Below are 144179 nucleotides of genomic sequence, written 5' to 3'. Positions count from 1 at the left end.
ATGTTCAACTCTTTGTGACCCCTTTTGGGGTTTCCTTGACAAAGTTACTGTAGTGATTTGCCATTTCCTTCTCTAGCTCATTTTACAGATAAGGAAATTGAGGCAAGCAGGGTTAGGTGCCTTGCCCAGGATTACACAGCTAATAAATGTCTAAAATCAGATTTGAATTCAGAAAGATGAGTTTTTCTGACTCCAGGCCTGGCACCATATCCACTGTGCTCCCTAGTTGCTTCTCTGGCATATAGTAGGAGATGGATTTACAAATGAATTCTATCTGACATTCAAAGAACAATTAAATCCCATAATATATAGACTGTTTTCAAATATGCAATTAGATGAAATTCTACCCAACTATTTCTATGAGATAAAAATGGTTCTGATTTGTAAACTAGAGGAAAATAGAGGATAAAATGAAAATTATAGTCCAATATCAGTAATGAGTGAATAAATTGAATAATTGAAAAAATACTAACAAAGAGGATACAGAGAGGTATTAAAAAAATTATTCACAATGACTAGGAGGGATTCATACCAGGAATGTAAGGATGATTTATCATTAGAAAAACTGTAATTATAACAGAATATTATGAACCAAAACAATTTAAAAATGACCTGATTGTAGCAATAGATAGAGAAAAGGTCTTTGACAAAATATGATTTATTTTTTTAAAGCTGAACTAAAAACCTAGGAATACATGAACCTTTCCTTATTATGATAAACAATGAATGAACAAATGAATAAAATAGAAAAAAGTTTTACTATGCAGTTTGTGGGCAAGAGCAGGTCTCTTAAAGGAAACTGACCAAGCCATTAAAGGGATGAAGCCCATGACCTTTTTCTGTCTAAATCCATTTAAGCTAACCAGTTCAGGCTCTCTCTTGGAATTCAGATTTAGAAGCATTAACTTCTATGCCTCAAGAACTCAAGTGGACACTTGGATGAGTTCTAATTCTGGCTTATGGCACTAAATTTTGGAGTGTAGCCTTAGTAAATTGTTGGAGATTGCTGTCTCGGGTGCTCCACTTGTGAAATATTTTCATTTTAAACAGTGCTGTGTGGCTTAATTAGTTCCTGTTGATTTGTACTGTTAGCAAAGTGCAAGGCAAATTATTGGTCTTAAATTATGTGTGTTAAATCAGCATGTTGTTCCAGGGGAGGAAGGCCAGCAAAATATGACAGGAAAAATTGGGGGGAAAGGTGCTCTACACTTTCCCATCCCTTTCAACTGAGAAAAGTTGACCTGTGGAAGTCAGATAAACATTTAATTACTACCTTAAAATGATGACATTCGCTTATAGAGTTTTTCCAAGTAGTTATGGGGTAAGACTTGTGAGCAGACTAAGAAATAAACCTGTAGTGCAAAAACTTTTGACCATTTTGTCACCACTGGAGAATATATTTCAAAGATTAAGCCTAACCTCATCCTCTTAGGAATCCATATGGGGAGAGCTTATAGGCAAAGAAAATGCAAATTCTCATCTGAAGCCAAATATACTACATTCAACCCAAAGCAAACTTTGGCCAGAAAGGCAAGCTGATATGATATGATATATGAGGGGGCAGAATGGATAAGCATGGATTGATTTACATGACTCCAAATATTCTTCATTCTCTATGAGAGTCAGTAACAAAGGGCTTTGGAAATAAAATAATTAAATTCATTCAAAAACAGACTTTTCCCCTTTAGTCAACTTTTGGTATTGCTCCCTCCACTTCCCTAAGTCTGGGCCTTTGCCTAGTTGTACCTTCCATATCAGAGTTATAAGCTGTCACAGAGCTCAAGTTGACTATTGGTATCCAAGAGGCCCCATAGAGTTTCCAGGCAGAGGCTTCCAGCAGGCAATTAAGAAAGTTACATTAGAGATTAGAAAGAAATTAGAACTAGATATATAGATTAGGAATCCATTTGCATAGACATGATTATTGAGCCCATGGAAGCAGAAATCAATAAAAGAAAGGATACAGGCAGAAAAGAAGCTAGTAGGTTCTTCGGGACACATCCAATAACCACATGTGCCTGTGCCATGGAGCTTTTTCCTGTGCCCTCTTTTTCTCTCTCTGTCCCTTGGTGATCTCATCATTTGACATGGAATAAAATATAATTTCTATGCTAATGATCCTCAATCTATATATCTAGGTCTAATCTCTCTGCTGACCTCCAGTCTCAATTTTCCAATTGCTTATTTGATATCTCAGACTGAATATCCTGTGGACTTCTTAAACATATCCAAAACTAAACTCATCTTTCCTTTCAAATCCCTTTCTAACTGTCCCTAAAAAATCAAATTTTCCCCAAAATCCATTCCTAATTTTTCTAATGCAATTGATAGTACCACCATCCTCCCCGTTACCCAGGCTCATAACATAGGCACCATCTTTGAGTCCTTCCATCTTTCGCCACCTCCCTAACCACTCTGACATGTTCTATTGGCTTTTTTGCCTTGGTAACATCTGTCATATACTTCCCCTTCTTTTTTCTGACACTATACCACCCTGACAAAGGCTCTCATCATCTCAGACCTGGACTATTGCCATATTATGGTGGCTGGTTTCCCAGCCACAAATCTCTCCCTACACCAGTTCATCCTCCACTCAGATGTCTGAGGGATCTTCCTAAAGTGAAAATCTGACCATATTACCCACCCACCCCCCATTTAGGATCAAGTTGCTAGCCATTACCTCCAGGATCAAATAGAAAATTCCAGGTTTAGTATATTCAAAGTACTTCATAACCTTTCCCCTCTTATACCTTTCATTCTCCCATGCACTCTGCATCCCAGTGACACTGGACTCCTTGTTGCTCCTCATATAAGATGCTCCATCTTGGGACACTAGATATTTTCACTGGCTGTCTTCAATGCATGACATGCTCTCCTTCCTCATCTCTGCTTTATGGCTACTCTGGATTCTTCCAGAGACCAACTAAAATGTCACCTTCAACTAGAAGCCTTTTCTGACCTCCTTTAATTTGATTACTTTTCCTCTATTAATTATTTCCAAATTATTCTGTTTCTAGCTTGCTTGTATGTAGTGGGTTGATGTTCTCTTTCCTGTTAGAGCTCCTTGAAAGTAGGGACTGTCTTTTGGCTTTCTTTGTATACCAAGCACTTAACACAGTACCTGGTACATAGTAGTCACTTATAAATGTTTATTGACTAATTGACTAAATGGAATGGTTGGCTTGCAGTCAGAAAGACCTGGGCTCAAATTCTGACTCTGACATTTGCTAGAATTTTCTGGGCTAATCACAGATCCTCATATAATTCCCAAGAATTTATGTAATAAATCATAGACAGGTTTTTATCCGAGTTAGGTGCAGACAAATTCCAGTGTGGAGGATTCTCTAAATGGACAAAATCACACATCCTTTACATATTTGGAAATATTTGACCATTGTCCTATTATATTGTGGTCTTTTGAACTTGTTTGTCATTCAGTATATTTTTATACCTCCCAGTTTAATGGAAAAAAACATTGAACTTGCTGTCAGAAAGCTCTTATTTGTATATCAATTTCAACAATTGCTTGTAATTTAGCAAAGGAAAAGTTATGGAACCCTTCTGAGACTTAGTTTTCTAATCTGTAAATGAACATAATAATATTTAGACTACCTATTGCACAGGGCTATGGTGAATAACGTGCTTTATAACCATGAAAATGCTATAGAATATGAATAATTATTATGTAAATGTGTTGACCTAGAGGAAAATCTCCAACACACTTGAAAGTCTCCATTTTATTGAATAGAGCCTCTGTAGAGAACTTATGGTAGCATATGAACAAGAATCACACAGAACTAGAAAGGGATGATTTATTGGAGTAAACACCAGTATTCTTGAGATTATAGATCCAAAGAAGTATTTAAGTGATTAGTAATAATAATAATTAAAATAATAGCTCACACTTACATAGAACAATTTAAGCATAAAAATAAAATTTTAAAGATGAACAACTTTGAAAAACTAAAGAACTTAATTCAAGGCAATGACCAATTATAATTCTACAAGTCAAATAATGAACCTTGATGCTTACCTACTGACAAAAAAGGGATGATTTCAAATGTGGAATGAGGTATACATTTTTAAACATGCCCAATGTGGAAATTTGTTTTGCTACTCCCTGATTAGACTATAAGATCCTTGAGGGCAGGGTCTGATTTTTGCCTCTTTTTTATTCCCAGAACTTGGCAAAGTGCCTAGCATGCAATAGGCACTTAATAAATATTGATCCATCAATTGGTTGAATATCCATATCTGTTCAAGAGTTTGGTTATTGGTCATTATGGAGGGCAATTTGGAACTATAACCAAAGGGCGCTAAAAGACTGTCTGCCCTTTGATCCAGCCATAGCACTGCTGGGTCTATATACCAAAGAAATAATAAGGGAAAAGACCTGTACAAGAATATTCATAGCTGCGCTGTTTGTGGTGACAAAAAAAAATAATGGAAAATGAGGGGATGCCCTTCAATTGGGGAATGGCTGAACAAATTGTGGTATATGTTGGTGATGGAATACTATTGTGCTAAAAGGAATAATAAAGTGGAGGAATTCCATGGGAACTGGAACAATCTCCAGGAATTGATGCAGAGTAAGAGGAGCAGAACCAAGAGAACATTATACACAGAGACTGACACACTGTGGTACAATCGAATGTAATGAACTTCTCCATTAGTGGCAATGCAGTCATCCTGAACAACTTGGAGGAATCTATGAGAAAAACCACTACCCACATTCAGAGGAAAAACTGTAGGAGTAGAAACACAGAAGAAAAACAACTGCTTGATTACATGGGTTGAGGGGGATATGATTGGGGATATAGACTCTAAATGCATCAACAACATGGAAATAGGTTCTGATCAAGGTCACATGTAAAACCCAGTGGAATTGTGCTTTAGCTATGGGAAGGGGTGGGGTGAGGGGAGGAAGGGAAAGAATATGATTCTTGTGACCAAGGAATAATGTTCTAAATTAACTAAATAAAATTTTCTTTTAAAAAAAAGAGTTTGGTTGTTGGGATTTTCTATCCATGATAAAGGGGAAGATAAAAGGGAAAAAATGCTTCTTAATTTAAAATAAAATACTTTAAAAAGAATAAAATGCCCAAAGGGGGCAATTTTCTTTTTAAAGTTCAGCAGATATAAATAATCATTTTTATGATAATAATCCTTTGGAAATTCTCTGACTAGGGATTAAATGAGATTACTTATCATAACCTTTCTACCCAGTGAAGTAGTAAATAAAATAGATGAACAGATAAGAGATGAAAGATTAATCCTCTCTATCCTTCTGAATTTGAATTCTTTTTGAAACTACTTTTTATTTACCATCAGGTTCTCTGATTGTCATAACAATTATGAGCCATTATAAGACACCTAGACTCTAGTTCTGAGTAGTCATATTGCTTTGGCTAAATGATCTAATTTCTCTGAATCTCAGTATCCTCATCTGTAAAATGAAAATAATTACTGGCCTGCTTGCCTCAGAGAGTTTCTGTGGGAATCAAATGTGAAAATGCCTTGAATTCTATAAAGTACTATATAAATATAAGATATTATTAATAACAGGATCCCATTTCTCACTTCTTGTATCATATCTGAATTCTAAACTTTCTCTTCTTCTCTTACCACTCATTCCTTCCCTCCCCACCTCCTATTAGAATATAATTCCTATGATTGACTTAGAAACCTAGTTATACACTTTAACCCTATGACTCACCATTCCCTTACTCTAATGACCCAAACTGGACTCAAACACACATACATTTTCTAGTTCTTACAAATTCATGCAAGAGATTAATATAAATTGTTTCCTGTTCCTTAAGTTTAGGGCTTGCTGAATTTCCAAGTTCTATTGACAACTATATCTTTAGTTTGTCTCTTTCCCTGGATGAGAAATCTTTTTCTACCTGTCTATATTTAGGACTTTCTGGTGACTTTCTTCTATTATCTTTTCCTTCTTCCTCTTGTTACTTTTCCACATCTTGTACCATTCCTCCTTAAAAAAGAGACAAGGGATTTGGGAATAGAAAGCTGTAAAACTTATTTTATAAAAAATGAATGTTTTGACTTCCAGGTAAACATGGCTGCAATCTAGACGCCACACGCTTCCTCTCCCCTGCACCGAACGAAATAGACTACATCAAAGGAGCATAAAAATCACCTTTGGAGGAACAAAAGGACTCCCCAGTACACCACAGAGGCAAAGGAGATTATAGAAGAAAATTGCCCCCATGTTCTGGAGCAAGGGGGCAAAATAGAAATAGAAAGGGTTCATAGAACACCCTCTATACTAAATCCCCAAAAGACAACCCCCAGGAATGTAATTGCCAAATTCAAGAGCTTCCAAGAAAAGGAGAAAATCCTACAAGAAGCCAAGAAGAGGAGCTTCAGATATAAGGGGGCTCCCATAAGGATCACATAGGACTTAGCGACTAACACACTAAGAGACTGCAAAGCATGGAACACAATATTTAGAAAGGCAAGAGAGCTGGGTCTCCAACCAAGAATCAACTACCCAGCAAAACTGACTATATACTTCCAGGGGAAAGTATGGGCATTCAACAAAATAGAAGATTTCCAAGCATTTGCTAAGAAAAGACCAGAACTTAGTGGAAAATTTGATATCCAAGCACAGAAAGCAAGAGAAACATGAAAAGGTAAATATGAAAGAAAGGGAATAGGAGATAAATCTTATCTTTTTCTTTAAGTCAAACTCTCTTCAATAAGGACTACATTTACATCAAATTATATATATTAATATGTGGGGAAAATGTTCTGTGTAACTCTCAAAAATTGTAGCATCATAAGAGTAGTTAGAAGAAACATGCGTAGGGAAAGATTGGGGCATTAAGAAGATTTGGTGAAAGTGGGGGCAAAGAAAAAAAAGAGAGGGGGGGAACCATCGATAATACTAAGATTTACTTCAAGAAATAGGGGGGGACTTAATAGAATAATCTTTCCCATATAAAGATACACATGGGAAGGGGAGTGGAAGAACTCTCATATGAGAAGGAGAGGAAGAGAGCGTGAAGTAGAATTACTTAAACCTTACTCTCAGTGAAGTCAAATCTGAGAGGGAAGAACATCTAGATCCAGTGGGATCCTGAATTCTATCTTATCCAACAGGGCAAGAAAGAAAGGAAAATTAAGGAGGGGGAGAGGGAAGGGAGTATAAAAAGGGAGGGGCTAGAAAGGGAAGCATATCAAGGGAGGGGACTAGGGGGACTGACCTAAAGTAAATCACTGGTTCAAAAGGAGAAAGCTAAAGAAGAAAGGTCAGAACTAGGGGAAGATATCAAAATGCCAGCGAATCCACAAGTGACAGTCATAACTTTGAACGTAAATGGGATGAACTCACCCATAAAACATAGACAAATACCAGATTGGATTAGAACCCCAAACCCTACCATTTGTTGTCTTCAAGAAACACATATGAGGGACTTCCGGTTAAGATGGCGGCTTAGAGAAAGCTAAAGCTCAGATCTCCTGAAAACCCTTCCCGACCGATCTCAAACGATAAGCTCCTAAGGCGCCGAAATTTAAAACGATCAACAGCACAGACCCTGGGAACCCTCCTCCTGGACCTGGACCCGGATCAAAAGGTACGGCTCCCCTTAAAAGCCAGAACCCGAGATCCCTCGGACCTCAGGGGTAGGAGCGCAGAGTCCAAGGCTCCCGGAAGCCGCAGCCCGGCCGGGCTCAGAGAGCAGAACCCTCAGGGCCTTCTACAGTCCCGGTGAAAGTTACTGCCTGGGGCTTCCGCTGCAGAGAGCTGGTCGAAACAACAGCAACCCTCAGGGCGGGCAAGACAGCCTCACGGGCTGGATCCTGCTATCCAAGTCTCAGTGAAAGTCCTCGCCCTTGGAGCTTGGGCTAGCTGCAGCCCATCCCCCCGCAGGCCTACGAAACAGCCTCACGGCCAGCGATTCTGAAGGCAACTTCCGGAAAGCGAGCCGGGGGGAGAGTGTGGCCTCGTGGTCCGACCCTTCCATTCCAGTTCCAGTGAGGCATATTCAGTTTAACCCAGGGAAAGCTCATAGTCCTGCCCAGGACTAAAGCCTCTGAACACCAGACAGAGACAAGAAAAACTAATCCTCCACATTCAGAAATGGCAAACTCCACAGAACCACAGAAGCCCCAAAATACCAAGAAAAATAAGAAGAAAGGGGCGACTTTGGACACATTCTATGGAGCCAAAATACAAAATACAGAGCAGACAGAAGATAATATAAAAGAAAATGCTCCAAAACCTTCCAAAGGAAATGGAAACTCTCCACAAACCTATGAAGAATTTGAATCAGAAATGACCAAAAAGATGGAAGCCTTCTGGGAGGAAAAGTTGGAAATAATGCAAAAGAAATTCACGCATCTACAAAACCAGTTTGACCAAACTGTAAAAGAAAACCAGGCTTTAAAGGCCAGAATCAGGCAGCTGGAAGACAACGATCGTGTAAAAGAGCAAGAATCAATAAAGCAAAGCCAAAATACCAAGAAATTAGAAGAGAACATAAAATATCTCACCGACAAGGTGATAGATCTGGAAAATAGGGGGAGAAGGGATAATTTAAGAATAATTGGACTCCCAGAAAAGCCAGAAATAAACACCAAACTGGACATGGTGATACAAGATATAATCAAAGAAAATTGCCCAGAGATTCTAGAACAAGGGGGCAATACAGCCACTGACAGAGCTCACAGAACACCTTCTACACTAAACCCCCAAAAGACAACTCCCAGGAATGTAATTGCCAAATTCCAAAGCTATCAAACAAAAGAAAAAATCCTACAGGAAGCCAGAAAAAGACAATTTAGATATAAAGGAATGCCAATCAGGGTCACCCAAGACCTTGCAAGTTCTACTCTGAATGATCGTAAGGCATGGAACATGATCTTCAGAAAGGCAAGAGAGCTGGGTCTCCAACCAAGAATCAGCTACCCAGCAAAACTGACTATATACTTCCAAGGGAAAGTATGGGCATTCAACAAAATAGAAGACTTCCAACTTTTTGCAAAGAAAAGACCAGAGCTCTGTGGAAAGTTTGATACCGAAAATCAAAGAGCAAGGAATACCTGAAAAGGTAAATATTAAGGAAAGGGGAAAATGTTATCTTCTTCTTTTACTCAAACTCTCTTCTATAAGGACTACATTTATATCAACCTATGTATATTAACATGTGGGGAAAATGTAATGTATAAATAGGGGGTAAAGAAAGACCAAATAGAATAATCATTCTCACACAAAGATTCACATGGGAAGGGGAGGGGAAGAAAACTCCTATAAGAAGGAGAGGAAGAGAGGGGGGGGGGTTACTTAAACCTCAATCTCAGGGAAATCAGCTCTGAGAGGGAAAAACATCCAGATCCATTGGGATCTTGAATTCTATCTTACCCAACAAGGGTAAGGAGAAGGGAAAACCAAGGGGGGGAGGGGGAGAGGGAGAACAAAAAGGGAGGGAAAGAGAGGGGGGAGGGGGAGGGAACAAAAAGGGAGGGGACAAGGGGGACTGTTTCAAAGTAAATCACTGGACTAAAAGGTAGAGCCGAAGAAGAAAAGGTTAGAATTAGGGAAGGCAATCAAAATGCCAGGGAGTCCACAAATGACAATCATAACTTTGAACGTGAATGGGATGAACTCACCCATAAAACGTAGACGAATAGCAGAATGGATTAGAATCCAAAACCCTACCATATGTTGTCTTCAAGAAACACACATGAGGCGGGTTGACACCCACAAGGTCAGAATTAAAGGATGGAGTAAGACCTTCTGGGCTTCAACTGATAGAAAGAAGGCAGGAGTGGTAATCATGATATCTGATAAAGCCAATGCAAAAATAGACCTGATCAAAAGGGATAGGGAAGGTAATTATATTTTGTTAAAAGGGACTATAGACAATGAGGAAATATCATTAATCAATATGTATGCACCAAATAATATAGCACCCAAATTTCTAATGGAGAAACTAGGAGAATTGAAGGAAGAAATAGACAATAAAACCATACTAGTGGGAGACTTAAACCAAGCATTATCAAATTTAGATAAATCAAATCAAAAAATAAATAAGAAAGAGGTAAAAGAAGTGAATGAAATCTTAGAAAAATTAGAATTAATAGACATATGGAGAAAAATAAATAGGGATAAAAAGGAATACACCTTCTTCTCAGCACCACATGGCACATTCACAAAAATTGACCATACATTAGGTCACAGAAACATAGCACACAAATGCAGAAAAGCAGAAATAATGAATGCAGCCTTCTCAGATCACAAGGCAATAAAAATAATGATTAGTAATGGTACATGGAAAACCAAATCTAAAACCAATTGGAAATTAAACAATATGATACTCCAAAACCGTTTAGTTAAAGAAGAAATCATAGAAACAATTAATAATTTCATCGAGGAAAATGACAATGGTGAAACATCCTTTCAAACCTTTTGGGATGCAGCCAAAGCGGTAATCAGAGGTAAATTCATATCCCTGAATGCTTATATTAACAAACAAGGGAGAGCAGAGATCAATCAATTGGAAATGCAAATGAAAAAACTGGAAAGCGATCAAATTAAAAACCCCCAGCAGAAAACCAAATTAGAAATCCTAAAAATTAAGGGAGAAATTAATAAAATCGAAAGTGATAGAACTATTGATTTAATAAATGAGACAAGAAGCTGGTACTTTGAAAAAACAAACAAAATAGACAAGGTACTGGTCAATCTAGTTAAAAAAAGAAAGGAAGAAAAGCAAATTCACAGCATTAAAGATGAAAAGGGGGACAGCACCTCCAATGAGGAGGAAATTAAGGCAATCATTAGAAATTACTTTGCCCAATTATATGGCAATAAATACACCAATTTAGGAGAAATGGATGAATATATACAAAAATACAAACTGCCTAGACTAACAGAAGAGGAAATAGAATTCCTAAATAATCCCATATCAGAAATTGAAATCCAACAAGCCATCAAAGAACTTCCTAAGAAAAAGTCCCCAGGGCCTGATGGATTCACCTGTGAATTCTATCAAACATTCAGAGAACAGTTAATCCCAATACTATACAAACTATTTGACATAATAAGCAAAGAGGGAGTTCTACCAAATTCCTTTTGCGACACAAACATGGTACTGATTCCAAAACCAGGCAGGTCAAAAACAGAGAAAGAAAACTATAGGCCAATCTCCCTAATGAATATAGATGCAAAAATCTTAAATAGGATACTAGCAAAAAGACTCCAGCAAGTGATCAGAAGGATCATTCACCATGATCAAGTAGGATTCATACCAGGGATGCAGGGCTGGTTCAACATTAGGAAAACCATCCACATAATTGACCACATCAACAAGCAAACTAGCAAGAATCACATGATTATTTCAATAGATGCAGAAAAAGCCTTTGATAAAATACAACACCCATTCCTATTAAAAACACTAGAAAGCATAGGAATAGAAGGGTCATTCCTAAAAATGATAAACAGTATATATCTAAAACCAACAGCTAATATCATCTGCAATGGGGATAAACTAGATGCATTCCCAATAAGATCAGGAGTGAAACAAGGATGCCCATTATCACCTCTACTATTTGACATTGTACTAGAAACACTAGCAGTAGCAATTAGAGAAGATAAAGGAATTGAAGGCATCAAAATAGGCAAGGAGGAGACCAAGTTATCACTCTTTGCAGATGACATGATGGTCTACTTAAAGAATCCTAGAGATTCAACCAAAAAGCTAATTGAAATAATCAACAACTTTAGCAAAGTTGCAGGATACAAAATAAACCCACATAAATCATCAGCTTTTCTATATATCTCCAACACAGCTCAGCAGCAAGAACTAGAAAAAGAAATCCCATTCAAAATCACCTTAGACAAAATAAAATACCTAGGAATCTACCTCCCAAGACAAACACAGGAACTATATGAACACAACTACAAAACACTCGCCACACAACTAAAACTAGACTTGAACAAATGGAAAAACATTAACTGCTCATGGATAGGACGAGCCAATATAATAAAAATGACCATCCTACCCAAACTTATTTATCTATTTAGTGCCATACCCATTGAACTACCAAAATACTTCTTCACTGATTTAGAAAAAACCATAACAAAGTTCATTTGGAAGACCAAAAGATCAAGGATATCCAGGGAAATAATGAAAAAAAACACATATGATGGGGGCCTTGCAGTCCCTGACCTAAAACTATATTACAAAGCAGCAGTCATCAAAACAATTTGGTACTGGCTAAGAAACAGAAAGGAAGATCAGTGGAATAGACTGGGGGAAAGCGACCTCAGCAAGACAGTATACGATAAACCCAAAGATCCCAGCTTTTGGGACAAAAATCCACTATTCGATAAAAACTGCTGGGAAAATTGGAAGACAGTGTGGGAGAGACTAGGAATAGATCAACACCTCACACCCTACACCAAGATAAATTCAAAATGGGTGAGTGACTTAAACATAAAGAAGGAAACCATAAGTAAACTGGGTAAACACAGAATAGTATACATGTCAGACCTTTGGGAGGGGAAAGGCTTTAAAACCAAGCAAGATATAGAAAGAATCACAAAATGTAAAATAAATAATTTTGACTATATCAAACTAAAAAGCTTTTGTACAAACAAAACCAATATAACTAAAATCAGAAGGGAAACAACAAATTGGGAAAAAATCTTCATAGAAACCTCTGACAAAGGTTTAATTACTCATATTTATAATGAGCTAAATCAATTGTACAAAAAATCAAGCCATTCTCCAATTGATAAATGGGCAAGGGACATGGATAGGCAGTTCTCAGATAAAGAAATCAAAACTATTAACAAGCACATGAAGAAGTGTTCTACATCTCTTATAATCAGAGAGATGCAAATCAAAACAACTCTGAGGTATCACCTCACACCTAGCAGATTGGCTAACATAACAGCAAAGGAAAGTAATGAATGCTGGAGGGGGTGTGGCAAAATAGGGACATTAATTCATTGCTGGTGGAGCTGTGAACTGATCCAACCATTCTGGAGGGCAATTTGGAACTATGCCCAAAGGGTGCTAAAAGAATATCTACCCTTTGACCCAGCCATAGCACTGCTGGGTCTGTACCCCAAAGAGATAATGGACACAAAGACTTGTACAAAAATATTCATAGCTGCACTCTTTGTGGTGGCCCAAAACTGGAAAATGAGGGGATGCCCATCAATTGGGGAATGGCTGAACAAACTGTGGTATATGTTGGTGATGGAGTACTATTGTGCTAAAAGGAATAATAAAGTGGAGAAGTTCCATGGAGACTGGAACAACCTCCAGGAAGTGATGCAGAGCGAGAGGAGCAGAACCAGGAGAACATTGTACACAGAGACTAATACACTGTGGTATAATCGAACGTAATGGACTTCTCCATTAGTGGCGGTGTAATGTCCCTGAACAACTTACAGGGATCCAGGAGAAAAAAACACCATTCATAAGCAAAGGATAAACTATGGGAGTGGAAACACCGAGAAAAAGCAACTGCCTGAATACAGAGGTTGAGGGGACATGACAGAGGATAGACTCTAAATGAACACTCTAATGCAAATACTATCAACAAAGCAATGGGTTCAAATCAAGAAAACATCTAATGCCCAGTGGACTTACGCGTCGGCTATGGGGGGTGGGGGGGGGGAGGAAAAGAAAATGATCTATGTCTTTAACGAATAATGCTTGGAAATGATCAAATAAAATATATTTTAAAAAAAAGGAAAAGAAAAAAAAGAAACACATATGAGGCAGGTTGATACTCACAAGGTTAGAATTAAAGGTTGGAGTAAGACCTTTTGGGCCTCAACTGATAGAAAGAAGGCAGGAGTTGCAATCATGATATCTGACAAAGCCAAAGCAAAAATAGACCTGATCAAAAGGGATAGGGAAGGTAAATATATTCTGTCAAAAGGGACTATAGACAATGAGGAAATATCACTAATCAACATGTATGCACCAAATGGAATAGCATCCAAATTTTTAATGGAGCAACTCGGAGAATTGAAGGAGGAAATAGACAGTAAAACCATATTAGTGGGAGACTTGAACCAACCACTATCAAATTTAGATAAATCAAGCCAAAAAATAAACAAGAAAGAGGTAAAAGAGGTGAATGAAATCTTAGAAAAATTAGAGTTAATAGACATATGGAGAAAAATAAATAGGGACAAAAAGGAATACACCTTCTCAGCACCACATGGCACATTCACAAAAATAGATCATACACTAGGGCACATAAACATGGCACTCAAATGCAGAAAAGCAGAAATAATAAATGCAGCCTTTTCAGATCACAAGGCAATAAAAATATTGATCGGTAAGGGTACATGGAGAGCCAAATCAAAAATTAATCGGAAATTAAATAATATGATACTCCAAAATCAGTTAGTTAGCGAAGAAATCATAGAAACAATTAATAATTTCGTTGAGGAAAATGACAATGGCGAGACATCCTTTCAAACCTTATGGGATGCAGCCAAGGCAGTACTTAAAGGAAAATTCATATTCCTGAGTGCATATATCAACAAATTAGGGAGGACAGAGATCTAGGAATTGGAAATGCAAATCAAAAAACTTGAGAACGAACAAATTAAAAACCCCTAGAAGAAAACCAAACTAGAGATCCTAAAAATTAAGGGAGAAATTAATAAAATTGAAAGTGATAGAACTATTGAGCTAATAAACAAGAATAGAAGCTGGTACTTTAAAAAAAACACAGAAAATAGACAAAGTACTGGTCAATCTAATTAAAAAAGGGAAAGAAGAAAGGCAAATTAACAGCATCAAGGATGAAAAGGGGGATCTCACCTCCAATGAAGAGGAAATTAAGGCAATCATTAAAAATTACTTTGCCCAACTATATGGCAATAAATATACCAACCTAGGTGATATGGATGAATATTTACAAATATATAAATTGCCTAGACTCAGAAGAAGAAATAGATTTCTTAAATAATCCCATATCAGACAAAGAAATCCAACAGGCCATCAAAGAACTTCCTAAGAAAAAATCCCCAGGGCCTAATGGATTCGCCAGTGAATTCTATCAAACATTCAAAGAACAGCTAACTCCAATACTATACAAACTATTTGACATAATAAGCAAAGAGGGAGTTCTACCAAACTCCTTTTATGACACAAACATGGTACTAATTCCAAAGCCAGGCAGGCCAAAAACAGAGAAAGAAAATTATAGACCAATCTCCCTAATGAATATAGATGCAAAAATCTTAAATAAGGGGGCAGCTAGGTAGCTCAGTGGATTGAGTGTCAGGCCTAGAGACGGGAGGTCCTAGGTTCAAGTCTGGCCTCAGACACTTCCCAGCTGTGTGACCCTGGGCAAGTCACTTGACCCATTGCCTAGCCCTTACCACTCTTTCTGCCTTGGAGCCAATACACAGTATTGACTCCAAGACAGAAGGTAAGGGTTTAAAAAAAAAAAATCTTAAATAGGATACTAGCAAAAAGACTCCAGCAAGTGATCAGAACAATCCTTCACCATGATCAAGTAGGATTCATACCAGGGATGCAGGGCTGGTTCAATATTAGGAAAACCATCCATATAATTGACCACATCAACAAGCAAACCAAAAAAAATCACATGGTTATTTCAATAGATGCAGAAAAAGCCTCTGATAAAATACAACACCCATTCCTATTAAAAACACTGGAAAGCATAGGAATAGAAGGACTGTTCGTAAAAATAATAAACAATATATATCTAAAACCATCAGCTAATATCATCTGCAATGGGGATAAACTAGATCTATTCCCATTAAGATCAGGAGTGAAACAAGGATGCCCATTATCACCTCTATTATTTGACATTGTACTAGAAACACTAGCAGTAGCAATTAGAGAAGAAAAAGAAATTGAAGGCATTAAAATAGGCAAGGAGGAGACCAAATTATCGCTCTTTGCAGATGACATGATGGTCTACTTAAAGAATCCTAGAGACTCAACCAAAAAGCTAATCGAAATAATCAACAACTTTAGCAAAGTTGCAGGATACAAAATAAACCCACATAAGTCATAAGCATTTCTATATAATTCCAACACAGCTCAGCAGCAAGAACTAGAAAGAGAAATCCCATGCAAAATTACCTTAGAGAAAATAAGATACTTAGGAATCTATCTCCCGAGACAAACACAGGAACTATATGAACACAACTACAAAACACTCGCCACACAACTAAAACTAGACTTGAACAATTGGAAAAACATTAACTGCTCATGGGTAGGACCAGCCAATATAATAAAAATTACCATCCTACCCAAACTCATCTATCTATTTAGTGCCATACCCATGGAACTTTCAAAAATTTTTTTTACTGATTTAGAAAAAACCATAACAAAGTTCATTTGGAAGAACAAAAGATCAAAGATATCCAGGGAAATAATGAAAAAAAAATACAAAGGAAGGGGGCCTTGCAGTCCCAGATCTCAGACTATATTATAAAGCAGCGGTCACCAAAACAATCTGGTACTGGCTAAGAGACAGAAAGGAGGATCAGTGGAATAGACTCAGGATAAGTGACCTCAGCAAGACAGTATATGACAAACCCAAAGATCCCAGCTTTTGGGACAAAAATCCACTATTTCATAAAAACTGCTGGGAAAATTGGAGGACAGTGTGGGAAAGATTAGGTTTAGATCAACACCTCACACCCTACACCAAGATAAATTCAAAATGGTGAATGACTTGAACATAAAGAAGATAAATGGGCAAGGGACATGAACAGGCAGTTCTCAGCCAAAGAAATCAAAACTATTAATAAGCACATGAAAAAGTGCTCTACATCTCTTATAATCAGAGAGATGCAAATCAAAACAACTCTGAGGTATCACCTCACACCTAGCAGATTGGCTAACATGACAGCTATGGAAACTAATGAATGCTGGAGGGGATGTGGCAAAGTAGGGACACTAATTCATTGCTGGTGGAGTTGTGAATTGATCCAACCATTCTGGAGGGCAATTTGGAACTATGCCCAAAGGGTGATAAAAGACTGTCTGCCCTTTGATCCAGCCATAGCACTGCTGGGTTTGTACCCCAAAGAGATAATAAGGAAAAAGACTTGTACAAGAATATTCATAGCTGCACTCTTTGTGGTGGCAAAAAATTGGAAAATGAAGGGATGCCCTTCAATTGGGGAATGGCTGAACAAATTGTGGTGTATGTTGGTGATGGAATACTATTGTGCTAAAAGGAATAATAAAGTAGAGGAATTCCATGGAGACTGGAACAACCTCCAGGAAGTGATGCAGAGCGAGAGGAGCAGAACCAAAAAAACATTGTACACAGAGACTGATACATTGTGGTCCAATCGAAGGTGATGGACTTCTCCATTAGTGTCAATGCAATGTCCCTGAACAATCTGCAGGGATCTAAAAAATACTATCCACAAGCAGAAGATAAACTGTGGGAGTAAAAACAATGAGGAAAAGCAACTGCCTGACTACAGGGGTGGAGGTGATAGGACTGAGGAGAGACTCTAAATGAACACTCTAGTGCAAATACCAACCACATGGAAATGGGTTAGAAACAGGAACACATGTGATAACCAGTGGAATCGTGTGTCGGCTATGGGAGAGGGAAAGGTGGGGGGGGGGTGGAGGAAAAGAAAATGATCTTTGTTTCCAGTGAATAATGTTTGGAAATGACTAAATAAAATAATGTTAAAAAAATAATAGGAACCACACAAGAGCCATAGAATGCAATATGAATATATCATACAAAGAGACACACATTTTATCAACATATAAAATGTATAAGAGAGTTCTATGGGATATGAAAATATATAAACAAAACATTTTTAAAATAAAAAAAAATTTTTAATGAATGTTTTATTTCAATGGCATTATTAGGCCAGAGTTATGTAAAGAAGGTGTTAGTGGCCTCTTAGTTTTCACTGGATGCACAAATGGTATAATCTTGTTATTGGAATATAAGATTGAGCTGAAAAGCTCATTCTTTACAAAGTAATACAATTTTAATAAACTCAAGTCATAGGCATTCAGCCTATGAAATTAATCTTAATTGTATTTTTGCCCAAGTGAGCATACAACTTGTGAGATTTATTATCTTTATTTGTTTTTATTTTTCCATTCTAAATATTGATGCATTTTTTAAGATTAGTCATTTCCCAATATATTCTCCTTTCCCCATACACCTACACACACATACATACATCAAACCTTTCCTTACAACAACTAAAAATTGTTAACTAAAACTAACAACAAAATAATCACCTCTGAAAACATCTAGTTCATTACTCACCCATAGTTCCTCACCTGTCTGCCAAGGAAAGATGATTGTTTCATCCTCTATTCTTCCGGAATGAAAACTGTTCATGCAATTTGTCTGAGTTCAACTGACTTTAATATTATTTTCAATTCCATCATTGCAATTATTGTTTAGCCTGTGAGGCATAAGAATTATTTGAGTTCATGTAGTACTTGAAATTGAAATCTAGGTTGAAATTTAGCCACAGATCTGATTGAGAATCACATGCTTTATTCTGCAGCATAAAGCAACACCTAAAAGGGAGGTCCCTGACTGACCACAGACAAAGAGGTTCCATGAATCCCTATGGACACCAAACATAGTCATTCTGTCATTACATGTTTTCTCCATCAAAGGCTGTTAATAACCCAACTATTATCACATGAGAGTATACAATATTTTTTTTCAATTAAAGGAGGCCTGAAAAAAACTATCTACTGTTCACAAGCAGGAAAGAGGTTGTTTTGCAAGTGGATTGAAAAGACGATTTTTTTTTTTGGTAGTTTACTGTTTCAAGAGGTAGGCAAGAAAAATTCTGCCTTTTAGGTCTGTGCCCCTCAATAGGAATAAATCTCAAAAGGAGGTCCAGGTACAATTTATATCTTATTTTATGCAATTGGTCATGTCTCTTCTAAATTAAAATTCTATACTAACCTTGTTAACAAGGAAATGATAGAAATGTCAAAAAAGGATTATAAAACACACAGGCACATTAAAAAATAAGATAAATCAAAAGCATAAAAAAGTAGACATTTGCTACACCTCTTTCACAAAGTGCCCCTCCTTAATACACACATATACTCCACCAATTTTTAGTCCCCAGTGCTCTCTCTCTTCTCTGAACTTCTGTGCTGCAGGAATGTTAACTGGATGATTTAGTAACTTGGTTGCTAGGGTAACATTTTCCTTATTGGAAGGAAAACATCACAGGCTTGGGCGCAGATTTCACAAAAACCAAGGAGGAAAAGATGCAGAATGAATTTTTCTTTTTCCTTTCTGTTTCTGATCTGGAAGGGAATAATTTTCAGACTAGAGAGTATAGGGTGAAAAAAAGAGTTTGAGGTATTCCATCAGATTAACAAACCAACTCAGTTTCAGGGCATGATCTAGCAATTAATGAGAAATGAACACTGACAGAAAGAAGTCAAACCATTAATATATTGTTCTGTTAAAAGGTAAAAGGAAAAAACAACCTGTCTTTTAATGGTCAAGCCAAAAATGATTTGCCAACAGAACATGGACAGATGAAAAGCCTAAAGATTAAAAAAAAAAACAACCTTGTAAGCATCATAAGTGGAAGAAGATTAAAAATTTTCCTTTAGGTATGAAGGAAAGCAAAAATTAGACAAAAATTAGACAAAAAAAATAGACAATAGTGGGTGAAAATATTTAACTTATAATTAGTAGTATGTTGCTTTTAATCTTGATCTCTTTTGAAAGAATTAATTAATTAATTAATTAATTAATGAGAAAGCAATAGGTACTTAGTAAGTGCCAAGCACTAGGCCAAGTGGTAAAGATACGAATACACACATGTGCACACACACACACACACACACACACACACACGGCAGTCCTTGACCTCAAGAAGCTTATATTCCAGAAGAGTCAACACATATATGGTAGTGGTTTCCATGGAAATGAGCAACTAGGGAGTTACAGGGATATGTGAATTGTGCCATGGGGCAGTTAATTGACACACAGTTCTCCAATAACAAGGGTATTATTGATGTTTATTGAACCCAGAGTAAGAAGGAACAAGATAGCCCACAAAGATAGCAGCAAGATAGATAGCAAGATAGTATCCCGAGTAAATGAAATGAGATTTAAAGTATAATTTAGTTTAGTGGTCTGGGGCTGATTAAATAACTCATTTATCAATTAAGATACTTCATATAATATCAGTTTTGTGTCTTGACAAATTCGCAAGACAAAAATAACTCAAGATAATAGATTGAGACTATAATTAACAAAGGGTCTTAACATTATAGAAAATCATATTTGAATATGGAACAGGTAGAGGGAACTGTGACCAGTGCCTAGTTCCATCCCAGTGGTCAGCAACCATTTAAGTACTTTCTATGTTCCAGGCACTCTGCTAATCACTGATAATACAAAAAACGGCAGCGGGTATCTTGGGCATGTCCCTGTCATTCGAGCATTGCACCTCACATTGTTCTTTCCCTTAAGCTTTTATTCTATTTTGTGTGTTTTAAAAATTTGTTCTCTGGGGACTTCATTTCCCAGCATTCTTTACTCTTCCCAGGAGTCCCTTCTCTTGTACCCTGGTGTGGGTTTGTTTATAAATTTTGCTAAAAGCCAGGCTGCCAGACTTTTGCTTTAGCTCCAGGGCAGCAAGTGTGGGTCTCTGACTCTTTGCTCTGCTCACTCTGCTGAAGGAACCCTTTTTCTCTCACTTAATTGTTATTAAATCCTATAAATTTAAATACTTAGAGTATTCATTCATTTTTAGTCTTATAATTTGAACCTAGAAATTATTTCGGGGAATAATATTTGGAATAATATTAGGGAAACATATAGATATAATTTTCAGTTCTAGTCCAGTACTTCCTATTACTCTCTGAGTAGACCATTTAATCTCATGGTCCCAGTCTCCTGATCCCCTCTAGGAAAGACTCAGGGTAAGCAGAAGAAACTTTTGAGTAATCTATTCCTACCTTGCTGTAAATCACATCTAGAGAAACTCGGGTCCACATACCTAACCTCCATGAGGGTACACATATTACATTATCTATGCATAAATATTATTGATTCAGCCTCTTTTTACACTTGTTTTCCCCACTTGTTTGTCATGATCCTTCCTTTGACTTTCCACACTATTGCCCATTAGTCTATTCCTGCACTTGTCACAATTTAATACACCCAATTTAATAGAATTAAAAGGTGCAGTAATAAAAATATGGCTTGGAGGACACATAGACAATTCATTCCACTTAATTCTAAATTTAACCTCCCCACACCAGGACAGAAGAACCCCCATTTGAGTTGGAGTTCATTTCCCACCATCACAACCTTCCTTATCACCCTCTGGGTCCTCGGAGCATGGGGATATAGATCTGGTAATAACGTTCACAGCTTCTGGACTGTCAGCTCATAATATAGGTGCTATCTCTACCTCAAAAAGGCCCTTTTCACTCTCCCCAGGATCCTTCTACTGTTTTCTCCCAAGCCAACAAGTCGGAGTCTCTTCATTCTCACTATGACCTATTCGAGTGAGTTGTTTCTATTTTTTCGGACAATTATCTGTCCTTGAAGCCTCATTTCCTTTAGGAAGTGCCCATTTGGAAGGTTCTTACGGCCAGCAGGATTGGCCTGCTTCGTCATTGTCATCGTATTTTCACCTTCTGAGGTTTGTGCCAGTGTTGTTGTAGCCATCATCACCCTTTCTGTTCACAGTCCCCCCCCCCACCCCCTAGAGATGGAGAAAGTGCTAAATAAGGCAGTCAGAGCATCAATATACTGGTAAAGGGACTAAAAAGTCACACTCCTCCTTACAGATAAATAATATGCTTCCTCTCAGTTCTCCAAGCCCGAGGAGAGCCTTTCCATTTGCTCTCCACGTAACACTGGTAGGGGCAGGTACTGGTAGACACAATATCTAGAAGAAAATGAAAATAGGGAATTGCTAGGAGACTATCCCCCCTTTCCTATTGTATTGAGTGACAATAAACATCACAGACCAGGTGATTTACCAGAATAATCTGGAGGCAACAACAAAATACCCCCAAGGTCTTCAGTCCCTTTTTCTGAAGCCCTCTCCACTTGTAAGTCGCCATATATATATTCTTGCTGGACTCTGCTGGAGCTCTTTTCACCACAACTGAGCCACTTGAGTGGCTGCGGGATTTGGACAAGGGAAAGCCAGCCTGATGAGATTCTCCATTTGGCCCTGAGCTTTGTCATCTTTTCTTTGCTTGGAGAGAATTTCTAGATTCTGTTTTGGTTACAGAGTTGCTTTGTTTTGAACATATTGATGGCTGCTGGGTTGCACCAGTTTCTTTGGACCTGCCCCTGGTTGCTATGCAGCTGTGGACTTTTCATTTTCTTGCTGTGTTTATGGCAGAAGAGATACATTTGCTGATAAGCCCTTGGACTGAAACAGGAGCCCGGAGAAGAGGAGCATCAAATAAAGAGTATGTATGTGGTCCAGAGCCAGCAAGGGAAAGAGCTCGGTAGGATTTCCTTTCACTCTGCCCACAATGGTTCCTCATCCCTTGCTTCCCAATCTGCTACTCCCTGAAAAATAGAACCTGATTTTTCAGTGTACCACATCAAATACATTTTTCAGCTCTATGGATATTGTTTCTTTAAATCCCAGGCATGAACAAATCTACTAGTTGTGAAACAAGAATCAGGTTTTAAACTTTGGGGAGGAAATGTGTTGATATGCATTTATTTCTCTGTTATTTAATGTTGCTGTTTTCAAGAAATATTATTTTTTTCTCAATTATAGGCCTTCTAATAAAATAAACATTTGTTTTTATTAAGGGCAAAAGTCACCCCACACACCCACTAACTGTGACATGGAAAACATCCAGTTAGCTAGAGTTGTTGGGACCTGGAATGTTTAGTTATTTGGATATTTTGGTTAGTCAATTGATAACCATTCCTACTGTGGATTTGATACTATGTTAATATCTCCTATGGGAGATACAGAAGAACAATAATATATAATCTCTCATCTCAAGAAATTTATAATAAAATTCAGGAGTCATTCTTTTTTTTTCTTCAAATTCAACTTGGAGAAAAATTGAATTACAGCTATATTCATGCATACTATTAGAAGATCAAGAAGAAAAGGATAACAAAAATCATAAATAAGAGTGACACCGACTGCTTATAAAACAGACTTATTTTTTCTGGACTTAATAAACCTCAACTAAAATGAGCACTTCCGTACATATAGTAGAACAGAAAAAAATGCTTTCTATATAAAATTGTAAAACTCATGATGCCTAGATCACTTTTCTTTTACATAAATAATAAATTAACAGGTAACTTTAAAAGCTGATCTACTTGTCTGTGAATTCTTCTTGCCTTCTTCCTATTCTCTTCCAAAAAATCTTTATCTTACTTAAAAGAAATATAAGAGAAATTTGCAATAAAAATGTACATATTTTAACATGGTGGTTTTTGTCTATATATCATAGAGATAGAGATTTGTCAATTTATATCTATATCTATATCCACACACAATTTGGGAGGTTAGATTCCTTGAATGCACAAATGTTTTAGGAAAAACTGTGGAGGCTGTTCACAAAAATATTTGGGAAAGAAAAAGGCAGCAGGAAGAAAGATGCTTAGTTCAAAAAACAGCAGATACATTCTCTATTTTGAGGAACATGTGGGGCAAATTGTTTCTTCTTCAGTATTTGCACTCAGAAATTCTATGAGAACTACCAATTGTGAAAACCCTGCTGTTGGAGTTAATCCCCAAAGCTGTGTACTGAATTTAGTTTGGGAAAGATGGCCCACCCCTCAGACATGCTCTCCCAAGGCACTGATGATTTTCAAGCAGGAAGTCACTTGCTCTTTCAGTCAGAAAATTACTGGCTTGGATAGGATGGTGACCTTATCTGTGATGAAGCTCCCTTCCCTGGTGAGTGCTCTGTTTGCTCCCCACTTTTATGTTTTAATTGGTCCTTTATCCATAAAACTATTTAGCATACTAGTCTAGCCATGTGATCATTTGGGGAGTGCTGCTGGTGAGATAGGGAGGTGGATGTTGTCTTAAATAGATGCGATAAGACTTACCCAGAACTCAGTTCCAGAAGTAGCTCCTGAGACAATAGCACCGTGGAGAATAATGAGCAGCCCCAGAAGACTAATCCAAGAAGGAAGGAAAAGAGGGAGGGAGGGAGGGAGGGAAGGAAGGAGGAAGAGAGGGAGGGAGGAAGGAAGGAGAGAAGGAAGGAGGGAAGGAAGAAAAGAAAGGAGGGGAAGGAGGGAGGGAAGATGGATATTGGGAGGATGATGAAGAGTTGCAATGTAAAAATGCATAATCACAAATAGCATTATATCCTGATGTTTTACATATCAGCCACCTGGAGGCAGCTAGGTGGCTCAGTGGATAGAGAGCCAGGTCTAGAGATGAGAAGTCTTGGGTTCAATTCTGGCCTCAGATACTTTCTAGTTATGTGATCCTGGGCAAGTCACTTAGCCCCAATTTCCTGACCCTTATTTCTGCTCTTATGTCTTGGAACCAACACACAGTACTGATTCTAAGATTAAAGGGAAGAGTTAAAAAATATTGACCAGAGTGACAGTAGCTAATAGCTGTAGATTTTTCTAGTAATAAGAGTTTGTGAGTTTTGACTTGGTTAGGAAATCTTTTTGTGTGTTGGAAATAAATAGTTGTCCCATATCTGATTCATACAATAGAATACTTCCCTACTATTTCTTTTGGCAATACCTTAGAAATAAGCCAAACTGATTTTTCCTTGAATGCCAGAGTGAGGATTTAATGATCTAAAATACTGAGAAAAATAGACTAATCCTTCTTTCCAGACTTCCAAAGGGATCTATGATACAAAAACTATTAAGAATTCCTGTCCTAGGACAAACAATCAAGTTTATAAAGAAATAAAACAGATTTAAAAAAGATCCAACAAAGTACAAGACTTTCCAAAAAGGGCTTTGCAGTTAGATTTGATTACTCCAGCCTTCTAGGTCATCAGGAAAACTTGATCCTATAGACCTGCAGTCCATAAGAATCTCAGACAAACTACCTGGACTTATACCACAATAAGCCTAGATAGACTTAAGAGTAAAATTAAAATAATCAATATTCATGAGCTCCCACCGTGTGCTCTAGGAGAACTGCTAGGCAACACTATTCTAAGGAATCAACATCCAAGCTCGTATCTTCTAGACTCATAATGGACATAGTAATACAATAGACATAAATGAGCATTCAACCATACAAATTATCTCAAAGAAAAGTTATCTCAAAGAAACCAGTCTGACTTGTAAAGCAACACACCAGAAACTCCCTAATTAAAGTCTATAAGAAAAAGAAGAAAAAATGTTAATTTCTCTCCAGTGGATCCCTGCAATAATTGAGAATCTAAGGAGAGTCTCAGATATAAAATCTCTACAATAAGCTCCTGAAACTGTGCAGTCTACCCAAATATACACTGAATGAGCCCTGAAATGTAGACTTCTTCCAAGAATGATTTCTGTCCAGTTGGTCCTTGCAGGTTAATGGTCTCCAGTCCTAATACTGTATGAGTTTCCATCCCTGTACTTATCTTTAATAGAGCTTAGTAGACACAGCTCAAAGCAAGATTTTCCACTGAGATGGTAGAGTAAGAACAATATTTATTAAACACTTCCCCCACAAATGTGGGGGGCCATCTCCCACAAAAAAAAAAACACATGGTGTTCATGGAAATGTAGACATAGAGTACACTGGTAGAGAAATGCACATTAAGGGAATATGTGACCAAGAGATGTTTCCCATATTGCAAGACCTTAATAGTCTTTCCCTTCTAAAGTGATCTTAAGGGGACTGCTGGGTAGTTGAGTGTATTGAGAGCCAGGCCTAGAGATGGGAGGTCCTAGGTTCAAATCTGGCCTCAGACACTTCCCAGCTGTGTGACCCTGGGCAAGTCACTTAACCCCCATTGCCTAGCCTTTACCACTCTTCTGCCTTGGAACCAATACACAATATTGATTCCAAGATGGAAGGTAAGGGTTTAGTTTTTAAAAATTAATTAATTAAAAAAAATAAAGTGATCTTCATTCTGCCTCATCCTGAGTACAGTGTTTCTTCTCTGTGGATCACTCAGATGGTTCTTCCAAGCTTCCTTCTCTCCTTAGCTCGGCTCTAGACAGAGAGAGCGAGTTATCTCTCCTGAATCCACAATTGACTGATTTCTACAATGCCAGGCATCGTGTTCCTTGAAGCTTGTACCTCTCCATTCTCCATGGAGAATATATCTTGTTTTTGTAAAGTCAATAAGGCACACGGCCTGTCTTTGACTCGCCAATCCCTATCTATTCTTTAATTCCATCCAAAAGGACTTCACACTTCATAAAGGAGTATCAGGATTTTGTGGGAATCTTCACACTTCTAACACATTAACACTTCCGTATCTCTGTGATCCATCTAATACTACTTAAACTGGGTTGATTTAACAAGAAACCAACTCCCTCACCTCTCCCCAATTACATATGGTTAGGCAGGAGAAGATGGTCACATATAAAAATCTGAACCCAAATCTAATATTTATTTAGCAACGTAAGCTCAACGATTTGGGCTATATTTTTGTATGTGAACTAGGCGAAGGGTGGTTGTTAGATATTAATATGTCCACATATAGAGTCTTACAAAGTCATGAAAATCAGTTGGCCAAAGTATTGGGAGTAAGGGGAAAGGGAATCCCCCTAATTCAAGGGGTCAGGAAGCACTGAATTTCTTACATATATGAATTCCTTAGGTCTAGAATTTTGCTAATTAGCCCCATATCTAATATAAACTGAGGAAATTAAGTGGCAAACTACCTGGAAACTGGGTTGTACTCAAACTATCATTAAAATTTATACAGAAATATAGGTCAGATGTGTTTATATATGTGTATATATACAAATAATTATAGTGTCAGAAGATAAAACAATAAATTTATGACCTGGTTAATAAAATGTCTTGTCATATTTTTATTGGCATCCATCAGCTATTTCTCTCATCTTCCTTTTAAACTAAGAGGCATTCATTCCCCAATTGACAAATTGTCAACAGATATGAATAGGCAGTTTTCAGAGGAAGAAATACAAGGTATCAATAGTCATTTGAAAAACATCACTAATAGAGAAATACAAATTTAAAAACTCTAAAGTTCCTCCTCACACTGAACAGATATGCAAAGTTAACAAAAAAGGGAAATGACAAATGTTGGAAGGCCAGTGGGAAAACAAGTACATAAATGTTCTGTTAGTGGAACTGTGAACTTGTCCGTCCATTCTGAAAAACAACTGAGAAATATACCCCCCCAAATTCTTAAACTATCCATATCATTTGGCCCAACAAACATGACTACAGGCTCTCTACTCAAAAGAGATCAAAGAAAGAAGAAAAGGACCTAAAAGTACAAAAATATTTATCAGTTCTGATTGCATTGATGAAGAATTGGAAACTGAGGGGGTCACCATCCATTGAGGAATAACTTAAAAGTTATGATATATGAATGTAATGCATAATACTATTATCCTATAAGAAATGATGAAAAGGATGGCTTCAGAGAAACCTGGGAAGACATATAAACTGGTGCAGATTAGATTGAGTAGTACCAGAAGAACAATTTATATAATAACAACAATATTGTAAAGACAAACGACATTAAGACTTAGGAACAGTGTTCAACACAGTGGTTAAATAGAATTCTGGAAGAGTTATAATGAAACATACTGCCTACTTCCTGATATAGAGGTGAGAGCCCAGTGTTCAGAGTGACACTTTTATTTTTTGATATGTCCAATATGGTAATTTATTTTGCTTGAAAATATATATTTGTAACAAAGATTTTGTTTTTCTTGTTTTCTCACTGGAAGCATGGAAAGGGGGGGAGAAGGAGGAGAAGGCACACCATTGTGAAAATAAAATAAAATGTAATCTTTAAAAAGTCTTTAAAAATAAAGAGACTTAGAAAAAGAAATTGAATAGGCCATAAATTAACTTCCTGGGGGTGGAAAAAAGGCATCAGGTCCAGATGGACTCACAAATTAATTCTTCCAAATATTTAAAGAACTAATCCTTTAATTAAATAAACATGGCACTAATACCCAACCAAAAGAGAAAAAAAAAGAGAAGGAAAATATAGATCAATTCCATTAATGAAAATAGATGCAAAAATCCTAAAAAAAAATACTAGCCAGGAGACTACAACAATATATCACAAAGATTATACCTTGTGACCAAACAGGATTTCTACCATGAATGTGGCAATGGTTTAATATATGGAAAATTATCAACATAATTGATTATATTAATTCCAAAAGTTACAAAAAACCATACCATTATATCAATAGTTGCAGGGAAAAGTCTTCGACAAAATATATCACTCATTCCTATTAAAAACACTGGAAAATGTAGATGTAAGTAGAGTTTTTCTTAAAATGATATGAAGTATCTACCTAAAACTATAAGCAAGTATTATTTGTAATGGGAATAAGCTATAAGCCTTCCCAATAAGATTGAGTGAAACAGGGGGCAGCTGGGTAGCTCAGTGGATTGAGAGCCAGGCCTAGAGATGGGAGGTCCTAGGTTCAAATCTGGCCTCAGCCACTTCCTAGCTGTGTGACCCTGGGCAAGTCACTTGACCCCCATTGCCTAGCCCTTACCACTCCTCTGCCTTGGAGCCAATACACAGTATTGACTCCAAGACGGAAGGTAAGGGTTTAAAAAAAAAAAGATTGAGTGAAACAAGGATGCCCATTATCACCAATATTATTTAATAGTATCAGATACTAGCAATAGCAACAAGAGGATAAAAAGAAATGGAAGAAATCAGAATTAGTAAAGAGATAATAAAACTATCTTTTTACAGACATTATAATGGTACATGAATCCCAAAGATTCAACTAAAAAGTTAGTTGAAAGCAACAATAATTTTAGCACAGTAGTAGGATATAAAGTAAATCCACCTAAATCATCAGCATTTTATATATTCCTATAAGAAGGGATAGAGATATTCCATTAAAACAACACAGAAAGAATAAAATACCTGAGAGTAAACCTGCCAAAACAAATGAGTATAATTATAAAACACTTTTTATATAAATAAAATCAGATCTAGATAATTGGGAAAATATACATTGTTCATGGATGGACAGAGCCAATATATTAAAATGACAATCCTACCTAAAATAATCTACTTTTTCAGTGCTATCCCAACTAGATTACCAAAAAAAGTCTTACTGAGCTAGATAAAATGATAACAAAATTCACATGGAAAAATAAAAGATCAAGCATATTAAAAGAATCAATTAAAAATGTAAAGGAAGGGGATCTAGCAGTACCAGATTTTAAACTGTATTATAAATTAGTAATTATCCAAGCTATCTGGCACTGGCTAAGAAATAGAAATGTATATCAGTGGAACAGAACAGACATACAACAAACAGTAGTAAAAGATGAAAATGTATAATATAAAATTATTTTTAAAGTAGTAAAAGATTAACAAAAGTATAGATCCAGGTTATTGGGATAAGAAATCACTATTTGGTAAAAATTGCTGGGACAACTAGAAATAGCTTGGCAAAAACTAGGTCAAGACAAATATCTTAAATCATTCACTAAAATAAGATCAAAATGCATGCATGACCTAGACATAAAAGGGAATATCATAAGCAAATTAGAAAAACAGAGAACATATCCATCAGATTTATGGATAGGAGAGGAATTTAGGAATAAATAACAGATGGAGAGCATTGTAATATGTTAAATAGATAGGTTTGAATACATTCAATTGATTTTTTTTTGTACAAATAAAACAAACATTGCCAAGATTAGAATGAAAGCAGAAAATTGGGGGGGGGGGGGGGCGTGTTCATAGACAATCTCTCAGATAAAAGTCTGTCTCTCATCTAAAATATATAGAGAATGTTGTCAGATATATGAGAATAAGAACCATCTCCCAAAAGATAAATGGACAAAAGATTTGAACAGACATTTTTTGGATCGAGACATCAGAGCAAACATGAAAACATGCTCTAAATCAGTACTGATTAGAGAAATGAAAACCAGACAATTCTAAGGTATTATCTTATACCCATTTGATTGACTAAAATGACAAAAAAGGGCAAAACAACAAATGTTGAAAGGCATGTATGAAAATGGGGACACCAGGTCACTGTTGGTAGGATTGTGAACTGTTCCAACCATTTAGGAGAACGATTTGGAATTATGCCCAGAGAGATATAAAACTGAATATGTTTGAGGAGAACAGGGGAAAAGGAAAAGAATCTATATGTTCCAAAATATTTGTAACAGCTCTCTTTGTGGTGGAAATCAAAAGAATGTCCCTCAATTGGGGAATGGCTAAAAATATTATGGTGTACGATTATGATGGAATACTACTGAGCCATAAGTAGCAATGAACAGATTATTTTTTAAAAGCTTGGAAAGAACTACATGAGATAAAGAAGAGTGAAATGAGTAGAACTGAAAGAGCATTATATATAACTACAGATTTAATATTTGAAGAATAACTTGTGAATGTTGACCTTGAGAGAATGAACTGAAAAATAGAAACATGAAAGACATAATCTATATAAACATATCTGTTTGCTAGATGATGCCTTCTATGGTGTGGGGAGGGCATGGAGAGACTGAGATTCCTGGAAATAAATTCCATTAATGAAGAAGGGAAAAATAAAGAGGCACTATAGAAGTAGATCTTTTCTAGTTTCTTTGTCATCCAGAAGGCAGGAAGGTTAGGGAATTGGATCCTAAAAGGCCAGGTTCACAGGATCAAGGTCACAAGATTTAGAGTTGGAAGGGACTTAGGAGTCAAACAATCTCCACTCCATCCCCATTTTACCAGTTTGGAAAATGAGGCTCAAACAGATTAAATGACTTGCCTAAAGTCTCAGACTGGAGATTTTAACACATATCCTCAAACTCCAAATCTAGCACTCTTTCTACTGTATCACACCAACCTCTGTATGAGCCTGATCTCATCAGAATTGATGATTCTATCAAAATCCTTTCCCACCTTATAGAGGAGATGATGATTAGTTCAGTTTAAATGGAATACATAATATTTTAACAGAAATGATATTAGATAAGACTGGAAATGTAGTTGTCCAAGATTTTAGAGGACTTCAAATGTCAAGCATAAAAATTTAAGTTTTACTTGGTCAGTAGGGTCCACCAAAAGGTTATAAATAGATGGATAAGATGATTATACTTTATGGATGAGAAAGATTAATCTGGCAATGGAATTAAGGATGGATTAGAGTAGGGAAAGGAGAAGAGACTTTAAGCCTTCTTTGAAGAATTCTGCATTAGCCTACCTATATGCTTGGTGGTTGTAGAAATGGGCAAGAGAGAATGGACAAAAAAGATAAGGTAGAGATAGACACAGTGGATAGATCTATTGGACTTAACAATGAAATAAACCCAAGGTTCTAATCCTGCCTCATCTACTTAGCAGATGTGTGACCCAAAACAAGTCACTTACTATCTCTCCACCTCAGTTTCCTCATCTATAAAAGGATAATAATAATAGGACCTACCTCATAGTACTGTAGTGAGAATCAGAATGATAGAACATAGATAAACTGTTTTATAAAACTGAAAGCTCTTAAATGCTAGATATAAAAATGATAATAATAGCTAACATTTGTATAGCACTTTAAGGTTTGCAAAGTTTTATTTACATTATCTCATTTGATCCTTATACTAACCCTATTAAGTACTACTATTATTACCTAATAATTATTAATTATAAAGATACTAATTATAATTATACTAATTTATGTGTAATTATACTAATTCTGATCATAAAAATATTAGGTAGATATTATTACTTTACAGAGGAAGAAATTAAGAGAAATTAATTTTTTTTTTAAACCCTTACCTTCTGTCTTGGAGTCAATACTGTGTATTGGCTCCAACAGAAGAGTGGTAAGGGCTAGGCAATGGGGGTCAAGTGACTTGCCCAGGGTCACACAGCTAGGAAGTGGCTGAGGCCAGATTTGAACCTAGGACCTCCCATCTCTAGGCCTGGCTCTCAATCCACTGAGCTACTCAGCTGCCCCCAGAAATTAAATTTAAAGAAAAAATGAGAGAAGTTAAGTGATTTGTCTAGAATCAAACAATTGGTAAATGTTCAAATTTAGGTCTTCCTAATTCCAAGTCAGTCAATAAACATTTATCAAGCACCTACTATATTCCAGGTATTGTACAAATACAAAGAAAGGCAAAAAACAGTCCTTGTCTTCAAAAGGATTCACATGCATATATGCATCTATACAAAATAAACTAGATACAGGATAAATAAGAAATAATCAACAGAGAGAAGGTACTAGAATTAAGAGGGATTTGGAAAGGTTTCCTATGGCAGGTTGATTTTAGTGGGCCCTAAAAAGGCAGGGAAGCTAGGCATCAGAGCTTTCTAAGCTTGGGGAACAACCAGTGAAAATGCCCAGAGTCAGCAGATGGAGTATCTCGTTTGTAAAGAGAAAGGAAGCCAGCGTCAAACCCATTGAAGAGTATGTGGTGGCTGTAAGGTTCAAGAAGACTGGAAAGGGGAAAAGGGGCCAAGTTATAAAGTTAAATGCCAGATTTCAAGACCCACCTTCCCAAACCATCCAGTTGTCCAGTATCAAAACACCACTTGTTGGGGCAGCTAGGTAGCACAGTGGATCAAGTGCCAGGCTTAGAGTCAGGAGGACCTGGATTCAAAGCTGATCTCTCCAACACATTCTAGCTCTGCCATGCAAGTCACTCAACCCCCATTGCCTAGTCCTTATAGCTCTTCTGCCTTGGAACCAATACACAGTATTCATTCTAAGAGAGAAGGTAAGGGTTTAAAAAAAAAAAAACTCATTGAAAGTGACACTTCATGAAGCTTTTCTTGGTCCCCTTTAGATTCTAGGGTACCATTTCCCCAATGACTTTATATTCATTTTGTATAAATTTCTCCAAATAGACTATTTGAAAGTAAAATTTTAATTCTTTATATTTTTATCTCCAACAACTACTGCAATGACTGACATATAGTATATCTTTAATAAATGTTCATTGATCTGTTGTTGATCGAGCACTAGTGTCAACAAAAGCATTTTTTCAAAAGGGAGTCATATAGCAGGTTATGCTCTTAAAATTCTGGCTGAGGTTGTCTGTCATCAGAGCAGGACACCAGGAACACAAAATAGGACCTAGCATGGAGACTGGAGTCAGAAGTCTGGAACCTATATTAGAAGACAGAAAACTGTCTCTGATTAGAATACCAAGATCTTTGACATATGAATTTTAGGCTGGAAAGAATCATTCATTAAGCCTAATCCAAGCTGCAGGAAGGATCAAATTCTGTAATTAAGTTTACCCAATCTAGAGTTAGAAGTCAAAGGTCAAGCATGAGTTATTAGAGGAGAATGAAATCAAAGAGCAAAAGGACTTCTAACCTTTTTCAGGGACAGGTGATGTGGAAAGGAAACTAGACTAACAGTTTGTGTGGGGGAGGGCCAACTGGGAGTGGCAGTTGGGTCTTGTGACTAGCACTTCCTTCCTGCCAGGAGAGGTCTTGTGTCCTGGGGTTGGAGGAGAGTGGAGCTTGTTCAGCCCAGTCTGGAGTGGCATGCTCTTCTTGGTTCAGCCCAAAGACACAGGCTTCTAAAGGTTAGAATTGTTCTGGTTTGATTTCTGTGTACTGCTAAGATTCTGCATTAGAACGAGAGTAGACAGGAGTGGGGCAAACTCTCCGCTAGCCTCTGGCCTGGCCTCAGGTCTGAAACTGAGAAAAACTCCAATCCCAACTAGTTATTAAACTTTATGTTATTTGAATTCACAGTCAGATAAGTGGACTATCTTTTCTGGTCATAGAGGGAGCTGAATTTCAGTTTCAGTCATTCAAAGACAAACCTTCCTTATTGGACCCCTGCTGTTTCCTCTCAGCAGGGGGCATCTCCCTCCCTTGCCTCTCCAAGCAATATTCCCTTGCCTCACCAAGCAGTGTTCCCTCTCTCCCCTTAACTCCTTCTTACCCCATACAAACTTCCCATTTATCCCCCTGTTTTCCAATCTTCCTATTTCCTTTCCCAATAAATATTACAGTTTTGGCAGAGCCAGCTAGGTTTTCCAACCTATTTTGTCATGAATTTGGGAAAAAGCAGTCAGTTGGAGTTGTCAGAGAAGTTGGGCCTGCATACATTTCAAAAGCCTGTGTGACTGAAAAGTAACCATTTTGAGAGCAGTGCTGAGTGCAACTAATCTGCCTAGTGATACCACACCCAAAAGAAACCACTCCTCCTGAAGGGAGGAGGGGACTCTTAAAGGGCCAGACTTAAAAACATTTTTTCTGTTGCAAAAGGCTTTTCAAGATACAAGACGGCAAAGAAACTATTACTTGCCATGGTTTATCTAGCCTGGATTGCATATTTCTTGTATATGTTTTACGACTTATTGTTTGTCACGATTCCGGATTATATTTATTTTCTGCTTAGCATCTATGAAACTTGGCAATGGCTGAATATAAGTATGTATCGCTTGATTTCATTCATTCCCACATATGCCGGAGCATTATTCTTCTTAACCAAATTATACTATGCCCTAAAAATAGGTGTCCATCTAATTTTGGGGAAAAAAGCAAAAGATAATGAAATGGCTGTGACTATTTTAGCCATGAAGGAGGAGATGATGCAAATAAAGGAAATGATTAAGCAACTAACTGAAGAGAAACAATGTGGCAAAGGTATTAATACACAACAAGACATACCTAAAAATAACAATGTAGTTCAGCAAGAAAATACAGATGGGGCTGAAGGGGGAATACCAATATTGCCACTAAGAGATCAAACAAGCCTACAACCAGATAGCGGCATAATTCATATTAAAACACATAAACCATTTACAACGGCTGACCTTGAAAGTCTGAAAAGACGGATGCTTTCCTGGTTTTCAGAACCAATGAGATGTTTAAAAGAATTTAAAAGAGCAATTAGGCTTTATGATCCAGATTTCCAGGACACTGAAATTCTTCTCTCAGAATTATTTTCAAAAAGGGAAAAACAACAATTCCTTGATTAAACTAGAAAAAATCCAAATTTAACATCATGGCCAGAGGAAGGAACAGACTTAGGGTTATCTAATAATGAAAGTCTACGTTATCTAAGAAAGGCCAGAGAATATCTATTAGAAGCAATGAAAAGTTTTTTCAAAAAGACCAGATACTTGGGGAAAATTTGAGAGATTAAGACAAGAAAGTGGGGAACATCCATCTAAGTTCCTCGATAGAGTGATTGAAGTAGCAGAGGATGTGCTTGGATTTGAAAATTTAACTGAACAAAATCTCCAACACATAAGGAGACAATTTGTGAAAGGCAGTAATACACCTATTAGATCATATTTTAGACTTCAATGCCCAGATTGGGAAACACTAAGTCTGGAAGATTTAAGAAAAACTGCAACTTACATATTTTCAGGTCATAAAGAAATGCTAGAGGAAAAGGATGAAATAATAAAAGACCTTAAAGCCAAGCTCAAGGAAGTAAATAGCTCAAGTAAATATAAAGAAATTGAAGAAATAAAAAATCTAGCCACTCTGCAATCATACAAACCCACAAAAAATTACACACAAAGTAATCAAAGGAGAAATTTACCCAGATGTTTCCTCTGTGAAAAAATAGGTCACATGGTTCGAGACTGTTATTTAAAGGCACAATTATTCCAACCTAATAACAAACAGAAGTTTTGGAAAAGCAATGTAAAGTATAGTAGCAATAATACACAAACAAATGCAAAATGGTTTGATTGTAATTGCAAGAAATCATTGCAAGCACCAAATTTAGAAACCATGGAGAGATACATCTAACAAGGAGCAAAACCACGTTATTCGCAAGTAGTCTCAGGTGCTGCAAAACAAAGTCAGTTATGAAGCCAGGTACATGGGGTAACATCAAAAGGGAAAAATGGGAAAGGAAAAAGGAAAAATGAAAAGGAAGGAGACTGCATGTAGATAGAACCTGGGGTGCCAAAAACACAAAATAAAACTAAAGAACAGATAGAGGAAGAAATCCAATTAGATAATGATGTAACAGAGATTAAAGAGAAAATTTTTGGAACAGTGGAACAAGCTACAAAGAAAGAGGAAGAAACAGAACTGGCAACAGTCTGTAATACACAAACTGTAAATGAATTTATTGAAGCACATGAGCAAACAACAGAAGGGTCCAATGAGGGGGAAAATGCAATAAACAGAAAACATTCAAATTAGCAAACCTCCTGGAGACAATGGCATGAAAAGCAGGGATGATATTACAAAAGAAAATACCAATGATATAATAGAAAAGTCAACTTTAAATCCTTATGCAGAAGAATTCCAACCAATAGTAAGTGCAAAAGAGAAAGCAAACACAAACATTGTTATGCCATCCTTAAGTCTCCGTGATAATGCAATTCTATTGCAAACTGATGATGAATTGCAAAATGAATGTTCAAAGCAACAAGAAAAGTCTGTAGATGAAGAACAAAGCTGGGATTTGAACAAAATAGAAATAGAGGCACCTATGGTCCAAGTGTGCCAACAAAATGAGAACACAGAACCAAGGGTCATGATAAAAGTGGGTAATGAGATCTACCCAGCTCTTATCGATACAGGAGCAACTAAATCTGTTTTAAAAACATCTCCAGAAGACAGCCAAATCACAAGTTACGTACAAATAATGGGGGCTACAGGGAAAAAACAGAGAGTACCAAAACTAAAATCAAAAATGGTAATACCAGGACTCCTAACAACAGAACATACATTCTTGTTAATCCCAGAATGCCCAATCAACCTTCTTGGAAGAGACTTTTTGTGTAAAATTGGAGCAACTATTCAATGTGATAAATCGGGGAAAATCTTTCTACATCTACCCAAAGACTCTTTAAAACATTATCCATTGTTATTCATTGGGCAAGTGGATGATGAACAAGTTCAGAATGAAGGTACAATATTTGAATTACCAAGTGATATACCTGAAGGACTTTGGGCTACACATTCTTCAGATGTAGGGATTCTAAAGTCAGCAACACCAGTAAAAGTAGAAGTTAAAGAACGGACACCACCAAGGATACCACAATACAAACTAAGTAAAGAAGCCATCGAGGGAATCAACCCAATTATCCAAAGCTTGTTGGATTGGAAAATTTTAATCCCAACAATTTCAGAATATAATACACCAATAATACCTATAAAGAAAACAAAACGTGACTCTGAAGGAAAGGTTCAGTGGAGACTGGTCCAAGATTTAAGGGCAGTAAATAACTTTGTGAAAAAGTCCCATGCAGTCATTCCAAGCCCATCTAAAATAATTTCAGAAATCCCAAGTAACTCTAGATATTATACTGTTGTTGATCTGTGTAGTGCTTATTTAGCATTCCAATTGCAAAGGAAAGCCAAAAAATCTTTGCTTTCACTTGGAATGGGACTCAGACGACATGGGGAAGATTACCAATGGGATTCTGTGATAGCCCAACCTCATTTTGCCAAATGTTGCAACAAGATTTACAGAACATCGGATTCAAGGAAAGCAAAATTGTGCACTATGTGGATGACATTCTTCTTGCATCCCCATCTGCTAAAGTTTGTTACCAGGACAGTAAAAAACTCCTCCTAGAGGGGGCAGCTGGGTAGCTCAGTGAATTGAGAGCTAGCCCTAGAGACGGGAGGTCCTAGGTTCAAATCTGGCCTCAGAAACTTCCCAGCTGTGTGACCCTGGGCAAGTCACTTGACCCCCATTGCCTACCCTTACCACTCTTCTGCCTTGGAGCCAATACACAGTATTGACTCCAAGAAGGAAGGTAAGGGTTTTAAAAAAAAAACAAAAAAAAAACTCCTCCTAGAGCTATATAAGAAAGGTCACAAAGTTTCCAAATCAAAACTACAATGGGTCATGCCTAAAGTGGAATACCTAGGATTTATCTTGGAAAAGGGGACAAGAAAAAAATTTCCAAGAAAAGAGTAGAAGGCATACTGAAGCTCAGTGTGCCAAAGACTAAGAAACAACTGAGAGCCTTTTTAGGAGTGACAGGTTTCTGTAGACAATGGATCCCAGGATATAGCCAAATAACAAAATGCCTTACCTACTTAATCAAAAACACAGTCACCGAACCTTTGAAACTAATGAAAGAGCATCTCCAAGCCTTGGCACAGCTCAAAGAAGCAATCATAACAGCTCTAGCCTTACGTATTCCAGACTACAACAAAGAATTCCATCTCTTTATACATGAAGCAAGAGGCATAGCTTCTGGAGTGTTAGTCCAAACTTTAGGACCCAATTTTAGGCCAATGGCATATTATAGTACACAGCTAGATATAATTGAGAAAGGAACGATTCCCTGTTTGAGAGCAATCGCAGCTACAGCAACCATGATCCAAAAGTCATCTGATTTGGTATTAGGATCAAAACTTAATGTCTACTCTGCACACCAACTAGAATCCATATTGAAGAAATGTCATTTACAAGCTTTCACATAGCAAAGACTTTCTCAATATGAAATTGTGTTGCTAAGCAACGAAAACATCACTTTAAAACATTGCCAACCATTGAATCCGGTATCCTTGATTCCAGATCTGCCGTTAGAAGGGGAACCCATACATAATTGCCAAGAAACAATATCAGTAGTAGAAAAGCCAAGAAATGATTTAAAAGACACTCCCCTAGAACAACCCGACATTGAAATGTATACCGATGGTTCGAGCAGGATAGTTAACGAAGAAAGGTATACTGGAGCAGCAGTAGTAACACTAACAGAGACATTATGGTATGCGTCCTTACCAAAGCATGTGAGTGCTCAAGGGGCAGAGCTAGTTGCTTTATTAAATGCTTTGCAAATCAGTAAAGATAAATGGGTCAATATTTACACAGATTCCCAGTATGCATTTTCAGTAATTCATGCCACTGCAGAAATTTGGAAACATAGAGGATTTTTGACAAGTGCAGGTAAAGAAATCGCATATGCCAAACTAATAATGCAACTTCTTGAGGCTGTACAACTTCCCAAGGAAGTGGCAATAATCCACTGTAGATCACACACAGGGGCTAATGATTGTGTGTCTTTAGGAAACCATAGAGCTGACAGTACAGCAAAATTTGGAGCTAGAGAAGGACCTTTTCATGTATTGAATTCTCAATAGTTGAGCAGGACAATCTAACAGATGCCTATAATGAGCAGGAAATTCAATCGTGGATAAAGAACTTAGGAGCAAAACAAATAAGAGGAATATGGTTTTCGCAACTAGGCAAGCCCATCCTGCCTAAAAATTTATTTTATTATGTGTGCAATGCAATACATGCACAAGGACACTGTGGAACCCAAGCTGTAATCAATTCAGTGAGACGATTTTGGACTGCACCAGGAATATCCTCATATGCCATAAGAATTTGTCAAAAATGTAAAATTTGTATGCAATTCAATCAGGGAGCTTATAAGACCAAAGGCTTAGGAGGTCGTCCCTTAGCATATACTCCATCTGAATGCATACAGATAGATTTTATCAATATGCCAAAAGACAAAGGGTTTAAGTATTGCCTTGTCATCATAGACAGACTGACTAGATGGCCAGATGTTTTTCCTTCCAAAAAGAACAATGCAGCATTTGTGGTCAAAATCCTATTAAAAGAAATCATACCTAGATTTGGGATTCCCTCAAAATTGGACTCAGACCATGGAAGTCACTTTACTCAGTCAATATTAAATGAAATTTATAAAAATCTAGGAATACAAGCAACATACCACACACCATATCATCCCCAAAGTTCAGGACAAGTGGAAAGATTAAATAAAGACATTAAAACATTGATAGGAAAATTTTGTGCAGAAACACACCAAAAATGGACAAACATTCTGCCATTAGTTCTATTCCATCTTAGAACACGACCCAGTGGAGATTTGCACATCTCTCCATTTGAGATGCTATATGGACATGCAATTTGGCAAGGAAGGACTTGTAAACCAGCTTACATTGCCATGATAGGTGGAGATTGTCAATTAACAAAATATATATAAGCTTTACAGACAAGAATAGCAGAATTGCATGAAATGGGCTTGATACAACAAACAGTACCCCTGGATTACAATTTGCACAACATCAAACCAGGAGACATAGTATACTTAAAAAATTTCAATAGAAAATTGGCTACAGACATAAAATGGACTGGATCACATGAAGTATTGCTTACTACCCCAACAGCTATAAAAGTTTCAGGGAAAGACTCATGGTTTCACTGTTCCCACGTGAAACCAGAAAAAGTTCAACACCACTGTAACAGACATAGGGCTGAGAAATGGAAACAAAAACTAATTAACATAAAAAGTACAACACAAAGAAATTATAGTGACACATAATGTTCGAGACAACTTCCCAGCCCAGAGGAAAAGCAACCCAGAGGAAAAGCATCCCAGAGGAAAAGCAACCCAGAGGAAAAGCATCCCAGAGGAAAAGCATCCCAGTGGAAAAGATTTTAAACCAGCCCAGAGGAAAAGCATCAAGAAAAGATGCTAGAGATAAGAAACGAAGAAGAAAAGCTGAAATGGACAGCTAAGACTTTGAACTTTGTAAATTTGTTTATATAAGAAGAGGACAGATCAAATATGAGATGTGTAAGACTGAGTGTGTTGAAATAATAAAACAAAAGTAATTTCACATATTAGGGAAATAGCATGCATCACTATATAACATGGAAGAAAGAAGAGATCCATCAGTCAACATGAGAAGTGGAAATCTGAAGAAACTTGATAAGTATTAATTCAACACAACACTATTAGACACAAAACACAAAATCACAAACTGACATTGAGAGACCTTGTTTATATAAATAAGGGTCTGAAATTGTATTTATGCAAAATGTAAATATGTATATAGTTAGTTCCATTGGGTCTTAGGCAAATAGAAAGATCAGTAGATATTTCTATTTGACTGACATCATGATGTGGAACAATGTGTATTGTTGTATTATATGTAAATAATTTCTGTAAAGAAGGTATTAGTTTAGTTAACTTAGAGTAAGTAGCATTAGCACTAAGATTCAATTTCTTGTAATAGTTTTGTTTGACATTTTTGTACTGAATTTAATGTAAAACCCCAAAATTACCCTTACCCTTACTTTCCCGCAAAGAATCCTTAGAGTAGGTTTAGTAAATTAGTAACTATAATATAAATATGTGACCTTGGGAAGGTTACAACAAAAAAGGGGACGATTGTGGAAAGGAAACTAGACTAACAGTTTGTGTGGGGGAGGGCCAACTGGGAGTGGCAGTTGGGTCTTGTGACTAGCACTTCCTTCCTGCCAGGAGAGGTCTGGTGTCCTGGGGTTGGAGGAGAGTGGAGCTTGTTCAGCCCAGTCTGGAGTGGCATGCTCTTCTTGGTTCAGCCCAAAGACACAGGCTTCTAAAGGTTAGAATTGTTCTTGTTTGATTTCTGTGTACTGCTAAGATTCTGAATTAGAACAACGAGAGTAGACGGGAGTGGGACAAACTCTCCGCCAGCCTCTGGGGCCTGGCCTCAGGTTTGAAGCTGAAAAAAAACTCCAATCCCAACTAGTTATTAAACTTTATGTTATTTGAATTTGCAGTCAGATAAGTGGACTATCTTTTCTGGTCATAGAGGGAGCTGAACTTCAGTTTCAGTCATTCAAAGACAAACCTTCCTTATTGGACCCCTGCTGTTTCCTCTCAGCAGGGGGCATCTCCCTCCCTTGCCTCTCCAAGCAATATTCCCTTGCCTCACCAAGCAGTGTTCCCTCTCTCCCCTTAACTCCTCCTTACCCCATACAAACCTCCCATTATTCCCCATTTTTCCAATCCTATTTCCTTTCCCAATAAAATATTCCAGTGATCAATAGGTGTGCCTGTTAATCAAAGCAAATCTGGGAAGTAGCTTATTCTGTTCTCATTTATTTATAGGGTGACTTGGCCAGATGTAGAGCCAACATGATATATATAACAAAAAGTCATTCAACCTGAGCTAAAATAAGACTTGGGCTCAAATCCTGCTCTTATCTCTTTATTAGTTTTGTGATCCTCGTCTAGTTCACCTCTCTAAAACTTCATTTCTCCATTGATAAAATAGAGATAATAATATTTTTAATGCTTCTTTCAAACAGCTGATCAATTCAACTCAGCAAACATTTATTAAGCATTTCCTATGTGCTAAGTACTTGTTCTAGGTGCTAGGAATACAGAGGCAAAAATGAAGTGATCCCTGGCCTTAAGGAGCTCACTTTCTTCTGGGGGAAATGTGTATATAGATAAGTAAATACAACAAAATAAATGCCCAATTATTTTAGAGGGAGCAAACTTACAACTGTTAGGGGAATAAGCAAAGGTTTCTTGTAGGAAATGGCACTTGAGCTAGGACCTGAAGGACTACAGTCCCAAAAAGCAAAGATAAGGGGTGGTGGATAGCATGTGCAAAGATATAGAGAGAGGAAAAAGAGCATAATGAAAGAAGAATAGCAAATAGGCCAATCTGGCTAGAATTTACAATAATGAGGAGGAGTAATGGGTAGCATTGTGAAGATTATTGAAAGAATGTTTTGTAAAATGCTATTTAAAAGTCAACCATCATAAAAGAAATGGAAGATATTGTCTTCACAGTGTCAGATCTTTTTGGTCATGCATCTGCTGTTGGCTGAAGGTAATTGATTTCATCTAGTAATTCTTGTGAAGAAAGGGTGTATCTTTGTGAGTTTTTGTTGTGCCATTGGTCGTGGGTTATGGTCTATAATATCTGGTAAAACAGGCACAAATCTCTGTGAATGAGGAAGAGGTTGATAATGGAATTATGAAGGAATCTTACAGGTATGTGAGATGAGTGTCAAGAGAGGAAGGTATTGATTGAGATGACTTCCCAATTAGTTAGGCTTAAGGTTTTGATTTAAAACCTAACAACAGGTTCCATCTGGGGAGCCAAAATCTATGCAAAGCCAAGGCTAGTTTTAGCATCCTAGAACTCAGGTCCAGAATGAGGGACCCAGAAAGAAGCAGCCCCAAACTAAGAACCTCCAGATGTCCTGGTAAGAATATGGTCAATGGTAATAAGGGGTCTATACAGGCCATTCTTGCTGTTTGTCACATATAATACTCCATCTCCCAACTCTTTGTCTTTTCACTGGTTGTCCCTTATGTTGAAATATTCTCTCTCCTCACCTCCACTTTTTGGCTTTCCTGGCTTCCTTTAAGATTGAAGTCAAATCCCATTTTCTTCAGTAAGATTTTTCTGCTTCCTCCTCCCATGGCCCACATTACTAGTACCTTCCCTCTGAGATCACCTCATATTTACACTGTATATTTTTTGTACATATGTGGTTATTTACATGTTCTCACCCCATTACAAGATTCCAGTTTGTCCCTTTCTCTGTATCCCCTAGCCGTGAGCACAGTGCTTGGCACATAGTAAATGCTTAATAAATGCTTGTTGATAATGATGTTGATAAAAATGATGAGGCCATGTGAGAGCCCAGAGAAATCTCGAGATTTCTTGAGAGTCCTCCAGTTAATTACTGGGCAGATAGCACAATGGTTCTCTTATATCCCCTGAATAATTTGTGAACTTACTTTATCCTCCTGTAAAAAAATACTCCTACTAAAAACCTCTGGATGGCTTATATTTATTCAAGGGAAAACAGTCTCAGATCTAGATGTTCTGTGGGAGACAAGGGGAACATAAAGGTAGAGTTACCAGATCAGAAGAATAAGAGACAGCCTCGTATAATAGAAAAATAATTGGACTTAAACTCAATTTGAATCCTGCCCATATCATTTACTGGCTATGTGATGTTGGGTAAATCCAAGAACTTCTCCCTGTCTCAGTTTTCTCATTTTCTAATTAGGAAAAATAATATATTACCCACTTCATAGAACTACTGTGAACAAAATACTAGTTAAACTTTAAAGTACTATAGAAATTGTAGTTTTTTTTTTTGTTTTTGTTTTTTAACCAGAGTTTGTGAAACAATATGGCCACAGGCTGCTAGATTTGGTGGAAAGATCTATGTCAGGAGTATGTTTATTTATAGTTGTCTACAAATAGTATAAAGGATTTTCCTCATAAATAATGATTATCAATAGTGACATCAGCTCTAAATATGAAGGAAAAGCCTCAGAAGGCACACTTAAGTCACTTGTTGGATTTCTGTCTCTTTCATGGCACTCACTACAGGACTATAGTTACAAGTCTGTGGATCAATTTCAAGGGGACTGTGAAGTTGGATGGGAAAAAAATACATATTTATTTCAATATAATTATTTCCTTTGTATTATTATGTATTTTATCTTATGTGGTTAAAAAGCATTCTGAGAAGGAGTTCAGTCTTCATCAGACCTCAAACAAGTCCATGTCACAGAAAAGGTTAAAAATCTCTTGTAAAAATTTCCATAGCCTCCCCATTCTATTAAATGAAGAAGGTGGAGATCCCATGAATTAAGATTTGTAGTAACAGCTGAAAGTCATTTTTCCCACTGAAGCAGAGTTTAAATATCAACTACTCTACAATTCCTCAGGGCTTCTCCCTCATGAACCATTGCCAGTCCTCAAATTTTGGCCTAAATACAATGTCCAGTGTTCCTTGCTCTTTCCTTCCTAATACTGGTCCTGCTTGAACCAGATAGGAATCCTGGTTAAAACAACAACAAAAATTAAAAAACAAACAAACAAAAAACCACCTATCAAACTTTACAGTTTGGGTTATCCTATTTTACCTGAGATCCCCGTGGACCTGACCTATTCTTATTGTAGTACAATATTCCCATTCTTATTGTAGTACACCTCAAAAAAAACTGGCTTGCTTTACTTTCTCTCTGTTGACTCCCAAATTGTGGTGTGCTCTGTCTTGGGATTCTCTGTCCTTCCTTGTATTGCACCTTGGGATCTCCAACTTCATTTAAACCACATTAAGACACCTTTGCCACTGGGGCTTAATAAATACTTATTACCTTAACTTCTCTTTACAAAGTCAAACAATCCCTACTCCCTTAGTGTTTCCTTAAAAGGTCATTTTCCAGTCCATTAATTGTTCATTTTCTCTCCCTTAGTAACTCTCTAATTCCTCTAATACTTGGAGACACAAATCCCCAAAACAGATATAGAAGAATCTTCCCAAAAGTAGAGATCTTTTCTGCGATCTTTTCTACTATCCTTCTTGAAACTGGTAATAAAAAGAAATTTTAAAATAGTTTTTTTCCTTTATGGTTATTTATTTCACCTAATTAACAGTTTTCTATGGATTGTTCAAAGGGTATGTAGCACTGAACATAAAATATATAAAGATTTATAGCATATGGTAAAGCTAAAACACAGGTTTCCTCCCTCAAGAACTTTACAATATAGATAGGAATAAGACATTGAAATGTACATTCAGTATCAGTCTACATGGATAAGTACAATAGGGTCACAGTAACATAAGATTTTCGAGCTGGAATAGATTCATCTACTCTTACCCTATCATTTTACAAATGAGAAAACCGAAGCCCAGGGAAGTGAAATGACTTTTCAAATAATGACAAAAAAATTGAGAAAGAAACATTTGCCAGGAATTGAGCTAGGGAATTAGAGAATAGATGGTATTCATCGGAGAAATATTCCTGGACTTGATTAGCTTTAAGCTTCTATTAAAAGGGAGAGATGTGACTTGGTAAAAAATAGGGAGGATTTTTTTTTTTAGAGATTTAGGATAACTCAAAAACTCACAAAGGATAGAGAGGATTGAGTACATGAAACAGCAAATGGGAAAACTTGGCTTAATTCAATTTTTAAAATTCTTTAAATGTCTAGTTGACACAGGATAACATGCTAGCCCAGGGATAAAAACCAACATAATCCTTGTCCTCAAATTGTTTGCAATCTAATAGGTAAAAATATAAGTATACAAATAACGAGGCTCTAAATTCAAAGTCTCATAAAATTAGAATTCATACTTCTTTATTTTGTTAAACATTCCAGGATAATTACCATGGTCCTAATATCAGTGGCCAGAGGCATGATAAGATATAAAAGTTGGGCACAGTAGCTAACCACTACTTGGTTGAGGCTACAGAGCCTAAAATCTGTACCAGTCCTTGCCCTTTATCTGTTTTTGAAGTTTGCCTTGGGTTCATTGTTCTGGGGTTGCCTATTTTCTTGACCAAGCTCCCCGGTATTTTATTCCACACCACAGACTGCTAAAAACAAAATACCTTTCACTTCAGTCTAAAATGCCCCCTCTTCAAGGAAGAAATAAGGGAAGTGTTCCTGAATGGATGTAATCCTAGGACTGTGAATTGTAACTTTGAAAGACTTAGGAATTCTGATGAGTGCAATAACCATTCCCAAGTCCAGAATACCAATGATGAAGCATATGATCCACCTTCTGACAGAGAAGTGATGGATACAACATACAGAAGAAGACATACATTTTTGGATATGGCCAATGGGGGTATCTGTTTTGTTTAGTTGTGTATATTTGGTTTAGGATTTTTTTTTCTTTACCTCCTACATTCCCCAACACTCCCATTCTACTCCCACAATGGGATGAGAAGGAGGGAGAGAAAATAAATGTCTATTAACTTTTTAAAACATTTCTTAAATGAAAGCAAAAGGTTTGGCCTATATATGTTTTCTCTCTTACTCATTATAGATCCAGATCATGTCAGTGTAGAAAGGTGAAACCAAATCTCTCCTGACTCCAAATATAGTGCTCTTTCTGTTACCATATTTAAGGGATCATGTATAGCTGGGTGAAACAGGAAAGGTTTCATGGATGAAATCTTGCTTCAGCTTGAACTTGAAAGGAAAAGAAAATATTTCAATAGACAGATGGCAGGGAAGTCTGTTCTAGGCATTGGTAAAGACATATGCAAATCCATGGCAGTGGAAGAGGGCAGAATAAGATCAAGGGATGATAGCAAGTGGTTCAGTCTGGCTGGAACATAAGGGTATATGAGAAATGGGGGAAGCTGGAATCACAGAAACCAGTTTAAAGGAGATGGTACTCCAAGGGAAGGATAATAAGGATCTGAACTAGGGTGGTATCAATGGGAATGGAAAAGACATAGAATTAACAGTACTTTGCCACTAACTGGAACTTTTAAGTCATTCCTAATTCATCTTAATACTAGTGCCTCATGGTTTCCCTCTAAGATTATCTCCAATTTATCCTGTTTATGTACATGGTTGTTTGCATATTGTCTCTCCCATTAGACTGTAAGCTCCTTGAGGGAAGGGACTTTTTAAACCTTTCATTGTATCTTTCCTGGGCTTAACACAATGCCTAGTATTACTAAATGCTTGTTGATTTGATTTGGAATGGGATGAAGGGAATAATGGCAGAGGAGGACAAACCAATAAGTGAGATTTGTCATGAAAGCATTGAGTTGAATCCATTGATACACATCATAATTCTTTTAGCACCTTAGTGATAGATAGTTATTTTGAGTTGTGATAAGGGAAAAAAAGACTTCCCAATGTAATAAGACCTGCCAGAGTTTGCAACTGTACTAACAAAACCCCCAAGAAACCAAGATCTCTTTCAAGTTATGATGAGGCATCAGAATATTATTTTAGAGGGCATGTGTTTATACATATATGTATGTGTTTTTGCATATATATGTACATACACACACGGGCAGCTAGATTGCACAGTAGATAGAATGCCAGGATTGGAGTCAGGAAATGCATTTTCCTGAGTTCAAATCTGGCCTTGGACACTTAGTAGCTATATGAGAAGCCATTTAACTCTGTTTGCCTCTGTTTCTTCAACTGTAAAATAAGCTGAAGAAGAAAATAACAAACAAAATAACCAACCAATCTAGTATTTTTGACAAGAAAACCTTTAATGAGGTCATGAAGAGCTGTACATGATTGAAAAATGACTGAACAACAACAGAGCTAGTGTTTTGAAGCATAATTCAGATCCAAGAATTGAATGACTCCAAAACCATTGCTTTATTCTACTATTCTTTACTGCCTCCCTGAAGAAAAGTTTTCATGCAAAATCTTTAAATTTAAAAAAATTAACATTTTTAAAAGTTAGTTCTTCTGAAAACTTGGGCTATCCATTATAACTTATATCCTAAGAGTTCAATGTGTAGAATAGACCTCTCTAGCTTCTTCTCCTCTACCCTTCTTCAAGGGTGACTTAATCCCCTTGCTAAGAGGTGAAGCAGGAGACTGGGGCTGGAGTCTGCTCTGCTCTCCTCAGAGAGAGGGGATGTTAGGATAAAAAGGAGATCTTTCTACTCCTTTTAATATTGCTTTTCTAGGTGGGGTATATGAAACAGGTTTGTCACTGTTGGAGGGAAAGGAGATGCCAAGCTCTATATCCCAAGGCTTGACCTCTTTCCTGCCAAATAGCAATACCACAGTGAACACATATAGCAAATAGCAAAGAAATTCATTTTTCCAAAGTAGCAAAACAGGAATCAGAGAAGGTATGTAAAGGAGAATGTATACCAGACAAAATGAAGTAAAGAAACTCTTCAATAGTATAGTGGTAGTCTCTCGGTTACTGAGAATGACGATTGTCTTTGTGCAGTTTCATCTATTGATGTACCCACATGTGGCTTTGAAGTCCAAAGACTGAGGCACAAAGTTTATGGCACATGGGGCATGGGACGCCAGTTGTTACGGGAGGTGCGGTTGTGGCCTGGTGTCGGTGTTCACGCAGCGGCGAGACGTCGACGTCGTTCATCTTCAAAGGTGATGGAGGCATGGTTAATGTGGGTTCGCCAGCTGCTTCTGACAAAGGCAGCGAGTTCTAGTTGCTTTGGTGTAATGCCAGCCCACTTCAAGTTGGACTTTAGCTGATCCTTGAATCTTTTCTTTGGTCGGCCTTGTTTCCTGAGTCCAGCTGACAGTTTACCATAGAATACCTGTCTTGGTATTCGCTGTGGGTCCATGCGGATGACGTGTCCAGACCATCATAGCTGGGTTTGGAGGACCAGGACTTCAATGCTGGTGGAGTTGGCTCTGTCAAGGACTTCCTGGTTGGTGATTCGGTCCTGCCATCGGATCCTCATGATTGACCAGAGAGAGCGTTGGTGGAATTGCTCCAGCTGTTTCATGTGCTTCCAGTACAGTGTCCATGTCTCACAACCGTACAGGAGCGAGCTGAGGACCACTGCATTGTACACTTTGAGCTTCATCGCAGTGCTTACACTGCTGTGTTGGAGGACTTTGCAGCGCAGCTGCCCAAGTGCCTGGCTGGCCTTTTGGATCTTGGCATTGATCTCGTGGTCTAGGGACCCGTCGTTGGCAATGGTGCTGCCCAGGTACTTGAAAGTGTTGATGTTAGAAAGCTGCGTGCTGTCGATTGTAATGCACGGCTGGTTCGATGGCCTCCCTGGTGCAGGTTGGAACAGCACCTCTGTTTTGCTGAGGCTGATAGTCAGGCCAAACAGTTTTGTTGCTGTAGAGAATCTGTCCACAATGGTTTGGAGATGATTTTCTTGGTGGGCCATGAGAGCACAGTCATCTGCGAAGAGAGCTTCCAGGATGAATCTCTCTGTTGTCTTTGTTTTTGCAGTCAGGCGGCGAAGGTCGAATAGTGAGCCATCCAGTCAGTATTTGATATAGATGCCGAGGTCTAGATCCATCACAGCATGTCGTAATACTTGGGTGAAGTATAAGTTGAATAGTACTGGAGTGAGGACACAGCCTTGTTTCACACCATTGGAGATGTTGAAGCGATCAGAAGTCTCTCCACCAGATAGGAGTTCCCCTGTCATGTCGACATGAAAGAGCTGGATCAGTTTGACGAATTTTGCTGGGCAACTGAGCTTGCTAAGGATCACCCACAATGCATCCCTGTTCACTGTGTTGAATGCCTTCATCAGATCTATGAAGACAATGTAGAGACTCAGGTTCTGCTCAAGGCATTTTTCCTGCATTTGCCTCACCGTGAAGACCATGTCGATGCTGCTACGATCTGGTCGGAAGCCACATTGTGATTCAGGCAGGTTCTGCTCTGAAACAGATGACAGGAGTCTGTTGAGTATAACACAGGCGAGGATCTTTCCAGCAGTGGAGAGTAGTGAGATGCCTCTGTAGTTGTCATAGGCTGCTCGTGAGCCTTTGTTCTTGTATAGGGCTACGATGGAGGCATCTCTGAGTTCTGGGGGCATGTCTTCCTCTTCCCATATGCTGGTCAGCACTATGTGGAATGCCTGGATCACCTTTCCCTTTAAGGCCTTGTACACCTCGGTTGGGATCCAGTCTTTACCGGGTGCCTTGCCTGCACTCATTTGTTTAATGGCTTTTTGGACTTCCTCTATTGAAGGAGGGACATCAAGTTGTTCAATGGTGCAGTTTGGGGGGATCTAGTCAAGGGCACTTTGGCCGACTGAAGAGGATCGGTTGAGAAGCTGACTGAAGTGTTCTTTCCACCTGTTGCTGATCCCTTTTTTATCTTTTATGAGAGTGTCATTGTCAGAGGATAGCAAGGGAGTGGTGGTGGGTTTTAATGGCTCATAGACAGTCTTGAGTGCACTGAAAAATTGTTTGTAGTTTTTTGTATCAGCAAAACACTGGATTTCTTCTGCCTTTTTTTCCCACCATCGGTCTTGGATCTTCCTGATCTCACACTGTGCCATGGCTTGGAGAGACTTGAATCTGTCCTTTTTAGGAGCAGAGTTTGGGTTATTTTGCCATTCCATAAAGGCTTTGTTCTTTTTGCTCAATAGGTCTTCACTAGCAGTGTTGTTCTCATCGAACCAGTCCTGGTGGTTGCATTGTTTGGGGCCTAGGACTGCCTTTGATGTTTCCTTCACTGCATCTCTGAACTGGTTCCATTTCTCGGTTGAGCTTCCAGTGAGTGGTCCCTAGGAGTGAAATAACTCAAGTAAACTAAGAGAGTGTCCTAGATCTCAGAAACTCCCCATTGTCTTTAGTATAGCAAGCTGGGAACTGGGACCTGAAGACTGTTGGCTCCTCTTGTGCCTTCCCAGAGACTTTTCCTTCAGCAATCTGAGGTGGGATTGACTTCTCCCATCTTCTCTCTCAAAGCTGGAAGCCAGAAGTGCCTAAAGAGGGTAGGTGCATGAAGAGTGTCAAAAACTCAAGGCTTGATGAATCCTGAAGGAAATTGAAGCTTGAGGAGACTCCAACTGAACTGATTCTTGAAAAGTCCCAAAGGGAACAACTGAAGGCTATAGCCCTCTGGCCTTTCAAAAACTTACCAAGGTGAGAATCTCATACCAAAGGACAGGCATTCCAAAGATATCAGAAGCTTTGGAGAAGCAAATATGATATAAAGAAAAAGCACAGGCTCTGCAGTCAAAAGACCTGTATTAAAGTCTTGGCCCCACCATTTACCTTAGATAGGTCATTTAATTTCTTGAGATTCAGTTTCCTCACTTTTAAAGTGACAATAACATCTATGATACCTATTTTGTAGGTTGCCAAGAGGCTCAGATAAGAGAAAGAAGGATGAATTGAGAGGCAGAGAATCTGATTTAGATCCCAGCTCTTCCCCTATTCATTATATTGCTTTCATTAAATCCTCTTCTTGGACAATATTTTCAACTCTTAGGTTGTGAAGTTGGACTATATAACCTGTAGGATCCCTTCTAGTTCCATCTGTATGATATTATGATGCTAACTATTTTTATAAATACTATATGTAAATATACATTTTAATATATTTAATGTAATATATTATATATATTTTATAAATACTATATTTAAGGTTTTTTTGTTTCTAATTGAATAAGAGGGTTTTGAAAAGAAGTAGGGTTAATGAGAAAGAAAGAAAAAGAAAGAAAGAAAGAAAGAAAGAAAGAAAGAAAGAAAGAAAGAAAGAAAGAAAGAAAGAAAGAAAGAAAGAAAGAAAGAAAGAAAGAAAGGGAGGGAGGGAGGGAGGGAGGGAGGGAGGAAGGAAGGAAGGGAGAGGGAGGGAGGGAGGGAGGAAGGAAGGAAGGAAGGCAGGAAGGAAGGAAGGAAGGAAGGAAGGAAGGAAGGAAGGAAGGCAGGAAGGAAGGAAGGAAGGAAGAAAAGAACATTAATGAATCATTTAAAAATACAAGTTAGAGAGCAAAAAATAAAATACAGAATGGGACCCAGACAAGCAAAGCACTGTTGGAATTATTATGTTTAATTTGAAAAATATATGCTATATGTAATAGAGATTCACAATTTCATAAGTGGTCCTTTTTTGTTGTTCTTTAAATGTGGAAATGTTCTTGATTGTCAATGTTTATCAAGTTCATAATAATAAAAGAAAAAAATTAAAACTATATAAATGTCCACTATGATATGTATGTGTATATACACATATACATATGTTTAAATGTATGTACATATAAATGTTCATTTATATGCTTGCAGAAATGTATATATTTTGGGCCAAAGTCTGTTTTCTCATGTTGTTTGGACTTTTGGCAGCTATGATTTATAACTTGCAAGGATGTCATAAGTCCATGATGGGTGATGGATGTGGGTATAAATTACATGTGGCTTTTGGGATCATGGCCAGTTGACGGAGAGTTTTCCATCACTGAATAAAAAGTAAGAGCCTTGGGCTAAAACTCAAGCCTGACCCAGGGAAAATTATTTTTATTGCCTCTATTTCCTCTCACCTGCCTTCTTAAGAACTAAGACTGCTATTAACTGAGCTAAATTTTTAATAATCCACAAGGGCAGAGTGAGGCTTTCCTGCATGACTCATTTTACCTTCCCCCAAATTTACATTTGAGAGCCTCCACGAAGAAAAGGGAAATGGAGTCTGCTGCCCAGGCCAGCTGTGGAAGCTCTAGCAGGTAGCATGGGAGGAAGCCAAGGAGATTGGGCTGGTTCTCATCGCCTGGGTGGAGTTTCACTTGCTAGTGGTCTTGGAGAACCTGCTGTTAAAGCAGAGGTGGTGACTGGAAGGCAGCTGATGTGAAGTGGGGAGTGAGGTGAGTAGAGGTGGAAATGAGACCTAAACGACTAGGGCTGCCAAACTCTGTGGGCAGGGGCTAGAAGTGGGGCTAGATATGGCACTGGGGGAGAGCTCTGGGACCTGAAATTCCCTCTGGGCTTGGCTTATAAGCACCTTGGAGCCCGCTGCTGTGTCCCTCACCCACGTCACCCACCCTGGGTGCCCTCTCCATGAACCCTGAGGAATTCCCCCTCCACTGGCTCCTCCCTACCCAAAACCAGTCAGGAGGGAGCCACTAGCCTGGCAGCCCCAGGCGGCTGGGTCAGGGTTGTACAGAGTCTGGTGCTGCTTTATCTGGAAGGACTAATTCATCTGCAAATGGCCAAGGGAAGAGTTTCAAGGAGCAGATCAATCACCTCCTGGGAAGTCAGAGTCAGTAACAGGGGCAATGAAGTTGAGAGTGAAAAAGCAAGAGGCAGAGGTGAAGTGTGCAGAGAGAATGAAGGGTTGGAAGGAGTGTCTGCAAGAAAGTTTGGGCTTGATTAAAGGCCTTTGCATAAAGGACATATTTTATGGAAATATGAAAAGGAAACCAGAAACAAAGAAGGATAGGGGCAATATTCCTACCTAAATTCACAGATGGTCTCCTGGAACCCTTGATAGTAATACAGTGACAAGGACAAGTTTATAGACTGTCTTTAAACACATGAGTGTGTGTGTACACATACAGAGAGAGAGAGAGAGAGAGAGAGAGAGAGAGAGAGAGAGAGAGAGAGAGAGAGAGAGAGAGAGAGAGAGAGAGAGAAATCCTAGAGGATGAGGCATATGTAGGCTTCAATATAAAATTTAATATGCTCCTTCCTTCCTTCCTTCCTTCTTCCTTTCTTCTCTCCTTTCTTACCTCCTACCTTCTCTTTCCTTCCCTCTTTTCTTCCTCCTTTCCTTCCCTCCCTCCCTCTTCCTTCCTTCCCTCCTTCCTTTCTTCTCTTCTTTCTTCCTCCTATGGAATGCCTAGCCTTCTGCAAAATAAACTTTCATAAGGCCTAAGCACTGGACCACAGATAAACATAACTTTGAAGAGCAATGAGTTTTAAAAGAGCTTATTGTGAGACTAGTTAACTCAGATTGTCCCCAAATTATTAATAGATGAAACTGTGAAAAGAAAACAAATAAACTTGAAATGGAACACGTGTTGGTGTTTTTATGATCATCTTTTAAAAATTAAATGTTTTATTAAAAACTTCATGTTGAGCACCAGTGTAGTAGAGTGGAAGATCATAGGACTTTAAAATCAGATTTAACCAGTATAACTTTGGTCAAGACACATGAATTTTCTGGGCATGTTTTCTCATCTGTAAAATGAGGGGATTGGACTCTAAATAAATTTTAAGGTCCCTCTGGGTTCTAAAATCTGTGAGTCAATGCAATAACTATTTATAATTTCATTAATTTCAAGGCATAAATGTAAAATAGCTTTTCAGTAATTCCTTTTAGTTCTTTATCTAACTTCATCAGAACAACAGTGAATTCACTGTGTTTGACTCTACCACTAGTATCTGTTGAATTGAGTGAGAAGAAGAAATGGTGCTTGAGAAGATGATTTGGAAGGAGTACCTTGGACCTAATCAAATATATAAAGAAATCTGTAATGTCAGTCACATCATTTTAAAGAACATGGATTAGGGGCAGTTAGGATGCTCAGTGGATTAGATACCTAGAAACAGGAGCTCTTGGATTCATATTTGGCCTCAAACACTTCATAGCTGTGTGACCCTGGGCAAATCACTTAATCCTCATTGCCTAGTCCTTACCACTCTTCTGCCTTGAAACCAATACATAGTATTGCTTCTAATGTAGAAGGTGTTTGGGGGAAAGTACATGAATTATCTTGAAGATATTGTAAAATAAGTTTAGTGTTTTGACTTAAATCTAAATAATTGGTCACCAGGGAAAATTCCCAAGTAATAAAATACCCAAGTCAGTTGGGAATTATGGTGTTTTAATTAACATAGAGAGAAGGAATTAAGGAAAAGAAAGAGAGAGAGAGAGAGAGAGAGAGAGAGAGAGAGAGAGAGAGAGAGAGAGAGAGAGAGAGAGAGAGAAAGAATTAATTTAAACTGCTCTGGCTCAGGCTGAGTTAAAGGCCTTGGCCAAAGTGGCCTCCCTGAGCCTAAGGGAAAGGGAGTCAGTCTTATCACTTACCATGAGACTGTCTCCAGGCTGGGTTCTAGTCCTCCACTGTACTCAATCTCCTGAACTGAGTTCAGACCATCCAATTCCACTCCGAACTGAAGTGCCTGAACTGACTTTTAGCCTCCTTTTAAAGAAAATTTTCTCTTATGTCACCTCCCCTAAATTTTCATGTCTATCAATCACAGTAGACACTTTTTTCCAGGACTGCCCATTCTTAGTTCTCACCTTCTCTGGTCAGATTATATCTTCTGAGGTACTTCACACTTCTTTGTTAAGCTTACTTTTTGTGAGTTACTTGACCATTTTGTGATTAATTTAACCTTTATAGGTACTTAACACCCTTTTGTATTAGATCTAAAAATAGACTTATCTTAAAGTTCTAACTTTACTATAAGGTATGAGTTGAGTACCTTCATTGTTCAATCAGGAGTTTACAATTTTATCTTCCCCTAAAGTATATCTAATTAAGGTGGAGTAATTTTAAAAGTTCCCAATTCATTCCTGATTCTTGTTAGACCAAGTATCTCCATTGTTACAATAAGGAAATAGCTAAATCAAATCTTCTAAAGTACAGTCTGAGTAGTTTTTAAGATTCACAATCCCCCCTGATGATCATTGGGAGACTAGTCTCCCCACTGATCATTTAACATAATCATCTTGTAGTCTTTGAGGAGTAGATTCAAAAGAATATAGAGTCTAAATCATATTTCCAAAATAAAGTTACAAAGAAGAATGCTCACATCTTCATAAAAGATTGGTGATGCCTTAGAGACCAAAAAAAAAAACAAAAACAAAATAAACATATGGTTTTTTTTTCTTCAGTCAACTAGTTTCCTTACTGTCCTAAGATTATGCCATGTTTTACCTCAATATAGTTGCTTGTTATCCCCTTGCCTGCAAAGCTGACTCTTTTCTACCTCTCCAAAACTTTTCTATTCTTCAAGGACCAACTCAAGGCCTACTTTTACCATGAACTCAATGGTCTCCATTTGCTCTTGATACCAGAAACATCAATACACACTTTTGTATTATCAATTACTTGTTTCATGAATATCTTTTCTTCCCAACTACATGGTAAGTTTCTTGAAGGCAAAAATGGTGTCATTTTTCTTTTCTACACCTAAAAACTTCTGGTACAGTATAAATGTTCACTAAAGACTTCTTGGTTGACTGATCAAATATATATCTATTCTGTATGTGTTTTATATATATTTATCTAGGTTCATTCTATCTCCTCTGTTAGAATTTAAGCTCAAGGATAGGGACAGTTTCACTTTTGTATTCCTATCTTTCTGGAACAGCATGAAGATCAAATGCTTATTGACTAACATTTATATATATATATATACATATATATATATACACACATATATACATATATGTGTGTGTGTATGATAACTGGACTTTGCACATTTCCATATCACTTAAAGTGGGGGCACCCCCATGGGAGATGCTAGGGACCCTACTCGAAGAGATGATACCTACCATGGGGTTAGGAATGGCCTCTTGGCATGCATGAAACAAAACTCCCTGCAATGATCAGTAGAATGAAGAGAAGAGATAGGGCAGGGATTAAGCTAACAAGTTAGAGAATAGTTACTGTTAATCAAAATTTTGTAAAGAAAGTAAGCCTCTGTTTAAGCCTGCCTATAATCCTGAGAATCAACAGTAAACATTATGAACGGATGCACACATACTTTAACCAACAATGAATATGTTTTGCATTTAGAGAAACATGCGCTCTGGGGACATAGTAGGACATACTAACAACATCTTCTGACTCACTCTGGTACTGGGTTTTAGACTTGCCAGTTCTCTCTCACTGATCAGTTAAAAATCTCTCCTATTCTGCTTCCATCTTGGTTAGGCTAAGTGGTATAGGTTTGGGGACACTATAAAGATTCCCCTGGATTTTAGGTCCTTTGAGAGTGGAGAGGTAAGGGTTTCTAACTATCCAACAAATATACTCTTATATATATACTCTTTATAGCTGCTGTCAAAGAAAACTTTATCCTTCTCTCTTTCCAACACTAGCATTTAAATAACTAAAAGATCTTGAGATCTTCTTATTCTCTTCTAAAGAATAATGGTCCAACATGTAAAACCCAGTGGAATTAAGTGTCATGAGTGGGGAGGGTGGAGGAGAAGGAAAGAACATGAATCTTGTAACCATGGAAAAATATTCCAAATTAACTAATTAAATATAATTTTTTAAAAAATGGTCCACTAGAGTGAGAAGAGGGGAAGAATCAACAAGAATCCTTCTGTTCCCAGTTCTGCTGACTTGCTGCTCAACATTGAGCAAAACACTTGCCCTCTTTGGGTCTTCTGTGATAGAGGCTGGCAGTAGAGAAAAAATGCCAGACTGAAGAGTATATGAAATTGATCACCTTGAGAGGGGAGGGGCCCCAGGGAGTGAATTTCCTGAAGAGAGAAGACTCTGGCTAGGAGAGCAGTGAGTGTCTCTCCATCTTGAGACTTTGAAGAGAGAAGGTGGATAAAGACTTTCTCCTGAGGGTTACCCACTTTTCATGCTGGTGACTGGAAATCTTTCCCCACATCACACTTCTCCATCTATAAGATGGGCAATATAACAGATTTCTATTTGTCCCACTTGAAAAATGAGCATAATAATATCCCAATGCAAGGCAAGGTGAATTTTAATTGATAAAATTATTTTTCTTGCAAAATGTTCCAGGAGATGAAGTGTTTTTATTAGCAAATGATTCTGAGGATACCCTATCCTCCTGATATCCTGCTATCGCCTCTATATCCTTGGAATTGTCCTTAACTTTCTGGCACTGAAAACATTCACTTTATTTTTTAAGGATCCTCTTTCATAGTCTTGGCTATAGATTCTTAACCAGAAGAAACAGGTAGCATAGCTACTCCAAGAAGTCTTTGTACTGTTTGAGGACCTCATAAAAAGAAAGGATCAGTTTGATTGGTTTGATTGGCATTTCTGGGAATAGTCCATGAAGATCTCTGCATGTAAGTTTTACTTGGACATCCAGAATTTAAATTCACAGACACTGGTTGGTATTCTTAGATTTCAGTTTTCTCATCTGTAAAATGGAGAGGTTGAACTAGATGTTTTCAAAGGTTCCTTCTGATATGACATACAAGTTCTATGAAATAACATCTTCTTATTAAATAACCAACCCTGTTTTAGCAGCCATATACACCTAGCTAATGGTACAACTAGAAGGCATCAAAGAGATGTTTGTTTCACAGATGAGGAAACTAAAGTTGAGAGAAGGGATTTAGATAAGTGGCAGAAGCTGTCCTCTGTCTATAAGTCACTCATCAGACATCTCATTCTTCATGGCTAGAATGTTTGTAAATTTTCTCTTTTTGGACTGGATATGTGATCTCAACAATGTAGAGTTCTCCTAGTGATGAATGTCCTCAACCAATGTAGATCAGCACTTTTCTGCAATTTAGAATGTTAGAGTGATGCATGAGAGACACTGAGAAATGAAGGAACTAGCTCAGGGGTCACTGAACCAGTATCTGGCAAAGGTTGGACTTGAACTCAGATCCTCCTGACTGAGATTAGCTCTCTATTGTACATCCTGCTGTTTGTAGTATTAGAATTAAGTGGATTAAAGTTAGGATAAGGTATTAGGCTCATAACACTTGGTTTCACTTCATACCCATCATTGGTAAAGATGACAAAAATCGAAAATGACGTTTGTTCCAAGGGAGTTGGGAAAACAAGCATACTTTTACTGATGCGCAATTGGAGGTGCTGTGAATTGGTCCAATTTTTCCATTTTGGAAAACAATTTGGAATTATACTCAAAAAGTAATTTAACTATATATACCTTTGGTCTATCACTACCATTACTAGGCATTTTCTCCAAAGAGACTAAATAAAGAGGGAAAGGTCTCATATGGACAAAAGTATTTATAGTAGCTTTTTTTGTTGCAGCAAAGAACTGGAAACAAAATGGTAACCCATTAATTAGGGAATGGCTGAACAAACCATAGTATATGAATATTGTTGCCTTCTAAGAAATAATGAAAGGGATGGTTTCAGAGAAACCTGAGAAAACTTGTATAGATTGACACAGAATAAGCAGAAACAGGAGACTGTACACAGAATGGGGATGGTAAGAAAGGGAACGAGCATTTATACAGTGCTGATTATGTGCCAAGCACTATATTAAATGCAAAAATATTATCTCATTTAATAAGAATAACAACATTATCATTAAAAAATGCCAATTTAAAAACTGATAAATTCAATGATCAGTGGCCACTCCAAAATAACAGCGATGAAACACCTCTTGTACATATGCCAAAATTCACATGGTGGATCATATAAGGCACTTCACTGTGCATGTTTATAGGGACTAGATACCCATTTTCTAGTCCCTCAGTAATAGGGAATAATAACAATAACAACTATTATTTTATAGTGCTTTTAAGATTTGCAAATATTTTAAAAAATAAAATAAAGCATTTTGCAGATACTATCTCATTGTATTCTCACAAGAACCCTAGGAGGTAGGTGCTATTACTACCTGTGTTTACAGATGGGAAAATTGAGGCACTAGGTAAATGACTTACCCAGGGTTACACAACTGGTAAATGTCTGAGCATGAGACTACTTATAACTATATATATAATAGAGATTTGTGGTTTCTCATACCAATAAATAAGTAAAGAAATAAATGGATGATAAACAAATAGATGGATAAATAAAATAATGAATCTGAAAATAAATAAAAGAATAAGTATAATATATACTTATTATATTTTTATTATAATTATATTATATATATATAATAAGTATAATAAATACAAACAAGCGAGTACAAAGCTGGCTATTCTGTATTTAAAGGCAAAAATATGTCTCTGCAACAGAAATCTCTCCCTTGACCTTGGTTTTAGTAGTTTGGAAAAGCCTCTGATGTTTATTTATAAATCTATTTTTTATGCATAATGGAGGGTCCTTGAATTAGATGACTATCTTTCCATTTCAAACTAGACATAGGACATAACCCTCTACAAAAGTCCCATTCTGTTTTATTATCATGATGTGGAAGTAACCCTGTGTTCTCTACAGCTATCCAAGCACACTGCAAGTTCTGGCACATCTTAACAATTGAGAAAAGTTTCTAGTTTGGGTCCTGATTACTGACTGTGTGTTTAGCACAAAAACTAACCTATCTCATAACACTTATTCTAACTGCCTAATAGAACTGTTGGGAAGAAGGCACTTTGTTTAACCTTAAAGCATTATATAAACATGAGGTATTATTATATTATTAATAATATAATGTAGTGTGAAATAATGACATGTCATTTTTAATTATACAATTAGATATAATTATATACTTCCATAATTCTAGAATCTGTAATTTTGTTGACATTCATCACCCTGTACCTACTTAATGTTAAGCCTCCCTGAGCTTAGCTAAACTAGTTTTTGGAAAGTAGACATGTACTTTTTAAGGGGATTCATACTCAGTCTTTCCATCTTGAAAGAACCCACCTGCACTGTATTCATAGAGCTCTTTCAATATAAATAAACAAGATCAGTCCCACCTGAGTCAAAGTACTGGAAATAATTATATATAATTGGGGTAATTAAAGGAGCCCCATTTCTCTCTCATCTGCTCAGGCTAGAGAACTCCCCATGGAGCACATCTAGTGATATGGACCCTTTCCAGTGGGGCCCCTGATCACAATAATAGGTAGTTTTTATATAGCACTTTGAGGTTTGCAAAACACTTTACAAATATTATTTCATCTTAACATCACTTCAAACCTGAAAATTAGGTGCTATTATTATTCCCATTTTATAGATAAGGAAACTGAGGCAGACAAAAGTTATTTGCCCAGGGCCACACTGCTAGGAAGTGCCTGAAGTCACATTTGAACCCAGAACCTCCCTTCTCCAGGCATGGCTTTCTATCTACTGAATGACCTAGCTGCCCCTGTTCTATACTTTTCTAAAATGGATTTTGTTAAATCCTTTTGAAGAGATCTTAGTCGTGGTCATACCTTAGCTTTAAGTGACTTTTCCTGGGACTAGAGGTAGAGGGAGGGAGATACTATAGAGAGCCAAATACAATGAATAAAAGAGGTCAGGCTCTCTCGAGACTGAACCTAAGAGCTTGAGCCCCTTAATGGGATCCCCAAACTGTCTCTGAGCCAATGCCTTTTTACATAGTAATAATTTTAGTAGTTGTGCCCAAGTATACCTTCCCAGGAGTTCATCTTCTTTCTACCATGTTTTAAATTTATAACCTCTCACCCCAAGGTAAGTTTAACTTAAAAAATATTTCTTATTAATTAATTTGCTTTTTGGTTACATTAAAATTACCAAGTATCTGATTCCCTTCTCCTCTCTGCAGCATAGAAGTATAGAAGCATAGAACTTGACCCCCAAAAAATATGTGCATATAAATGACATCTTTCATGTTTCTGTTTATCAGTTCTTTTTCTGGAAGTGGACATTCACAACTTATTCTTCAAATATTAATTCTGTAGCTGTATATAAAGTTCTCTGAGTTCTACTCATTTTACTCTTCATTCCTTCCCAAGTTTTTAAAAATTAACCTGCCTGATGGAATATTATTGTGCTGAAAGGAATAATGAACGGGAGGAATTCCATGTGAACTGGAACAACCTCCAGGAAGTGATGCAGAGCAAAAGGAGCAGAACCAGAACATTATTCACAGAAACTTATACACTGTGGTACAATTGAATGTAATGGACCTCTCTATTAGCAGCAATGCAATGATCCAGGACAATTCTGAGTAACTTATGAGAAAGAACACTATCCACATCTAGAGAAAGCATGGTGGGAGCAGAAATGCAGAAGAAAAACATATGATTGGGGTTTTGATGTTAAAAAGATCACTCTACTGCAAATATGAATAACATGGAAATAGTTTTGAACAAGTAAACATGTATAACTCAGTGGAACTGCTTGTCAGCTCTGGGAGGGGGGAGGAAAGAGCTGAGAGGTTGGGGGAATTATGAATCATGTAACCATGGGAAAATATTCTAATTTTTAAAAGGGGGAAAAAATTTTGAGATTAAAAAAATACCTTACATAATTTTTTATAGTATAGTAAGTTTTACTTTTTGACAAAAAAAGAAACTAAAATTCTAATTTTAGACTTCTGAAAAGAAGTCTTTTCCAGTCCTCCTAAATCTCAGCACTCTGTTGATTATCTCCAATTTTCCTGATTTTGTTGTTGCCTCCATAAGTTTGCAAGTCCTTTGAAAGCAGTTTGTTTTTTTACTTTTCTTTGTATCTTGAGTGCTTAATACAGTACCCAGCACATAGTAGACATTTTAAAAATGTCTGCTGCATGTAAAACCCAGTGGAATTGTGCATCGACTAGGGGGTGGGGGTGGGGGGAATGAAAGGGAAAGAACATAAATCATGTAACCATGAAAAAATATTCTAAATGTATTAATTAAATAAATTAAATAATTAAATAAAAATTTCAATTCAAAAAAGGCTTGCTGACTTGACTATTGTCACATTGAAAATTTTGTGCTGGTGATGATAATGTCCCCTTGACAAAGCTTAAATTTGACTTAGTCTTAACATATATTGTTCCCTCTGGTTAGACAACATCTGGAGTATTGTGTTTAGTTATGTGTACTAGTCAGTAATCATTCCATTAACAAGTATTTATATACCAGATGATGTACCACATTTTAAGAAGGACATTGATCAGCTGGAGAATATACATGGGAAGGCAACTAGAAGGGTGAAATGCCTTGGTTACACAGGCATTTGATGTTAAGATCAAATGAAAGAACTGGAGATATTTTTTCCTGGAAATAAGGAGGGAATGGGGGCCACCTTCAGGTATTTGAAAGGCTGTGACAAATAGGTCTGTTCTGCTTGGCCCCAGGGAGCAGATCTAGGAATAATTCTTAGAAGTCTCAAAAAGGTGAATTTAGGTGGTTCATAAGGAAACTCAATTAGAACTATCCCAAAGGGTAGTGGGCTGCCTTGGGAAGTAGTGGGTTTCCCTTTCATCCAATGCTTCATACAAAAGCTGGACAACTTAGTCTATTAAAGAAGGCATTCCTGTTCTAGTTGTATTTTGTCAAAGTCCTTAGCACCCTCCTATCCATCCCATCCCCAACCTGTTCTCCATTATATTGTCTCCAACAGAAGCATGAATCCCTTTTATTCTCACATTGAATGTTAAAGCTGGAAGGGATCAGGATTATCTAGTTGTTCCCTTCAGAGGATAGATAAACATAAAGATACAGCATGATCCTATGGTGCAATGGAAAGACGCCTTGATTTGGAGTAGGAAGACCTGTGAATAAATCTCGGTTCTCTTTACACTTAGATAAGTCCTTTAACCATTTTCTATCCTCTCCAGGTTCCCATTTTAGGGCTGTGGGCTTTGGATTAGTCAGTTGTGTGTGGTTTTTTTTTTTTTGTTTGTTTTTTGTTTTCATTATTATTTAGCTGAACCAGACCCACTGCATTACCCTTCAGCCATCTTTATGCACTGCCACACCATGCCAATGGGGTTATGCCTTTCTCTCTCTCTCCCTGCCTCCCTCCTACCCCTTCCACATCCTTTTCTGGCTCTAAAAACAGTAATCAAAAGAACACTACCGATCTCCTTTATGTGTAGCCTTCATCAGCTAGAATGTAAAGTTTAAGAGGGCAGAGATTTGCTTCCTTTTGTATTTATATTATATTTGCTTCTATTTGTATTCCCAGCGTTTGGCACATAATAATCTCTTAATGTTTCTTTTTCTTTCATTTATTTTAAAACGAAGAGATTGGTTTCTAAATAATCTCTCAGGCCCCCTTCCAGCTCTTGATCCTAGGAGACTTCTCAAGGTCACAGACCTAGTCAATAGCAGAATGAGGACTAGATCCAAGGTTTCCATCACGGATCTATCGAACATCTTGCAAATAGCAGGAGCTTAATCATTGTTGCCGAATTGCCTAGAAGGGATGGGGGCTGTAGAGACTTGTTGCCTGCCCCATAGATGTTTACATTCTAAAATCTCCGTCTCCATACTTGCTCTCCACTCCTCCCCATCATGGCCACGGTCTCTCCCAGGCTGTTGAAACCCAGGGAAGCAGGCATCCACATAGTGAAACTCCTCGCTCCGTATGGGGCTACAAGTTGAACCGGGCATGCTCTGTAGCCAGGGCAGGCGTTGGGTAGCAAGTAGACGGCCCCAGCCTTCGCCTAGAGAGTACAACAGCTCGGAGCTCTCCGCGGAGGTGGGCGTTCCCCGTCCTGGAATTTAGAACGCGGCGGTAGCCAATGGGAGAGAGCGGCTGGCGGGCTTGTAGCGTTATTGGAGGTGTTGCGAGTGTGAGGGTGTGCTAGTGACTGGGGGGAGCTGCGGTCTGTCGGTCGGTCTGGGTCACCCGAGAGTCCCCGTAGCTGGTTGCTGGTTGCCGCCGCCTGTAAGTGCCCTGCGCTTGTGCAGCCGCCGCCGCAACAGCACCTCCAGCTCCATTGCTTTACTTTTCTGCAGCCCAAACAGGAGACATTATGCCGAAGAGAAAGGTAAGCCTTGAAGCCCCGGGGCGATTTCCTGTGGATTTTTTGAGAGCTCGGCGATGGGCTCCCGAATCCAAGCGCTGAAATAAATGGCTGTGTGGTTACACACTGCGCTGTGGCCAGCGCGCGTGACCGCAATAGCCCGGGATTGTGGAGTCCACATTTGTACCTCTGCCTGTTGCAGATCTCCATCCTTCTCTCTCGCCCGTCTTTCTGTCTTTTCCGCTTCCAGCTTCTTCTAGGCGGGCTCGGCACTTTCTCTGCACCATGGGGGAGGAGAGCTCCCTGGGTTCTTTTCCCACCCCGACAACCCTAAACCTCCGGGGAGATCTCTTACCATCTTCTCCCCCTCCCCCCAACTCCCCTCCTTTACAAACTACCAGCTTAGGGTTGGACTGGATGGGGTGGGGGGGGGGGGTGGGGGAAGGCGAGAGGAGAAACAAATGCAAACAAAAAAGCGAGACCCAGGGGTGGGGGACAGGAGGGAGGGATGGATGAAGTCTCTCCAGATGTTCGGTCTCTTGCTGGCCTCCCTGCGCCCCCAGCCGCCGGCTGGGGGCGCGGGGATGGCTCCCAGGTTTGAGCTAGGGGAAAGCCATGTTTAAAAATCAGCTGCGCCCTCCTCCTCCTCCTCCTCCTTTTCCTCCTTCTTCTCCTCCTCCTTTTCCTCCTCCTCCTCGCCTCTTGTGTGACAGACCCGTATGTACCCACTCTAGTGCGTGTCAGGCAGGGCCCGAGCCGTCGGGGAGAGGGAGTCGCTCTCCAAGGCTCGCAGTCGAAGCAAGAGAGTTAATATGGAAGGGTGGACGGCGCTGCCCCTGCAGCCCGGCATCTGGTGCTTGGAGCCCGGGACTTGGAGTTGGGAAGAAACGTAGCCTGCAAGCTTTCTTTCCCGCCCTCAATTTCGCGCTCTCCCTCTCTAGTTGAAATTCAAGGTTTTTTCTGCACCCTCCCCCTCCCCCCTCCAATCCTACCCCGCCTTGGTTCACAGTTCTTTCTTCCCTCCCCTGCTGAGGTGCTTTACTGTCTGGCTCCCTTTGCGCCCTCCCTCTCTCTCTCTCACTCTCCCTCCCTGTCTCCCTCCCTCTCCCTTTCTCCCTTCCAGGCACCACCATACTTTACTTTTCTCTGTTAAGCATTTCCCCCTGTGGGGCCCAGGCTGCTGCTGCAGTCCCATGTGAGGGCAGGGATGCTGCCTTGGAAAACGTGTGCCCATGTGTGAGAGGCAGACAGCTGGATCAGGAACAGCCCAGGTGCTTCTCTGTTTGTCATACCGTGGGCCAATCTGGATATGAAACTGGAAGCAAAGTTAAGAATTTATAGTCTTTTTTTTAATGGAAGAATAATTTTTGTGTGTTCATATATATGTATCTATATACATAAATTAGCTCTACATTTTCTTTGTGAATATATGTGTATATGTGCACACATGTCCATGTAAATAGTTACACATACAAATCTTGAAATCTCAAGTCCTATGCCCGACACATACTTTTTGTGTGATCCTGGATAGGACACTAGGCAGCTCTCTTAAGAATATAAATTATAGAGAAAAGGCCAATCTGAACTAGTAGAGGAAATATCTTTCTCTAGCAGTTTCCAAAAGGAATGAAGTCACAAATTTAATTCATATCTATCTATTTATCTATCCATCCAACTATCTATCCAATCTATCATGTTTATAATTATTTTTTTATGTATATGCATTGAGCAGCATTGGAACTCCCCACCAAATTAGGGTCAAATTTTGAGCTGGTAGGGACCCTTTGACTAGAAATTAGCCCACTTAGCCCATTACATTTCCAAGTAGGGTTGGAACGAGATTAAAATGTAATTGGGAAATATTTAACAAAATAAAGAAAAACTTAGTAAAACAGGTAATGTTAATATATGGTTTTCTAAGTCAAATATGCATTTTCAGGGTTCCTTTGTATATTTTTGAGGCTCAGTTCCTATTTGAGTTTGATAACAGTGATCTAGACCATCCCCTTCTTTTAGTAGATAAGGAAACTGAGGCCCAGGGAGATTAAACAACTTGTCCAAGGTTACACAAGCAGGGAGTAGCAAAACTGAGATTTGATCTGAGGTCTTCAGATTACAAAGCCAGTATTCATTCCATTTCACTATTTTAAAATATTACAAAAATGTCATTCTTATCAAAAAGCTCCAGTGACTATTTCCTGTAGGATAAAATATAAACTCCCTCCTTTGTTTTGTATTTAGAATTTCTTCACCATTTTGCTGTAGGATTCCCATCCAGGTTTATCATACAGTTAGACCCTCTTTAGGTATTCCCTATTCCAACCAACTGACCTATTTCTCAACTGGGACATTCCATCTCAATCAAGCCACCTGGCCAACAAGAGCTTACTATGTTCCAGACACTGTGCTAACCACTGAACATAAAATGAAAGGCAAAAACTGCCTTTGGGGAGCATATATTCTAATTTGAGAAACATTTTAATATATATAAGATAAAAGAAAGAGAGACAGTAGATATACTATTGTAGATTTCAGAGGGGAAGGAACAAGGGATCCAGGCGAATTACTTGGTAAAGACACAAGGTGGGATCTGAGCTGAATATGAAAGGAAGAAAAGGAATCTAAAAGGTGGAGGTGAAAAGACAGAATATTCCAGCACCAGAAGACAAAGGTATGGAGGCTAGTGATAAATTTTGTATTGAAGAACTTTGCTGGTTTGCAGAACTTGTAAAGAGGAGTAAAGTTATTGGAACACAGTAGAAGGAGCCAGGATAATCAAGAGCTTTAAATGCCAGACAGGGGATTTGTATTTGTTCTTGGAGTCATTGGAGCTCATTAAGTCATCCTTATTTCTATGGCTTTGCCAGGGCGTATGGCATGTCCTCCCCTCTCATCTCCACCACCTAGAATCCCTCAGCTCTAAGCACACCTTCCTGATTACCCTGGAGCAAGACAAGAAGCCTTACACTATTGAATGAAGACTTAGAAAATACCCTTTACTGCTTTTCACTGACTTGAGCCCCTTCAATCCAACAAATATTTATTAAGTGTTGACTGTATAGCAGGTAATTTACTATGCTCTGAGGCTGCAAAAACAAATATGAATATAGCTGCTACCCTCATGGAACTTGCATTCTAATGGAGGTATACATATAGATCCATCCATTAGAATGCATATGTATATATTTTACATACATATTTTACATATATATGGAGAATACAATGCATATACAAGTATAACAAGAAAAATTGAAGAGAGCCAGAGTGCTAACTATTGGATTCCTCTGAACTGGCTTCACAGAAGAGTTGGCACCTGAAGGTCTTAAAGAAATAAGAAGAAATATCAAGAGGCGGAGGTAAGGAAGGATATAGGCTTTCCAAACCTAGAGAATAGCTTCAGTGAACGCACAGAAGAAGGAGATGGAAGATAGCGTTCAGGGAATGTTAGAACAGATTGAATCGGACCTAGCATGTCTGATGAGAAAATTGTATGAAATAAGGCTAGCAAGGCAGGTGGGAACCAGATTGTGGAAGACCTGAAATACCAAGCCATGAGTTTGTTTTCTAGCCTATTCACACTGGTTGTATCACTGAAACTTTCTAAGTGAGTTAGTTATGTTCTAACTTAGGAAGATTTATTTTTGGCAACTTGGTGGAAGATGGATTAAAAGAGATTGGAAACAGGAAGACCAGTTAAGACGTGCATAGCATAGGGGATAGAGGCTTTGGGTTCGATGATATAAATACAGGCATACTCGGAGATATTGCAAGTTAGGTTCCAGACTACTGCAATAAAGTGAATATTGACATAAAGCGAGTCACATGGAATTTTTGGTTTCCTAGCGCACATAAAAGTTGTGTTTACACTCTACTATATACTAACAGACTATAACAGACTATATATACATATAGTCTGTTGGGTGCACAATAGTAGTATGTTTAAGAAAGCATTTATTTCATTTTATTTTTAAAAATACTTTATCACTAAATAATGTTAACCATTGTCTGAACCTTCAGCAAGTCGTAATCTTTTTTGCTGGTAGAAGTTCTTACCTCATTTTTGGTTGATGGCTGATGATGATCAGTTCAAGATGCTGATTGCTTAAAGTTGTGGCAGTTTCTTAAAATAAGACAACAATGAAGTTTGCCACATTGATTGACTCTTCCTTTCATTTGACTACTTACAGGCTGTTATTAGTTGGCCTAATTTCAATATAGTTGTGTCTCAGAGAATTTAGGGGCCTGAGGAGAGGGAGAAAGCCCAGGATGGTAGGTTGGTTAAGAGCAGTCAGAACACACACAGCACTTAAAAATTAAATTTGCTGTACTAAATAGGTATGGTTCCCTGCTGCCCCAAAACAATTAGGATCCTAACATCAAAGATCAAGGATCATTATAATAGATATAATCATGAAAAAGTTTGAAATATTATGAGAATTACCAAATTGTGACAAATTACCAAAATGTGGCACAGATAGATAGTTGTGAGTGCATGCTGTTAGAAAAATGTCACTGATAGATTTGCTTGACAACAAACCTTCGGTTTATTTAAAAAAATGCAATATCTATGAAGTTCAATAAAGCAAAGTGCAAAAAAAAAATGAAGTGTGCCTTTATTGACAACTGAGCAAATCACTTGGCTCCGCTTCTTTAACTATAGAAAGGTGGGGAGTAGATTGGATGGACGTTAAAGGCCCTTCCAGTTTTAAATCTATGATCTTAAGTGTTGAGGCTCAAACTAGGGTGGTACTATGTGGAGAAAGTGGAATAGATGTATTGTGTAGGTAGAATCCACAAAACTTGGCAATTAGTTGGAAATGGAGGGTGAGGGAGAGAGAAGAGTCAAGGATGATTTTAAAGTTACCAACCTGGAGGATGAGAAGGTAATAAAATACTCTCAATAGAAGAGTGCAGGCTTAAGGGGGTGATCAACAATCATTTTGATCATGTTAATAAGCCTGAGTTGGCTACAATATGTCCAGGAAAAATGTTCAGCAGCAATCATGCATGACTGGAGTTGGGAGCAAGATTGAATTTGGTTACATAGATTTGTGAGTTCATTTATGAAGAGGTGACTTGGATCCATAGGAGCTGAAGATATTTCCAAAGCTTGTTTAGGAATAAAAGAGAAGAAGGCTCAGGACAGAGATCTGGGGGAAAGGGACAATACAAGATCCAATGATCATTTACAGAAGGAGGAATCAGACAGGGAAGAGGAGAAGCCGGAAGAAAGTTAAATTAAACCAAAATTTAAAAAGATCTAGGAAAAAGAGTGGGGATGATTGGGAGTTTCAGAAGTTGCCAAAAGAAGTCAAGGCAGATGAAGACTGAGAAATCGATGTCTGGTTTGGCAGTTAAGAGGTAGTTTTAGAGAAAACATTTTCAGTTGAAAATTTGGGAAGTGGAAATGGGATTTGGGAGTATGCAAGTGCAGGTGGTGCTTTCTAAGAGTTTGGTCCTAAAAGAGAAGAGGGATGGAGAGGAAGAGATCAAGGTTAGATGGGTTGGCTGTGTCAAGGATTTCCTTCGAGACAGAGAAGTAGGAATGGATGAGTGATGGTCGTGCAGAGGAATTGTGATTTGTGACGAACAGAGAGTTTATGGGGAAAGTTATCTTTTAGTTTAAAGAAAAAAAAAGGAGGCCAGAATAGCTTCTGTGAGGGAATCAAGGAAACATTGGGAGTGTGAAGAGAGAAGGGGAAGTTTGGCAGGGAGGAAAAGAATTGATGGAGAATATTTTTTTAATATATTTTATTTTCCTAATTATATAAAATAACAATTTTCAACACAGGTTTTCCAAAATTATAAGATCCAAATTGACTCCCTCCTTTCTCTCTCCCTTCCAGAAGGCAAGCAATTTGATCTGAGTGTACATAAATTACCATGCAACACATACTGATGAAGAATAAGTTTTGCCACAAATCAGTTAGCCACCATTTGAGACTAGATTATAAAATCGATATTATATATTATATATATATATATAATATATATTATAGATCTAGTTGGAAGGGACCTCAGAAGTGATCTAGTCCAACCCTCTCATTTCTTCCAGATGATGAGGCTGAGACCTAGGGAGGATAAGGTGCCTTGCCCAAAGTCATACAGAGAAAGGTGGGATTGGAACTCAGGTTCTTAGAGAGTTAGTTTTTGTCATGGACCTGATTAACCTGAGAGCTATTGTTTGTTAGATTGAAGAAGGAGAAGTTATAGGATCTTAAGATTTAGGGCTAAGAGGGACTATAAAGATCATCTCCTTGGGAGTTGAAAAAAAGGGGCCTTAGTGGTTGTCAAATCCAAGCTCTCCCTGCTTTCTTTTTTTTTTTTTAAATCAACAAACTTTTATTAAGTACCTTTTGTGTACAGAAGCTTTGCTAGATATTTAGGGAAAATACAAAACCTATTTAAGATGCATAAACTTCCCATCTCCAATTGTCTCATTTGCAGACAAGAAAAGGGGCCCTGTGAGACAAAGTAATATGTACTTGATCAAAGTAATATGTGGCAAAACCCAGATTTGAATTCAGGCTTTCTGAATCATTGTCAGCTTTATTTTATAGATAATGAATCAGGACCCCAGAGAGATTAAGTGACTTTCCCAGATACACACAGGTAGTAAGTAAATAGCTAAACCAAGATTCTCTGACTGATTGCAGAGCTCTTAGCACTGTAGTTTAAGGTTTTCCCTCCATAATATTTCAGAAAAGTAAGAAATGGCATTGGGAAACTAAATTCTACAAGCACTTATAAAATATAGCTCATGTGCCTGGCCCTTGTCATGGAGAGAAAAGAAATAGAGTGGTTCCTCTTCTCAAGTTGCTTATAGTATTATTCAGGATTTAAGGCTAACAGTATGGGACAATGTATAACAGTGTTCAGTTGTGTTATACTGTGAATACTAAAGACAAAATAGGGAAATGAGATGGAACTTAAGCCAGGCCATAGAGGCTGGGTGGGGTGAGATTTAGGGTAAGCCAAGAGAAGCAAGAGTATTTTCTTTGGTAAGGCACTTAAAAACATCTCTTCTCCTAGGAAAAAAAGAAAAGGTGATGGATGGCAGCCAATGGTTCACATGGTTTTGGATTTTGACTCTGCCCTCTACAACCTTTGTGATTATGGGGGAAAACCTCCCTGGGTCCCAATTGCTTCACAAGCTTTAATGAAAGGGCTATTCCAGAGGAACTTTTTAAAATGATTTTTATTTATTTTTGATAGATTTTTATTGATATTTGGTTTTTTTATTCTGCCTAGATTTCCCCCTTCATCCCTTCTTTCTCTCCTCCCAGAGAACTAACTGATTACAGAATATATCATTTTTATTTTATTATTTTTATTGTGTTTATGTGTTTATAATATGTTTATAATAATAGAAGTTTGTTCTAATAAAAATATAATTTGTTATATTATAACACAGTGTAACTTATTATAATATGAATATTAATGTTTTAATAATATAAATATACCTACAGATATATTTCCACATATAAAGAATAGATTATTTGTAAGACTATGTATCTCTATTATATATAGCTTATTTTATTTATTTATTTTAAACCCTTATCATCTGTCTTAGAACTGATAGAAAGAATTCATTCCAAAGCTTTGGAAGAGAGGTAAGGGCTAGGGTATTAAAATTAAGTAACTTGCCCAGGGTTACAGTTAGTAAGTGTCTGAGGTCAGACTTTAATTCAGGACTTTTCCATCCTTCTTCTGAGCTATCTACCTTCCCCTATAGCCTTTTAAATTAAATCTATTTTTATTAATAGAATTTATTTCCAGGTATCTCAGACCTTTCTCTTCTTTTCACACCATTGAAGGGCATCATCTTGCAAATAGATAGAAGTGTGTATATATATAATGTCTTTCACGTTTCCATTTTTCAATTCATTCTCTGGAAGTGAACATTCACAAATTATTCTTCAAATATTAAAACTTTCTCTTGGTTCTATTTGTTTTACTCTTCATTATCTCATGTAGTTCTTTCAAAGTATTTAAAAAATTAATCCACTTATCACTTCTAATGGCATAGTAGTATCCCATCTCAATCCTACATCACAATTTGTTTAGTCATTTCCCAATTGATGGATTTGCCCTCCATTTTGAGTTCTTTGCCACTTAGGAAGAGAGCTGCTATTAATATTTTGGAAGATATAGACTCTTCCTTTTTCCCTGATCTCCTTGGGAAACAGATAAAATAGTATTGCTGAGTTTATGGGCATATACAGTTTTACAACACTCTGGGCATAATTCCAAATTGCTCTCCAAAATAGTTGGACGGATTCGCAGTTCCACCAATGGGGTACTAGTGTCCCCATTTTTGCACATACCCTCCAACATTTGTCATTTTGCCCTTTTGTCATATTAGTGGTTATGAAATGATACCCCAGAATTGTTTTGGTTTTCATTTCTCTAATCGGTAGTGATTTAGAGCATTTTTATTTCTTTATCTCAAAACTTTTCATATCTTTTACTCATTTATCATTTGGGGGAAGACTCTTGTCCTTATAAATTTGACAAAATTCTCTATATACCTTAAATAGGAGAATGCTGTCCAAGAGACTATCTATGAAACTCCCCCCCAATTTTCTTCTTTCATTCTAGTCTTGACATATTTCCTATCAGATTTATGTTTTATTTGTACAAAAACTTTTGAATTTAATGTATTCAAAATTATCCACTTTATATCTCACAATGCTCTACATCTCTTGACTCATAAATTCCTCTCCTACTCATAAATCTGATAGAAAATATGTTCCCTGCTCTTCTAACTTCCATTTCTTATCTCCTTTAAGTCTAGATCTTGTATGGATTTTAATCAGCCTTTCTATTTTTTAGCCAGTACCAGATAGTTTTGAAAATTATTGCTTTATAATACAGTTTAAAATCTAGCACTATGGTATTTTTCTAGCTCAATAAGATAATTTTTTAAATTTGATTGGGATGGCACTTGAATAAGTAGATTAGGTAAGATTGTCATTTTGATTATATTGGCTCTGCTCATCCATGAACAATGAATATTTCTCCAGTTATTTTAGATCTGACTTTTATTTCATAATTACTTTATAATTATGTTCATGTAGTGCCTTGATTTGTTTTGGCAGTTATACTCCCAGTTTTTTTTTATTCTATCTGTGATTATAACTTGTTTTTTTAAGTATATTAATTAATTCAACATGTTAATTTAAAAGCTGTCCTGCTTGTCTGTGATTCTCTCTGTACTTCTGTTATTTTATGTGCATTTAAAAAATGCTTCGAGGACTCTTTAATTTTGTCATCATTTTCACTATCCCCCACTAGTGCCTCCAAATTCCTGTTCCACAGTCTCTTTTTTAATCTTCCCTAGTGACAAATAAGTACAGTCTGGCTAAAATAAAATAAAATCCACATAGTGACCATATCCAAACATGCATGTCTCATTACAATTTCAGTAAATCTCCTTGAGGAGTTGGTTTCCATGTTTGATCATATTAGCCATTGCAATTTTCAAAGTTCTTCTCTTTCAAAGGTACTTATCTTTACAATTTTTTAAATAATTGAATAAATTGTTCTCCTGGTTTTACTCATTTCACTTTTCATCAATTCATATGATTTCATAGTTTTTTTTTCTGAATTTGGCCCTTCCATCACTTCTTACATTATATTATTATATATTATATTCATATGTCATAATTTGTTTAGCTATATCCCCAATTGATGGACTTTCCAGAGATCTGCTACAACAAATTTGCTACAACTGCTATAAATATTCTTGTGCCTATAGGTCTTTTTTCTGTCTGTTTGATCTCTTTGGGATATGTACCAAGGTCAAAAGATATGCATAGTTTAGTGATTTTGTAGGGGATAGTTACAAATTACTTTTTAGAATGGTTGTGCCAATTCACAGATCCAATAATAGATCATTAGTATACTTGTCCTCCTAACCCATTCCCCTCATCCTCCCCAAAAAATTGTCATTCTCTTTTGTTAGATTTAAAATGGTTGAGGTCTTAAACTGTAGTGAGTTAAAATGGTGGAAGATATAAATTGTGATAGATATAAGAGAGGGTGAGTAAATTTGACCGCAGAAATGTTTCGCTACAGTGTCTTGGGTTTTAAATCAAATATAAGGTGGTCGCCAAGGAAATATTCCCAGTTATTCAAATACCCATGTCAACTGGGTTTATAGAGATTTTAATTAATACAAATGTGGAATTAAAGAAAAGAGAGAAAGAGAGAAAAAGGAAATAAGTATGAAAGGCCTTAAGCCAACATGGCCTAGACCTGAGTCTTAACAGAGAGATCAGTCAGTCAGTCTTTTAACACTCACCACAAGGTCTGCCTAAGCAAGGATTCTAGTGACACCAGGTCAGCATCATCTCAGCTGCTTTCACCAGCTCCCTCCTCCATCTGAATGTTTCAGAATCAGTCCTTCCTCAATCTGAATGTTTCAGAATGAGTCCTCCTCAATCTGAATGTTTCAGAATGACCTCCAGCTCTTCTCTGAGCTCTATATTTTAAGGGCAAAATCTCCTATGTCACCTCCCCTAAGTTCTTCCATCTACCAATCACTGTAGATGTTTTTCAAAAGACAGCCCATTTTGAATTCACAGCTGAGTAGATTAATCTCTTTAGTAAGTCAGAAAAAAAAAAATGCTGCTGTGTCGACTAATTTCATTAAGAGAAAACCTCTGAGTAAGTTTTCACCTTTTAGGTCTAAGTAGTTTACAAGTTGCCCCACTTTTATAGGCACTTAGCATCCCATTGTTTCATTTCCAAAAATAGGCATGGCTCAAAGAACTCCTTTCCTTTATAAGTATGGTTTTCAAGTACTTTCATTGTTTAGCAAGGAGTTTTCTGCCCTAAAGCATTCTTAAGTTGGGGTGGAGTAGGGATACTCCTATAGCAAGGAGTTTTCACATTCAAGTAGAATTCTCACTATCTGGTAGGGAAGTATTTCAAGTAGGGAATTGGAGGATTTCTCAATGTGGAGTAAAATTTTTAACATTCATAAGTCTGTGAAATTTTAAGGTTTACACTTTATTTCAACTTTGCCTTCCAATAGGTGTAAAGTGGAACTAGTTTTCTTAATTTGCATTTCTCTAATTATTTCTAATTTGGAGCATTTGTTCAAATGGTTATTGATAGCTTGCATTTCTTCCCTTGAGAACTGCTTGGTCATATCCTTTAACTATTTATCTCTTACAGAATGATTATATTATATTAAATTACATTATATTACATTTGTATTAGCCCTCTATACATCTTAGTTATCAGACCTTCATAAGAGAAACCTGCTGTAAAGATTTTCCCCCATTTAACTCTTTCTCTTCTGTTTTTAACTGTATTGATTTTGTTTTGAAAAAACTTTTCAGTTTTATGTAATCAAAATTGTCCATTTATTTTCTGTGATCCTCTCTATACCCGCTCAAGAACTCTTCCCATACCCAGAGGTGTAAAAGAGATCTTCTTTGCTTGTAATTTGTAATTATTGCTCGTAATAATCTAGCTAATATCCATAAGAAGCTTATTATGGTACTTAGTGTAAAATTTTGGCCTAATCCTAATTCTTGCCGGTCTGCTTTCCTATTTTCCCAGAAGTTTTTGTCAAATAGTGAGTCTTTATCCCAGGAACTATAGTCTTTGGGTTTGTTGAACATTATGATGTTATATTTGTTAAATTTCTACAATTTGTATAACTAACATGTTCCACCGATACAGCCTCCCTATTTTTTAATCATTATCAAATCATTTTGATGATTACTGCTTTATAGTATAGTTTGATATCTGATGCCTTTATATAACTTTCCTACATTTTTTTTTGTTAATTCCCTCTAGTTTTTTGACCTTCTGTGTCTTAAGAGGAATTTTGTTATTATTTTTTTTCCAGCTCTCTAAAATAATCCTTTGTGGGGAGCATCTGGGTAGATCAATGGATTGAGAGCCAGACCTAGAGACGGGACATCCTAGGTTCAAATCTGGCCTCAGACACTTCCCAGCTGTGTGACCCTGGGCAAGTCACTTAACCCCCATTGCCTAGCCCTTACTGGTCTTCTGCCTTGGAACCAATGCATAGCATTGATTCTAAGATGGCAGGTAAGGGTTTTTATTAATTGAAAGAATGAATGAATGAATGAATGAATAGATAAATAAATGAATAAGTGAAAATAAAATAATCCTTTGACAGTTTGATTGGCACAACACTGAATAAATGATTAACGTAGGTTGTATTATCATTTTTATTCTATTGACATGGCCCAATCATGAGTGATTAAAATCTCTTTGATTTTTCAGGTCTGCATTTATTTCTGTAAAGAGTATTGCATATTTATAGAGTTTCTGTTTGTTTCTTCTTGAGCGGACTTCTAAATATTTGATATATTTTCTGGTTATTTTGATAGAACTCCCTTTTCTATCTCTTCCTGTTGGGTTTTGTTGGTAATATAGAGAAAAGCCAGTGATTTATCTAGGTTTATTTTCTATTCTGCTACTTTGCTGTAATTATTTATTTCAGTTAATTTTTTAGCTCAGTCTCCATGCTCTGATAAATAAAATTTTAAAAAGACAATTTTAGTTCTGTTTTGTCTTTACTTATTCTATTAATTTCTTTGTTATTGTCTTGCTGCTGTAGTTGGTATTTCTGGCACTATATCAAATAACAGTGTTGACTGGAAAGGTCTGAAATGTTTCTCCATAGCATATAAAGCTGACTCTTGTTATAGACAGAGACTATTTACTATCATAAGGAAAAGTCTGATTATTTCTATACTTTCTTGTATTTTTTATTGAAATGGGTATCATATTTTTAAAAGCTTTTTTCTGTATCGATATAATAATATACTTTTTATTGATTTTGTTATTAATATAAATATTGTATTTGTAGTTGTCTTAGTTATTTAGCCAACTCTATATTCTTTGAATATAATGAATCTCGTCATAGTATATAATTTTTTAATATTACTATATAGTCTCTTTGCTAATATTGTATTGACCTTTTCATTAATATCCATCAGAAATAGTAGTTTTTACATTTCTCTCTCTGCTTTGTCTCACCGTGCTTTGGTTATTAAGACCATATTTTTATTGTAGAAGGATTTTGGTAGAATCAACCCCTAATTTTCCTCTTTTTTGCAAACAATTTATGTAAAAAAGTAATTGTTCATTGAATGTTTGATAGAATTCAATGATGTGTAAGTTTTTTTTTAATTTCCTTTAGGAGTTTATTGCTTATCCAGTTTCATTTTCTGAAAATGATCTGTATTCAATTCTGTATTTCTTATTTTAGTGACTATTTTATAATTTTATAAACAGCCATTCAGTTTATTTAGATTATGGAGTTGTTTGTCCATAATTGGACAAAATATTTTCTCATGATTTCCTCTATTAACTTTTCATTTATTATGAATTCTTTTTATTGGTGATGGGGCAGTTTGATTTTCTTCATTCTTTTTAACCAGGTTAGCTCATAGGTTTTCTGTTTAAAAAGAAAAACCAAACAGTACCAAGTCTTATTCATAAATTCATTATTTTTGCTTTTGTTTTCAATTTTATTCATCTCTGCTTTGATTTTCAGAACTTCTATTTCAGTTTCTAGAAGAAGTTTCTTAATTTGTTGTTTTTCTGTCTTTGTATGGTTGCAAACCAAATTCATTGGTCTGTTCATTCTGTTTTGTTGATGAAAGGGTTTAAAGATACAAATTGTATCCTTAGAACTGCTTTGGTTATATCCCAAAATTTGGGTATGTTGCCTCATTATTGTCATTTTATTTGATGAAAATATTCACTGTCTTTGATTTGTTTTTGACTAATTCTTTTGGATTAAATTATTTAGTTTCCATTTACGTTTGAATCCTTCTAACATTTTTTAAAATTATTAATTATTTTATAGCACTATAGCCAGAAAAAAGATATCTTTAATAGTCGTTCTTTTCTGTATTATGAAGTTTTATGTCCAAACACTGTCAATTTTTATATGCACTCTCATGTCCATCTATCTTTATCTCTGTCTCAAGACAGAAATAGAGATGGATGGATCTAATTCTTTCTATTTCCATTCAGTAATTGCTAGAGATATATCACATCTACCTCTTATAAAATTTTATTCAAATCTTGAACTTCTTCTTTATTTTTCATTAGATTTAGATAAATCTAAAAGTCATATTGAAGGTCCCAACTATTATGGTTTCAATATAATAAAATTAAATTTTAACTAAAACGAATGCATTAATTTAATTTACATAAATTATAAATATCTTTTCCTTTATATACATAGATGTTATATTGCTATTATTTTGTCTATAGTACCATTAACCATAACATAATTTCCATGCTTATCTCTTTAACAATGATGGATTTTTAAACTTTTTTTTCTGAATTCATGATTGCTACTTCTGAATTTTTTAGTTCATCTTAAGTATTATAAATTACTCTAGACTGTTATTTTAATTATGTGTAAATCTTTATTTTCAAGCAGGTTTCTTGCAAACAGCATATTGTTGCATTCCACTTTCTAATTCATTCTGCTATTCTCCATTTTAAAAGTGAGTTTATCCCATTCATATTCTTTATATTTAGCAACCCCTCCATTATATCATTGTATACTTTTTCTTTTTTTTCTCTTCCTCCTTCCTCTTTACAAATAAGTGGTGACAGAGGAGTTTGCTAAGCTTTGGTGGTCTGTAATTTATCTATCAGTGATCTGCTTCCACCCACAGCTCCTCTTCTCTTTCCTTTTCTTGTCTGTTTTGCTTGTGACTATTCCTTCCCCAATACTATTTTCCCTCCTAAACCCCTCCTCCAGGCTCCCTTTCTACACTGATTTTCCTGTTGAGCTCAGTATATTTCTACACAAAACTTGGGTGCACTCATGTGTATTCAACCCTCCTTTGCCTAGTTAAGATAAGAGTTGATGCCACATAATGTGGAGGTCCGCATAATGTCTGTCATTCCATTCTCTTTATTCCTCTTTTCTTCCCTAGTATATTATCTCTCTTTTTCTCTTTCTTAAGAATCCCTAAACAGAAGAACCCTAGCCCTCTCTGATTCTTGAAGGGACATTAATTTCTTGTCTGTTAAATTATAAGCATTTATTGTTCATTTTTATTTACCTTTTTAGGTTTCTTGATTGTGATGTTCTTATTTAAGAGTTTCTACTCAGATCCAGGCTTTTCATCAGGAATTCTTAAAAGACCCCTATTCCATTAAAATGCAATCACCCCCGCCCCCCATTGGATTATACTCAGCCTTGAAGGATGAGCTTTTCTTGGTTGTATACCATTAACTTTGCCTTTTGAAATGTTGTATTCCAAGATTTCCTCTTCTTTATAGTACCTGCCAAGTCTTGTGTAACCCTGAATGTGATTCCTTGCCTGCTTGTGTTTTTTTTTTTCTTTGACCTTGCAGTTCTCAATTTTGCCTATTGTGTTCCTGGGAATTTCCATTTGAAGACTCATTTGGGGAGATAAGTGGATTCTTTTTCAATTTTCCTTTTGATTTAAAAAATATATATGTAATGTAAAACCCAGTGGAATTGTTCATTGGCTATGGGAGGAGGGTGGGAGAAGTAGAGAGAAAAAACATGATTCATGTAACCATGGAAAAAATATTCTAAATTAATGAATTAAACAAATAAACTTGTATATGTGTATATTTTCATTTGTGATTTCTCTAAAAGTTTTGTTATGGTTTTTAGGAATTCTTTCAAGCTTTTGATTTTATTAATTTTTTTTTGTGATAGTCATTGGTTTCTTTTTGATGCACTGTAATTTTCAGGGAATCTGTAAACTTTGGGTAAGGTTTTCCTTCTTCTGTTCTAAATGATTTATTTTTCTTTTTTTAACCCTTACCTTCCATCTTGGAATCAATACTGTGTGTTGGTTTCTAAGGCAGAAGAGTGGTAAGGGCTAGGCAATGGGGGTTAAGTGACTTGCCCAAGGTCATACATAAATACATAAATGATTCATTTTTCTTCCAGTCCTTTCCTTATAATTTCATTTATTTTTATTTCATTTATTTTTTATTTTCATTTTATTTCATTTATATTTTTATATTATCTCTTGTTTCATTTCTTTTGCAAACTTCTATAGTCTTTATGAAGAAACATTTTCTTTTATCCTCTGTGAACCTCTGCTTGTAGTAGGTATGGAATGACCCTCTTCTGTCCTGGGGTTGTCTCTTGGTTGCCTCCACGTTCAAACTACTTTTTAAGAGTTTTCAGTCTCTTCTGTTTGCTCCTATCTGCAGCCTCAGTTCCTGCTTTGGGACGTTGTGCCAGGAGCAGGCTTTTCCCCCTTCTGAACTCTTCACCTCCCGGACTTTTGGGTCAAAGTTTTGTAAACTAAAATCAGCACTGATGCATCCTGGTCTGAATGCTCCCAGCCATGTTGAGGGCCTGCCTCCATGGAGCTTTTCCCTTCATTGGAGATTCTGATCTTCCTGCCCTCCTAGAGGTGTTTCAGAGACTTGCCTCCTGGGTTCTTCCTGACAGGACCAGGGCAGTGCCCTTTTCCTATGGCATGTAGACTTGTCTCCATTTTTTTTTTGTTTGTTTGTTTTATGAGGCTCAGACCTATTAAAAAAAGCACTTACTGTCATTTCTTCTTACTCTGTTTGAAACTCTTTTTAGTTCTTTTTTTTTTAAACCCTTACCTTCTGTCTTGGAGTCAATACTGTGTATTGGCTCCAAGGCAGAAGAGCTGTAAAGGCTAGGGAATGGGATTCAAGTGACTTGCCCAGGGTCACACAGCTGGGAAGTGTCTGAGGCCAGATTTGAACCTAGGACGTCCCCTCTCTAGGCCTGGCTCTAAATCCACTGAGCTAGCCAGCTCCCCCCCCCCCCTTCTCCACCCCCCATAAGATAGCTTTTAACATCACTTCCAGATCCAAATCCTATTTTCTCACCGTTCCTGGCTGGCTGCTATCTGAGCTAGAGGTCCTCATTGCAGCCACACTAGCACAAAACTAGCTCACCTTGTTATTTTTTCTTGACTATGTTCTTTGGAGAATGTTTTCGCATCTTCTTTGGACACATCTGACCCTGCCAGAGTAATTTGGCAATTTGTAATTTGGCCAAAAAAAAACACAAAAAACAAAACACGATTTCTCTGGGTTCTGGCAATTCTAGAATCCGAAGATCATACGTTTCGATGGGGAAGAGCCCTTGGAGGTCATTAAGTTGAACTTGGCACCGTCTCTCATTTAATTCTGGTCCAGGAGACCCAGGGAGTGTGTGAGGCAGCCTTGGAATCCTGGCCTCCCTGACTTCAGGGGAGGTGGGTGCCTGGCTGTGACAGAAAACCGGGTCAGTGGCAGAGAAGGCCCGGCCTGCCCCACTAAGTGAGGTTTTCTAAACAGCTGAAATCCCAGGTCCATCTCCTACCACAGGCGCCCCCCCCCCCCAGTCCCGTCAGCCCCTCAAGACTTTGCTGACACTGCGGGAATGGGGGGTCCTTCCATAAACCTGGACAGCACAGGAATTCATGCTCCATAGTCACTACGGCAACCTATAAATTAGAATTCTGGGGAACACTTCCCTTTATTATTATTCGGTTTATCCAAAGTCCCGACAGCAGAAGGAAAACATAGGATTGATCCCGTGGTTCAATGGGGATGTGAGGGATTTGGGCTTTAAAAGATCGTTCTATTGCAAATAGTGATCCTATGGAAATAGGTTTTTAACAATGATACCTGTATAACCTGGTGGAATTGATTGGGGGGAGGGGAGGATGAACACGAATCTTATATTTATTTAACTATGGGAAAATGTCCTAAATACATTTCTTTAAAAGTCCTCACAAATGACCCTGCCTCCTTGTTTTGTCCAGCACTTTGTGCCCTGTTTTATAGTTGTTTTTTTAAACTCTTACCTTCCATCTTAGCATCAATACTGTGGATTGGTTCCAAGCAGAAGAGCAGTAAGGGCTAAGCAGTGGGGGTTAAGGGACTCGCCCAGGTAGTGTCTGAGGCCGGATTTGAACCCAGGAACTCCCATCTCTAGGCCTGACTCTCCATCCACTGAGCCACCCTCTGTTTTATAGTTTTAACTCTCCGGTGAATGTGTGTGTCCCTTCCTATGAATGCCATTCTTAGTCATATTACTCCAAAGGGTCATGGTTCCTGGGGGGATGTTTGGGAAACCCCCTTTTCGGCCTGGGGGGGAGGGGTCGCCCGTTTTTCACTCCCTCTGAGCACCTTTGATTCTGGGGTGGGAGGAATGGGCTGCCAGGGGAGGGGCGCCGGCGTCCTGTGCTCTCGTGGTGACGACTGGATCAGAAAGAGGCTGGGGAACCATGTGCGTTCAGATGGCGGCGCCGAACAATGAGGTGTTGAGTTCTAGACTCTTCCAGGCAGTCGTTGGTGAATGCCTGTTGTATCGCCGCCTTTGTGTAGTCATGGGAGCATGGACAAAAAAGGAACTGCTAGCATGGTCCAGGGACCACAGGGCTGTGGGGTGAGCAACAGAGAGCTCCCTTGTGTTTCTTGCTCTCCAACCCAGCGCCCCCACCTCTTTATTTATAGAACAATCAGACTTTTCTAATGTACCAGATTAACAATTTTGGATGAAGTCCTACTCCTTTTAATATTCAATTAAAATACTAGTAATGAAATGTTTGTGTTTGTTGAGATGTAAATTCATCATTAATTGGAAAGAAAATTTTGATTTTTTTAAAAAACAAGAAAACACAAGTCACTTTTCACCTAAAACAACAATTTAAATTGTCAATTCAGCGGGCATCTATTAAGCACTTACTGCATGGAAGGTCTCCTGCTGTGTGCAAGGAATACAAAGACACCAGCCCCTGCCAGCCGGGGAGAAGCAAAAGACAATAATGCATACATTTTGAAGTTGGAATTTAGCCCTCATGTTTGTGCTGAAATAATTTGGCCCATTGGAGTCTTTGTAACGAGCATTGCCTGGGTTTAGTTATGAAGTACCTACAGGGTGCTCAGCACCGTCCAAAGAAGTGGGATCCATAGATGAAAAAAATCAGTTCTTCTTGCCAGGAATCTATGGTCTAAAGTGAGGGCTCAGATGTGTCCTGTAGAGGTGTGAGAGAGAGAGAGAGAGAGAGAGACAGGGAGGGGGAAGGGAGGGAAACGGGGGGGGGGGGGGGCCGGGAGAGAAGGTGGAGGGAGAGAAAGGGAAAGGGAGACTGAGAGAGGGAGACTGAGAGACAGACCTGGAGAGAGAAACAGACGGAGATAGAGACAGAGATGGGGAACGAGAGAGGGAGGGAGAGAGAGACAGAGACAGAGACAGAGACAGAGAGAGAAAGAGAGGAGAGAGAGACAGAGAGACAGAGACAGACAGACTGTAGAAATGTCGACAACTGGGTGTCCTAAGGAAAGCCAAGCCTGGAGAAGACCCGAGTTTGAATCCCACCTCGCCCATTTGCTAGCTGCATGACTTTAGGCAAGCCGCTTAATCCGTCGCGTTTCCTCCTGTGTAAAATGAGGGTAGTAAACAGCACCTACTTCCCAGAGTTGTCTGGAGGATCCAATGAGAGGCTGCGTGTAAAGCACTTTGTGAGCCTTACAGCCCTATAAATGCTAATTAGGATTGTTGTTAGTAAGTGTTACGGAGGTCTAGACCGTGAAGAGGGAGAGCTGAGGCGAGGCCGAGAGAGGATCCAGGTATGTTTCCAGGACTAGACCTGGAAGGAGGGGATGACCAGAGGAGGGCTTGGGTTTCAGATAGGGAGCAGAGGCTGCGCGGCACTGTAGGCGAGTGCGTGGGCAGCTCTGTGCATTAGGGAGGTGGCATGGGCGGCGTGAGGAATGGACCGGAGAGGGGAGAGACCGTGGAAGGAAGTCCAGTTGGGGCCTGCGGCGAGAGCTGTGGAGTGCCCTCATTGCTGTGCCTGGCAGTGTGCGTGGACAGTTCTGATGGCTGCAGAGAGGCCCAGGGACTAGACCTGGGATTTTCCTGGTAACGGAGTTTGCGGGAAAGAATCCCGGACCCTGTCTCTTGGCAGCTTCTCCGCAGCCCTTCAGAGTGCCTAGAATGCTGAGAAGGTCACTTGTCTTTGCCTGGGGTGGAACTAAATGAGTCTCCTAAGCTTCTCCCTCTATCCCTACCCCCAATTAGAATTTCCTCCCAGCTTCCTGGTATTTGAGGGGTGGGCTGGTAATGAGTTCACATTTAAACATTTTGGGCAGCGGGAGGGATATCCAGTTTCTAGGTAACAGATAGTTGCACATGTGGAGCTTGAGATCAGGCTGCTTTCTAGATTGCCAGACTTGGGATCATCTCCATAGAATAAAGGAGATCATCAAGAAATGTAAAGAGAAAACAGACTGGCCTGGGGAAGAGTTCTCCTCACATAAGGGAAAAAGAAAAAAATTAAACAAAGAAGGATAATGAAGTGAAGAAGAAACATCATTCATATTCCACAGGAGCTTATGATCTTTCTAGTGTATCACTTTCCATTCTGCCGGAGACCTTCAGAAACCTTGGATATAATACAGACTACTATATTATATATTTATTATATGTGTTATATCCTGTGTGATATATAATTCTGTTGTTATATATAATATATTACATAATTACATGTTATATATTATATAATGTGTAAGGTAGGGTTTAAATTAATATCTGATACTCCAAGTATTAATTTTATAAAGTTTATTAATAATGACTTGAAGTAGAAGAAATAAAAAGGGAATAGAAGTATAAAAACCTAATTAACAAAAGCAAACCCGGGTGAGTAAGTTCTCCTGGCTCTCAAAAAACCCCCATCCACAGCTGCCTGTGATCAGAAGAAGAGAGTAGGAGAGAAGGGGCTATGCAAAATTTATATCCTGCCTGTGTCAGCACGTGAGAAAGGAGAGTGGGGTGCTGGGAATTGTAGTTCAGATTCCAGTTACACAGTAATAATTATATAATGGATAATATAGAATAATTATTGTCATGTATAATGTCTAATTCTCTTATAAATGTATAATATATAATAAATCTATATTATGTGATAGATATATTAATAAACAATAATAATAATAATAAAGTTATGTTATCTATATCGCTAAAGCATTTGCTTTGCCTGCAGCCACTCAGTATCCATGGTGCTCTGCCACTATGCCATATTGCTTCTCATCACTGCCCTTTTTGATCACTCAGCTCCTCATTTTCATGATGGCTCGCCCTTCCCTACCCTTTCTGAATTCTCCCAATGCATATCTCAAGGCCCCACCAGAGCGTTACTGCCTGGATGCAGAGAAACCTCGCTCCCCCCCTCCCCCCGCCCCCAATCTCTTGCACCTGTGGCTTCTGGCATATGTTGTCAGTGGTTCGTGCGTCTTCTCTCTCCAAGAAGATGTGAAGCTCCAGAAGGGGAAGGGCCATGCCTGTGTCTCTCACACAGCATAAAATGGAACTCTCTGCGTCATCATATTTAAGTGGAGAGGAGGAAGCTAGAGGGATCCAAGAATAATCCCAAATTAGACACAGGATGACCCCAGGATCTGAGCACAGTTTTAGGGTATTATAACTCAACTAAAACTTTTGGGAGCCCTTCCAGATGAGCAATTGTTTATTGCCTCTCACTGATTGTATCTCTCAGCTCTCATGCATGTATGCTTTTGTCCTGTCTGTCGTTTTATCGGTCAGGGAATTCCCAGTGTGGACATTCTCTCCACTAACACCGATTGGCCACTCATCTATAAATTCTAGTTTTGTAGTATTATGGAGAGCACAAAGTAATTTACTCCTGTTTTGACAGGTGATCTGTGCACAATAGAGTCGAGATTCGCATTTCATCCAAGGGTTGTGAACACTCAACCTTGGGCTTTTTGAGGGAGGTCCTCATGGGGGTACGGGGTTGGGGAGGCACAAAGGGAAGGCAAAGGGGGCAGGGGTAGTAACGGGTTCCACTGCCCATGGAGTGGCACGCAGGGAGGGGAATGTGAGATATAAAGAGAAGGGAAGGAGAAAGAGCAGCATGAGTATTAATAAAAAAAAAAGATAAGGGTATGGATACTACCTTGTATTCAGTGAATAAAAAGAAAAAGAAACTGAGAATCTGCATTTTTTTTAAAGGGGGGGAAATACCTCTAAGCATCAGATATCACACTAAGGGCATCCCTCTGCTTCTGTGATGAAATGAATTGGAGTCAGACTAGTCAAATATTAGCCGGTTCATTTACTTAAAATTTTGCCTTTGCAAAAATACAGATATTTGATACTAGCTTCAGTTATTTAAAACACCTGTCTATTCACTGGATTCATGCTTTAATTTTAATTCCAGCTCCATACTTTTCTTTATAGGTGAGGCCACCTGATGGCCACATCCTTTGGGTTCCTTAGTAACTAACACAGAATTGGATGGGAGCTGACAAATATTTTTTTATATTGATTTTGTTGCATGGTGAGATTCTAGGACATTTAAATTAAGATTTTCTTTTTTAAAACAGAACTATTCAGATTTAAGATAAGCTTCTCAATTTATTGAACCAGATCTATGTAATCAACTTTAATGTGATATGTCTAGGAGAATTTTTGTATCAGTGCCCAATTCAGCACTCATATCTAGATGTGTCCTAATTTCTGGCTTTTTCTACAAATATACAGTATCCATGGACATTTCAAGTCACCTGTTTACCTTGAAAAATGAACCTAATAACTGGAAAAATATTTCTTTCTTTTTATAAGAGATCAAAAGCAGCCCTAAAAGCATTCATGGATTATCAGATCAATATGGGAGTGGGTGGTAGAGGGAATGAGAGTGGTATTTATTTATTCTTGGATATCATTAGGCAGATAAGTGTCACAGTGGAATAGGGTCCCATACCTGGAGTCAGGACAACCTGAATTCAAATCCAGCTTTAGACACTTATCACCTGCATAACTAGGCAAGTCACTTAATCTTTGCTTCAATTTCTTCATCTATCAAATGGGGGTAATAACATCTCCTTCTAAGGGTTATTGTGACAATTAAATAACAAAATATATGTAAAAAACTTTGCAAACCTTGAATGATTTATAAAATGCATTTGCCTATGACAACCTGTAGAGACAGGAAGTCCTGGGTTCAAGGACTCAGACATTTCCTAGTTCTGTGACTCTAAGCAAGTCACTTAACCTCCTCACCTAACCCATATCACTCTTCTGCCTTGGAACCAATAAACCAGTATTGGTTCTAAGGCAGAAGTAAGTGTCTGAAAAAGAAAAAGAGGATGAAGATGGCATAAAAGGGAAAAGGAATTAGAATCAAAAGGCTTGTATACTACAAAGAAGCCTTATGTTTTATATCACAAACATTTTCTAGGAGAAAAGAATCATTAGGTTTTTGATGTGATGAGTACCAAATAACAATGGGAGAAAAAACTTATATTTTGATGGGAAAATATTCATTACTGATGAAGGAGTCACCTCTGAATCGGAGTCACCTCTGAATCAGTTGTCTATATATAATCAGACAAATACAGTTGTATGGATAATTAGACTTCTGATTTATCATGGCAAGGATTGGAATTAGTAAACAGCAAGAAGAAAGAAGAATTCACTTTATTTCCTCCATGTATTATTTTCTAGTGTAACCTGTATGTGTCTTCTTTCATAATATGAAAGACATGGAAATATACATTGTATGATAACACATGGGCAGCTTATATCTTATTATTACCTGGGCAGAGGGATAGGAGGATGGAAAAGATTATAGATTGCAAAATGTCCAAAATCAATTATTTTACATGTTATCAACCTGTCAAAAAATTTAAAAATGAAAAAAAATCTATGTACAACCTACTTATTGTTGTAAATCAGTCCTAACCTACTTAAACAAGCAATCAACTATGGAAAATGTACAACAGAAATTATATTGACACTGATCCCAATAGTAAGCTTAACTGGGGTAATAAATCTATTACCATAATAAAGAGACCAAAAGAACCACAAAAGGACCTTAGTCAACAAGTATGTCACTTATTTGGCAAATAGAAAGATAATTGCCAAAGGGGATTATATTAAGGTATTGGCAAAATCTTTTTTGTTATATAAATATAATTTTTAATAGTTATTTTATGCCATTTTCAATCCAGGTTCTCTCCCTCTCCTTTTGCTCCTCCCTCCCTGAAATGGTAGAAAATATGTTATAGATTATACATGAGCTATTATGCATTACACATTTCCATGTCATTTTGTGAATAGAAGACACATAGTACTTATGGAAGAAAAAAAATCATGAAGGAAATGAAGTTAAAATGGTATGCTTCAGTCAGTATTCGGACTCTTTTCAGTTTCTCATATGGTTGTGGATAGCCCTTTTTATCATGAATCCCTTGGAGTTGGCTTGAATCTTCGCATTGCTCTTCATAGTTCTCATTCAGAATTGATCATCCTACTTTATTACTGTTACTGTGTGCAATGTTCTTCTGGTTCTGCTCACTTCTCTTTGCATCACTTCATATAAATCTTTTTATATTTTTTTTTGTAATTGTCCTGTCCATCATTTCTTATGACACAACAGTATTCCATTAAAATCATATGCCACAACTTGTTCAGCCATTCCCCAATTGATAGATATCTTTTCTGTTTCCAGTTCTTTGCCACCACAAAAGGAACTGCTATAAATATATATATATATATATATATATTTTTAATTTTAGTGGAAGCATAGTCAGTTTTGCCCCAGCCTTTTAACCTTTACCTTGTATGTGTCTCTCTGCTTCACATAAGTTTCCTGTAGACATCATATTGTGGGGGTCTGGCTTTAATCCATTCTGCTATCCTCTTCCATTTTAAGGGTGAGTTCATCCCGTTCATATTCAGAGTTATGATTATGAACTGTGTTTCCTTCCATCTTATTGTCTCTCTCCTGCACTTTCAGCCTTTCTCTGTTCCCAAAAGTTTTGCTTCTGTTTACTCACCTCCCTGTATTCCTCTTTCCTTATTTCTAACTCTCTCTGCTTTTTTGGTTCTTCCTCCCCTTCTTACTTCACTATTGGGTAAGATGGGTTTCTATACCAGAGTGTGGATGTTATTCCCACTTGGTGCCAATTCCAATGAGAGTAAGTTTCTAGCATCACCTGCCACCACCACCCCATCTTCCCATCCACTGTATTGATTCTTAGATGCCTCTTCATGTGAGAGAATTACCCCCAACTTTCTCACCTTTTCCCCCTGTGCATTGCTCTTTTTTCTCCCTTGATTTCTTTTGCATTTCATCCTATCATATTCAATTTAACTCTCTGCTCTGTCTGTATAAGTTCCTATTCATTGTCCTAATGGTGATGAAGTTCTTAAGTATCACTTTAAGCTTCTAAAGTATCTTAGTACCTACATCGTATAGGTATCTTAGCTACTTTAAGTATCACAGATATCTTAAGTATCTTAGTTATCACCTTCTTACTAGTAATGTAATCACTTTAACCCAATTGAACTGTTTCCTTTGATTGCCTTAAAATATCTTAAATATCTCTTCTATCATAAGTATTCTAATGATCCCTTTCTCATGCAAGGAATGTAATCAGTTTAGCCCCATTGTTTCCCTTAGTTATTTTAAGTAATATTGGGAAAATCTTAAGAACAATGAATGACAATTATGAGCTTTACTTTCTCATAAAACAGAGAAGCAATAAGGATAAGCTTGGCAAGACATCCAACTAAGCAGTGACCTCCAGAGCATCGAAAGGTAAAAATGAAAAGGATAATAAAGAGGACAACAAAAAGAATAAAAATTGAAAAGCTGGGTGGTTTGTTTTTGTTTTTGTTTTACTTTCAAGGACAGAGGAACCACCATACTTGCTCCCAATATAATAGTCAAACATGTTCTTATAGAGAAGGTATAAAAGCAGGACAAAAAAGAAAACAGGAATTATAGGCATATTGGAATGTATTTGTATGTAGAAAAAAACATATGCTGGAGGAGACATCTTTGGGAAAAGACTGGCATGTAAGGTATCTGAAGGAAATGAAGATACAAAGCATGGAAAATGTATGGATCCTTATTAACACCCCCCACAAAAGGTAGACTAGAAAACAATAAAAATTGCTATTTTCTCATCTCTCCACTAATTAAGGATATGCTCGATGAGGGTATCAGTAGAAAACAAGAAAGATTTCTGAGGTTACAAGGAGATATTGTAAAGCGCTTTGCAAACCTTTATTTAGCACTATTTAAGCACTATTTAAATTCTAGCTGTCATCAAAGATTGGTCAATACAGTAGGTTCCATCTTATCCAGGCTTTGCTTTCCTCAATTTCAGTTATCTTTGGTCAAGCTGGAATTCCAGGGGAGGAAGCAAGAAGGTGGGCTGCCTCTGAATGAGGGAGGGGGCCTATATAGCATTTAAGGACATGTGGAGCTTGGGATCAAGCTTGAACAGACTGGACGACAGACCCTCGGGGAGGCAGGTAGCAGGTGGGTGGAGGGGGGCAAATATCTTCTCTTTGTGCAGCAGTGGTCTGCCCACGGGCCAGAGTGAATTCTTCTGCTTTCACTTAGAAAAAATTTTAGGGTTCTTTTTTTCCCCCCTTTGGTAGTGGGTGGGGAAGAGACCATGGAGTACTGAGCCAAGAGGCAGGAACAGAGAGAGAGAGCATAGAACTGTACAGTAAAATTAACATAAATGTTCAAAGTTAAAGTGAGTGAGGTACTATCCATAGTTTCAGGCATTCCAGCTGGTAATAATATAATTAATTATATTACATTAAAAATTAGCAATAATTTTATATCGTATACTATATAAAATAAATAAATATATAATTAACATAACTGATTTAGTAATCATAGTAATCATAGTAATAATTAATGTATTATAATATTTATATATTTTTATATATAATAAATAATAATTAAGAAAGTATATATATTTATATAATAATATATAATATATAACATACTTAACAATATAAAATATATTGTATTTTTGTTATAGAATATATAGTGTTTTCTATTCTATCATATAATTAATAATCTAATTAATGTAAATAAAATAATATAATTAATATAAATAACATGGTATAATATAGTACACTCTAATTCAATGTACTTTATTGTTATTGAATTTAATGTTGGTAATGACTTATGGTGTATTTAATTTATCAAATTTTAGTATGCATATGAATGTAAAAGAAAATCAGCATATATGGGGTCAGCAGGTGTTCACTTAAATCTGCAGTTTAAGCCATCCACATTAGGTCTCAAAACATATCCTTGTAGATACAGGGTCCTACTATAGGGGACCATAACTTTACCATTTTGCAGGTGACTGAAGGCCTGATTATGTGTCATCCTTTGCCAAGAGAGATGTGAGATTGGAATGAAGTAGGAGACTTTGGGAGAGAGGAGAAGGCTTGGAAGAACTTCCATGGAAAGGAAGCGAACAAACATTTATTATGTGTAGGCCCTGTGCTAAGCCCTTTATATATATTATCTCATTCAATCATTATAGCAACCCTGGAGATGGGTGCTAGTGTGACCCCCACTTTATAGATGAAGAAACTGAGGCAGAGGCTAAGTGACTTGCCCAGGCTCACCTAGCTAGTGAGATCTAAGGCTGGTTCTTAACTCAAGTCTTCCTAACTCCAAGCTTTGAACTCTGTCCACTTGTACCACTTACTTCCCCCTGCAGTGGGGCATGTGAGGGTGCTTTAATCAGGTAGATGACTGAAGGGATTACTGTGTAGAGGGTCCAGAAGAGATTAGATTGCAGATTTGATCCAATCAGCAGGATTTCACAATTTCTAGCAAAACTAGAGGAGGAAGAGAAAAGGTAGATGGTAGTCTCAGTAAGACAGTAGAAAGTTCTATGAAACTCCAGAAGAGTTTTTGCCTAAATGCTTTTGGGGTGTCTATTATAGCTTTTACTGACCTCAGATACAGAAAGTTCTGGAAAGATGGCTTCACTCTTAGGAAAGTATATTGGATTTATTATATATTCAAAAGGAAAAGCAAGCTGCAAATAATAGAGGTTCACAGTTTTATATAAGCAGTTCTCTCCTGTTCTACTTTGTATATGGAAATGCTCTTTCCATTTGGTATTTAAGTTTAGAATTTAAAAGGTGGGACGATAAATAAAATAAGAGAAGGAAAATCTAGTAAAGTGACTAGAATTTGAAATTCAGTTTAGTAAAAAATAATTTTCCACAAATCATTTCCCAGCATCACACACAAAATGTTTAAAATTATAGAATGCAAAAGCTGACATGAACCTTAGATCTCGAACTTCCTCATTTTGTAGTTAAGAAAACAGAGAGCTAGAGACTTGAAGTGACTTGTCCTAGGTTATTCTGCTGAAGAAACACTCCATGTAGGCCTTGGATTAGGATAAGCAGTATTTTTGAGCTTATTTATTATTAAGGGGCAGCAAGGAGGCAGTGGATAGAGTACAGGATCTGAAATCAAGAAGACTCATCTTCTTTTTTCTTTTCATTTTCATTTTCATCTAATTTCAAATGTGACCCCAGATCCGTACTAGCTATATGACCCTGAGCAGGTCACTTAACTTTATTTTCTTCCATTTCCTCATCTTTAAAATGAGCTGGAGAAGCAAATGCCAAACCATTTCTTTGCCAAGAAAACCCCAAATGGGATCACAAAGAGTTGGATATTGCTGAAAAACATTTTTATTAAGAAATTTATTTAGAGGGGCAGCTGGGTATCTCAGTGTATTGAAAGCCAGGCTCAGAGATGGGAAGTCCTGGGTTCAAATGTGACTGACCTCAGACACTTCCTAGCTGTGTGACCCTAGAAGAATATCAGAGCAAGAAAAACCTGGATTCTGGGTATGACTCTGCCACTTATTATCTTTATTGACTGAGTTACTTTATCCCTGCGGGCCTCAGTTTTTCATCTGTCAGTCTGTCAGTTGCTTCTCAGACAAGGCTGTTGTGAGAATACAGTGAGATGTCAGTGAAAATGCTTTGGAACTTCTGAGTGTTGGGTAAATATAAACAATGTCTACTATAAGTTGTTTAGAGTTCATCTAGTTGATGTTTACTTTTTAATGCCTACAAAGGATGGCCTGGGGTTCCTTTGTGTCTTCGTGGTGTTATCCAGAAGTGGTTCTAGAAAGTCTGAGCTCATGTCCTTTTCTTGGCATTTACCTTTCACATATTTTGGTGACAAGGGCAATTTTGGAGGCCAAGAGGCTCCTTTTGAGTTCTTGCTCTCACAGATTTAGATATTCCCTCCAAATCTCCAGCTTTCAGAGCAATCTTGCCTGCCCCTTCTTTGTGAGGTTTATCCATATTCTTCCATAACGCAACTGGGAGTTCCTCCAATGACCCGGAGACCTTCCTTAGTTTCGTGAGAGATCTCTGTTGCATCTCCAGTGCTTAGCACAGAGTAGACGTGTAGTAAACTCTTAATACATGCTTGTGGATGGATTGATCCCAAGGATACCAATGGAGCAGGCCTTTTGCCATGAAGCCACTCTTTTCTTCACTGGAACATTCATTGGAAGATGTTGATACCGCTCCTGAAAGGCTCAGTAGCATTTTTCCTTTACTTCATGCCTCGGGGTCCTCCTCTCTGGGTTCATGTGGATCAAATTCAATCCTAGTGGTTAACCACAAAGAGTTGGTCAGTTTTCTCTCTCATGGGTGCTTTGCCACTGCCCAATAGTTTTATTTCAATGAAATCTCCTAAATAAAGTGTAAGAATGTGTCTACATTTTCAAAAAACGGGATAACGGTATCCCCTCGTCTTATATTGACAATCAATGTACAACACAAATATTGGCCTTTATATCCCCCACCACAGAAAATGTAGAAGACAAATACAGAAACATAAAGCATTTAAAATAGCCCATTAAAAATTCCTAAGTAAGTTAAAAAAAAAACACTTCGGGGCTGCTACCCATTTACTTTGGACCTGAGCCATCCATGCAATTCAAGTAGGTTTCGCTCACCAAGTACACCACTACACAGGAACTGTGGGGACGGGCCTCTTTCTCTATTACATTGTCAGGAAGTTCTGTCTCTCTGTCTCTGTCTGTCTCTGTGTCTCTGTCTGTCTCTGTGTCTCTGTCTCTCACCCTCTCTCTCTCTCTCTCTCTCTCTCTCTCTCTCTGTCTCTCTCTCTGTCCCTGTCTCTCTCTTGAACATTAGGTGTTTGACCTCAGTTTTCAAATATGGAGTTCCCCAAAGATTGCTCCCAAAGTTTATGCTTCCCAGAAAATCTTCCCCTCCAGCAAAAGGCTAAATTGCAAGATCAATCTAGGAAATTAAAAATATTCTCCCTTTTTCCCCAGCCCAGACATTTAAGAAAGTGAGCTTCTGTCACAGCATCCCTGAATTTCCCTCTCAGACATGGAGAATTTGCTTGCAGAGTCATCATTGCTTCTCTTGGGGAAGGGATAGGAACATACCTCCCCTTGCTATGCCATCCCCTTCCCCACTCTCTCCTTTAAGCCCACCCCACTTGCTGTATCCTACAGAGAAATCTGGGCCTGTTCAGAGGGAGCAGAGAGCAGGAGAAGGAGTAGTTAGCTGGGCAGTGTTTATCAGAGTCAAAAGGATGGAGTCTGACAAGGCCTTGGCCTTGGCGAGGAGAAGGGCGATCTTGTCAGGAGAGAGGCAGGCAGAGGAGCAGAGAGTGGGGCTGATGGCACAGTGCCTTCCCCTCCTCCCTGATGCTCAGCCCTTTCCAGGAGACTTTTCCTTACTCCAGGCCTCGTGCTCTGTGCTTGCCAGCTGCTCCCAGGATGTTCCCACATTGGCTCTCCCGATTCCGTCCATAATTAGGAGCTTTCTCATTCCTCCATCCCATCAGGGCCTCGTGTTCTTATTCCGTATCTTCCTATGCCTCCCTTTGCCCCAGCCCATTCTTTACCTTCATGGAGAGCTTCAGTCCCTCCAGTTTTCACAAGCCGTGGTGTGAGAGAGCCCTAACTATCCGTTGACTTTCTCCTCTACTGGCCATCTCCATCTGACACCCTCTCTTTTGGGATGCTCTTCCTGACGCTACTTTCCGGGTGCTCCTTCCCCGGGTCCTTTGCTGGATGATCATCCCTATCACCCCCCAAGGTGCTAGTCTCTCTTCTCCCTGTGCACCCTCTCTCGGTAATCTCAGGAGCACCGCGCAGCCCTCGTCGTGTCTGCGGGTGACTCACAGGTGTTCCTACCCCGTCTCCTCTGAGCTCCACACCTTCATCCCAGCTTCCTACTGAACGCTTCTAACCAGAGGCAGGTAGGTGGCCCCGGTGGATGAAGCTCCGCGCCTGGAGTCGGGAAGGTTCCCATCTGCTCTCAAACACTGACTGGCTGTGTGACTGGGGCAGATCATTTCACCTGTTTGCCTAGGAAATGGCAGCGCACTCTAGTATCTCTGCTAAAAACCCAAAACTCCCAGACAGCATGGTCCACACAGCCATGGAGAGTCAGATGCCACTGAAAACTAAACCGCAGCTGCGCAGCTGGAGGACGTTGCCCTCTCACCACGTCCAAAACTGATTTCTCCCCTCCTCGATTCTCCTGTTGGCAAACGAGCTTATTTCTGCTCCTAACCGAGGCATTATCCTTTTCTCTTCACTCTTTATCACCCTGTCTGTACGGTCTGTCGCCAAACCTTGCTATTTCTGCCTTCATCATTTCCCCCATTTTCAATCCTTTCTCTCTGCTCCCCACTCCATTTTAATTCCATCTCTTGTTACCTCTCACCTATTGCCACAGCCTGTCGACTGGTCTCCTTGACTTAAATTTCTTCCCCCTTCCATCCATCCTTCACCCGGGAACCAAATAATATTTTTTAAGCACACAAATCTAATCAGTCAGCCTCAGTGGCTCCTTGCCGCCTCTTGGATCAAATATTCATTTCTCTTTAGTTTTTTAAAATCCTTTCTAACCTGGCCTCGGCCTATCTTTTGAGCCTTATCAGATATTATTTGCCTTCCTGCATTCTGTGATGGCTCTGGCCAAACTGAACTCCATTGTCTGTTCCTCACACACAGACCCTTGGTCATTTCCTAACTCTTTGCTTTTGTGCTGGCCTGTTCCATGCCTGGAGTGTGCCCTCTCATCATCTTTACCTCCTAAAATCCTCTCCTCTTTCTAGATGAGGGCCAAGCAACACCTGCACAAAGCCTTTGACCCACCTCCTATACCCCCACCCCCCCAGTGCCTTTCTTCAAGAAATACTTAGCAATGGACTATTTTCTATTTATTTGTATTATTCTCTCTCCAGTCTTTAAATAGTTATAGATACTTGTTATCTCCCCCATTACTTTGGAGGCTTCTTAGAATTACAAGTAGGGATTATTTCATTCTTTGTCTTTGTATCCCCCAGTGCCTAGCATAGTGCCTGGCATAGAGTGGGCACTCAATACATCAATTGATTGATTGATTGATTGATTGACTGGCTGACTGAAGACATAAGGAGAAAGGGGAATCCTGAAGATCCTGAGAGAGCCATCAAAAATTTTTACATCTGTGAGATGTTCCCTTCAGATGAGTCTTGATAGAGATTCATGTTCTGAAATATCATCACATTGATTGGGGAACTAACAAAATTTCTCTAGTTGCCCCTCACCCCACTTTCTCTCAAATCATTGAGGTCTGGCAATCAAATTCTGCCTCTGGCATTTAAAACTATAGTCTCTGTTTTGTTTTGGGTTTTTTTGGTTTTGGTTTTGGTTTTAATCTTTAAAATGAGAAAGTTGAACTAAATGGCATCTGATATTCCACTCTAGCCTAAAATCCTATGAAAGAAGTCACAGAGAACAGTTTCCCTGAACTACCAATAGGTGTTTAGCATCCATGGCAAGTATGAGCTAGATGCAGGCTTGGCAGCCTTTTCAAAGAGGAGATTAATTTATGCCTTGGGCATTCCAGGTGCCTGTTAAAATTTTTTTGAAATGATTGCTAATTTATGTGTCTCAGCATTTTGAGTTGATGCCCTGAACCCACCTGCCAAGTCTTCATTTATCCCCTCCCTGGTTAGAAAGAGGGTTAGGGAAAGAGTCCCTCCATTCCTTGAAGGCTTTTCTTCGTAGTCTGTTATTAAAATGCAAATCTCCTCTCTAAATTTTTCTCCAGCATCAACCCCTTATCTCCCTCTCTAATGCTACTTCACTTAGAATCAGGGCTCAAGGGAGGCAAGGTAGCACTTTAAAAAATATTATTTCATATTTGCAGGTTATTTTTCATGTTAGTAAATCTCACTGCCCATAGCATATTTTTGGCGCAATTTTAAAGCCCATCTCTAAAATTTACAAGTACCTGGTCCCAACTCTAAACGTCTTTTTTGCTTTAAAAAAAAATCCTTCAGCTCTTATCTTCTTAGTATGAATAAATGGCATTCAATTGAGCCATTCATTGAATAAACATTTTTTAGATACCTCAGATGGCTAGTGCTCTGAATTAGTGCTGGAGAAAATACAAATAATAATAGCTCATATTTTTTATTGGTGTTAAGATATATAAAGCATTTTACCTGTATCTCATTTGATCCTTCAATAACCTTGTGAGCTCCATGCCATTGTTGTTCAGTCATGTCTGACTCTTCATGACCTCATGGATCATACTATCTATGAAATATTCTTGGCAAAGATATTGGAGTAATTTGGCATTTCCTGCTTCACTTGATTAGTATAGATTAATTATTATAATTAATATAAGATGATAAATTAATATAATATTAATAAATTAAAATAAAGATAACAATTAATATAAAATAGAAATTAAGTAACTTGCCCAGAATCACATAGTATATGTCTAAGGCCAGATTTGAACTCGGGAAGATTAGTCTTCCTGACTTCAGGCCCAGCACTATATCCACTGAGTCATGTAGCTGCCTCCTCCAAGCCATTACTCTCTTCATTTCACAACTGAGAAATTTAAAGTTTGGAGGATTTAGGCAATAGTTCAGGGTCACATAGCTGAAGCAGAATTTGAATCCAGATCTTTATAATACTAATTCTAGCCATATAATCAAGTATTTATTAGCTAAAAGTATCTACTTTCCAAAAAATTATTTTATTGAACCAGAAAAAAATAATAAAATTCATTTGGAAAATAAAAAGTCAAGAATATTAGAGAATTAATGAAAAAATGAAGAAGGAGGTTTAGCAGTACCAGATTTTGAACTACATTATGAAGCAATAATGATCAAAACTATCAGTGATCAAATGATCAAAACTGATGCTGGATAAAAAATAGAAAAGTAGATCAGTAAAACAGAACAGACATACAACAAACAGTCATAAAAGATTATAATAACCTTGTAACTGACAAAAGTCTAAGGTTTGGGAGTAAGAATTCACTATTTGGGGGGCAGCTGGGTGGCTCAGTGGATTGAGAGCCAGGCCTAGGTTCAAATCTGGCCTCAGACACTTCCTAGCTTTGTGACCCTGGGCAAGTCACTTGACTTACTTGACCCCCATTGCCTAGCCCTCACCACTCTTCTGCCTTGGAACTAATACACAGTATTGATTCCAAGACAGAAAGTAAGGGTTTAAAAAAAAAAGAATTCACTATTTGGTAAAAATTGTTGGCAAAACTGTAAAGCAGTCTGACAGAAATTAGATATAGACCAATATCTTATACCATTTACTAAGATAAGAACAAAATGGATATTACCAAGTTAAAAATCAACATGGATATATGACCTAGGCATAAGGGAGATATAAGCAAATTAGAAAAATAGAATTTATTAATAAATATTTATATAAAACATTGTAGAGTAAAATGGATATTTTTAATACATTAGGTTGAAAAGTTTTTTGTGCAAATAAAACTAATGTAGCCAGAATTAGAAGGAAAGCAATAAATTGAGAAAAAAAATTTACAGATAATTTCTTGGATAGAGATCTCATATCTAAACTATATAGAGATTTTTGTTAAACTATCAGATTGATTAAAATGATTAAAGGACAAAATGACAAATGTTGGAGGGGATGGGAATGCTAATACGCTTGTAGTGGAACTGTAAACTGATCCAGCCATTTTAGAGAATAATCAGAAATTATGCCCAAAAGAGTTATAAAATTACGTATACCTTTTGACCCAGAAATACCACTATTAGGTTTATTCATGATCTAGAGCTTTTTTTATGCCTATTGATAACTTAGATTTCTTTCTCTGAAGCTGCTTATTTTCTATCCCATAACCATTTATCAACTGGGGAAGAGTTCTCACTCTTTACAAATTTGACTTAGTCCTCAATACATTTGAGAAATGAGGCCTTTATCAGAGAAATTTGATGCAAAGATCCCCCCTCCATTTTCCTGATTTTCTTCTGGTTTTATCTGTGTGAAAACATTTTAATTTCATGTTATCAAAATTATTCATTTTATTTCCTGTGAAACTCTGGCTCTTGTTTAGTCGTGAACTCTTCCCCTGTCCAAAAGGAATTCCATCTATGTGCTACAAATTTGCTTCTGCTGTCACTTTTTTTAGCTAAATCATGTACCCATTTTGAACTTATCTTGGTATATGGTAAGAGATGCTCATCTGTGCTTACTTTCTTCCAGACTGCTTACCAGTTTTCTTAGCAGTTTTTGTCAAGTGGTAAATTCTTGCCCCAATAACTAGGTTCTTTGGGTTTCTTAAACACTTATGTTCCTTTGCTCATTTGCTTCTGAATATTATATCTAATCTGTTCCATTGATCAACTAGACTTTATCTTACACAGAACTAATTGTTATGATGATCACAGCTTTGTAGTATAGTTTGAGATCTAGTATTGCTAAGGCCCCCTTCTTTCTCATTTTTTTCACTCATTTAAAAAATATTAAAAAAAATATTTTTGACCTGTTTCTTCAAATGAATTTTGCTGGGGGAGGGGGATCCCTCTAGCTCTATAAAGTAATTCTTTGGTAATTAATATGGCCTAAATAAGGAAATCAATTTAGGTAGTATTGTCATTTTTATTACATTTTACTCTATATCTTTGAACTATTAATATTTCTTTAATTATTTAGATCTGTCTTTATGTGAAATGTTTTGTAATTGTGTTCATTTAGTTCCTGTTTTGGTCCAATCAGGTAGACTTCTGTCTGTAGTTATTTTAAATTGAATTTCTCTTTTTGTTTCTTCCTGCTGGATTTTTTTTTTGGGTAAAATATAGATCTATAGAAATGCTGTTGATTTATGTGCGTTGATTTTACATATCCTGCAACTTTGCCAAAGTTAATTGTTTCAACTAGTTTTTAGTTGACTTAATAGAATTCTGTAAATATATTATGTCATCTACAAAGAATGAGGGTTTTGTTTCCTCGCTCTGCTTATTCCTTCAATTTCTTTTTGTCTTATTGCAAGAGCTAGCATTTCTAGTATAATTATTGCATAATGGTCATGATAATGGTTCACTTGCTTCACTCCAATGTTATTGGGAAAGCTTATCTTATTACAGAGAATGCTTGCTCTTGATTTTATATAGATACTGTATTATTTAACATTTTAAAAAAATGAAATAGCTACTTTCTAAGGTAATATCTTAGCTTCCTTGGGGAATTTATTGATAAATCCAAAGGCTTTTTTTTTTAGATTTCATATTTTTGCTGTGTTGACCACATTCTTCTTTTTGCCTTCCTACTCTTTGTTCAACCAATAAAATTTAAGTGGTAAATTATTTTCCTCCCAATATGATGTTACCTCCTTTTTAGTCTGTTTTGTTGGTCCTCCCTACTCTTGCTTTTTTAAGAGTGGGAATTCCTCAAGGTTCTCTTCTCTTCAAATCCTTGGAGGATGGAGGAGTAGGCTCAACGTTTTAGTTTTAGCTCAATGTCTTAAGAATCCAAAACAAAGCATTTTGAAGGCCAAGTTATTATTGAAACAAAGTTGCAAATAACTTTCTTAACTGGAAGGCCCATGTCCTGAAAATCCTTCTGTGGTGGATTCAAAATGACAAAGAGTTGTTGTATTTCTAAGACACACAGTTTATAGGATTCGCCCTTAACATTTCTAATTCTCTGGAAACCTGAATGTCTTTCCATAGAAATAGCAGAAAGGGTAGACTGTCTTTCAGGCCAGACTATGACTGGAATAGCACCCAAGCAATTCAACATTAAATCCTTTCTTATTATTCCTTATTTGCCAGTCCATAGGACTCAAAAGAAAAGAAGGAAGGACAGAATACAAGAATAAGCATTTACACGGCACCTACTATATTCCAGGCACTGGGCTAAGAATAGTTTTACAAATATTATCTTTTTTTTACAAATATACAAATATCTCACAATAACTAGGAAGTTGATGCTATTGTTATCCTCATTTTAAAGTTGAGGAAAGTCCAGGGTGACATGGCTAGTAAGTTGTTCAAGGCTGGATTTGTATTTAGGCCTTCCTGACTCTAGACCCAGCACTCTTTTTCCACTTCATTCCTGGCTGCTTCAAGAAAGGACAAGAAGAAAGAAAAACTACTTGTGAGGTTAGTTTTTTCTAGTAGGCCTTATAATGAAAATCAGGAGAATAAGAAAACCAAGTTTTGATTCCTGTAGTCCGGCTCAGGACTGTTGACCACATGCCAAGAAAAAAGAAGAGATCCCCGTGGCAGTGTTTTATGGACACTAGAGGCATTCCTTATTGCCATTCCTTAACTTCCTTTAGGTCCAACCATGAATATTAACTCTAGGGAAAGAAAGGTTTTGTTTTGTTTTGTTTCATTTAAAATTTGGACATATACCAACATTTAATCAGTTATTCAAGGTATCCAATCTGCTCCTACCCCCTAAAAAAGAGAGATAAATTTCCATGTGGTATAATGTAACAACTTTTCATTTATAGATTATCTTAAGTTTGTAAAGCATTTTTTCTCATAACAAGCCTGTAAGGGTATATAGTCAAGTCAAGCTGCTTTTATTAGATACCTACCATATGTCAAGTACTGTGCTAAACTCTGAAGACTCAATCTCCCTCCCCAAAAAAACCCACAAAAATTATATAGAATACAAATATTTAAGAAAGCTGTTAAGTAACTTTTAAGTTCCTTTCCTGCTCAAAATCTCTAATCCCAAGACTTTAATATGCCATTTTTAACTCAAGAATTTACTAGATGACTGGCCTTGAGTCACCTAATTGCCAAGAATTGGAATTAGAACTTGAACTTTTCTATTGCATTAGGATAAAATCAGTCTCTTCTCTTTGACATTAAAGCTTTTGAGAATCTAAGTCCAGCCTCCTGCTCCAGACTTTTTACACATTTCCTTAATTCAACACACTCTCTCCTTCAGGTTTGCTATTCCCTGAACTTGGCATTCCTTCACTGTCTGTTTTCCTTACCTGGAATTCATTTTCTTTTGACACCTGCCTTTCATAAAATCTAGCTCCCTTCAAGACCCATCTCGTGGTGCATTTTGTATAGGAAGCCTTTCCTTAGTTGTTAGCATGGGCTTCCTTTTCTTAAAGTCGTCAAATTTATATATCTCTTTGTTGATATGCTGTGTGCCCCCCCCCCCCCAGCCTCCCAATAAAATGTGCTCTTGAGACCAGAAACTGTTTCACTTAGTCCTGGTTCCCAATCATGGTGCCCAGATTTTCCTGACTCTAAATCCAACACTTTGTAAACTGTATCACCGAGGCGGCCAGGCTTCACTTCGCTCTGGCTCCAACTCTTTCCTTGCCTGCCATATGGCACCCCTGGGAAACGTCCTGCCCCAGGACCACTATTTCAGGCAGGACTCCACTCATACTTCACCTTGCTTCCAAAATATTGAACTAAACTAGGAATTGAGCAGCTCTTCCTTTTCATCCCTTCTTTTTCACCATCATCACTTTACTTTGTTTTACTTTTCACAGCAAAATATGTTTTTCTACCTGCAAAAAAGATCAGACTCTTCTTTTAAAATAATTAAAATGTCAGGTCTCACTTAGGGAGTGATGTTAAACGGAGGTCCTCACTCTAGTCAAAGGGTTTTTAGAAATGTTGCAGTGGATGCCTGTTTGTTGATAGGTTAATAGGTTGTAAATGAGCTAACTTACTTTTCTTAACCTTTATTTTAAATATCATAAAAGAAATAGAGTAAACTCTCTTTACCTCTCACATTGTTCATTGTAGAAAGAGATTGGAGAGGCAGCATGGGTTAATGGAACAAATACTGAACTTAGAGGCAGGAGGAACCTGACTTCATAGCCTATTCTGACACTTAGAAGTAGTCTGCAATTCAGTGAACTTCTCTAAGCCTCAGTTTCCTTATCTGTTAAATGGGGATATTTTTAATGCCTATTTCATAAGGTTATTGTGAGGAAAATATTTCATAAATCCTTAAAGGACCAAATAAATCTAAGTTGTTTTTTTTTCAACATGAGTAATATATGAATTTGTCTTGCTTGACTCTATGTATTTGTTACATGTATTTTGTTTTTCTTTTTTTTTTCCCATTGGGGATGATGGGGAGGGGGAAAAATAAGTGCTCGGTAATTGAAAAAATAAAAATTAACTATTTTTGCATAGAATATGATCCTTTCCATAGTATCGGAGCTTTTCTTAAGGCCATCTAGTCCAACACCCTCATTTTATGGATGAAGACACTGAGCCCCAACTAGGTTAAGTGCCTTAACCACAAGGTCACCAGTGATCATGAGCTTTGGAAGAACTGGGGTTTGAATCCTGGTCCTCTGACTCTTCAAATTCAGTGTACTCCATTATACCATACTGAATTAGAGTACAATAATGTGTAGTCCATGCCCAAATTGTTCTGATTAGACTTCACAAGGTACCTAAACATAATATAGTGTCAAAGGGCCATCGTTTTGAAAATCAGTTATTATTGCACTTTGAATATGTAGACATCACCATTAGTAAAGAGATGTGGTTGATAGCTATTTAGTTTTGTAGTTGCAACTCCATCAGGAGTTTGGAATATACTCATTAACATTTATTTTAAATGTTTCTTTCTTAAGGAGTGTTGCTCTCACCCATTTTTTTTTTGGCTAGCAATTTGTGTTCGATTCATAGTAAACATTATTATGCTAACCTATCACTAATCCATCATACAGAAGGAGACTGAGAATAATGTCACTTGCATCAGTCTTATTTAAAAAAAAAAACACCAACCCAAAACAGTCATCTGCTGCTTCTTTAAATGAGTGTCAATTACTGGGTGTTGTGGATTGAAATCTGGATAGATTGATGGATATAAATAGATGTGTAGTCTCCTGGAGTAACACACTGATACAGTGATGGCTCTAAGTGTCAAATCAATCAACAGTCAATCAATATATCTTTATTAAGTGCTTATTACATCTGCCTGGCACTGTGCAAGGCACTGGGGATACAAAGACAACAGTGAACGGTCCTTGCCTTCAGGGGGCGTACGTGAAGCCTCATGCCTGTACACACAGAATATGTTCAGAGTAAGACTAAATAAACAAAAGGCAGTTTAGGGAAGGAGGGCATTTAGCAGTGGAAAGACTTCTTCTAGGTTATGATGAATGGCCCACACTGAAGAAGGAACCAGTTAAGGGATGCCTTTGTTCCATAATAAGGAAGGCAGTGCGAGGGGTAGAAAGGGAACCTCTAGAGTCAGCAGCCCTGAGCTCTGCCTCAGCCTCTCTTCCCTACTGAGGCTGGCTCTAGCCGGCAGCTAGTAGCCGGAAGAAGCTGCCAGGCTTTTGGTGTTAGTGAAGTGAATTGGACCATCTGCTGCTGTGAGTTTAGAGAGAGTTTTGGAGGGAGCAGGAGGAGCAGGAGCTATGTCAGACTCAGGGGAGAGATGCAGCAACATGCATATACTAGTTTGGGACTCCTGGATCTTGTCTTTTGTCCCTGGCTTTAGGTGTAACCAGACACTAGGCTTTAGGGAGGGACAGCCCAGAACTTGTGTGTTCTCCCTGCCCCTTGGAGTGTCTGAGGAAATCTACCAACATCTGGACACTGGTCTCACCATTGGGCCACTGATCAGTCCACAAGGATTTATTAAGCATTTGTGGTGTGCCAGATGCCATGCTAGTTGCTGGGAACACAAATAAAAAGTGAGTGTCCCCATGCTTAAGGAACTCACATTTAATCGGGTGAGACAATATTAAATAACTGTGGGTAACTTGGACTGCATCTATAATTTCACTGGTAAAGAGAGCTTCTGGATGAAGAGATTCTGGATGAAGATCAGCACTTTCTAGAAAATAATTTAGTCATAGAGTTGGCTAGATTACCGAGAAGGTGACTTCTCCAGGGTCACAAAATCCTTTTGTGTCAGACAGGACTTGAACCTGGATTTTGTTGCCTCTGAGACCATCTCTCTATTTGCTCTGCCACAGCTGCCTCTCCAAATAAATATGTACAAAATAAATATGAGGTGTATTGGGGTGGGGGAGGAGGCATCAGGAAATGGGGGAATCAGAGATGTAGAGTCAAGCAGAATGTGGCTTGAGTTGAACTTGGAAGGAAGTGAAAGATTCTGAGAGGCAGAGGTGAGGAGAGGGGTAGGAGGAGATCATTTTGGCATGGAAAATAGTCCGTGCAAAGGCACCCAGTTTGATAAGACTCTTGAGCGTAGAAAAGGATATTATAAGGCTGGAAAGGTAGGTTGGAGTCAGGTTGTAAAACATTAAATTAGGTAAAAGTTTGCACTTCCTCTATGGGAGACCTAATCAATTCCCATGGGTTTACCTATCATCTTTTTTTTTTTAATAAACCCTTAGTTTCTGTCTTTTTTTTTTCTCAGAAATATTTAATTAATTAATTAATAATTAATTTTTTTGTTTTTATTTGTTTTTCATTTTTTATTGTCACACAAAAACACTTCCATATTAAGTCACTGTTGTAAAAGCAAAGTCATATATAACCAAAACCCCAAAATAAAACCAGAAATACACTGATGTGAAAGACGACTCCAACAGTTCTTTCTCTGGAAGCTTCTGTCTTAGAACCAATATTGTGTTTTGGTTCCAACGCAGTAGAATGGTATGGGCTAGGCAGTGGGGGTTAAGTGACTTGCCCAAGGTCACACAGCTAAAAAATGTCTAAAGCCAGATTTGAATCCAGGACCTCCCATCTCTAGACCTGACTATCTACTGAGCCACCAAGCTGCCCTGATTTATCAGTCATCTTTGTGCAGATAACTCAGATCTCTACATCAAGCTCCATACTGTCCCACTTTACCAATTTCCTGCTAGACATTTCAAACTAGAGACACCTCATTTTTGACATGGCTCGAAGTGACATCATTATCTTCCTCCTTTCCCACTGCCACCCCAAATTGTCCTTTCTCCCAGATTTACTTTGCCAAAGTCATCACCAGGTGAGTGGAATCTGGAAGGTGAAGATCTGTTCAACATCCACAGGAATACTGAGCGTCCTGGGGGCTTGAGCTGCGTCTGGAAGCAAAAGAGGAATTCTGAGGTGAAGGAGGGGAGGTCAAGAATGTGGGATGCTCAGTGAAAACACCCGGAGAGAGGAAGGACAAAGCCTAATGCATGATAAATAATACCAGACAGGTAGCCCAGGAAGATGCTTCTCACCTGTATGTCCTCTGGAAACCCCTTGAAGTAATGACAGTGGCCTGCAAGTGCCCCTTCCCCCTGGACAGTTGTGTCTCTGAGGGCCCCCCCACATAGAACCCTGCATCCAAGCAGTCCAACACACTTTTTCTTTCCCAGTGCTCCCCTCCGGGGCGAGAACATTGGCTGGCGCCCCTGTGAGGTGATCCCTAATGGCAAGAGCAGTGCACACATACCAGGATGTGGCTTTCCCTAACCCAAGGAAACCCCAGCAAGGCTGTAGCTAAATATGATGCTTCAGGGTCTGCCCAGGGACTTGTCTTTTGGAGAGCCAAGTCCTTCCTCCTCTTCCGGATATTGATGCCGCTACTGCTTTTGCCATTCTGAAGTTGGCCTTCTTCCCTAACTAAATCCAACCCTTATACAAAACCCCCAGGGTGCAGGCTCATTCCTAAGCCCTGCGACCCCTGGATACTAGCTTCCTGCCTGCAACAGCTTGGCTCTGCTAAGACCCTCACTTCCTGAGCTGGATCTTTCCGCCTCTAGTGCCCCACATTCGCCCGGGCTGTCTTCTTGGGAAGCCACCAACCCCTACGTTCTGTTGACTGCACAGACCCCACTCAAATTCTGCCTTTCTTTCTTCTTACCCTTACATTACTCCAACTTTCTTCTGGCTCTTACTGTCTACACAGAACAGATTTCCCTCCTTCCTCTCCAATTCTTAGCCACGGGGGAAGTCAGATGCTATTTCCTTCTTCCCTAAAGTAATATCCCTTGTTGTTGTTCATCCTTCGTTTTTGAAGAGGACCGGTGACTAGCAGCGGCCCAGGATGCAGTGGATGATGGCCTTGGCTTCTTCGATGTCTGACCAAGCCCTAAGATCTAAACACCTACTTCAGCCTCCTCCAAGGCCTTTGGCCTTGTTCTCATCCACCCATTCCTCAGTGGTTTGGACCCGTCAGTTCCCCTCAACCTGGTTTAGCCCACCTGCCTAGCTGGTATGGCCTCTGGGTATGCATGCTGCAGCTTCTTGGAGTCCCAGGTGGGCAGCGAAGGTGGATGAGCCGCCCTGAAAAGGGCTTGGCAAGCCCCCACCCCAGGATGCTGGTCCTCTCAGAACACCCCTGCACCCTTCTTACTCACTTTCAGGCAGGGAATGTTTCGTTCATCCATTCAGTTATTGTCTTTGTGTCCCAAGTTCCAGGCTTGTCGTAGATGCTTAATAAATGTTTTTTGATATGTGGATTCAGTAAATAGCCTTTCTTCTCACCCCAATCTAGACCCTTCCCGTGTAACAGAAGTCTTCTTCTTGCATTTCACCACAGCCTGTTCTAACTGAAATCCTACCAGGAAAGGTTCTCCTAGTTAAGTCAAGTAAGACCTTGAAGATCAATCCCCTGTAACTTGCACTTCCGCTGGGAGGGGAAGCCCATTCATCCCCTGTTAGCGGTGAGGACTGGCTGACAGCACCCTGAGCGAGTGTCCCTGGTAACATCAGCAGGAAATAACCGGATAACGAAGTGAGGGTGCAGATAAGAGGGAACTCAGAAGCCCCAGACCTCCCACCTGATGAACGAGGCAATGCTGGGGCTCAGCCTATTTCCCCGACTCCTTCCTCTCTGGATCCTTGCCCCTTTGTAGGACCCTTTAGAGAGGCAGTAGAGCACACCGTCTCCTGGAGGATGAAGAAAACAGTTCTCAAAGGCTCAGCATCATCTCGGTATCTTGGCATCCTTTGACCAGGTCCCAATTGTTGTTATTTCTCTTCCATCCAGCCCCTGCTCTTTATTCACATAGCGGCCAAATATGCATTTGCCTAAGACTATTTTACAGAGAACTCGGAGGCAAGGGCTCAGAAAAAGCGATGCAAGGACCCTCTCAAGGTCTCTCTGAAATACTCTGGTCTTGATTATAAGACATGGCACAGGACTGTTCAGCACGGCGTGCCTGCATCAGAAAAAGCCCCGTGCTCTGTGAACAAAGCAAAAGCAAGATTGCCGTAGCTCAGAAGAAATGTGAGATGCACTAATGAAGAGGTATTTCCATCCCAAATGTTCCTATGGGTTGTCTGTGGTAGAGCCCATCAAGCTGGTATCGGTTTGATAGCCACAATCCAGCACACTGTACAGTGACCCCGACTTATCAGTGTCATTTTGGTCCTCTTTGAGCATGAAGGACAGCAACCAGCCAGCTCCCACAGCTACCACCGTAGTTCAGGTCCTGATTTCTTCCCACCTGTTTATTACAAGATTTTCCTAACTAGTCTCCCTGCCCTAAGCCTCTCCCCAGTTCCATCGATTTTCCACAAAGTTCCCAAAGTGATTCGACCCTGTCATTCTCTTCTCAAGTCAACCCCAGTGGCTTCCTGGAGTTCCCATTTGCTTCTAGGATCAGCTACATTCTCCTGTTTAAAATGTTAAACCCATCACCAAAAACCAGCCTCTCTTTCCATTGGATATTTGCCACACTTTCCCTCTGCTTTTCACACACAGCAATCCATCTTCTTTGCATTGACCATCCCACATTTTGGGAATACACTCCCTCCTCTTCACCTCAGATTTCCTTCAAGGAGCGGCTCAAGCCCCATTTTCTTCTTTTTAAAAACCCTATACTTTCCATCTTACTGCGTATCAGTTCCAAGACAGAAGAGCAGTAAGGGATAGGCAATGTGGGTTAAGTGACTTGTCCAGGGACACATAGTTGGGAAGTGTCTGAAGTCATTAGACCTGGCTCTCTATCTACTGAGTCACCTCGTTGCCCCCCTGCCCCTTCTTCGGTAGGAAGCTTTTCCCGCTCACTTCAATTACTAGCATCCTTCCTCTCAAACACCTTGTATTTAACTATTTATACCTATTTGCATTGGTTCTCTTTATATTGTTTTTATTTATACTTAAAATGGCCTTTTTGATCTCTCTTGACAATGCAGTATTCTAGAAAATGGGCATTGTTTCTTTCATTTTATTTGTTTCCTGAGCACCTAGCACAGCGTAAACATTTTAAAATGCTGGTTGATTTGATTTCATCCTCGCCATTGGAGTTTATTGAGTAGGGATGATGACTTTGTGCTCCAAATTCAGCTTAGAGTAGCATATCTGAGTTTGCTAACTGAGCTCAGTCCCTGCTCCTTTTGAGCCACGATCTGTGACAGTACCCAGGGACATCATGCTCAGTGCCCTATTCAGCTGAGCTAACCCATTACTGCCCATGACCTTTGAAACGGAAATTCTCGTACTGTGGGAGCTTATAATTTACACAAGACTGCACATATATACATAAAATTATGACTGAGAAATCAGCATATGGGTAGCTGTACAAACAGCAAGCAAATGACCAAAAATACATGTTCATCTTGTATACAGGCATTGGCAAAAGTGCAAAGTGAAGTCAGACTTTTAGATTTATAAGGATTTTGGGAAATACTGGGTAGGAGAAAGGTGCGGGATACCAGTACTAGACAGAAAAGCCTTCCTGGAAGAAATGTTTGGAGGAGAGAGAGGAAGCTGGTTAGGTTGGGAAAAGGGAGAGTATTCCTAGAATGTAGTACAGGAGAAGTTTTCAGATATGTTAATGAAATCAACAGACATTGGAGACAATCTTAAAGGGATTGAGTGGCCGAGCATCACAATGATAGAGGAAAAGGGTGATTAGTGCATGGTTGCATTAAAGCAGAAGATTAAGATCATGGATCTAATACAAAGACAAATAGAAAGTCTTTGTCATTATCAACTCATCCCCATTAAGCATCCTTAAGAGCCAAGCTGTTGTTCTTGGCACTAATCTATGTGCTGTGTTTATTTCTGTGTAACAGGGATTTTGAGAATTGACTGGCATTCTTGAATTTGTAGTTCAACTCCAAGGAATGTTGACCCCTCAGAAATATAAATCCCAGACAAACCTTGAGGTGGTAGCCCCCTCTGGACCCATTCACACTCACAGGCTACAGCCCTAGGGCACCACTGTTCTTTCAGAGTTCCAGGGAAAACCACACAGCTGGGTTTCTAGGACTGTTACTTAGAAACACCCATCAATGAGCTTCTTATTTAACAATTCGGAGGTAAACTCAATTAGTTTTTTTTTTTTTAACAAAGACATTTAGTGAGATAATATAGTCAGAACAGTTGGATGAATATTTCCCAAAAATACCACACACTCTTCCTAAAATATACATAGATTCATGGGAAGAGTAGATATGTGTAAAATACAATATTTATGATGCACATACGTGGCGAGGGGGAAAGTTATAAATGTTGGCCATTGACTGAAAATCTTTCTTGATTGGCATTCTTCTCTCATGCAAGGGGTCGTGCCCTTAAAACGACTTCCCTCCTCAGCGTCTCTGCCCTGGGAGGGATGTGTTGCTGCCCACTGATCTAATCTCTTGGATCCCAGCTGAATATACTCTCTGTTAATGGTCCAGTTTCTCTAATGACATGGTCAATGGTGGAAGTAGTGAAAGACTAAAAATCTCTCCTTTTCTCAAAAATAATTCCCCTTAGGGGCTTGGCTTCACCTCAACATAGCTCTGTACAGCTAAAAAAGAACAACTGTTAGAATTCCTCCAGCTATTTCAGGCTCTCAGGAGGCCTGGTTAGCTTGTTTGGTTAGCCAGGTGGTTGTTCCTATCTTGGCCCAATCAAAAGGGATCCCAGGAAATAAATCATTTTGATTAAAACTTCATCTCGTTTCATTGCATTGATTGATACAGTTTATTGACAGATTCAACCGAGGCGACTACATTCATTGATAAAAGGAATGTGGGAGAATGAGCACCCCTTCCTCTTATATTTTCCCCTTCTTGTATTTTTCACCTTTCCTGTCCCCCTTTCCCTCTGATTAAAAACCAGAAATACTTATACTAGCAGAGGTGGTGGTTGTTTTTTTTTTCCTAAGTGGAATATACTTAGTTTTTGCCAATAATAGAGCAGTTAAAGTGAGAAATTATTGTCATTGTTTGGGGGTAAAAATAAAAAGGGAGACAATCCCTTATTTGTTCCTCTCAATTTTCCTCTCTTTTTTCATTCTCTGTGCCTTTTGTATGTGTGTGTGCTTGCATATATAGCCACATGCATGCTTTGGGGAAGGTGTAAGCAGGAGACTTCTTAGCTCTAGAGCCAGATAAGCTTGGTGCGCTGTGGCCATCCTAATCGCCAGGCTTTCTTTCTCTGGACTAAGTTAATTCTTCAACTTAAAAAGAAGGAAATCCTAATTGTAAGCACTTGAAGTCACTCGCTAGACAATTCCCTCTCTCTGTTACTCTTACAGTCTTTCCCTTGAAACATTGATGAATTGCTGAAGGAAAGAAGAAATGTTGGAATGTCTAGATTCCTTATTACCTTTACTGTATAAACGGGGATATGAGGATCTCCGATGTGAGAAACCCTGCTTAGGCTTGATATGGGCTGGAATTCAATTCTATAATTCCTTCTTCCCATGTTTGTGTGTGTGTGTGTGCATATGTGTGCATCCATGCCCAGACCTATGATTTTATTGGCTTGGGAAACTCCTTAAAAGGAAAATTATTTTACAATTGCTTTGGCAATTGTTTTATAATTTATAGTCTTAGAGAATTGCCTGGGACACTAAAGACTTAAGTGGCTTGCTCAGCCAGTCTGGGTAAAAGGTAGAATGTGCTGCCTCTGAGGCACACTCCCTATATACACAACTCTGTAGTCACTATGTGTTAAAGGCAGGACTTGAACACGGATCTTTCTCCTTTTGAGGCCCATGTCTATATACTATGCTGTTTTTAGGAGTCAGGATAAAAATATAAAAAGGAAAAGTGTGCATTAGATGGCAGAAGTAAGCTAAATATATATATATATATATATATATATATATGTATAATTATTATTTTTTTTCCAGATTTAATCATAACCATGATCTTGAAGTATCTTATGTTGCATCTACAGAAACATTATGTTTCCCATATGTTTCTATTTAAAGAAAATTAATTTACATTAAATCATTTTCTTTTCAGTCTCCAGAGGGTGCCGAGGGCAAAGATGCAGCTAAAGTAACTAAACAAGAGGTGAGTATATCTTTCATCTACCACGTTTAATTATTTGAATTGGTGACTCAAAGATTTCAAAGATGACCCACACTAGGGTAAGTAGATTAATGTTAATATGATAGTTTATGGTATATAAAATAGAGATAAAAGAGCATGGGTGTGTGAGTAAATGTTTAACAGCAAGACCAAAAAATATATATACATACATGTGACACACTTTTAAGTTTAATCTGCACTTTATTAACATTTTCTCATATCAATTTCTTAAATCTAGATAATCAATAAAACAGTAAATTAGGCCCATATTTTTGTAATGTTTGCCTATTTTCAAGTTGTAAATGCTCACACTGAAAATGTAAAAACTGACTCTTGAAAGCCTATAGGCACCCCATAATAGAAGCCCCATTTTGGAGACTTAATTTTACTTTTGTAGATTAATCTACATAAACAGTTTAACAGTTAAGTAGGGACATCAATAATAACAAAATTAATTATTATTTATGTAGTGTCTACAATATAGCAAGCACTGTGCTAATTGTTTTACAGACATCTCATTTAATCCTCACAACATCCCTGGGAGGTAGATGATGTTGTTATAGTTTTATAGTTAAGGAAACTGAGGCAAGTAGGTTAAGTGACTTTCCCAGGGTCACACAACTAATAAGAGTCAGAGGTCAGATTTGAACTCAGGTCTTTCTAATTTGGGGCCCAGCAATTTATATCTAGCTGACTTTATCCCAAGTATATGTCTTAAATTTTCTACTTGTATTTGTTATGTTTGCCTGTCCCTTCCAGTGACTTTTGGGAGAAAGAGGGTATTGGAATTTCCTTCTGTGGAAGAAGAAAAAAACAATAAGAAAAATTTTCAGAGATGGAAAAGACCTCTCTCTGTAGTAAGATAGTGGAAAAGATGTTAAATTACTTTTTGAAGCCTTTTATTTTTACCTAAAATCATGTATACCTAAACTGAAAACCATATAAAGACATGAAATAATGGATATATTCATTTTATAAGTGAGAGGAGAGATTCAATGATTAGACCAGCTGAAGAAGAAGCCTTCCCAAAAAGGCAAAGGTCTGGATTGGGGAAGAAACAGAGAATCCAATAATGCTTAAATGTGACTTTCATCAGAAGCATTTTAAAATTTCCTGAAAAATCAATAAATAAAACAAAAATCAGAGAATTCTATTATAATCATGGAAAACATTATCACCTATTGCTAGGTACTGTGGACTGTTACCAGACTGGAATGGAAAAAGTTCCTACCCTTGACTGTAGAACCTAAATAATGTTTAAGACAACAAGCACCAAGTAGCTAAAGACATGCACATGTCTTACATATACTTATTAGACTCATATAAACTCTTGAACTATAAGGGGTAAAATTTAGGGTTGGACTGAATATATTTTTAGTTGGTCACCAGGGATTTAAATTCTAAATCCCAATGAAATACTGAAGTCAGAATGGAATTTTATGGTGGTTTATTTATAATAGAAGGAAGAAATTAAGAAATGAGAGAGAGGAAAAAGGGAAGGAGAGCTGCTCCGGTCTGGTCTGAACCAAGCAGAAGTTCTCCTCCAAGGTCTCCTCCAAGAGATGGGCCTCTCCAGAGGCTTGTACCTCCAGAAAATCGAGGGAAAGGGGAGTCAGCCTTATCACTCACTATGTGACTGTCTAAGGGAAGCAGTCTGAGGTTTCATGCTTGAGCTCCTCCATGCTCAAGTTCCACCACTGCCAAGTCCCTCTCACAGGAAGTGACACAAAATATAAAGGCAGTTCCTTTGGCATCACTTCCTGTGTCTTAAATGTACCAATGGTGGCTTAAACTTGGCTTTGGATGGCCCAGGGGGTCAGTCAGTTGTTTCTGATTTGTCACTTGCTAGCACACACGGGTCATAGACCTTCCTCCCCCACACTTAATCCTTAAGTGGGGGTGTATACATTCCTGGTTGCTAAAATTCTAAAGACTAATCAGGGTGGAGTAAATATAAAATTCACAGTAAATATAAAATTCCCAAATACATAGTTTTTTCATATGACAGTTAAAGATATAGAGGAGTTAATGATGATTAGCTCTTTATCAGAGAAAACATGTATATGAGTTTATATAACATATATGTATACATACGTACATACATATATATAACTGACCAGTTAAAACCCTGAGTTGTACAGAGACATCATAATTCCCCTAAATCAATAATAATTAGAGAAGCACAAATTAAAATAGCTTGAGTTCCATCTCATACAGATTAGATCATCAAAGATTACAAAAAAGGAAAATGATCAACAAAAAAGAGGAGTTACAGGAAAACACAAATATGTGAATGGATTGTTGGTGAATTTATGAACTGGCCTCACCATTCTAGAAAGCAATTTACAACTAGTCTAAAAAGCTATTATACTCTGCCTTAGCCATATCACTACTAGAACCAGGCATGGTGGTTGCAGGATGCAGGGTAACTGGCAGGCAGGTAACTGTGGGGGTGAGTGAGGGGGATGTCTGTCCCCAGTGTGTGTGAAGACATCTCTGGGCAGAGAAGGTGGATGGGAACAATTTGTTCCAGCGACCATGAAGGCGGCTGAAGCAGGCCTTGTGAAGCGCAGAGAGCTTGGTCGGACGTAGACAAGGTCCTCCACTGCCTCCTAGGCCATCCCCAGCCATCCTGTCTTTTGTCCTTTGATGACTCTGGAATAGTGAGTGAGACCAACAACTTTGGACAACTCTGCCTCACTTAAATTCAATTCATATGCAAGTTAAGACACCATCACCCTGTGATATCTTTAGTCCTCTTTGAAAAAGAAGAGCAACAACTAAATTTCTGACCCAAAAAGATCAAAGAAAGAAAAAAGGATCCACATGACAAAAAATTTATATCAGCTCTTTTTGGGGTGATAAGGAACTGGATACTCAATGGGGGATGCCTATCAATTGGTGAGTGGCTGATGAGTTTGAAAGAATACTGTTGTGCTGTAGCAAATAATGAAGGGTTAAGGGCAGCTAGGTGGCTCAGTGGATAGACAGCCAAGTCTGGAAATGGAAAGTCCTGGGTTCAAGTGTGACCTAAGACACTTCCTAGATCCTAGCAAATCACTTAATCCCATTTGCCTTGCCTATACCACTCCTCTGCCTTGGAACAGATATTTGCTATCAGTTCTAAGACTGAAGGTAAGAGTTTAAAAAATAATAATGAAGGGTACTTCCCACCTCTTGAGAGATAGCTCATAGTACAGATGAGACTTTTGTTTTGGGGACATGGCCATGTCAGAATTTTTTTGTTTGATTGTACATTTTTGTAACAGAGCTTTTGGATTTGTTTGTTTTTTGCTTTCTCAGTAGAAGGGTGGAATGGAGAGAAGATAGATCTTCATTTGAAAATAAAATTTAATTTTAAAAATAGAAATGATGAAAGGGATGGTTTCAGAAAAACCTGGAAAGACTAGTATAAACTGTGAACAGATGACCAGAACCAAGAGAATTATGCAACAACAACATTGTAAAAACAGTCAACTTTGAAAGACTTGGGAAACTCTGGCCAACCACAATTCTAGAGGGCTTAAAATGAAATATGCTACCACCTCCTGATGGAGAGGTGATGGGATTCACTGTAGTCTGAGACACAATTTTTTTTGGACATAGCCAATGAGGGAATTTGCTTTGCTTCACTATACAGTTCATGTTTGTAGTAGGGGTTTTGCTTTTTTTCCTTTCTCAATATGAGGAGAATGAGATGTTTCTTCATTTGAAAAAGTTTTAAAAAATTAAATTGTAGCATCATAGATGCAGAAAAGAAAAGAAATTCAAACTTTATCTGGTCTAACCCCTTCATTTTTTTTAAATTAGAAAACTGAGTCCCAGAGAGGCTAAGTGATTTGGACTACATTATTTGATTTTTGGAAGGTTCTTGTGACCATCGAATCCACTCTATATGCTCCAAAAAAAAGTCTCTAATAATAATAGTAATAATAACATAGAGTCATGCAAAGAATTAACAGGATTATAAATGAGTTTTCAGTCCAATACTCTCATTCAGTTTGTTAAAAAAAAAATAGTCATTTTATTCTCATATTCAGTAATTTGAAAAACATTTAATATAAAAAAATATCAGGATAACACTTGTCCTTGGGTTCTTTCTATCAGAGTTCTATCAAAAACTTTAAGAACAATGAGTTAACCATAGTAATAATAATAGTAATCATAATATTATAAGCCACAGGCTATTAACAAAACACTGCGCCCATCAGCCTGAAGCTATTATGGAAAAAAAGTAACACTCCCTTATCAAAAAGAAGGAAGCGCATTAATATATTGTTATGGAATATGATGAAAAAGGTAAAAAACTTACAGGTAATTACAGAAATACAGAACTGCCTTATTAGATATATCAAATTAAACTAAAAACTATTTGCCTCCAGATGGAACTCATGAAATTGCTGAAATCCAAGAGTGGAATCAGAAGGCCTTCCATGGGTGACATCTACCCAAACTTAGCCAATATTAAGTTGAGAAAGAAACATTGAGCATATAGCTGAGTCTTACAGAAGGGTTTGTGATGGCAACTTGGATACAGGTCATTGCCACAAAAAATTATGGAAGCATTATCTTGTCATCCTTAAGGAGCCTAGACTTAGTGATCAATGTAGATTATTCAAGGAAAAAGTAGAAATTATGCAATATATCACTATAGGCTGAGGGCTAGAATAAATACTAAAGATAATAAATAACAATGCCTTTTATGAACTGACAGATGAAATATTCCATATTCAAAATACAGACCTTAAAATATCCTTGAGACATCAACAAATCAACCACTAGAGCCAGAATATTATTTTTTTAAGTTGTATTTTTTATTTTAAAAGAAAATTTTATTCCTATATTTGCTCTTACATTGCCTTCATTTCTGAGTGTATTCCTTCCCCCTGCCCCTTTTAGAGAACTATCTTTTATAATAAAGATTATTTATTTATTTTTAAGCTCTTACTTTCCATCTTGGAGTCAATATTGTGTATTGGCTCCAAGACAGAAGAGTGGTAAGGGCTAGACAATGGGGGTCAAGTGACTTGCCCAGGGTCACGCATCTAGGAAGTGTCTGAGGTCAGATTTGAACCTAGGACCTCCCATCTCTAGACCTGGCTCTCAATCCACTGAGCCACCCAGCTGCCCCCTATAATAAAGATTTTTTTAAAAGAGAACAAAAGGAAGTTAAGCAAAACTAATCAGTACATCTAAGAAGTCTGGCATTAAATGACATGTTCCACATCCATAGTCTCCCTCCACTTCAAAAAAAAGCAAGGGGATGCCTTCTGATGTCTCTTTGAGGAAAAGCTTGATCATAATTATTCATCATTCAATTTTGATTGTTTTGTTGTTCTTTCTGTTGACATTGTTGAGATAAATAACAGTTATTTAGAATTTACTGAGAGGACCAACTAGGTAACTCAGTGGATAAGAAAGCCAGGCCTAGAGACAAGAGGTCCTGGGTTCAAATTTGATCTCAGACACTTCCTAGATGTGTGACCCTGGGCAAGTCAGTTAACCCCATTGCCTAACCCTTACCACTCTTCTGCCTTAGAACTAAAACTGTTGCTTCTAAAACAGAAGGAAAAGGTTTAGAAAAAAAAACTTACTGGGCCTTGTGCTAAGCTGAGGGGATACAGACAGAATCAAGAAATGACAATTCCCTACCATTAAAGAGTTTATATTCTAACAAGAAAAGATGACGTAAAGAGATGAAAATGGGGAACTCCTTCTGAAATAGTGGTCAGGGCAAGCATGGGTCAGGAGAGCAGAGCCTCAGGGCAGCGGTATTACTAGGATAGCAAGGCAGCTAATGAGGAAAAGAAACATCATAATCATTAAGTGTATTATTATCCTGGATTTCTTCACTCCGCATCATGTCTTTACAGGCTGCTTTGATGTATCATATTCATCATTTCTTACAGAACAATAATATTCCATTACATTCATGAACCACACAGCTTGTTTTTGCCATTGTCTGGTCAATGGGCATCAACTTTTTCTCTTATTTTTTACTACTCCAAGACAGTGGCTTCTCTTTATATTCAATATCTATAGGGACTTTCTTTTTTATTCTTGACTTCTTTGAGAGGTGTGACTTATAGTGGGAACTCTGAATGGAAAAGTATGTAAACTTTTTCAGTCATATTCTTAGAAAAATTCCCAATTGCTTTCCAGAAAAAAACTAGTGTGTTATTACTCTATAGACCCATCTGTTACCCATAATCATCTGGATAAAATATTGATCTATAAATATTTGAGTTTCTTAAATAAATGTCACCATAACAAATACTCATTATCTATGAACTATAGAAAAAGAAAGGGATAAAGATTGGGACTCTGATTTGTTTCACAGGAAACTCTCAGAAAAGAAATTTCTTCTGTCAATTCAGGTCTTCTATAACTTATATTCTTAAAGAATTATAAAGATTCCTCAGATGTGATTTTCCTAGAGTTACACCTGTGTATAATTGAAAATCTGTTACCCTAAAAAAAAGAACTACATTTCCCAGGAGCCCACTGACTTCCTGTCCTTATTTACTTCCTGTAGCCAGAGGATATTAGGCAAGGACTTGAAAGGTCCTACCTCTTTACTTCTGGTCCCGAGCTTGGTGGTGGTAAGGCAAGTGTTTGAACTGGCTGATCGGCCATGGGCACGTGGTCTTTATTTTGTATCTTCTTATATTCCTTAATTTCTAATGATCATTTAATAAACCTTACAAAATATAATATTTTTATTATTAGAGATGTAACTTTAGATTTTATACCTACATGTACACACTTAATATATGTGAAACCTGGGACTTGAATCCAGGTCTTTGTGTCTTTGAGACTAGCTTTCTATCTTCTAAGCCACATTGTCTCTTCTGAGATAGAAAACCTTTCAAAATATGGAGTCCTCACAGAAGAAATGAGAATGTTGTGAGAGCAGGGTGAAGAAATGTACATATCATCTTTAATATTCTATCTGCTATCAAAAGCAAGGATACTTTTAGTGAACTTGAAAGCATTTGTGTTCCAACACTTTTATTCAGTTACAAAAAGTAATTATTTTACCCAGTTGTACACTAGTCTGCAGAACATTAAATAGAAAAAAATAACAGAATAGTGGCTTGTCACTGGATTGCTTCTTCCCATATTCCATTGAGGGGAAAGAAAGATAAATGAAATTAATAACAAAAATAACAATAGCTAGCATTTGTACAGCTTTAGGTTATGAAAAGTACTTTATGTACATGATCTCACAACAACCATATGAGCTAGGCCCTGTTATTCTCATTTCACAGATAAGGAAACTGAGGGCCACAGAGGCTAAATGACTTGCCCAGGGACACACTACTAAGTGGGACTGGATTCAAAGCCAAGTCTTCTGACTCTAACTCTATTCACAATTCTGTAACATTCCTGATAAATGGAGAACCAGCTTTTTCTTGAAGACCCTAAATTAGGGAGAACATACTTACTCCAAAGACAGCCCGTTTCACTTTTGGACAGCTATCATCTTAAGGAAGTTTTTCTTGACCTCAAGCCTAAATTTACATCATTTCAGCATCTTCTCATTGCTTCTAGCTCTGCCCTATGAAGTCGAACAGAATAAGAGTAATTCCTCTTTTCTGGGACAGACTTTCAAATCCTTTTTGCTAATATTAAAAAAAAAAAGTCAGACTCAGCGACAAGAATACAAGGACTTCCAGATTAGTGCAAACTGGTGATCCATTTCTACCAGTATTATGTCTCTGACCATGGCCCCAAGAAGCATTTTTAGGAAAAGCAGGACAATTTCCTTTCTATGCTGTTGTCTTCAAAATTTATTAGGGTTTTAAATAATCATATCCCAATATTACTAAAGAATAGTTAATGCTTTAATTTCCTTGAAAGAAAGCTCAAAAAATTAAGTCACCAGGCAGATCTCCAAAAGCAACATAAGATGACAGTGTGAGCATTCCACAATTCTGAAAAGTGGAAAATTCACTCAGAAAGCCATTTTTCATCTACACAACTGGTTTCACTGTTTTTTTTTCTATATGCATGTGGTGTATTTTAATTCCTTGAATTGGCCATTTGTTATGGCATTGAGTACACAGTTGTTGGTTGTAATTAGAGAGATCTTCCACCACAAATTCCCTGAGATTTGAATAGTGGCATTGCTAAGATAAGTATATTCCCACTGACCTTCATAAATAAATATTCATAAACAGATATCTTGATTTGGCTCCAAATTTAATTCCATATATTAAAAGCTGCTGGGGTCCCAGAGACTCCAACTGCCGTGACTTGTCTTCATCTGCAACTGTCAGTCGGTCAGCTAGCTAACACTTATAAGTGTTTCCAGGAGGCCAGGCACTGTGCCCAGTATGAGGGATACCAAGAAAAGCCCCAAATGCAAAAACAGAAAACAAAAGTCCCTGTTCTGATGAAGCCCCAAATCTAATGGAAACAGAAGGGGTTGTCAAGGCTATCTAATTTCTGCTGACCTTGTGAAAGATGCATCACTGCCAAATCTTCTTAGTGTTCTTTGTAGCCCAAAATGACTGGCATCTCAGCAGTGCAGCCTGGCACGCAGACCCTGCAGAGAGGACTCACAGGACAAGGGAAAACTCAGATATGTAAGGAAAGGCACACAAGGAATTTCCAAGTCCCAAAGCTACACTGCTCTGCTGTGATGAGGTCCCTCATTTCTCTCATTCCTCTATAATTCTACCAGGTTCTGCTTAAACAGCATAATGAAGACTAGTTGTTTGGTTTTTAATGTGTTCTTTTTATTTCCAGTGAGCAAAAATGTATCCTTCTTTCTTCCCACTGCTTCTCCCCTCTATTAAAATTTTAAAATTTATATATAATGTATTTAATAAATATATTTATAATTAATATAGTTCATAATATGTTGTGTATTTATATAAATGTATTTTATATAATTATATAAAATGTATTTTGTTTTATAATATATTATATATAATTAACAGCCCCTCTATTAAAATTTGAAATGTTTGTATATAATATATTATATAACATATAACATGTTTAATAAATATGCATTTATAATTAATATATTTTATAATATATTATATATTCCTATAACTATATTTTATGTAAAATTTATTTGTATAGTGTTTATTTTGTTTTATAATATATTGTATATAATTAATAAATATGTATGATATAATAAATTAAATGAATATGAAAATTTTAAAAGTAAAGAAAAAATGAAACTCTTATTTACAAATAGGTATAATCAAACAAAATAGATTCCCCCATTGTCCATTTAGAAAAATCTGTCTCATTCTGTATCGAGCCCGTTACCTCTCTTTCAAGAGGTAGGTAGCATGCTTCATCATCAGCCCTCTGGAATTATGGTTGAACATCACATAAAGTCCTTCAAAGTTGAAGACTAGTTTTGAAACTAGCAATGTAAGTCATGCTTCTCCCTGCCCTCTTGTACTAGCTGAAAGAAACTTCAGCAAGGGAATAGAGGTTGATGCTCCCTCTCTCTAGGCCTCTGCCACTGTCTTGGCCCCAAACTCCAAAAGCTCAGTTGCAGTGGCTTATCTAATGTTCTGACATGAACAATATATCTCAAATTTTACTTAGAAGCAAATATAAAACCAATCTATCTCGAGAAACTGAAATTAGAGGTGATTTAGTTCACTTCCCTACCTTGTGGATGAATTCCCTATAATCCATTTAAATCAAACCCAATTACACAAATGCTATCAAAATCAAAGCATCTGTGATTTTTTAAATTTTCTACATTCCATTGAACATTTGGTATATTTTAAGTCATACCTGTACCAGCCAAATTACAATTCTATGAAAGACTGAGAATGCTCTCGGATATTTATCACAATGAGATTTGACTTGTATCTTCTTTTGTATCTACAATATAGGTCCATATAGTAAGCACCATCTGAGATCATTTTGATGGTAACCTCTAATAGACTTCATTGTATAAAAGAAAATCAACAACTAGTTATTGAGAACAGCATCATCTAGCACCTTACTGTGTGATTACAAACGTCATAGGTTATAGTGCCTAGCTGTCTAGAAGAACCAAAGTTTAAGAATATCTCAAAGGCTCAAGTAAATTTTTGCATTAATTGATACATTTTTACCTTCTAGTATTTTAATCAATCCTCAGGGCTTTCTTGAGATTAAAAAAAATGTCAGTAACAGACAAAAACTGAAATTGATGATAACTTTTTTGCACCTCTGTCCCTTTTCAGAATACTGAAAATATTTGATTAGCAGTAGGGAGAAATGCTATCCATGTTAATTTACCTATTTAGTTTCATGCCAAACTACTAAAGAATTCATTTATAAAGCTGGAAAAATAGTAATATAATTCATCTTGAAGAACAAAAGGTCAAGGATATCAAGGAAATCAATGAAAAAAATGTTAAGGAAGGCTATCTAGCAGTTCCAGATTTCAAATTGTATTACAAAGCAGTAATCATCAAAACAATCAGTGCCATCTAAGAAATAGAATGGTGCATCAGTGGAATAGATTAGGTATGTAATACACAGCAATAAATTACTATAGTCATCTAGTATTTGATAAATCTAAATATCCAAGATTTAGGGGTAAGAATGCAACATTCAACAAAAATTGTTGGAAATACTAGAAAACAATTTGGCAGAAACTAACATCTAACACTGTATAGCAAAATAAGATCAGAATGGATTAAATGATTTAAATATAAAAGATAAGTAAATTAGGGGAGCATGGGAAATTGTACCTGTCAGATCTATAGATAAGGGAAGAGTTTATGGCCAAATAAGAGGGAGGGAGGATTACAGGGAGTAAAATAGATCATTTTGATTACATGAAATTAAAAAGGGGTTGCGCAAATAAAACTAATGTAGTCAAAATTAGAAGGAAAGCAGGAAACTAGGAGGAAATTTTTGTAATAAATTTCTCCAATGAAGACCTCTGTCTCAAATATATAAAGAACTGAGCCAATTTATAAAAATATAAACTACTTCTCAATTAATAAATGGTCAAAAGATATGAGCAGGGAGTTTTTAAAAGTAGAAATCAAAGCTAGTGTGATAGTCACATAAAAAATTACTGATTAGAGAAAGGCAAATTAAACCATTATGAGATAGTAGTTCACCACCTGTCAGATTCACTAACATGACAAAAAAGAAAAATGACAGATATTGGCAAGGAGGTGGATAAATTAGGACACTAATGCAGTAGTTGTGAACAAATCCATTCTGGAAAACAGTTTGGCACTATATTTAAAGAGCCATAAAACTGTACATACTCTTTGATCCAGCAATACCTATTAGGTTTGTATCTCAAACAGATCAAAAAAGGCAGGCAGGGACTTTAGGGAGGAGGATTGATAAGTACAAAAATATTTATAGCAAGCAGCTCTTTCTGTGGTGGCAAAGAATTGGAAATTGAGGGGATGTCCATTGACTGGGAAATGATTGAACAGCTTGCATATGGTTATAATGGAATACTATTGTGCTATAAGAAAAGATGAATAGGATAGTTTCATGAAAAGTTTGGGAAGACTTAGATGAACTCATGAAAAATGAAATGAGCAGAACCAGGAGAACATTGTACACAGTAACCGCAATATTGTAGGGATAATCAATTATGAAAGACTAAATCTGAACAATTCAGTGACCCAAGAGCTCCTGATGAAAAATGCTATCTACCTCTAGAGAGAAAATTGATAAACTGAGTGCAGATTGAGGTTAATTTTTTTTCACTTTATATTTCTTGCTTTTCTTTAACAACATGGTTAATATGGAAATATTTTCTGCATGATTTCACACATATTATTGATATTATATTTGCTTGCCTTCTCAATGAGTCAAGGAAGGACTGTAAGGAGTGAATTAGAAGCTGGAAATGTATTTAAATGAGTATTCTAAATAAATTTATTTTTTAGAGAAATCTAATGTTGAGGAAAAATCATTTCTAGTTATTATATTTCATATCTGTTAAATAATCCAGTTGTTTATGCTATCATATACTTAGAACTGAAATGACTTTACAAATCATTGAATCCAACCCCTGAATTTTACAGATGAGGCAAATGAGTCCCAGAGAAGTGAGATGACTTGCTCCAAAGTCACACACAAATACACACACACACACACACACACACAAAGTGTAGAGTCAAGGTTTGAACCCAGGTCTTCTGCTTCCAAATCCTGATTCCTTTCTACTGCAACCTCCTTAAAGCTGACTTAGCTTTAAAAGACTAGAGATTTTCAGGAGACAGATTTTCAAGAACCTAACCACCCAACACCCTGGCTGACTTATAAGTCAAAGGCCTATCATAGCATCCAGTGTTTGCATATTAAAGGAGATTCCCTTATGATAATTATGAAAAAGAAAGGTAGAGTTTAAAAGGGTGAGAAGTTTTGAGCAAGGACAAGTAAAAAAAATTTTTTTAATAGTAGAAAGTTTAGCTTTTTAGAGAAATTCTTTCTTATTTTCATGTCCCAGGCTTTTTTACATTTTGAAATTCCAATAACCTTGAATTGTCAGAATAATAGTAAGCTCATTGGATCATTAGGAGAAGTCAAGTTCTATAGAAAAAAATGCTTTGTTGGGAACATTTCTTCTCCAGAGCCTTTAGGACCCTTACATTATCTTCCTGTACAGCTTACTCCTTATGTCACTTAGAGAGGTGACAATGGCAGCAAGAGTCACAATTTATTAATATGTTTTAATTTAACTGATCTTCAATCTGAGTAAGGCCAGATAGGTAACATAAGAAACAATGAATATAAGGAATGGGAATAATAATAGTTCCTTACTTCCTAGGATAGTGATGAAGATCAAATGAGGTAGTATTTGTAAAGTGCTAAAACTTAATAGGGACTTAATAAATTAAGTGCCTTAATAAATAAGCAATAAATGCTTGTTTCTTTTCCTCTTGTGATTTCTGTTCTTGTGTTTATCAAATATTGGACTATTATGTTGACTAGTTTCTGGTTCATTTATGTAGCCTAAAAAAAAAAAGTTGCTTTTTTTCTACGACTAAGATCGAATAGTTTTACTAATTACTACTTTATAGCATAGTTCGAAACTTTGTAATGCTAGGCCTCCTTCCCATTATTTTCCTTGGGATCCTTGACTTTTTGTTCCTCAAAATGAATTTTAACATCATTTTATCTAATTCTATACAGTAACTTCTTGACAGTTTGATTGATAGAACACTAAATTTATAGGTTAATTTACATAGTATCACCATTTTTATCATATCATTATGACCCAGCCATGGGTAATGAATCTCTCTCCAATGATTTATCTTCTTTTGCAAAGGGTATTTTGTAAATCTGTTTGTAGAATTACTCTTAAATTCACTGATTTGTAAGTAGCATGTCTGTTGTTTACATGTGCCTTTGAAGATGCATAGTGTGGCATATGAGAACCATTTTCTTTAAGTAGCTTAAATATTCCCTCTGCCAGCCTATTTATTATATTAATTTGTACTGTCCATAAAGAAAGTACTTTGCTCTATGAAGATAAACATCCCTGTCTAAATAAGCACAAAATCAAAAGTAGTGGGGTACACATTTTAGGCTGGATGTGTGATTTCTTGGATAGTGGACAGTTCTGGTGAGCACAGCCTCTACCATTACAGATCAGCCTGTGTCTTGTCACTTAAGTCTTTTTTAAAATATTTATTTATTTATTTAGAATGTTTTTCCACAGTTACATGGTTCATGATCTTTCCCTCCCCTCTCCCAGAGCTGACAAGCAGTTTCACTGGGTTGAACCTATTCACCTAAGTCTGAAAGGGTTGTCAGGGGCACTGAAAGCTTTTGGATATTGGCTTTCTTGTTAGACTGTCAGTTTCTTGAGGGTAGCTACTTTCTTTTCCTTTTTTTTTTTTTTGGGCTCAATCCGGGATGAGACCTGAACACAGGTCTTCTTGACTCTGAGATCTGCTCTCCACCTACATTGCCATGTAGCCTCTCATCCTAACCTTCCTGTCCAACTGGGAAGAAAGAAAGAAAAGTGAAACCATCCTTGCCCTTCAGAAGCTAATAATCTACCTGATGAACACCGTCTGTACACAGAAAGTAAATCCATTACAAAGTAATTTCAAGATGGAGAAAGTACTCACATTTGGGAGAATCAGCCAATCTTAGTAGGTATGAATAGAGCACAGGGTCTGGAGTCATGAAGACTCAGCTTCTTGAGGTCAAATCCAGTCTCAGACACTTACTCGCTGTATGAACCCTTGGAAAGCCACTTCACTTTGTTTGCCTCGGTTTCCTCATCTATAAAATGAGCTGGAGAAGGAAATGGCCAACCATGCCAGTAACTTTGCCAAGACAACCCCAATGGGATTGTGAAGAGTAGCACACAATTGTAGAGCAACAACACTGTGTGTCAGGCACCATGCTAGGTGCAAGGGGTACAAATGTGGCCCTTCATGTGCATCTGTAGGTGTATACAAAATAAATGGTTGGCATTCTGGATGGCAATTTGGAACTATGCCCAAAGGGCACTAAAAGACTGTCTGCCCTTTGATTCAGCCATAGCACTGCTGGATTTAAACCCCAGAGATCATAAGGAAAAAGACCTGTACAAGAATATTCATAGCTGCGCTCTTTGTGGTGGTAAAAATTGGAAAATGAGGGGATGCCCTCCAATTGGGGAATGGCTGAACAAATTGTGGTATCTGTTGGTGATGGAATACTATTGTGCTCAAAGGAATAATAAAGTAGAGGAGTTCCATGGAGACTGGAACAACCTCCAGGAAGTAATGCAGAGCGAAAGGAGCAGAACCAGGAAAACATTGTACACAGAGACTGATATACTGTGGTACAATCAAATGTAATGGACTTCTCTACTAGCAGCAATGCAATGATCCAGGACAATTCTGAAGGATTTATGAGAAAGAATGCTGTCCAGAGGAGGAACTGTGGGAGCAGAAACACAGAAGAAAAACAACTGCTTGATCACATGATTTGATGGGGATATGATTGGGGATGAAGACCCTAAACGATCACCCTAGTGCAACTATCAATAATATGGAAATAGGTCTTGATCAATGACACATGTAAAACCCAGTGGAACTGTATGTTGGATATGGGGGAGGGCAGAGGAGGGGAGAGAAAGAACATAAATCATATAACCATGGAAAAATATTCTAAATTAATTAAAGTTTTTCAATGAAAAAATAAAAAAAAAACAAATGGTTGGCATTTTGGGAAAGGTGTATTTATGTAGAAAGTGGTATTTGAGCTGAGTCTTTTAGGAAATTAGGGATTCTGAGAGACCGGGAATTCCAGGTGTGAGGGACACAGCCATTTGCAAAAGCTACAGAGGCATGACGTGATAGTTTTTCCAAGGGCTTTAGATGCCATACAGGAGTGTATAATTGATTCTTAGAGGTAAATAAGGAGCCATTGAAATGTATCAAGTAGAAAAATAATGTGATTAGATATAAGCTTTCAGAAAATCACTGACAGCTGTGTCTAGAATAAATTGGAATAGAGAGAAACTAGAGGCAAGGAGGCCAATTAGAAGACTATTATAGAAACCCAAGCTAAATGAAATGAGGACCTAAACTAAAGTGGCAGCTTTGTGAATAGAAAGGGACAGATGCTAGAAATCAGTTAATCAATAGGTATTTATTTATGTGCTTAGTGTATTCCAGGCATTGTGTTAAGTGCTAGGCCTTGCAAGTACAAAGATTGAAATAATCCCCATTTGCAATGATATTTGACATGCGGACTGAAAGAGAGTTGAGAAGTCAAAGATGTGCTCATGTGCCTGGAAGAATAGTGGTGCCCTCACACAAAATAGAGACGTTTGGAAGAGAGGTATGTTTGGGAAAGATGTTCAGTTTTGGACATATTCCCTTTTGGATGGCTCCAAGACATATCCAGTAGTAATCTATTGACAATGAGTGATTGGAACATAGGGTTGGAAATATAAATCTAAGAGTCATCTGCAGAGAGATGATAATTAAACCCGTGTGTGAACCATGGTAACCTAGAGAAACAAGCCAGAGAACTGTAACGCAAAAACCCTGAGAGGAGAGGGTGGCTGGAAGGAGAAGGTGGTCAGGAGTGTGAGATGCTACAGCACCATTAGGAAGGATGAAGATGAAGAAAAATCCATCACACTTGGCAACTAGAAAATAATTGGTGGCTTTAGAAAGGGTGGCTTCTGTTATGGAAGTAAGAAGCTAAATCACAGAAGGTGAAAAGTGAATGAAAGGAGAGGTGGAGGCAATTAGCTACCAGTATAGACACTTTTTTTTAGATGTTTATCTTGAAGGAGATGATAAATATGGAATAAAAACTACAGAGAATAATAGGATGAAAAACTTGAGAGAATAATTTTTTGAAGGTTTTTTTTTAAAGAATGGAAGAGATTTGAATGTGTGTGTAGGCTTGGGGTAACGAGTCTGTAGATAGGAAGAGATTAAGGATTTGAGAGTACAGGAATGAGGGATGATGCCAAGGGATTCTGAGATGTAGAGAAGAAAGAGCTCGCATCAAATAGCTTCTGTTTTCTCAGTGAAGGACCAGATGAGATCTGAGTGGGGTGAAGAGGTTCTGTGGGCATTTGAAGGAGAGGAAGAGTCTTCATGAAAGAGGTAACAATAGAACTGAATGCTTAGGTATTCTAGCTATTCTAAGAGACCAGAGTGAGAAAGGAATGCATTCCAAAAAGGGGGGCCACTTGATGCAGAGGCATGAAGTGGAATCTACTTCCTCTTTGTAGCATCTCCCATCCCTGCACCTCACCTTACATTCCTTTGCCAGCAGTTCCCCTTAGGGATCTATTGCCATGGTTCCCCCTCCATGGGGGCTCACCTTCTCCAGGTTCCCCACTGTAATGCAGGCTCTTTCAAGACTGAACTGTATCATCTCCTTTTCAGAACTAAACCAAAAAGACTATTGTCTGAACTTTTGCCACCCCCATCCTCCCACTCAACTGAATTTGCCTCAGGCAAGAATTTTCACACTTTGTATGGCTCTGCATGAAAGGAAGCTATATGAAATGTCTGAAAATTTAAGTGGCAGCTAGATTGTGGAGTACTTTAAGTGAGAGGCTGAGAAGCTCATATTTTATACTAGAGTGAATAGAGAGCCTCTGAAGGTGTTTGAATTGTTGAGTAATAAGTCAGTCTATCCTGCAACTACCCTGGTTAACTTTTAAAGATAAACTACGTTAAAAAAAAATTACTTGATATTCTCCTTGTTTCTCTTCTGTAATAGCAAAGTAACAAAAAAGAGGGGGGGGGGAGATTACAGTTTCTTCTGGTTCTCTACAAATATTTACATTTGTTTCCAAATGAAACAAGTTTGTTCATGTAGTAACTGAAGTTCCATTTAAAGAAACAGAAAAATAATGGGAAGCTGTTTTTTATCTTGTTTTTATTGATATTTTTTGGTTTTGCTTCATCTTCATTTCTAGATATATCTCCTCCCATGCAGTGAAATATCCCTTGTAACAAAGATTTTTAAAAGAGAGGAAAATAATTGTTTAGCAAAACAAATCGAAACATCAGTCATATAAAGTAATATGTACAATATTCCACACCCTTCGTTGTCCACCTCTGCCAAAGAGGGGAGGAAGATGGAGCTAGTTTTTGTAAAAGTACTTTAGTGGTTTTGTACTGTTCTCCCAGCAATATTAACCATAGTTTATAACAAGACCTTAAATTCTTTCTTTTTCTTTTCTTCACCTTACCCTAAATTGAAAGAATCAAATTTGTCTCTTCCAGCAATAAACTGTCATTTTTTATACTTGCTTTTGATTTATCACTGTTATATGAAGATATGGATGCTTTTAAAATTCTAAAAAAAAAAGGGGGGGGGGAACAATTCTTATCAGTAACTCTGCTGGGTTTGGACTCCATGGAATGTGATGTCCCTGAGCCAGCTCTCCCTGGTGGTAGCCCACTCCACTCCACCCCCTTTCTAGCTTCCTTTTGGGCATCAGCTTCCCTGTTAGACTATTAGTTCCTTAAGGGACAGGTACTTTCTTTTCCTTATTTGTATCCCCATTGCTTAAAAAGTGCTTACTGGATTATTGAATTCTTTATTAACTTTTGTTAGCCCTGGTCCTGGAGTCAGAGGACTGTTTACTAGCCAGCTTCCTTACCTGCTTTGAGCTGCAGTTTCCTCATTAACAAAATGGGGATCATAACTTGCCCTTTCCACCTCACAGAGTTGATGTGATGGAAGCATTGTAGAACCCTCCACAAATGTAGAACTGGTAACTGATCACCAAAAAAAAAAAAATTCCTGAAGGTGAGAATTAGTGGCACTTTTTTCCTGATTTGTTTTGCTGTAATACAAATCAAATATTTCTGTTTTCTTTCTAGCCCACAAGACGGTCTGCAAGATTGTCAGCTGTAAGTATTTTATAAAGCCCCTTGGGGTAGTCCCTGTGGGCACATGGTTCCCCATTCCAGAGCAAGTCAGTGACGCTGTTGAAAGGAATGGTAAGGTGATGTTTCCCTTGATCCCTTTTCTCTGTTTTTAAATGACTGGTGTCACAATCATTCAGTCATGTTTCACCGGTGCCGCTAATCAGTCATTGAATTGGTGAACATTGATTAAATGCCTACTGTGTGCCAAGCACTGTGCTAAGTGATGGAGATTCAAAAAGAGGCAAAAAGACAGAATCGCAGTCAAGGAATTTGCAATCTAAAGCAGCTTCAGTGTCTCAGAGGCACCAATGAAATGTGACGGCATAGAATTATTCAAGATAATTAAATCACCAAAGCAAAAAAAGTTTATTAGATACCCTCTTGGCATCTGGATCCAATTTAATGATTTGATTGCATTAACAAGAAGTTGGGATCTCTTGTCTCCATCCCCACCCCCATTAAGATGTAGAAATATTGGGAATCCCCAGCGTCAGAAGAATTTTAGTAGTAGTCTGGAATACTTTACCCAATTTGAAGGCCAGCGTCCATGGGGCTTGGCAGCAAGGACAGCCTGAGAAATACTTCACTGTCTAAGCAGCTGTGTGACCTTGATCATGTCATTTGAGCTGTGTGGATTTCAGAGCCTCCCTGGGCAGCAGTTTCTTCATCTATATAGTGAGATTGTTAAAAGATGAGGGTTTCTTAACCTGGGAGTCTATGAACTTAAAAAAAAATATTGATAACTATTTCAGTGTAATTGGTTTCCTTTGAAATCTTACGCATTTTATTTTATGCATTTAACAACATTTTGAGAAGGAGGAACCTGTGAACTTTTTGAGAAAGTCTGTATATAGTTCACCTGAGTGTCAGAGGGGTCTCTACCACAAAAAGATTAAGAACTTCTGGAGCAGGTGATTTCTAAGGTTCTGTCCAGCTCCTTTATATTACACTGAGTATAATCTGAGAGGACCCTTGAAATAGTAGAAAGTAGGGGCAGGCAGGAGGGATTGTGAGCAGCAGAGGGTAAGCAGAAGACTGCTCAGTGCCGGGGTCTGTGCTCATTTCCTGTACAGATAAAGAAGCCGATGGGCCCAGAGGGGCTCTGAGGTCCCTACAGGTAACCTACCCCACGGTACTAACTAGAATCCAGGACCTTTTCAGCTACTCTCCCCTGTGGAATCTCTGTTTGGGATCTAGCGCTTTCTACCTCGACCTCAAAGCTAGTTCCAGGGTCTAGCGACAGGGTCTATTTTCATACCATATTCTTTCATAGACAATCAAGGGTTGGACACCTGTTTTGTCTCTAAGCCAAAAAGGCATCTGGGGAGGCTGGGCCCCTGCCTGCGGGGGGCAGTGCTGCTTTGGAAGAAGGTGGGACAGCAGAACTAGCAGGAAACCCTTTAGAAAGGTCTTTGAGGGACTGGAAGAGAAAGGAAAGCTTAGCAAGCCAGGGCTATTCCTTCCCTTTAGTGAGCATTCCTTTACTATTTTAATTTGGGGTAGGAATTAATTAACGAGATGACGTGTCTATACAGCGTCATGTTAGTACAGCACAGGTTGGCTTCTTTTCTGCCTTTGGTTATCTGAGACACTGAGAAGATAAGTACTTATTCAAGGTCACCCAGGCAGTATGTGTCAAGGCAAGACCCCAGGTGTTGGACTCCAAGGCTGGCTCATAATAATAATAATAATAGTAAAAGTAATAAGCATTTTATTAAACACTTTATATGTTAACCCTTTTGATTCTCACAGCAACCCTGGGACATACATCCTATTATTATCCCTACTTTGCACAGATGAGGAAACTGAGGCAAGCAGAGGTCAAGTATAAAAGTTAAGGCTTAAATAGCCAACAGTTGTCCGAGACAGTATTTGGACTCAGGTCTTCATGATTCCAAGTCTAGCACTCTATCATGATGCCACTGAGTTGTCTATCTGTTATACCCTCTCATGTTAGTCTAATAGTATCTTTAATATAAAGAAGTGTACCATCATTAGGTGGGGCTTCCTGTCTGGCCATACAACCTGAACTGATTTTCAAGCCACCTAAATTGGGATGAGTGTAGATCTGCTTCATGTATGAAACAATTTAGGTCATTTTGAAGTATTTCCTAAGCAGCCTTCTTTCTTACTGCTTGGGTTCTGCTTAAGATTTCATTATGATATGTAGGGTCTTGGATAACCTGACTACTTAGTCAAACTGCAGCCCCTTAGCTAGGCATTTCTTATCTATATTTAAGTATCACTGATTTGCTATGATAAAAAGAAATCTAGATAAAGCCCAAGACAGCAGGATTAGACATGTTCCCAAAGAACTATCCGGGATGGTGCTAAGGTGAGTTAACAACATCTCACTTGAAATACATCCTATTGTAGTAGAATCCAAAATAAAAATGGTTCACTTGGTCTTTCTGCTTAGGACAAAACATTTTAAAGATGAATTCATTTTGTGCTGAGCCTGGTTTGGGCCATTCAGATTAGAGGAGATCTGTTCCACATGAAATAGGGGTTTGGAGTTCTAAGACTAAGAGCCATCGTGTTACAGACCTTGAAGGGTCAAAAACAGTGTCAGCCAGTTTTCTGCATTCTTTTGTGAATTTCAAGCAAGAGGGGATTTGGTATTTGATTTTTTTTTTAAGTATTTGCATGATTAAAAATGTCTTTGCAGAAACCTGCACCACCAAAACCTGAACCAAAACCAAGAAAAACCACTAAGGTAAGAGATCTTTTTATTTTATTTTTTTTAATTTTCTTCTTGGGTGATGGACTTTTTAAATAAATGCATAAATAATAATTCTCTCTCCGTCTCCATTTCCTGAGAAAGGTCAGGCTGAGTAATTGTTAAAAAAGAACTAGCTAGGACATTGTCATTACTGATTAAGGATATCTTCTAAAAAATTAATATGTGTAGTTTGTGGTCTACAAAGAGGGCATTTTTCTCCCTAGTAAAGCAGAAACAGGAGGCTTTGCTATGCTCTTGGGCATCCAGCTTTGCCAAGGCAGGTGCTTTGAGAGCCGTTCTGGCAGAGGACCTAGTATAAATATGCTTGTTTCAAACCTAGAAGAGCTGAATGGTCCCTGAGGATGCTGTTGGCAACAAGCTGGGTGACCCAAGGGTCACATTGCTTTGCATGTAACTGATAGGAAATAGGCTTACCCAGGTGCATGAGCCGCCAAAGGCCTTTTTGCTTTCTGCCAATCCCAGCCTTCATTGTTGGCTCAGAGTTTGGCATTTTGCTGTGTGGTTGTTTGATTTTTCCCAAATCAATGTGTAGTGGGGGAAAACGCTGTTTTTTAGAGTCAAAAACACCTCTTATCTAAATCCTAGCTCTACTGTTTATTGCTTGCATGACCTTGGACTAATCTCTGAGCCTGAGGTCTGAAAAATGAGGGGGTTGGACTAGATGATCTCTGAGTTTCTTCCTGCTCTGAATCCTGTCATCCTGTAAATTTTCTCTGTCTCAGAGTTCCAGACGAATTTTTGAAGCAGCAAAAACTCATTCCTGGTGTTTGATCTTAAAAATAGCATCTTTTCACCTGAGTTCTTAAATTCAATCTCTTGCTGCCTACCTCGAATTTCACCCCATGCACTATTTAATTGAAATTAATGGCTGCACCAACAGTGGTGACCCTTCTCTCCAACTGCTCCCTAAGTCACCTTTCCAAATCTAATTTTCTATTGAATCTCCAGGCCTACAGCTAGGCAGTTGACAACGTTCTCTGCCTTGACCCCTTTGTCAGACTTCTGATGCTCTTGCTAAGTAGTATCCACTCCTAGAATCAGTAGGATATTCTCTGTGCCAAGGAAAGCAAGCAAATGAGCAAAATCATTGTTATTTCAGAAAAAAAGGAAAAGTATTCCTGATAAGTCAAACTCTAGTAGATTATCTAAGCAATTATTTATTGGGATAGAGGCCTTGTGGGATTATGGATAGAATGCTGGCCCTGGAATTTCAAAAGACTTGTTCAAGTCTTGCCTCTGACACTAATTGTGTGATCTTGGGTAGGTCCCAAAGGTCTAGGGCAACTCCCTAGAAATTATCAACTAAATTATATCTAGCAATTACATTCTAGGCACCTATTATGTGCTGGGCATTGTGTTAGTTACTGTGAATGCAAAAGTGAAAATGAACCATTTCCTACCCTCAAAAATTTTACATTCCCTTATAATGGAGGTAAGAGTTAAAAAGAAAAGTCATTTTAAAAATTTTGAGTAAAAAAAGGATAGAAAAATATAAGTAAATACAAATTAAAATAAAATAAATAAAAATAAATGTATAAGTATAATGTATATAAATGTATTTTATATAAATATGTTACATATAAAATATAAGTATATTTTATATATAAATATCTAAAATAAAAATAAGTAAACAATGTAAATGTAAACAAATTTTATATATGAATAAATATGTAAATATTGTTAGAGATATCATTATATATAAATAAATTTATAAATACATATTGTTTTACATATAAATAAAAATAAGTAGATACAACATAAATAAATATAAAGACAAAATAAAAATAAGTAAATACAAATGAGGAAGCACTAACAAGTTAGGGGTATCAGAAAAAAATTCTGGAAGGGGTCTGAGCTAGGGTTCCTAAGAGGCTACAATAAGAATATTCTAGATATACAGAGCAGTGGGTAGCAGTAGAGAGAGTTCCCACACTGGAAGGGACAATTACAGCTCCTTAGTGCATTTTTACCTTTTGGAACTCAGGGTTTTAGAATACTTTTTATTTTTTAAATATAGGAAAATGGAACTCGGGGTTTTAGGAGACTTTTTATTTTTAAATATAGGAAAACGGAACTCGGGGTTTTAGGAGACTTTTTATTTTTAAATATAGGAAAAGGAAGCACTCCCAAATGGGGAAATCTGGAAAGTCCTGCAAAAGAGGGCGGAAAGGGGGCGGAGCCTTGAAGGGAATTAGGGACCTTAGAAGCGGAAGAGACCAGGTCAGATATGGATTGCAATGTGTGCCCGCGGTGAGAGTGCTCACACCTGGCAGGAAAATCACAGTCATTTTAGTTCATTTTACCTGTGGAGCCCACAGACGCAGGACAAACTTTTTTTTTTTCTCCCAAAAATCTGGTAAAAAGCCTTCATTGAATATTAATTAAGCGGCAGCCTTGGTAGCGGCCTCAACGACAACCCTCCCGGGGGCTATGTAGGACTTCTCCCCGATTTCAGTGACCTCTAACCCGGCTTCTGACGAGGCATCTTCCTGTGTTCTGCTCTTCTCTGTTAGAAGGAACCCGGAGCAAAGGCTACCAAAGGCGCCAAAGGGAAGAAGGATGAGAAGCAGGAATCTGGAAAGGAAGGTACTACTACACCGTCTGAAAATGGTGAAAGTAAAGCTGAAGAGGTACTTTCCGTCAATGCCTCCCGCTGATTGACTCAGTGCATTTTCAAATTGATTCGGGATTGCGAGCCATTGATAGCATGTTCATAATGTTTCTCTTTATTGCCCACGATGTTATTGCAGATTCGCATCTATCGCTCAACTGTTAGTGTTTCAACATCCCGAGGTGCCCCACCCAGCACACTGTCAGTAAAAGGGCAGATTGAAACAGTGAAAGTTAAGGGTACGGTAGAGAATGTCTGCCTGTGTGCAGTGGCTAGAATCAGATAGTAGTGTGCCGCTTTTCATTATGAACAGTGGAAGCTCGCAGGTAAGGAAGGCTGCTTGTGACAAGCTTTCTGAAAAGCCGAGCCCGATAAAACAGAGAAGTGTGTTTGTGGGTATGTATGCCTGTCTTGTCTGCGGAGCACCTACCATGGACATAGGCTTTGCAGTGGAGCTGCTTAGGGAGGGATGCTTTCAAATCAATCGATCCATCGATCAATAAGTCGATAAATAACAAAGCCGGCATTGTGTCAGTGGGGTGGCTTGTATTGTAACGTCTTGGGGCGGGGTCTGAGTCTGGTTAGTAACGGTCTTCTTCTCTTTTTCGTTTTTTGTTTTTTTTTTTCTTTCCATAGGCACGGAAAACTGAATCTGTAGGTGACAAGGGAGAATGAATTGTCACGGAAATTGGGGGTGGATTTTATGTACCTCTCGGGACAACTTTTAAAAGATATTTTTATCAAGTATTTTGTAAATGCTAATTTTCTAGGACTACAATAGGCGGCATATTAAAAAAATGTATATCGATGAATATTTTCCCTTCTCATAACAATGCTTTTTTTGGAAGCCCTCCTCGCCCCTCATCACCTCCCCTGACACACACACACATCCCCCCCCCCAAAGTAATATGAACATCAGTTGAATATTGGAAGCCGTGTGTAAAATTGGATCAGCATTCCACGCACTTGCTTTGAAAATTAGTCCTGTGCAGACGGTGGTGTTTTTACTGTGCATATTTGAATTTTTCATGCAGTTTTTCTAGAGCAATAATCAGTGGTGCTTTTGTACTTAGGTTTTATGTGATTTTAATGAAACATGGATACTTGTGGCCACCTGCTGACTATTTTTGGTTCTTTTAATGGTTTAAAATAAAAGGTTTTCTTGCCTGCAAAATTTCAGCTTTTTAGTGTGCTGTCTCTAAATTTAGAGAGCGTCTTGTTTCTATTTTAATTGTTGCAGTAGATATTAGATGTTCTAGGAATTTCTGTGATCCCTGTGCTGACATTGCCTATAATAAGTAAAACAGTTTCATTTATGAATTTGTTAGGTTTCTAAAAATCACATCTTTTAAGCTAAAAGTCACTCCCTGGTGTAAACACAAAAGAATAACAAATAAAACATGTGCACTAGAGAAGGCCCTGGCCAGCCTAGAAACAAATTAATAAATTACTTGTAAAAGAAATCATTTATGGTATGACCTGGAGCAAATTTTGAGAGAGAGGTATCTATTAAGCTAGATAGACAAGGAATCATCCATGAAGACCCCCTTGGAAAATCTGCCACAATTAGACTATAGCCATTGAATCTGGAGACTGAGTGAATGAAGTTTAATTTCTAGGCATCTGTATAAATAAAAATAAAGAAAGGGTTTTTTTGTTTGTTTTTAAGGTAGGGAAGGAGCTAAGCCAAATATTCACCTTGCTATATAAATTAATAGTGGAGGACAAAATCATTTTAGTATTTTTGTTCTATTATATCAAAACAAACTAAGAAAAAATCCAGTTCATTGTCATTTTCAGAAATTTTTTGTGACTAATCAGAATAATTATTCATAATAACAGTAACTCATATTAATAGTAACTATGAGGTCCATGCTACAAGTATTACAATCACTATTTTTAGATGAAGAAACTTAACCTCGGATCAGTAACCCATTTCCCCTAATTCCAGGTCCACTAACATATAAGCCTTGAATAAAAAGAAATGATATATCTTAGAGGACTCCCCATTTGGCTGATCTTAAACAATAAAGGACCCCTTCCAGAGTTTTTGTTTTGAGGCTCAAAATCTAAACATTTTCCTCTGCTCTAAGCCTCCTTTTGGCCGCCACTTACCAGAAAATGAAATTTAAAAGGTCACTTTCATCCACACCACAGTTTATTGCCCCTCCAAGACGCAGTAAACACTCTTCCTAAGTTACTCTGGCCAGAAAGACTTCTCCCCTGAAGTCTGAGGATGAACTGTCTCAAATTCCACCACACTGGTCCTTGGACAGTGGATGGCAGACATATGGTCTCTCACTGGGTCTTAATGCCAGCATGACAAGACCTGCTATTACGTCCTGTTGGCACAGCCTTAAAAGAACTCAGAGCCACCCACCTCCATGTCACAGTGAGATATCACAGCAGGACTTTAGTGCCAATGCCTTGAGCACACACACTCAGATGTATGGATGTCATTGATGCAGGCATTCCCTTCAAGAATGGTAGGTCCCAGTGTGCCAGAGGCCCTTCTTTACTTTCTTCTGACATCATGAATGTATCAGTAAAGCAAACTGGTTCCCCATTGGTCCTCCTTTTAGATATATATGTTAAGGATGCCTCATCCCAAAAAAAAAAACACTTGATAAAGTGTATATAACCTTGTGTGTCTATCCACACAGAATTCAAAGTAGCTTCCTCCTCTTAGCATCTCTTTAACCACTACTGTTAATTATGATCATTAATATTTTTGTTTTATTTAGCTTACCAAGCATGCTAAGTTCAGAAGAACTGAACATAATTATCCCAAATATTTTTATCTACACTCATAAACTCATGTTTATAGAGAGCTTTTAAGGCTAGCAAACACTAACGTATTCTCTTATTTGATCCTCACAATTTTGTAAAGTAAATTCTATTATCATCTGCATTTTACAGATGAGAAAATTAAGTTTCAGAGAGATGACAAAATAGATACCTGAAATTAGATTTGAACCCAGGTCTTTCTGATTTCCAGGCTACCACTCTGTCCATTTTCCTCACAAGGAACTTACTTTAAAAAAGAATAAATAAACATAAGTTTATTATGTTTAACTGTTTATTACTGTTATTAGCTGTATGTGGGCAAGTCACTTAATCTCTGTTTGTCTCAGTTTCCTCCTCTCTAATATAGGGATAATAATAGCATCTAGACCCCAATGTGGTTTTGAGGTTTTGAGGATCATTGAGACAATTTGAGAAAAGTCATTGCAAAGATGAAGCTTAGGAATTGTATAAATACTATTTTAGTCTATTTGGATGAGGATTACCTAAAAAAGAGAAACCACACATTATCTTCTACTCAAAATAGCCTTCATCCCCAAATGGGGTTTTTAGAAGCTTGACACCAAGCTACATACATTGATCACCAAGCACAAGAAAACAGATTTCCTGCTATAGGGAGCTTGCTCACGATGTGAAAGAAGGTAAGTGGAAGGTTTTTTGTTGTGATTCAATTGGTTTATCCATTGGAAACAAAGCAGCCATTCCCAAAACTGGGAAGCTTTCCTTTCTCCCCAACCACTAGGAGGCACTGTATTAGTGCTCATTACTCCAAAATCAGGCCAGTGTGTTATAATGTTGCATTATCCTTAAGGTCACTGAAGCCTTCACAAACCTGAGATGTTTTTTAGTGTTTTAATAGCAACAATAGAAATCATTCATTCTGTAGCCCCTTCAAGTTTGCAAAGTGCATTCTATGAATTATGTCATGGGATCTTCACAACAACCCTGTGATTTATTTAGATACATTTATGCCCCCATTTTAAGGAAGAAAAGAGAAATCGAAACTTTTCCAAAGCCCCCTTCAAAGCCAATTATTATTGGAGGCAGGATTTAAATAACATAAATAACTCTCCTCTACTTGTCTTCTTTGAACATCAAGAATCAAATGGCTGCTTTCTTAGTGAAAATACAAAACCCTGTTCTCCTTTTCCTTTTCTTGTTTATTCTGTGATTTTAAAGAGATGACAAAAGTGGATTATCTTTTCATTTAAGATCTATGCATAATGTTTGGAAATGACCAAATAAAATAGTGTTTAAAATTAAAAAAAAAAAAAGATCTATGCAATTCCCTATTCCAAGTGGACAAGAATCCAGGTTTTGTTGTTGTTATAAAGGCGAAAGACATAGACTTTGACTTTTAAAAAAGTAAAATAAAATCATTTTTCTTTTTAAAAAAAGATCTATGCAAATGTTTCATAAATTATATTTCATAGAACTCCAATCTAAGGGATACTACAAAGAAAAAAGGTGTAACAGTGATGAACACACAACATCCCCATCCATCCACCTTGAGTTTAAACAATTATTTACATTTATCTGGGGTAGAAAATCATCAGTGACTAATTGTCATCAATCTTGTAAGATAAAAGTTGGCTTACTGGTCTCAAATCCATTATTAAAGGTGAAGTCTTTATGCATATTTTCACCTATATAAACATGTATATTATATGTGGACATCACCCATGATGACGGACTATAGACTAACAAGTCAACATAGACAACAGACACACTGTACAAAAACATAGATGACAGAAAGAACACTAAATTTTAAAAGAATTTTTTCTAGTTAGAGAAGCAAGGTGGATGTTCATCAAATCTGATGGGGAATCTATTCATAAAAGCTCACCCTTGAAAATCTGAATTATTGCTTTGTATCAGAAAAGTGACCTACAAATAATTTCTCATTTGTTACTATTTTTTAAAAAAATCTAACTGCCTCAGTTTCCTCATCTGTAAAATGAGAAGAATAATAGCACCTATTTCCTTCCAGAGGCAATTTGGTGTAGAGGATAAAATAAATACTAGGCAGGGAGTTGAGAAAACCTGTGCTTAGCCCAGTGGCTGGCACATTTAGGCACTTAACAAATGTTTATTGAGTCACTATTCAAATCTCACTTCAGACATTATCTATAGCCTGAGCAAATCACTTGACTTCCATATGTCTCCATCTATTTCCTAGAATCAATGTCTTAAATAATAAAGAGGCTGGTATCTGGACAAATTCTCCATTCTGATGAAATCACAGATCATTCATGTAAATATTTTTGTAGTAATTAGGCAAAACTAAGCTATTTAAAGATGCAAGCAATGGGGGCAGCTGGGTATCTCAGTGGACTGAGAGCCAGGCCTAGAGATGGGGGGACTTAGGTTCAAATCTGGTCTCAGACACTTCCCAGCTGTGTGACCCTGGGCAAGTCACTTAACCCCCATTGCCTTGCCCTTACCATGCTTCTGCCTTGGAACCAATACACAGTAGATTCCAAGACAGAAGGTAAGGGTTAAAAAAAAAAAGATGCAAGCAAATGCATCAATAAACAAGATTTTAATGGTTTTTTTTTTCCTGTTGATTAGTGTTTATTAAATATCTGGTAATGGCTTATGTGAGGGATACAGTGAAGAATCAAGACACCATTCCTGCCATCATGAAGTTTATATCAGGGAAGGTAACACAAGTACAGATTTTATAATACAAAAGGGAAAAAAATTGTATATTATCATTTTATATGTGTACATTGAAGATATACAGATAAAATGATGACCATATAAATGAAGTCATCTTTCCTTATCTAAAAACTGGTCAGCCTGAGGAATTCCTTCCATAATTTTGCATTTCATAGAAGCTGGTTTTCTAACTCGACTCCCCTCTGGGTGTCAGTTTCCCAACCTTTCAGTAGAGGTTGGACTTGACCTGCAATCTTTTCTGACATATATATGTATATATATATTGAGGATTCTATGAACAAAATGAGTGCCAAATCCCAAATAAAGAAAAAAATCTAAATATAGCCCTAGTTGTTTCCTATTTGGGTTTATTCCTAGGTATCCTAAATCCTAATAAGTGCTATTCAATTAAGTAATCACTTATTAAGTGCCTACTGTGCAGACGAGCACTGTGTTGCAGATGATACCAATTTTTAATAATAAATTATCTTTGTCCTCAGAGACTTGACTTTAGGTTAAGCATTTTAGAGAGATCCAGAACAATGTAAAGAGGGAGGTCATTATCAACAGGGAAATTGCCATGGAGGAGGTAGCATGTGAGTCGGATTTTAAAGGGTGGATAGGAATATTCTAAGTATAGAAAAATGCACAGGCATTGGCATGGGGGCAAGGCAATGCGGAGGCCGTTCAGGGGATAAAGAATTGTTCACCGCTAAAGTATAGAATTCGTTAAAGAAGCAATACCAGATAAGACTGGGAAGAAGAGTGCTGCCAGATGATGGAAGACCTTGAATGGTAAGCAGAATTTTAACTTTACTCAGACAACAGGGAGGAGAGGAAATCTTTTGGCAAAAGAGTAAAATCTAGTCAGTCACTTAGTAAGCATTTCTTAAACGCTGTATGCTAGACAGACACAGCCACGGCCCTCATGGAGCTCACATTCTACTAGGGGAGGCAATCAGACAAACTTCCTGCATGAGATACACTTTATGTAAAGTACAGATGGGAAGTAATCTCAGAGGGAAGGCTCTGGCAGTAGAGGGAGGGAAAGTGGGGTCTGGGAAAGGCTTCTTTCAAAAGCTGGGATTTGATCTAGGTGGAAGGGAGCCAGGAGGTTGAGGGGAAAAGGGAGAGCATCCCAGGCAGGGAAGGACAATGAATGGAGAGGAGAGATGGAGTATTGTATTTGAGAAATAACAGGAAGGTCAGCACCACTGGATGGAGGGGAGTAAGTATAAGAAAACTAGAAGGGACCTAATGATGAAAGATGATTTTTAAATTTTACCCTGGAGGTAAATAAGGAACCATGGAAGTGATCATTTTGGTGGCTGAGTGGAAGATGGATGGGTTTTTAGGCAGGGAGATCAACCAAAAAGCTATTGCAGGAGTGTGAGGGGATGAAGACCTGTGCTATAGAGGCAGCTGGTGGGTGGGTAGAGAAAAGGGGTGCATACTACAGGAAGGTAGAAAATGGGAAACAGTAACAGATTGGATATGACTTCGGTGACTTAACAGATGATGGTGTAAAAATCTGAAATCGTTTTAGAAAGAAACTTATGTCATTTGGTTGAGAAGAGCAAGCCAGAAAGGAGGTGTTGGCTCTCTTTCTTCCAGGCTCTGGAAATTTTATTTTATTTAAGATTTAGACAAGGGTGGCTATACACAAAATCCCATTAAGCAATTCTGTTGAGAGGGTAGCTTGAAAGCAAGGTAGATTGAAGTGGATATCAGTCCGTGTCAACATTCAGTAAAATTTGGGCAAAGGCAAAACACAAAGGAAACCCAAAACATAAACTTGAATAACTCAAAACAAGTCCTGGGTGAGGGGACCCAAAACAAATATGTTTTGGGTAGATCCAGGACCAAAATTCCTTCTCATCTCAGTCATTCCTGGAAAGTTACTGAGATCAGGGTGACAATCTGGGTTCAAACTATCAATGGTCACATAAAGTTAGGTTCAAACAATATTAATAAGTGATAAATAATAACCCACCATGCCTCCAGATAGGAATTCTAGGGAGAGGGAAAAGATAACTAGTTCCTCTTTGGACATGTTGAGTTTGAGATGTTGCCAGGATATCCAATTTGAGATATCCAGTAAGCAGCTGGTGA

General features: G+C 37.8%; 1 protein-coding gene and 1 long non-coding RNA gene across 5 annotated transcripts; one reads left to right on the top strand and one right to left on the bottom strand.

The window, feature by feature from the left end:
- The first annotated feature begins 63472 nt into the window (after positions 1-63472).
- On the top strand, positions 63473-137775 carry HMGN3 (high mobility group nucleosomal binding domain 3). Of its 4 annotated transcripts, none has more exons than XM_007484244.3 (7): positions 63473-64577; positions 112823-112873; positions 131200-131229; positions 133916-133963; positions 136507-136620; positions 136741-136840; positions 137238-137775. In XM_007484244.3, exons 1-7 carry the CDS (start codon positions 64563-64565, stop codon positions 137249-137251), a joined length of 372 nt encoding a protein of 123 aa, XP_007484306.1. In that variant the 5' UTR covers positions 63473-64562; the 3' UTR covers positions 137252-137775. The 4 variants fall into 4 exon arrangements, with proteins under 4 accessions (XP_007484306.1, XP_007484305.1, XP_007484308.1 ...); XM_007484243.3 differs by having other exon boundaries at positions 136504-136620; XM_007484246.3 differs by lacking the exon at positions 136741-136840 and having other exon boundaries at positions 136504-136620.
- On the bottom strand, positions 80217-82845 carry LOC103095391 (uncharacterized). Its single transcript, XR_462683.2, has 3 exons — positions 82719-82845; positions 81498-81811; positions 80217-81096 (listed from the first exon to the last, which is right to left on the bottom strand). It is a non-coding gene; the product is annotated as an uncharacterized LOC103095391 (long non-coding RNA).
- Positions 137776-144179: the final 6404 nt, after the last annotated feature.

This window comes from Monodelphis domestica, chromosome 2 (genome assembly GCF_027887165.1).
Source record: "Monodelphis domestica isolate mMonDom1 chromosome 2, mMonDom1.pri, whole genome shotgun sequence".
Lineage (NCBI taxonomy): Eukaryota > Metazoa > Chordata > Mammalia > Didelphimorphia > Didelphidae > Monodelphis > Monodelphis domestica.
The sequence above is the reverse complement of the archived record's forward strand: the minus strand, read 5'-3'. Positions and strand labels throughout refer to the sequence as shown.

Bases quoted from the DNA above. Each gene is read 5' to 3' on its own strand.
- HMGN3 (XM_056818519.1), top strand. The intron at 133,964-136,503 runs GTAAGAGATCTT...CTTCTCTGTTAG, and splicing joins AACCAAGAAAAACCACTAAG to AAGGAACCCGGAGCAAAGGC. The intron at 136,621-136,740 runs GTACTTTCCGTC...ATGTTATTGCAG, and splicing joins GTGAAAGTAAAGCTGAAGAG to ATTCGCATCTATCGCTCAAC.